This window comes from Pinus tabuliformis, chromosome 6 (genome assembly GCF_031772625.1).
Source record: "Pinus tabuliformis cultivar Carrire ecotype Pingquan chromosome 6, CPIR1, whole genome shotgun sequence".
Classification (NCBI taxonomy): domain Eukaryota; kingdom Viridiplantae; phylum Streptophyta; class Pinopsida; order Pinales; family Pinaceae; genus Pinus; species Pinus tabuliformis.
The window spans coordinates 544,609,975-544,754,153 of record NC_142292.1 but is presented as its reverse complement, the minus strand read 5'-3'; positions in this window follow the sequence as shown (position 1 = coordinate 544,754,153).

The following is a 144,179-nucleotide window of genomic DNA, read 5'->3' as shown; positions in this document are numbered from 1 at the left end:
TAGAATGTAAGCATCCAAGTGGAATGCTACAGCTTATTCCAATTCCAGAGTGGAAATGGGAGGTCATTTCCATGGACTTCATCACAAGTTTTATGAGGACAATGAGATAGCATGATTCCAACATGGTTTTCATGGACAGTTTGATAAAGGTCGTGCACTTAATTCCAGTGAAGTCTACGTTCTCAGCTAGCAAGGTAGCACATGTATTCATTAGAGATGTGGTTAGATTGCATGGTGTTTCGAAGAAGATTTTGTTAGACAGGGATGCAAAGTTCACTTCCAGGTCTTGGAAGGAGTTATTTGCAGGTTTGGGCATGAGTTGGCCTTTAGTACAACTTATCATCCACAAACAGATGGACAGATAGAGAGGGTTAAAAGGATATTAGAGGAAATGTTGAGGATGTATGTGATGCACCAGTAGCGAAAATGGGAAGAGTATCTTCCACTAGTAGAGTTCGCTTACAACTGGGTATTAGGTTCGAACATGAGTATGTTTGAGGCATTCTATGGGTAGAATTGCAATACACCCCTCAGTTGGAGTGATCCAATTAACATGGTTTTGATTGGACTGGACATGTTGGTAGACATGGAATAGGAAATGCAGGTAATCAAGAAAAATCTAAAGGCAACAAAGGATAGGAAGAATATCTATGAAAATCAGAATAGGTTGTTCAAGGAGTTCTAGGTTGGGGAACTGGTGTACATGCACATCAAACTGAAGAAGAGCTCCTTACAGATTAGATCATGTGCCAAGCTGGCACCACAATTTTGTGGACCCTTCAATATCATTAAGAGGAATGGGCCAGTAGCCTATCAACTTGCACTACCTCCGACAGTAAAAGTCCATGATGTTTTCCATGTGTCATTTCTTAAGAATTATGTTAAAGATGTTGATCATGTGATTGATAGGTCTGTATTGCAGGTGTAACTAGATGGAAAATTCCAACCAGAGCCTCAGTGTATATTGCAGGAAAAGGTGTTCATGCTTTGGAACCAAGAAATTGAGCTAGTTAAAGTGCAATGGAAGAAATTTGGGTTCGATGAAGCTACATAGGAGATGGTGGATCAAATGCGGCCTATGTATCCTTCCTTGTTTTCTGGTTGAGGCAAAGCAGTTTTGTTGAGGTGTTTGGTTTGTGTCTTGTTATATGTATGGTATTTGTTTTAGTGATGTTTGGTATATGTACATATGTATATGGATGTAAATACCACCATGAGATATGTTATAAATCTCAAATAAGTGGTATGGGTGTCATCATTATGATGTTATATTGTTAATTGTTCATGTTGGTTTGCTTCTCAATAGAATGATCATTGTAAATACTGCATCGAGCTAACTTATAAAGCTCCATTGGTAATATATCTTTCTTACAAAAATTTTTTGGTTATAGGTGTTGTTGAACACCAAGGATAGTGTTCCCCCAAGGGGGAGGATTCTGTAACAACCCTGGTGAAAATTCCATGTAATAAAATTTAATAAAGGAAAAATAATAACTAGGGTTGATGGGACACTTATTCCAAGCTAAATGTTGGGTAAAAGCATAGTGATGGGGATCACTTGTGGTTGTTTAATGGCTAAGGAAATTGGCAAAGGAAATGGCTAAGGCTTTGGAAAGGCAAAATGGAATTTTGACACATTTATTTATGAAAATAATGGAAATTAGGAGAAAAGGGAGGTGAAAGGTCACAGGTTGCATGTGAGGAGGAAAATGAAGGAAAATAATGGAAAATGAAGAAACTAGAGGCCTCATTAATAAAATTCTTATGCAGATCAGTTGGTAACAATTTTCCAGTTCATATTTGGAGTTGTATCATTATTCTCTCTATCTCATACTCTGGGATACTTAGAGTTTTCTTGGAGCACTCTTGGAAGGCGTGGCATACTTGGATTTTGGAGCAAGAAGGAAAATGAAGAGCATGAAAGTGTAAGAGGACATCAGGATAAAAAATTACATCGAGATTTGTTTGTAGGTATCAAGTTGTATGTATGTTTTCCTCACTAGTTTTGGCATGGAGGATTTCCTTGATTGACAGTAGATTGCCTGACCTTGCCATTTCTTGGATAGCCATGGAGATTGTGGTTTTATTTCCTTGTTTTGGTTTGGTTGGTTCTCATGTTTCATTAGATTGGGTTGAGTTTCTAGTTCCTGAAGCCTTGGTTGGAAAAATTCTTTGGAGCCTTGTAACAACTTGGGTTGAGTCTAGTCCCATAGCCTTGGCACGACAAACAATCCGGAGCCCTTGGTGGGTTGAGTTACTAGTCCTAGAACCTTAGTTGGACAAACGCTTGGGAGCCCAGTGACAATTGTGGGTTGAGTTACTAGTCCTGGAGCCTCGGTTGGAATAAATGCATTAGATCCCTAGATGGTTGGGATAGAGATTGATCTGATGATGGTTTTGGTGATGTCTGACCATGAGGTGGAATCATTGTTTGATGGGTTGAGGTGGATGGCCTCTAGAAGACCTGGATGGTTTTGGACTACTGTGTTCGATGAGATCTCACATTCATGCTTGGAATATGGCACGGGGGTGAATGGCTAAAGACATATTTGGCTCAACCATACTACGGTCGGGTGGAACGTGGAAGTCCCATCCCGAGTTTGGATTTTGCATGATCAATATGAGGTTATTTCTCCTTGTATTTCTACGAGTATTATACTGGATATATGTGGTTTATATGGTTGTGATTTCATTGGTATTTCTTCTGCTATTATGTTGGTTATGTATATGTTTTATGATAGTAGCTATGTATGTCTCTCATCATGTTTTTACTGGTAAATGAATATCTATGGCCTAATGGATTAAATGGAAGTTGATGTGTTGAGGCATCAATTTTTCTTAGCGATTCCTATCTAAGTATGAGACCCCTATGTTTAAATATGTTCTTTACACTTGTATATTACATATTCACAATATGTTTGAAAAAATGCATGTCATGGATAGTAGGAGTCCAATCAAGATCTCATTCAATTGATTGCATTTATATTGTCATTTCATTTTTATCTTACTGTTATGAAGTTGTCATTCAATTTTCGGCAGTGACCTAGGCTCTAGTCCTAAAAGGGTGGCTCAAATCTCGGGGACGTTGGCACAACACTATGAAAAATAGTCCCTCGATGCTGGCTTGCAGGCTTGTGAGAGCGTCTAGAGGTCCCTGGACAATGGCATGCCCATAGCATGAGAGCATCTAGAGGTCAAGTGGTCTAAAAGCTCAGTGGGACCTAGGGCCTAGTTGGTAGAAAGGTTGGATTGGTTCCTGAGGGTCCTAATGCTGATGTTTGTTGAACACATATATGGAGAAGAGAAGAATATGAAGGATAAGCATGACATTTCCTTTACTATTCACAATATGTTCATTTATAATACATTGTACATTACTGTTGGATTCATCTTCCAACGTCTCTTGGACTCCTTTGACTGTTTAACTTCCACACCATAACCCTTAGAGGATTAGGTGTCCAACATTCCCCCCCTTAATCCGAAGGGGTATATATGAGTCCAAGAAGAGATTTGTAATAAAAAATGTGCAAAAATGCATGGCAACACTAGGCTAAATGTGCTCTCTGAAATGTTGGTATAAGGTGATGGTTTAAGGATGACCACCAACACTAGAATGCTTAGTGCAATTCCCATAACTCTTCCAAGTCTAGCATGAAGTTGAGGTCTTCTGCTAGAGGAAGTGCTCCTAATGTTTTGAAGAGGGAGACCTTCAACCTTGAAAGGGAGGTCTCACCTTGCATAAAAGGGAGAACCTCAACCTGAAAATGGAGGTCTCAACCTATGATGGTTTAAGGATGACCACCAACTCTCGAATGCTTAATGCAATTCCTGGAACTCTTCCAAAACTGGCAAGAAGATGAAGTCTTCTATAGAGGAAGTGTCCCCAATTCTTTTAAGAGATGTCTCAACCCCACATAGATGGTTTAAGGTTCACCACCAACCAAATACATGCTCAGGGGAATCTCTCTAGCTACAACTTTGAATCTGGTATGGCAAGTTGTGGCTTAGGCTCGCTTGATGTGTCTTTGAAGATTGTAGATGACCATCATTTCCCCCCTGTCAGATACAAGGTGAGAAGATCGTAAAAATTCAATTGCAAGACATTTTAATATTCTAGAAGAAATTCTAACATATGACTAAAGTATCTTCTTAGTTGTTGAGGCCCATGCCCAAGAACTGGTCCATCCAAGATGAATCTTTGTTCTTGTAGGAGGCTTGTTTTTGAAGCATCTGTGTGAAGAATGAGTATGCTAACCACAATGCTTGCACAGATGAAGATCAAAACAATGATCTTTCAAATGGCCAACTTGGTCAAAATGTTGGCATATAACATTTTTTTGTTGTTGTTGTGGAAGAGGAGCAGAATCTAGAACAACTGAAGGTGAACTGCCATGAAGAAACCCAACAGTCTGAAATTTTATGGGCTTTGAGTAATCTAGAATATGAAAGGAAACCTCCTTATCATATCCAAGACATGTTCTATGCTTATTGTTGATGAGTTCTTCCCAAGGTCTAATGATGGGCTTGGGAAGTGTAGACTGAACTTCTACATCTGCATGCAAATATGCTCTGGAACTAGGCACTAAATCAACCTCAACTTCATATTCTTGTTGTTGATGGGAGTCTATCTCAATATTGAACAAAGGATTGTTTTGAACAGAAAATAGTTTAGAATGACAACTCTTCTGTTGAAGCTCATCTCGTTGGAACTGTGATTCAAGTTGCAGAAACTCTATATTTTCATGTGCATTCTGTAGACATGTTTGAATGTCTGAAAGAGAGGCTTTGCTGATTTGGATTGTGTCATCAACAATGGATTGTATCAGAGTTTTCAATAACTCTAATACTTCACCAATTAGAGCCATTTTCACTTACAACAAAAGATTACTGAAGCAACTCTGCTTTTTTTGTAAGCTAGAGAAAAAATGGAAATTAATAGAGTGGCTTGGATAAAAGTCTCTAAACTGTCAAAATCTACAGCAATGAGGTGATGTCTCTAGCCCCAACTTCACATGTTCAATAATTCACACTAACACTGCTATGTCAATGAATACTATAAGCAACAATACTTAACCATCAAATCATTGTATTTCTTATGCCACCCTATGCCACATTTTCCAAGCATAAAAAAGGATTACATAAGGAGTAATGATTTGAAATCTTAGAATCACAGAGGCATTTTTTTTTTGAGCCAGACTTGTTTTGCTATCAATCACTTAGCCAAGAAATTTTAGTAATCTTTTTGTGCATCCACCAATACTCTTTGAGATAACTTAAATTTTAGTATGTTGTAGTTGAGTGAGGTATTCAATCCAATGTACATACCCATAAGAATTAACAAGCATATAGGCCAGTATACAACGCAATTATAAAAATGTTTGATGTAAAAATAGTCCAACAATGCACACTGCTTACCAAAACAGACCGGTAAAGCCAACCACACTACTCCAAATCTCACACACGGTTGTTGTGCATCGAGATTATGGGTGTTCATGTCAGCATGGTCGCAACATTCAAAAACTTGAACTTGGCCTTACAACCATTCTCCCAATTTTATTTCTTCAATAAATCTCACTTGAAATCTCTGTCCTTTCAACTAGCTTGTTAAAAAAGGTGCAATGATTTTGAAGTTTTAACACACCAGTTGGTGAAACAAGAGCATCTACTAGAACATCATTTGGAGAAATAGGAACAACAGGAAGACCATATAGGAGAATAATAATATTAAGAATAAGGCGAGGTGCATGTTTGAAAGAATCTCGCAGCACAAGTGCAAGCTCGATTACATGCTTGCAATAGGCGTGGGCATGGGAATGAGTGGCACGAGATCGGAGGAGAACAAGGATGTTGTTTCATATGGATTATTTGATGATAAATATCATAAATTCATGGATCCTATGAGTAATTCAATGGGGCTGGAAGATTCATAGGTGTTTAATCATATGAAAATCAACAATCCCTGGGCTATGACGAGAGTGTGCACTGATTGCAAGACCGTCAAGACTCTGCTCTGGCGAAACAGGCCACAGGGACCCAAGTCTCTGTGTAATTCTTGTAGAATATGACACAAGAAATTGGGGAAGTGCCCGACAGGAAACTTAAAATGCCCATCCTCACCACCAATGATGCTAATTTCTCCCATGGCCAAGCAGATCATCAAACTCACCACGCGCAAGAGAACGAATAATGCAGAGAACAAATAACACTTTGTCTAAATGTATAGAGCAAATAAGTCAGAGCTTTCAAAGATGGTGCTGCATCGACAGACTTGTAAGGCATATGTCGACTGAGTATCGGTGTATCAATAGAACCTCTGCATTTCAATAGAGTATAGGACAAACCCAGGTAATGCAGGCTGATAGAAAACGTTTGGATTTGCAGGCTGACAATTTTTTTGTTGTTGCTATTTTTAGAATGTAGATAGCGCAAACAAAGGGACAGTTTTGCACAAAGTAGATAAATGCCCAAAATCACTGCATCTCAAAACTAGTGATTTAAATTTTAGCAAGCCAGGAAGGAACCTGCTCTAATACCATGTTAAACACATATATGGTGAAGAGAATAATATGAAGGATAAGCATGAGATTTCCTTTACTATTCACAAGATGTTCATTTATAATACATTGTACATGACTGTTGGATTCATCTTCCAACGTCTCTTGGACTCCTTGGACTCTTGAATGTATTTATGGTGTGTTTCCATCAATTCCACTTCCTTAATGTGACTTAGGAGGTCGAATAATATCATAGTGACCTCTCGTTGCATATTTACCCCAGCTGGACGGTTGCTTGGGTAGATGTGGGAGGAGGGTGTTACATTGGGTTTTATCCACTCCCTCTCAACAAGAAAGGGATTATCAAATACCCTAATCCTGACTCTATGGAAATTTAATTTTCCCCTTGAAAGTGCCTTAGTTAAGATTTTCATCTTGTTCCTCTGTAGGAATGTACCCCAACAACATGAATCTCCTCTGCACACAATCTCGTAGATGGTGATATCAAATGTCGATATGCTTGGATCGATCATGAAAAATTGGATTTTCAAAGAGTTTGATACAACTCTGATTGTCACAGTAAATCATAGTGGGATCCATCATCTAACCAAATAACCCAACAAGAATCTTCCTCATCCAGATAGCTTCACAAGTTGCTTGACTAGAAACCATGTACTCTGCTTCTACTGAACTAAGTGTAGCTGATATTTATTTTCTGATGTACCAAGAAACTGTTGCTAACCCAATACTAAATATCCCTCCCAATGTGCTCTTCCTGTCTGATGGACTACCTTCCCAATCTTCATCTGTGAAGCCTTGAAGCTTCACTACCTCAGTTCGTCTCTACCAAAGACCAAACTGAGTGGTGCCTTTGAGGTATCTCAACACATGTTTGGCTTCCTTCCAATAAAACTTGGTTGGCTTAACCATTTCTTGACTAAGAAAAACACATTTCGAGTTGTGTGTTCAACAAGTACACAAGTGAGCCCACAACCTGCTTGTAAATAGTAGCCTCCACTACTTCACCTGAAGGAGCATCTTCCTTCCTCCAATTCCCTACTAGAGGAATCTACATGGTTTTTCTACTCTCCATGTGGAACTTCTTCAGTATCTCATTGGCATACTTGCCTTGAGAGACAAATAGTTCCCCATCTCCTTTTCATACTTCCATACCGAGGAAATAATTCATGAGCCCCAGGTCCTTCATCTCAAATTATCTCGCAAGATCCTCATTGCAAGATTTGACTAGCTTATCATCACCTGTTAGAATTAAATCATCGACATATAATACTATAATCAATAATTTACCTTCAACCACAATATGGTAAAGGTTTTCATTTGCTTCACTTTTGGTGAAGCCCAACCTGGTGAAATAGCTATCGATCCTAGTGTACCAAGCACGAGGTGTTTGTTTCAATCCATACAATGCTCGCTTGATTATGCACACATGTGACTCTCTGTTGAAGGTCTCAAATCCTTTTGAATTCTCAATGTACACCTCTTCCTCAATCACTCTGTTGAGGAAAGTTGTCATCATATCCATCTGATGTATCTTCCATCCCATCCGTGCTGAAAGTGCTAGAATAGATCTGATTGAAGAGTACCTTGCTACTGGAGAAAATTTCTCCTTGTGATCAATTCCCTCCACTTGAGAGAACCCCTTGGCCATAAATCTGGCCTTGTTTTTCTCGACACTCCCATATGCTGCTTGCTTCACCTTGTAGATCCACTTGGAAGCTACCATTGACTTGTCCTTTGGCCTTGGAACAATTTCCCAAACACTTTTCCTAATAATGGAATCATATCATTGTACCATGGAATCAACCCATACTGGTTGTTGCACTGCTTCCTCAAATAAGGATGGATCAATCTCTACACTTTCGCTCATCAAAGCCATGTAGCTAGTGTATCGATCTTGTGACCTCCTCTACCTGCACTGTGAAGTGGGTGTTCCCACATTCTCTCTAACATCATACATCAATTTGTTAGTTTCTCTAGTGCACTTCCTTCCATCTCTGGATGTCTATGCATGAGTGAGTGCTTCCAATCTCTGCTCGTCTACTTGTTGCTGCACCACATAATCCTGAGGTATTTCCTTTGGAGCTAAATGCTCCTCATCTACATGTAACTAAAGCTCCCTCTCAAGGGAACATATCATGGCCTTCTCTTCATCGAACTTCACATCTCTATGAACAACTTTCATCGTATGATATGGCAAGTACACCTGATAGTTGTGAGGTGTATCAGTGTACCTCACAAATATGCCCAACCCAACTATCTAATCCATCTTTTTTTTTTTTTGCATCCTTGGTAACATGCTTTTAAACTAATGAACCAAAGATCTTGAAGTGTGACACATCTAGTTTCTTCCCTAAAAAATCTTCTTCTAGTGTACTCATCCCGATAATTTGATGAGGACTCCTGTTTTACACATATACAACTATGTTGCATGCTTGAACCCACTTGTGCAACAATAGGCCTTGATAATGTAACACTGTCTGTGCAACTCCCACAATAATTTTGTTCTTCCTCTCATCCACCCGATTCTATTGTGGGTTACAAGGTTCTATTAATTCCCATTGAATAACTTCTTATGCACATAATTTCTTGAACTCATTTGACACATATTCTCCACCATTATCAATCCTTAGGGCCTTCACTTTCCTACCTTTGTCTTTCTCAACAAGTGCTTTAAATTCACAAATTTTTAGAATGTATGGTCTTTCTTCTACATGAAGAATATCCAACACTTACGTGAGAAATCATCTGCAAATATCACATAATACCTGTTCTTGGCTATGGAATCTATCGAGAACAGTCCACACACATATGAGTGAACTATTTTAAGGATCGCTTGCACTCTACTGTCCTTATCATGAAAGGTGGATCTGGTGTACTTCCTAGATGTACAACCTTTGCATTTATTTTACTGTTGTAGTGCACCCTTGGGAAGACCTCTAGAAATTTGTTGCATGATCTTCAAAGCTCCATGGTGCAAATGGCCAAGTCTCTTATGCCATAATTCATCAATGTCTTGGCTCCACACCTTCTCTACTTTCGTGCTTAAAGAAACACAATATTCTACATCCAATTTGTAGAGGTTCTTCACCCAAACCCCAATCCAGGTCACCTATCCTATGGTGATGTGACAAAGGAAAGTATTTCCTTGGCTAAATATCACATCTTAGCCACAATCTCCAAACATAGCAATTGAAACTAAATTCCTCTTTAGACCGAAACATACATGACATATTTTAATGTGAGAGTAGAACCAAACTCCCTATGAAAAGTAACTATACCAATACCAGTTGCACTATAACTTCCATCATCTCCCATTTGGATGTTCATACAGAGGTCCTTCTCCTTCAAGTCACTAGAAATTTCTTTGTTTCCTATCATATGGAATGAGGCTCCACTATCTAGATACCACACAGTACCCATCACCGATGTCACCATGCATGCAATGAGGGTGAAATCCAACTCGAATTTTGAAGCAAGAGCTTCAGCTGTCACTCCTCCTAAGGGATTATTTAGGGCCTTCTTATGCGGACACTTCATGTCATAGTGTCCCAGCTCATGACTGTGAAAACATTTAATCTTCAACAAGTCCTTGTTCTTGTCGCCCCGACTGGAATCCCCTTTGGATTTTGATTTATTCCCTTTCTCTTTCTTTCCATTTCCATCCAAGGAGCATTTATCTTCATCATCATGCTTGGATGAGGTTCCATCTCTGGTGTTCTTCCTTATCACTTCTTGCACCAAGTCAAACCACAAACACTCCTAATTTTTCCACTTCTCCCTCCCATTTACTGAATCCTAGTAGTTGCGCTAGCTCTTGGGAAGGCCTATAAGTGTTAGACTCAATAGATCATCTTCAACAACTGTAGTACAAACCCTCCCAAGTTCATACCAACATTGGGTGAACCTACTCAGTTACTGTGGTATTGTGTCACCCTTGTCCATCATTTTCCGAAGCTTGTCCTTTAGTGCCAACCTCCTGTGGTCATTATTATTCTAAAACAAGTCTATCAAGGCTCACCACATTGCATATGGTGTATCCTTCCCAGGTGGATTCGAGACACTATGATCTCGAACTCCTTCTAGTATGATCCTCCTCACCTTTGCCACACATTTCTTCCACTCTAATAGACCTTGAGCATCAGTTGTTTGAGGCTTAGGAATATCATTGTCTATGAATTTCTGCAGCCTGCTGTCTTCCAACAATGCCTCCATCGTGCCCTTCCAAGCAATATAATTTGAGCTACGTTCAAGGGCATACTTGAGTCTCAATCCATAAAATGATATCCTGTTGGCTCTGAAGAATGATCCTGCAAATTCAATTTCACCTGCAAAAACAAACTCATATTCTTCTCTTCTAGTGTGATTTTAGCTCTGATACCATGTAGAAATTCCTTGTAGATTCAAACTGCTTATGTAATATTCTAAAACAAAAGACTTGAATCTACTCTACTCATCAACGGAAACAACTAATCAATAGAGAAATCACGAAGCATACAAGAGAAATAATTCAATCAAAAAATTACACACTAATTTCTTGGGGAAAGCCACAACTAAAAACCCCTGCTATCTATATATTGCATTAGTAAAAAAATATGGGAAGATTACAATGCTTTGATCAAGCCCAAGTAACCTCTGCAATATCTCTATCTGCCTCACATCTTCCTAGAAAAGCCTTGGCCAATACTTAACCAATTTTTTTCTTGCCCAAGTCCCTATTCCCTTGCATTGTTTCCTTGGGAATTAGCCCCTATTAATTAGGGAAATTCCTCAATTGGAACCAAACAATGGCATTCCTTTGGATGCATGCACTACCTGTACAATTTGGATGATTATACAACTAACAGAATGCCGCCCTTGAACTCCAATCTCAACTGGCTAACTCGTAGATCACACATGCACGAGTTATTTATGGTTGAATTATCAATTAACTTATTGAACACATGAAGAAACACCCCATTTTTAGACCTCCTACTAGTTCCTCCATCAACTGGAGATAGTTTAACTGACTTTAACTCAAAATAAACCCAACCAGGGCTCCTACAAAGTAGGAGACACTCTACATGACACAAGTTATACCCTCAACTTGAATTAAATGAACCAACTAAGTCAAATTAACTTAGTTAACTCGTTCAAGTTGTCTTGTGATGTGGAATTACAATTTTTCTCCTAATCTAATTCAAGGGAAAATTAAATTAGAATTTTTGTGTTGCATTTTCAACATTTTGAAACTACATGATGATCGAATTAATTGCTAAGTTGGGTTTACATAACGATAGCTCAACTCCATATTACCCATAGGCCAATGGCCAAGTTGAAGCTGTGAACAAAGTTTTAAAAACTATGCTTCGACAAATCACATGGATTCACAAATTGAATTGGCATACCTTTCTTTTTTGGTATTATGGGCATACCATACCTCAGTGAAAAAATCAACTAGATTTACACCCTTTCAACTTGTTTACAGTCTGGAAGTTTTTTTACCCATTGAGTGTGAAATACCATCTTTGAAGCTAGCTATCGAACTTCTCCCTTCTATTTCTACTGAGCAAGAATATTTTTTGTACCAAACACATTTAGATGAGACTCATCATGATGTCACAATGGCTAAGGGGACCCATAATAAATGAATCAAAGCATAATTTCACAAGAATGTTAATCCTCGTGTCTTTTTAGAAGGTGACTTGGTTCTCATATATGACCAAGAGAACGATAAGCTAGGAACCAGTATGTTCGAACCCATGTGGTTTGACCCTTACATAGTCAAACATGTACTTGTAAAAGGGGTTTATGAGTTAGTAGATTATGATGGAATACCTTTGGCTCAATCCCTAAATGGGTTGTAACTTAAAAAGTACTATGCCTAGAATTTTTTACATAGATACTTTGTATATTTCTATACCATATTTTTGGTGTGATGCAATTTTATTTATTCTTATGAACTCCTTTAGTTTCCCCTGCTTATCTTGTGTTACAACTGGTTTGTAGATGTCAGCATTCCTTCAACTTTACGTTGGCTAAGTTTATGGTGCTAGTCGTAGTACACAAAATATTTCTTCTGCTGCATGGGAAATTTACACACCTACCGACGAGTTCGTAAGTCTACACGGAGTATGCCTTGGTTGCATGACTAACAACATTGCAGAGAATACACAATCATTGAACTATTGTTTGATGCCATTTCACTCAGTATTAATTGTTTATTTGTTAGGATGGATTCTCAACTCATAGTATTACATTTAAGTAACATTTATTCAGTCAATGTTAAGAATGTTTTTAAGGGTTCATCTCTTGGAAATGGAATTTGATTATCTTGATTATCAACACATTCCAAGCCATTTAAATACATTAACAGATGCATCGATAAAATGTGTTTTTAATCAACATTTGCAAAGCTTGTAAAAAGTAATGAGAATTAACATATTGTACAAAATAGACCGAGTAAATAAAAGATATTTCCATAGATAACAGTCTATAAAAAGATTTTATTTTTACAAAAAATTGTGTTTGAGACACATGAGGATCACATCCTTTTAATCATCTAAATACATGCTCATAAAACCACAAAAATAAAAAGTCTAGCTCAAATGCCTAAGATCTAAGCATGATTCTCATGGTAGCAGACAATAGCGCGGGCCACTCATTGTAGCATACGACCGATTCATCTAGGTACTCTTGCAGTATGCCTCTGAAAGTGAGTCTAGAAATCATCAATCCCTATATCTGAAATGTATCTTGTTAAGCCCTCGAGATTCTACTCAATCTCGATTAATGTTTCTACTATAGTTGGGTCTTGTATGCCAATATTAAGTTGTGTTTGTCCACTCCAATGCATTGGTGACATGCCCACTAGCCTAATTGGTCTAACATATGCATGATAATTGGATAATTAGTTTTAATGCAAAATTTAAAACACATAAAAACTTAAATTAGTCTCATTTTGGTTTTTCAATTTTTTAAGTTTTATGTGTTTTAAATTTTGCATTAAGACTAATGGACAAATTATCATGCAGATGTTAGAAAAGGTTTGGGTCACCCCTGGAATCTATGATGGTGTATGGGTAGTCTTCAATCATGATTATCTATTGTCTCAACCATTTAAAATAAAGTAGGTGTAAACCTAATCATTGGTCCACCTCCATTACAGGATAGCATATCAACCCATTGCCTCATCTGAGGTTCTCTGGGACTTAGTATTTCCATATAAATCCTCTGAGGATGTAGTAAAGGAATCATCTCTAAGGAAAAAGAGACCACAATGGAACCATATACAAAATGTTTCAACCATCCTATTTTTCCTTAGTAAGTTGCTCCTTCAATTTAATTAGGAGACCTTCACACCAGTTGAATACAATTGGATCCAAAAAAACCAATGCATATTGCATCTCAACTTTAGTAGCCAAATGAAGAGATGCACTGCCAACTACACGTGCTATGGAAAACATTATGATTTTCAAAGGAAGATCCAGTGGCCAAATGAAGAGATTCACTCCCAGCTACATGTGCTATGAAAAAAATTATGATTTTCAAAGGAAGATCCCTAATATATTTAATTTCAATCTTCCCCCTAGCACTCCTTCTGGATCCGCATACACATTATTTGATCACATAGTAATCAGTTGGTTCACCATTGCCCCTAGGGTAGGATAGTGAAATATGAGCGCCTTATGCGTGAGAGCCCAGTCAAGAAATATATGTCTTCTATGTCAATTGTGATTTTATGCTCACCTATTCGAAAGAATTGTTCATCAAAGCTCCAGGTTCGCACTAGATATTGTAGTAAATCAAATTGGGCCCTCATACCTAGAATCAAAAAGAACTTGGCAAGACCACAATTTCTTAGTGCCTGCATTGTGCCAGGATCATTTGTTACAATGAGATCTTGAGCTTCATGTTATCACTCTCCTCATTTGATCATTTTTCCATATTAAAATGGTGCCAATAACAAGGAAGGAACACATTAGATTACAAATGTGGAAAAAAATTACTAATTTTTAATTAAATTCAATTTTTTTCCTTAACCCTCACATTGATCACACTTTATCTTTAGTAACAAATCGATTAATCGCTCTTTGTCTTATGAAACCATGTGATTAATTGCACTTCTCATTGAAAGAAGGTGAGATTAATCACACTTCCTGTTCATCAAAAGTGAGATTAATCGCACCTCCCGATATAGGGAAAGTGTGATGAGTTGAAGACGAATTTCCCCTTAATTAAAAGGCTTAAAAAATAAAAAATAATTGTTAAAATGAAAGAATGAAACTGGGAAATCAAATAATAGGGAAAGAACTCTTACCTAGAACAAACAACCATCAAATTTTTCCACTAGTTTGCTTGCAATAAGCTCCTGAAGAATTGGGGTAAAATGCACTTTTAGAGCTATCAAATGGTAAAAACACAATGGTAAATATAATTTACTTCTTGACCTTTTATAAACAAAAGGAGGTCTATTAAAATAATATTTTTGCATATTTATTCAAAATTTCGCACTTTTTTAGTCTTTTTGTACTATTTTTGAGAAATTATAATGAATTTGAATATGAATGTGCAAATTACAAGATAATTTTTGAAACAAATCATTTTGATGTTGAGTATACTTTTGTCACTTTTTTGGGCTTGTTAAACTGATTACAAAAAAGGAACCCCTCGGAGTTCTCTTTAAGCTATTTTTAGACTCTCAAAATATGTATTATCGAGTAAACTTATTTCTTTCATGCTCATATTAGTATATGAAGAAATGTCTACCTAGTATAAGTTTACCTCTTTTACAGACTAAGTAGGCTATTTACAAAAAATGTATACTTTGGTCAATCATGACTAAAAGAGTTCTCCCTTATATTATTTTACACTTTTTCAGACTTGGGGACTAAATTTATGAAAAAGAACACTATGGAGTTTTCATTTTATCTCTTTTTCAAACTCTCTAAACATGGAAAAGAAGTCAAGTTACCCCTTTACTGGACTTGTAAAATATAAAGAGTACAAGACTCGTCAATCATGATGAGATTGAACCATTCCTTCTCAGGGTTCGTTGAAAATACTTCGAAGGACTCATCCGAAGGATGAGATTATACTACATGCACATGTTATCCTCCTCAAACGTGTGTAAAAATAAAGAGTTACTTGCCAGAAATGGTGGGGAAAATTGGGAAAACATTGTATAGAGTCTATATTTAGTAGTGAGTTTCTCTTGAACATGTCACTCTTTCATTTTCATGTTCGATTGAGTTGAGAAACACACTTACCTATTTGTTAATCATACCTTGTTGAAAGCCTTCATATTGGTCTTTGGTCTCATTTTGTGCCAGTGCTTCCAGAATCTGTATAGTGTCGCCAATATGTTCAAGAGAAGTTCAACCTTAGTTTAAAGCTTTTGCAGTACTTATATCCCTCTCTCATGTGTCCATCCCTGAGTCAGTCTTGAATTACTTTATCTATCTTAATTTGAATCTTGATACCTGTTTCATGTCATTGATGGGGGATGCATCAAGGTCATCCTATGATAGATCACTTCCTATCAACTTCAACACATTATCTAGAGAGTTGATCTAGAAACCCACTTTAGTACCTTGGATCCGGCATGCCTCAATTGCAAGTTTCATCGCTTTTGATGATAGGTTCTCATCCTTAGCCTTTGATCAAATGATTCTATGGGTGTTCATCTTCAAATCATTTATTCACATCTCATATATTATAATAGAGTACCTTGAGAAACATTTTCATTATTGGTGGTTTCTCTCATATCTATTAATGGTCTTCATTATCGATCGATATTCAGATGGTTTCTACCATGTTCGAATTCAGGACATTTATTCACATTCTTAGATTCGTGCTACGAATTGATAGAGATGAAGACAATGGGTCTTGTTTTATATATCAAGGTTGCATGGAGTTTTCATAACTGATGCATAGATCCACAATGTATGTTGGTGGCTGTGTTCGTACTGAGTCTGTTTGAGCAAGGATCCACAATGTATTTCTAGTGGTCATGACTTTGATTTGTTCAGATGGATCTTTGCACATTTCCATACTTAGGTTTAGGAGTTATTTATATATTATGTTGAGTATGGGAATGTCTACCTCACAGATGATCTCATGATGATATTGTACTCTAATCCTTGATTGTTGATTTTCAGGTATCTAACCAATCAGTCTTCAATTCGAACTTTCACATGATAAAGCACTTAAGTCCTCATATATAGCTTTTGACTTTGTACTTTAGGGGGAATCTATTACATGTAATTTTATCGCACTTAGGCAAAACCCTAATTTCAGGCATCAACACACCTTGGACATTATAAATATGTGGTGTCACATATGTTACTATTATAAACCTGAAATGATCAACATACTTTACTGTATTAAAAAGTGCGGTGACCTTTTTACATGGGTAAAAAAGAAAAAGTAAAATATAGAAGCCTTGTTGGAGAATCTCACTCAAACAAAATGGGCTCGACGCCATGTAGATTTTTACTTGTAGATTCAAACTGCTTATGTAATAAGCTAAAACAGCAGACTTGAATCTACTCTACTCATTAGTGGAAACAAAAATTGATCAATGAAAACACTAAAAAAAAAGGAAAATTTTCAATTGGACATAACACAATATTTTTCTGGGGAAAGCAACTGCTCAAAACCTTGACCATCTATATTATATTAACCAGAAGATATGAGAAGAAAATACAATCCTTGTTCAACCTGAATAATCTCTGCACAAGTAGAATCTCACTCACTACTTCACAAACCATCTCAAGCCAGCACTTAGCCAAATATTCTTCTTGCCAAGGTCATACTTCCTTGCACAATTCCTGAGAGAATTAGCCCATATTTAATTGGGAAAATCCCTCACCACAACTATGCAATCCATCATAGGCCTTCTACTGATTGCATGCACCATCTTTACAACTCGGAAAATTATATAATTTATAGTACACTATCCTTGATCTCTAATCTTAACTGGATCTTTCTCAGAACTGACATGCATGAGTTATTTATGAGTGAATCTTCAGTTAACTAGTGGAGTAGTGAATATGCATTGAAGTTGATCCCCACTACTAGACCTCCTATTATTTCCTCCAACTGTTTGAACTAGTTTAACTGACCATAACTTAGTTAGACTAAGTTAATTTTTTACAACTAAAAAGAACTCAACCTGGACCCCTACAGTTTAGGAATGAGTCTACATGACTCTAGATAGACTTCCAACTCAAATTTACTAAGTCAACTAAGTCAAATTAACTTAGTTAACTATTACAAGTTGCTATGAGAATAGAATTTCGATTTAATTCTAATTTAATTCAAGAAAAAAATAAATTAGGATTTATTGTTGCTATTTTTAACACACCCTCTCAACAAGAAAGGTATTCAACTCTATCCCGATCCAGTAACTTTGGAATGTTCTGCATGCAACACTTTTCACTGTTTTTGTTTCTACTGCAACATCTGCAACCAAAAAGCATCCAAACAAAATAAATTGAATCATCTGTGTCTGCAACTGTCTACTAGGAAAATTGTGCTACTGTTGGGTTTGCTCCTCAGCCTCCTTCTCTGTTGTCAACACTGCTCTGCACTCCTCAATATCTGACTGACACTGATCCTCTTACTACTGAATACTGTGGGCCCCCATAGAAAGGTAATGATCCATGAGACAAAAAACACCTAAATGGATCTTGCCCAGTTTCTAAACCCTTGGGACTATTGCTTCACATCACCCCACCTCTCACCTGGAGGTATGACTGCATGTGCTCCCTCTACCCACTTGGATCAAGATTTCCCCATACTAGAGGTCTCTGCTTGAGTGGATACCTCCACTCGATCTCCTCTCTGCTTCTCTAATTATGGCTACCCCACAACTTTCCGAGGCTGCATGTTGGGAGGTAATTCATGCTCTCTCTCAACCACCAAGTCTCTAACCTTTGCCTTGCTCCTCAAAACTTTGGATTCATCTTCAACCTCGAGAGAATACGAGTTCTTGACTCGCACACTAATCTATTTCACTTGTCCTGTTGCGATGTTACTAAGGAAAACATTCCCTTTTCTAAATATCACATAGTCTGGGCACTTTAGAAACTCATATTTGTGTTGTAACTGTCTTGCCGTCATAAAATTTTATGGAAAAAAATTGATTTTAAATTGGCAATATCTCCCTCATCCATACTCTGATTCGACTGATAGTTTTTTGAATTTGGGTATTTTTTGCAAGGAATCTAGATTTTCTATTTATTTTTGAAAATTTTGTAAAAAAAATTTCAAATCTTCTCTGCAAACTCACCGCCCAAAAAATTCCTGCTCTGATACCATGTAGATTTTTACTTGTAGATTCAAACTACTTATGTAATATGCTAAAACAAAAGAACTAAATCTACTATACTAATTAGCGAAAACAAAAATTGATTAATGAAAACACTAAGTAGAAAAGGAATAATTTCAATTGCACTTAATACAATATTTTTCTAGGGAAAGCAATTGCTCAGAACCCCAACTATCTATATTGCATTAACCAGAAGATCTGAGAAAAAAATACAATGCTTGTTCAACCCAAATGATCTTTGCACAAGTACAATCTCACTCACTACTCCACAAACCATCTCAAACCAACACTTAGCCAAATTTGCTGCCTACAAAACCCCTACTTCCTTTCGCAATCCCTGAGGGAATTAACCCATATTTAATTGGGAAAATCCCTCACCATAACTACGCAATCCATCATAGGCCTTCTACTAATTTCATGCACCATCTATACAACTCAGAAAATTATACAACTGATAGTACAATGTCTTGGAACTCTAATATTGATTGGGTATTTCTTAGAACTGACATGCATGAGTTATTTATGAGTGAATCTTTAGTTAACCAGTGGAGCAGTGAAGTTGCATTGAAGTTGCTCCCCACTATGAGACCTCCTACTACTACCTCCAATTGTTTGAACTATTTTAGCTGACTATAACTCTGTTAGATTGAGTTAATTAATTACAACTAAAAGGAACTCAACCTAGACCCTTAAATTAGGAATCACTTTCCATGAATCTATATAGACTTCCAACTCGAATTTACAGAGCCAACCAAGTCAAATTAACTTAGTTAACTATTACAAGTTGCTATGAGAATAAAATTTCATTTTAATTCAAGGACAAATTAAATTAAGATTTATTGTTGCTATTTTTAACAATCCATACCTACTTGAACCTCATCCTTGACTTGATGGATACCATCCCCCCTTTATGTGGTTCTCATCCCATCAGAAATGGATCTACAACCTCTTCACTTCTCCTATTTATATAGAGCAAACCAAAGGAGAAAGGGTTGGCTTTTGAGGTAATTTATGCACTTATGTTGTTAAAGTGAAGGCTTATCATTGCAAAGGGAGGATTGGAGATTATTAGAAGGAGGTCTATGACACCAAGGCCTATTGGGTTGTAACCTTTTCTTCTCATTTCTAATACAAGTACGTTGTATTTCTCACATGATATGTTAAATGTTTACAAGTATGTATCAGAGTTCCTTAATCTTCTATTCAGTAATAGCTTGAATTTATTGATATATTGTATTGATTAGATATTGATCAAGGACCTTAATCACAGTTAAGAATAAGGTTGCAAAAAATGTACATGTGGTTGTAGTTCACATGACTGCCAGTTCTACGTGAATTAGCATTAAAAGGTTAATATTGGCTTTAAGCGCTAAAACCTTTATTAAGTGCCTTTTTCTTAAAATATGAATTAAGCACATGGGTGGTCTTGGAAAGACAGTAAATAGTTTCTCACGTGGGCGAAAGGCTGGAAGTGGTATTCTACCAAAAGCACGCGATTAGCCTCAGTAGATGACATGTAGCAGGGAAAAACTACTTTTCTCGCGTGCCCTCAATTTAATATCGGTCGTGCAGAAATCTGCGCGAGATTGCGCGATGTCCATTGGATCGAGCGGGGTCACATCAATGGTGGAGATCATCCAGGATAGTTGGCCAGCAGACGACGCAACAGCTGTTGTATGGATGGGATAGATTGATGGTTGAGAGTTAACCCAATCGCAAGCTTTATGGAGGATTATCCCTAACCATTGGGATTACACCACACATATGTGCATCTAACAGTTATGGTAATGCTAACAGCTACCACCAACGGTCAACCTAAAGGAGTGGCTAAATTTTATCGAATATGTTAGTTTAGCTAGAGATAAGTTTAGTTGCCAAAATTGTTGGAGTATCCCTAGAGGATAAAGCATAAATACACTCCAGGAGCAGTTTTAAATAGAAAAAGGTAGAAAACAGAGTGAGTCCATAGAATAGACAGAGAAGCTCAGAAGACCAATGAAACCAATGGAATAATCTAGAGAAGCTGAAGAAGTCATCTTCATGGAGAATTTCATCTAGGAAGATTGATTTGGATCTCAAAAGCCACCAGAGGTTGGAATCAGTTGTAGGAGCTACCAGTACTCATTCTCAGTGATCCAATAGTCAATTCTGACTGTAAAGGACCTTCTGAATCCATTGCAGAAGCATTTGGGGAATTCTAAGGGCCAAGAATCTACAGGGAAGTTTCAAGCAAAAAATGATCAAATGATCAGTCTATTGTAGGTGTTTGATATGTGTAGGAGACAGAAGAAGAAGTTCCAAAGACAGTTGAAGAATTCTGAGGGAGTTAGTACCATCAAGAAGGTCAAGATAGCTCAAAGCACTGATTGAAGGAATCAAATCCAAGGAAGCTTAGATTTGTTTGCAGAGTGAGGACATCCAGGGATATAGATGGTATTCTAAGCCCATTGGTTCAGTTCAGTAACCTTTGAAGTTTAGTGTGGAACTTGTAAAAGAAGCTTTACCATAATCCCAAAGAGCTCAAGGGGACATAGCCCATGATATTAGGGTGAACTCCTAGATTAAATTTGTTGTTCTGTGTGTGTTGCTTATTTGTTGCATTATATTATTGTTATATGTGCTTTATATCAGCAGAAACACTTAAAGCACTAAAATAGTTAAAACCAAACAAAGACATACACCTGTTTCAAGTACTTAATTCTGTAATTGTCAACATAAGCTAGATCATATATTTGTTAAGCTTTGGAGTGGGAGGTTCTTGTAAGTATAACAAGATGTTAAACCCTCATTTCAGATCAAGTGGTATCAGAGCTAGTTGCTTGATTGACAGAGCATAGTTGCTTGAATGACAAAGCAATAGGATGCTTGATTGACAGAGCATAACTACTTGATAGACAGAGCAATAGATTTCTTGTTTGACTTGATAGGTGTTTAAACAGTACAAAGGATTTGATTGTTTGATTGTTTGTAAACTGACTATTGTTTGAGTTTGCAAAGGTGAAGGGAAAGCTACAGATAGCTAAGTCCAGGAGAGGACAAGAAGGAAGAAGGGCTGAAGGCATTCTCCTTACCCCAAGGACCTCAAGGAAATCCTTGAAACACAAGAAGGTTTGTTTGCAAAAGGCTGCTTGAATAAGCTCTTTGTGAATTTTGTTGAAGTTCTTTTGTTCATTTCTATAATGACAACTTCTACAAGTGAGTTCTCAAAATCTTCCTCCTTCACAAGATTCTTCGATGAAGACATGAAGCAAGACTTGTTCATCATGATGGATATGGTGAGAGAAATGTATGAGGATGAAAGGAAGAGCACCAAACTTCGAGAGTAGTTGAATTCCATGAAGGAAGAGAAGCAGTTGCTTTTTGACAAATTGCAGGAAATGGAGAGACAACTTCATATTGCAAATATGAGCCTGGAAAGGATGCATGAGATGGAGACATAGCTCCTTGTTGCCAAAGAAGCCTTAGTCAAGTATCAGCTTGAAAAGGAGGTAAACATTCCTAGTTTGTCTTCAATTTCCTCTAAGAATGTTTGTGTTGGTTCTTTTGAAAACCATACAAGAGGCATAGGGTCCAAGTTGGTGTCAGAAATGGCTATGAAGGAAAAGGATTGGGAAAACATGCACTGGGAATTGTTGAGCCAATAATGGTGAAGGAAAGGCCTAAGTATTGGGGTCTTGGCTATGGAAAATCTTATGGAGAAAGTTCCAAAGCAGCCATGAAGGCAAGTGAAACAATTCGTAGAAGGAGTTTAATTTCAGGTTCTCTACCTCAAGTTTGTAAAGATTGTATTCATGGGGAATGTAATAGTTTGAAACATACTTTGCAAGAAGAAGGTGTTCATAAGCATGCACTTGAACAAGAGAGTTGTGAAATCTTTGAAAGCATTGAAGAGTTTGATGGTGTTCCAAAGGGAGCCACTTATTCATCCGATTCACCTCCTCTTGAAGGTAACAAAGGTGAAAGAGAAAGGTATAAATCTGATTTCAATCATATTTCTTTTGATTATGTAAAGAATGATAAATTTCCACATAAGAATTGGAAAAAAATTGCATGTTCCTTTTGTGGTTTGGATAACCATAATGTTTTTCTAGATGTTGGAAGAGAATGGCCACATACAAGAAACTTTTGAAGAAAAGGAGGCAAGAAGCCAAAGGTCCATTGGACAAGGAAAATCATGTTGTCAAGAAGATGCACATGTGTTGCACTTACTACCATAAGCAAGGACATATTGCTGCAAAGTGTTGGACTCTGAATCCAACAATGCTTCCACAAAATTTGAAGAAGGTGGGAAGATAAATGGCAAGAATGGAAAGGAAGTTTCCATAATTGATGTGTTGCAGGATGATTCACATGTTGATGTCAATTTATATACAAAGGAATCACCTTTGATATGGATTGGTAAGAAATGGTTAGAGTTCTTATCCTTTTAAGGTCGCATGTCTTTTGATTTGATGCATTTCTTTGCTAATAGAATGCAAGTTGCAGGGTTTTACTAAAAAGGTGAATGGAAAAAGTTGAGTATGAGACTCGCTTTATTGCAGCAAAATTATATTCATTTCAGCTTTGTAAGTACATGTACATATGATTGAGGATATTGTACTATTGATTCTTCTTAAGAGAAAGTTGAAGATGGGAATACATACATGAGAATAGTATGTATGAACACAGGGATGTTGATGATTTCCTTGTATTTGAACATGTATGTGTAATTGACTTGATGGTTGATTGCTTTGTTTAAAACATGCATGTAATGTCATATTGACTTGGAAAAAGTTGATTTTGTCTCCAAGATTGAAAAAGGAGATAATGATGAAGTGTTTCACAAGAGGTGGAATTCTTTCTACTTTGAAAAAGAATCATTAAGTAATTTTTGTACGTGCTTGACTTGAAGAGTCAGTTGTTTGAAAAGGCATGTTTTTTTTTGGCTTGTTATTCAGTCAATCATTTTTATACAAGATGTAAAGAAATGATGATGATTCACATGACATGAAATTTGTTTCTTTTGATGGAGCAAGATTTTATGTCGTCAAGTTGTTTTCTTGTATTATGTTGTTTTTGACAAGATGTTAGAAGAACGTTTGTTTGAGCCACCTTGGATCAATGATCAAGAAAGCAATGTTCAGGTACCTTCTGTAAACTTCTTAACAGAAATTTTGAAGGAAAACAACAGGACAAGCACATTCAGAAAGGAAAGTGTTGACTACCTTCGAGTTTTGGTTCAAAGGCACTAGCCATGCAAGGCAAGTGTATGGAGGCTAAAAGAAGAGGGTGTTGTACTCTCATCTACTGTACAGATCAGTATATCAGTCTTTTGGGGTCCAAAAGATTCTTAATGGGGAGGAGTGATCGGATATTGATCAAGGACCTTAACCGTAGTTAAGAGTAAGGTTGCAAACAATGTACATGCGGTTGCAGTTCACATGACCGCCAGTTCTACGTGAATTAGCATTCAAAGGTTAATATTGTCTTTAAACGCTAAAACCTTTATTAAGCACATTTTTCTTAAAATATGAATTAAGCATGTGGGTGGTCTTGGAAAGATGGTAAACGGTTTCTCACGGGGCGAAAGGCTGGAAGCACTATTCTACCAAAAGCATGTGATTAGCCTTAGTAGGCAACATGTAGCAAGGCAAAACTACTTTGCTTGTGTGCCCTCGATTTGATATTGATTGTGCAAAAATCTCTGTGAGATTGCGCGATGTTCATTGGATCGAGTAGGGTCACATCAATAGTGGAGATTGTCTAGGCTAGTTGACTAGTGGATGACACGACAGTCGTTGGATGGATGGGATAGATCGATGGTTGAGAGTTAACCCGATCGCAAGCTCTATGGAGGATTATCCCTAACCGTCGGGATTACACCACATGTATGTGCGCCCAACAGTTATGGTAATGCTAACGGCTACCTTCGACGGTCAGCCTGGCGGAGTGGCTAAAGTTAACGGATATGCTAAGTTTAGCTGGAGATAAGTGCAGTTGCCAAAATTGGTGGAGTATCCCTAGAGGATAAAGCATAAATACACTCCAGGAGCAGTTTTCAAATAAAAAAAGGCAGAAAACATAGAGAGTCCAGAGAAGAGATAGAGAAGCTCAGAAGACCAGCAAGAGTGAAATAAGAGGCTCGTTAGGCTTATTAGAGCCTTTTGAAGCCAATGGAATAATACAGAGAAACTAAAGAATTCATCTTCATGGAGAATTTCATTTAGGAAGATTGATCTGGAGCTCAAAAGCCACCAGAGTTTGGAGGTAATTGTAGGAGCTACCAGTACTCATTCTCAGTGATCCAATAGTCAATTCTGACTGTAAAGGACCTTTTGAATCCATTGCAGTGATTTGTAGAAGCATTTGGGGACTTCTAAGGGCCAAGAAGCTACAGGGAAGTTTCAGGCAACAAATGATCAAATGATCAGTCTGTTGTAGGTGTCTGATATGTGCTGGAGACAAAAGAAGAAGTTCCATAGACAATTGAAGAATTCTGAGGGAGTTAGTGCCATCAAGAAGCTCAAGACAACTCAAAGCACTGATTGAAGGAATCAAGTCCAATGAAGCTTATATTTTTTTGTAGAGTGAGGACAACTAGGGATATAGATGGTATTCTAAGCCCATTGGTTTAGTTCAGTAGCCTTAGGAGTTAAGTGTGGAACTTGTAAAAGAAGCTTTACCATAATCCCAAAGAGCTAAGTCAAGTTGACAAGAGATCAAGGAGACGTAGCCCATGATATTAGGGTGAACTCCTAGATTAAGTTTGATGTTATGTGTGTGTTGCTTATTTGCTGCATTATATTACTGTTATGTGTTTTATATCAACAGAAACACTTAAAGCACTAAAATAGTTAAAAACAAACAAAGACATATACCTATTTCAAGTACTTAATTCTGTAATTGTCAGCATAAGCTAGATCATATATTTGTTAAGCTTTGGAGTGGGAAGTTCTTGTAAGTATAACAAGATGTTAAACCCTCATTTTAGATCATGTATGCTTAGATCTTCTTCCTATTTCTATTGTCAAATATTCCAGTTTCAAATATTGAAAGTGGAGCGAGATCTCAAGTAAACAAGGAATTTGGAGACTTATTTAATTAATCGAGTCAGTGATCTATAATTTTTCAAGTATTTCTAGAGAAATTTTAGTGTATATTGTTTTGTTTGTTCTAGAATTAGTAACTGAGTCTAGGGAAATCACTCTTTTTCCAAAAGAGTGATTAGTCCGCTAACAATACTTTAAACTTGAAGAAATGAATGTTAAATAACTGGTTGGATTTTTTCTCCACAACATATTAAAATATTTACAATATATTATTTTAATTACTATGCATTTATTATGTCACTATGTGACATATATGATTGGTGTTTTTATATTATTTCTTTCATGCATAAATTTTTTTTTTCAGTTGGTACAAATAAAATTCGTCTCTCTACAATGTTAAATTTGGTTTTGGGTTTCCTTAGGCGATTGGTGTTTGTTGTGGCACCACGTTAGGTCTCCAAAACACAAAGTTGAAGATGCACTTATGTCAGATAGTACAGATCTCCATTAATTTCATTAGTACAGGTCACCATTAATTTTGGTAGGCTAGACATCAATAACCACAAATTTTACAAAAAGGATCATCACCACACACCATACACATTACTAAGGGAAAAAATCCTCCATGCATCCAAAAAATGGCAGCGTAGCAAGAACGACAAATTATGGATCAAAAGAAAGGTTATTGTAGGCACAACAGAATTTACTACAATAAAAGAGATCCCATTGATCTTCCTCCACCCAACCAACACTTGAAAGTTACCACTTACATTTTTTCCCATCACCACACGTAATAGAATTCCTTGATTGACACTTCGAGTGGCCTCTCACTCTCTTATCCAACCCTTCGGTATAATGTGAGAGCCCTCACTGCCATACTAGATGGCCTAGGGGTTCGAAAAGGCGACGTGATGTTTGTGAAATTCTCTCCATTGGAGAAATTCTAAGCACCACCAATCTTATCATCATAGAGACAAAGATTAAAATACAGGTTGAGGATTCCAAACTAGTAATTATCTTCACACCATCAAATCTGATCAACAAGGTTCATGCAACCCAATTAGCGGTCATTCTCATACATGGAAGCAAGGAAGATTCTTTGGGCCTAGGATTGATTTGTATCTCTACTTTAAGCCTCCTATTTCAATACACCATTAGCAACCTCCCTTCAGTGGACATCAAGAAGGAATACATGTCCATGCTTCTCTACTCGTTAGGGACAATGGGAAAGAGAAAGGGTCATCTCCACACATAAAAATTTCATTGCCATGGTAGCAGGAGTTTTGAGTAGAGATGATATGAAGGGAGGGAAGATATTTTTATCCATCATCCTATTATTTCACTTTTTTGGGTTTTTCTATACATTTTCTCACATTGCAGTTGGGGGTACCATGGTAATTATGCCCAAATTTCATTTAGCTAAAATTCTTTTGGCCATACAGAAGTACAGTGAATATCCTTCCCATTTCTCTACCCATTCTCGTCACTTTAAATAAGTCTCCTATTGTTTCCAATTACTATTTGACTTTTCTTCACTTGATCAGTTGTGATGGAGCACCTCTTGGAAAAGAGGTCATCAACAACTTCACTACTCGATTTCTAATTGTTCAAGTTCAACAGGTGCCATTCATAGTACTTACCTATTCCACAAATTTCATTTCATCTTTCTGTTATTAATTTTATTTTTCTTTTGATTTTTCCTTCAAGAAAAAATATATCCATGTTCCCAAAGAATAAAAAGATTGGTTTCTTCTATTCCAACTTTTCAAATCCTCCTAAATGGAAAAATATTGAAAAATTATTGTTTCCCCATGTGTAGTGATATGCATGTGTATATGTTTTGAGTAAAATGCTAATGGAAGGTAGTTATTATCTTGCAGGGTTATGGATTGACAGAGTTTATTGAGTTAATATACTTCACTAGAATAGATGAAAAAAAAACGTTATGGAACAATAGGCTTGCTTGCAGCTAAAGTGGTGGACACAACTAGTGACAAAGTTATGCATCCTGACCATAAATCTGAGATCTGGTTACAGGGACCTACAATCATGAAAGGTACAATAATCTCATCGTTTCCTTATAGACATGAGAATTTTCAACAAATTTGCATTTTAGTCCCTTTACCAATTTTTATTTTTATTTTGAGAGAGTGATTTGGATAGCACAACCATTCACTTGGACCACTATGAACAAAATATTAAACTTCATAAGCAACAAATGTAGGATTTCATACCCACCATGAAAACATGGGTGCCCAATAAGTATGCAGTAGCCCATGATCGAAATAATTTTAAAAAATATATGACAATTCCATTGAAGATCCTTGATTTGTCTTCCGACAAGTACTGTACACCTTGTGCTCTTGTGAAATTTTAAGGGTGTATGTTCTGTACCCAGAACCATATAATTAACAAAAATGATATTCCCTGACAAATGAATCTATTTTTTGAGAAAGTTGTGCATGGAAGCAGTTTGATATTTCTCATCCCTTCTTCCTAAACCACAGGTTCAGTTTGATGCCATAACACTATCATCCAAATATTGTTTTTCCTAGCTCCTAGCTAGAAAAAATATTAATTTTTTAGATGCTTCATGTAGGTTGTTTTCGTAATGATGAAGCAACTGTAGAAATTTTAGATTGGGAAGGATGGCTAAAAAAAGACGATCTATGTTACATTGATGAGGAGGGATTATTTTTCATTGTGGACAAAATAAAGGAGTTGATCAAGTATAAAGCATTTCAAAGACCATTTAAAGTTCAATTCGAATCCCACAATAATAATATTTTAGGATTTTTTTTTTTTTGGCAGGTTGGTCTAACAAAGTTAGAGGAGTTGCGCCTCTAAAACATAAAGATTAGTGATTTTTTTTTTTATTCTGTGAGTATAATTCTCTGTGTTGATATGATATAACTTCAAATTTCTATAGACAACTGGATTTACCACTTATTGGTCTGATATACTTTCAAGGGTCTACATGTAGCTGGATTCACCACTTATTGAGCTAATAAATGTTTTTTAAGTTGTATCTAGAATTCAACATTTGGGCTTATAACACAAACCTTCTCTGCAACATTAGTTGACATCTCTATTCATTTTCACATTGAGCTAAATATTATTGCATAATGTTACATATTGAAGCATGCAACTCTTTGTCTTTTGGGTTTGTATGGTACATACCTTAATGATGAAGAAGGCCAAATACCAATGGAATTTATTGTGAGGAAGGATGACAACAATATCTTCGAAGGTGATGTAAAAAATTTTGTTGCAAAATAGGTAAATGAAAGACAAAGATATTTTGTTTGTTAACTTGCATACTCTCAAGCTAAAACTGTGGTTTCCTTTTTTGGATATCAGTTAATTTCCAATCCTTGGTTGATTTTGTTGGAGATATGTTACTTTCCAAGAGAAAATATTTTTTGTGCTTAAGTGTAGGTTTCACCATACGAACGAATACATTGAGTAGCATTTGTCAATTCAATTCCTAAGTCCCCATCTGGAAAAATCTTAAGAAAATATTTGATTCATTAGGCTTTGTCCACCTCCAAATTGTGACACCCAATGTCCAACCTTTAATCTTTATGAAGAAATCATCTACTAGTTTTTTTATTTAAACAACATATTTTAAAATTACGTGTCTAGCTGGTATAATCTCATAATGTTGGTTATAAGCATCGATCAAATTTTTTTTTGTATTACGAAGAGTATAATGTTGTACTTGACTTCCCCGATAGTTTAAGGTATAGACAGTGGAAGAAAAACAAAACATTTCATTATCATTTCCCTTTTTTATTATGATACCTATTTTTGTCATTTCTATGTAGAACAACTAAACAAAAAATATTTGTAATATATGTTTACATCAAGTCTTGTATATGTTCATCATTACGTCTAGCATCCTAGAAGATAGATGGAAATTGTAGCACTTAGGGAGAGCATCTCTAGTTAATGTGAAAAACTTATAACATTTTGATTTTTCACCGGCCTTTGATTACACTATTCTCCCTCTCAAATTTAATCTCAGATGTAAAATTTATGGAAGACCATTAAAATGACAATTTATTTGTCATGTTTTCTTTAATGGATAACAAATTCTATTACATGAGTCTTTTAATTGGTTATCACATGAAGTGTTATGTATTATAAGATTTAAAGTTAAAATACTCCAGTCTACCCGTGGGCCATAAGTTGGGGGTTCTTGTGGTTCACCTAGAGTTATAGTGGTAGTGGTTAGAATCAACCCTCTGTCATAATAGGTATTTTATGGTTGTTTAATGTACAAACCTATTTGCAAAAAAAACATTTATACAAAAAAAGGACATGCCACCACAAGACCCTTGTTTTAAAATATTGAAATAATTTACAATTTTGTTTTTGTTTTTGTATCCCAGAGGAACCCAACAACCCATCTGAAACGTAACTACTAGTAAACCTCTGGGGGTCTACGACCTATTGTCATTCTATATTCTTGAGGTTGAGGGAGTAAACACATGGGACAACATCAAAACCACTTTGGAAGCTGGGATCTAGCCCTGCCAGCTTCAAAGAGGGATCTCTCTGTTTAATTTAGCTCTGTTTTAGTGTAAGCTTTAGGCTAGCTATGATTGTACTTGTTTGTTTTGTTTGAAAGGTTTTGTTGATTTGAGTGTTATAATTCCATTGGGCTATGGAGTCTATAAACTTAAAATGGAGTTTGGCATCAATTTTTAGAGGAGTTCTCACAGGGCAAGATAGGTTGTAGTAAATGGATCTTTTCAGAATTTAAATGGATGGTGGAAAAGAAGAAGTGTAAGGTTCAATAGAGACCAAAGAGCAATTAAGAATTCTTTGACCTGACTTCAGTGGAAAACATTAAAATTAACAACAGCCAAAATAGGGCGCTCTAGATAACGAATCATATTTATCACAGTTTCTGTTGATTAATTCAGATATTTAGAAAAACATAGGAAAGAAATAATAGTGTTTAAACAAATAGACAGAAGAAACACATCACCATTTAACACACCACATGAATCATGTGAAAGGTCCTTGTATTATTGATGCTCCAGTACTTCAAAATTACAATATGTGGAAGTTAATTACATTCAGAAATCAACCCTTAATACTTCAAACAGTGAAGTATTTATAATGAAAATTTACAAAATCATTGTCAAACCGACAATGTATTATTAGCCTAATTACAAACTATATCATCTAATCCTGGCATAAGGATAGGCCACATAGGCTGATAAAGAGAATGGTGGCCTTGTTTTGATTATTTTGGTTGCTGAGTCATCCTGAAACAGTGTTGAGACACTGAACTGATCGTTGTGTTGGCGGTTGCACTAGCAAAGTCGTTTTACTACTCTTGAGTTATCCTTCAATCTAGTAAATCAACCAAATCATCCCATATATTTTCATCTGGCACTGTCAACTTTGTTACCCTGTGGTAAATTTCATCTACCTCAGTGTATTTAGCAAAAATTGGTTTTACAGTAAAAATGTGTTTTACCTCATTCTGCATATGGAAATCATTTGACATGGTCTCCAAGAATGCCTTTGCTGTCATACTACCTTTAATTCCATTGAACTTAACACTACTTTTGGCCACTTCTTTCATCTTCAGGATATAGTCCTCCTGAGTGATCAACCTATCATTTATGACATAGATACTAGGTAGTCCCTTTTGCATTAAGGCTTCAATCCTGTTTGTAAATCTGTTCACTTGTAACTCTAAGGTTTCACACCTTTCCTCCAATTGATCAATGATATTTCTTTTTGTCAAGGCTTTCTTGGCTTCCAGAATGGTGGCAGTGTTGTCACTGACTCCTACTTCCTCTAGCTCATATCAGGACTTTGAGTTTAAGAATTTAATTATATTAGCAGCTTTCGTTGGCATCTCTCCCATCTTTTCTGATCCAAAATGGATCCCAAGAACCCTCTAAGTCTTCAATATTTAAAAACTATTGCATGAGAAAAACCTTTAAAAAAGGTGGATTACACTATCAAGCAAGAAAAAACACGCGAAAATGGTGAAAATAGAGTTTATCGGAGGTTTGAAAAATGATGCATAGGAGCCGTCGGATCTGGCCAATCAACAGTCCAGATCCGATCGACATATCGCAATCGGAGATGGTAAGTGAAGGCTATCGAGGGCTACCATATGAAAGTTGTGACAACGATTAGCACGAGTCAACGAGGACCATCGATCAAGTGCGCAGATCGATGGCCCAGGTTAACTCGCAATATCACATCAGCAAAATACAAGGAGCGCTTACCAAAGGCCCAGGGACTATGCGATATGCGATTGCGACATATTGCATTAGAGCAATACAAAGGAGCGGGGCCGATACAAATGCGACTTGTGATAGCTGAACCCAATGGGGTTATGGATGAAATTTAATATTTTGAGTTCCAGTAAAAGGGGTTTTTCTATGTATTTCGCATTTTCGTTAAATAAACAAAAAACAAAGGAAATGCGAACAGAGTGATAAAATGGACTCGAAAGGGTTTATACATGCAATGATATATATATTGAGTTCCGTGATGAGAAGGATTTCAGGCGGGCCTTAGGCGGTAAGTGGTATTAGACAGGCTCTGCCTGATCCCATCCATTGGCCGACACATGGCTTGAGAAAACCGCCTTTTCAGGCTGGTAATATCCGTACACATAAGCCGCCTGAAATGAGTAGCAACTATTGGATCAACGATCATATAAATCAATGGTGGACATGCGATAGTGATATAAAGGTGGACCCGATGGAGTTAGAAGGCGGAATTAATAATATTTCAAGTCCAGAAAAAGGTGTTTTGGTGGATTTGTATAGTGTTGATGTGTATTTCTCTGTGTAAACAAAGAACGACAGTTTTGGTATTTTTAATGTGTCTATGGTCCCTTCCGTTACAAAAAAAAGTGGCCACCATCCCTGAAGACATTTAACAATGATTGTTTAACGTATAGAGGGGATTTGAGCAGAAAGAGGTCGAGAGCCAGAGAGCCCAGAAGGGGAATCGAACAGACAACGCCGAACGGCTTAAAAGCCACAGAATGACAGAGACAGAGGCAAGCAGTGCTGAGACAGAGAGCAAACAGAGATAGAGAGTGAGACGAAGAGTCTGTGTACTCAAGAAAGACTTGGGGGATCCAAGTAAAGCCCTGTTGTTTTATTCCTGTTGTGTTGAGACTCAATTTGAGCTCACATTTGTAAAAACTATGCTCTTGAAGACATAATAGATAGGTCACCACTTAAAGCTGGACCAGGAGACGTAGCCCAAGAGTTTTGAGTGAACTCCTTGATTATTTGTTGTTTTATGTGTGTATCTGTTATGTTTATATAATTGCTTCATTGTCTATATTATTCACAATATTTTCGATCCGTTGCACTAAGTGATATAGGAAAATCCTGCACATGAGTCTGTAATACCTTAATATTAGTGTAAGATCTCATTTACAGATCAAGTGGTATCATAGCACTAGGTTTGCTAAGGTTAAACAAGCTTGTGCTAGATTCTTGATTGCTAACTAGATCAAAGCTCAAACTGGGAAAAGGAGAACTTGTTGAGGCCAATATAGAAATTGGAAGAGTCTATCCTTGAAGGAAAATGCCAGAAGAAACTCCCTTGGAGCAGAATATCAATTTATGGAAGGTTTTAAGGCACTTCAAGCCATGGTGGAAGAGATGTATCGGGAGTTTAAGAAAGGCCGAGGTGAAAGCACTTCAGCATCTCAACTAGATAAAGGAGCAGAGGAACCTCTTCTAGATGCCCATCCAGAAGGCAAAGGAAAAGAAGAGAGGCCTTCTCCACCATCTACTCCATCGTCACCATCCTCATCATCTTCTTCACATAAAACTAGCCCTGAAAAGAAAAAGAAGAAAAATTATGTGATTAAATTAGATGTGAAATTTGATTTGCCAATTTATAATGGAGAATTAAATGCAGAAAAGCTAGATAACTGGATTAGACAGATTGATGTATATTGCAAGATGTAGAACATTGATTCAGAAAGGAGAAAGATTCAACTAGCTAGCCCTCGCCTTAGAGGAACTGCCCTATGGGAAGGCAGGACACAAGCTGATTTGAAGAAGCATGGTAAAATTCTTTCTACCTGGAATGAATTTGTCTTTGCCATTAAAAAATAGTTCTATCCTCTACCTTAAATGCAGCAAGCAATGATGAGTTGGCGAACTCTTTGCCAATTAAAGGGCCAAAGTGTACAAATCTATACCCAGGAATTTAGAAAAAGAACTTTAACTCTAGGCATTTCTCTAGACTCACCTGAAACTTTGTTGAAGTATATAGGTGGTCTGCATAGCTATTTGAAGCACACCATTCTCATGTTTAACCCCACTAGCCTAGATGATGTATTAGTTTAGGCTGCACATCTAGAGGCTAGAGGCAAGAATGTGAACCCAGAGATTAGGGGATCATCAAAACCCTCTGCAAGCAAGAACAAGGAAAAGAAGAAGTTGAAATGGAAGGAGAGGAAGAAAAACACTGTACAGAAAGACAAACCTTGATGCACTCACTGCAAGAAGGATGGACATGATTATGAACATTGTTGGTCTTTGCATCTGGAGTTGAAACCCAAGAAGTTCGGTGGTAACAAGAAGAAGATAGCTGCTACTATTCAAAAAGACTTGGGGTCAGACTCAGGTGATGAAACAATGGTCACAGCCACAGGTATAAAAGGTAAAAATTCTGAAGCATCTACAAGTAATTCTACACAATCTATTGATAATGAAGATAATGAGAGGAAAGGACATGAGCTTTTCCATATTAGAGTTATTTCCAAGCACCAAAAAAATCATACTTTATTTGATAGTGGATCACAAGTAAACTTGATTTCTGAAACAATTGTAAAGAAGTCAGGCTTACTAACAACACCTCATAAGAAGCCATGTCCATTAGGTTGGGTATGTGATAAAGAAAAGCTACAAGTGACAAGACAATGTAAACTTAGGTTTGCTATTGGGTCAACATTTGTAGATGAGGTTGAGTTAGATATAGTTCCCTTGGATATATGTGGTATTGTTTTAGGAAGTCCTTACTTGTATGATAGAAAAGCCATATTCTATAGAGCTAAAAATAAGTATCAACTCACTAAAGATGGAATAGAATATATTGTAAGAGCTCATAAACTCAAAAATAACTATTCTCTCATAAACTCAAGGTAGATGAAAAGAATTGTAAATTCATGCAAGCAATTTTTACTAATGGCTGTAAAGGAAAAGAACCCTGATAAAACTGATGTATTTGAAGACTGTGATGCTAAACAGAAAGCTGATTTAGTTAAAGTTGTTTCAGAATATGATATCTTATTTCAAGAACCTAAAGGTCTACCACCCAAAAGGGAAATAGTACATGATATTCATTTGTAGCAAGATGCTCCATTACCTAACATCGGAATGTACAGGTTATCCACTTTAGAGAATGCAGAGATCAAGAAGCAGGTACATGATCAGCTCGATAAATGGTTCATAAGACCAAGCACATCCCCATGTCGATCTCCAATCGTATTGGTGAGAAAGAAAGATGGTTCGTGGAGGATGTGCATTGATTATAGGGCACTAAATAAAATAACGATCAAGAATCATTATCTTCTTCCACGCATTGATGATCTATTAGATCAACTGAAAGAAGCAGTTTATTTTTCCAAGTTAGACTTGCGTAGTGGATATCATCAAGTCAGAGTTGCAGCACAAGATGCATGGAAGACTAATTTCAAAACAAAGAAAGGGTTATTTGAATGGCTGGTTATGCCTTTTGGCTTAACTAATTGATCTGAAATCACTTGTGAATGATCTCAGTTAATTAATGAAGGTATTACAGACCCATGTGTTGGTGTGTGTCTATGTTATTTTAAGCAATGGATCGATAAGATTGCGAAATACACAAACACTTGAAATAGTAAGAGAAGCACAGTGAGCAAATACAGAACACAACAAATTTAATAAGGAGTTCACCCATTCCTCCTTGGCTACGTCTCCTAGTCCAGCTTCAGTGGTGGCCTTTTCTATTGTGTCTTAAAGCAGATATTTTTACAATAAGGAGCTCAATTTGAGTCTCACTTAACAGATGATGATCAGTAGGGTGGTATCTGGATCCCCCAAGCCTCTAGAGTACACAGACTCCCCCTTACTGAATCTCGACCTCAACTGGTCTCAATGGTATGAGTCCCTTTTGGTACTCAATACCTGACAGGTATACACAGAGGAGATACTTGAACCTATCAAGCCTTCTCTGGAGTTCACAGACTCTTGGACTCTCTCTGTCTCTGTCTGTTTGATGTTGCCTTTACTCTGCAGGTCACCTTGGCTTCTCTGTTCTCTACAATTTGCTTCTTTCTCTACCACTGTTCCCCTCTCTTCTTTGTCTGTTCATGGCTTAAAGCCAATCTGCTCGCTGACTATTCATTTCCTCTTCCCGGCTCTCTGGATCGCCTACCTCTACCTGCTAGAATTCCCCTCCTCTACGTCATCATCGTTGTGTAATGCTGCACAGAGAGGTGGCCACTTGTCGCCTTATGGACCGAATGTTAGTTTTCTTTTGAATGGTCGTTATTTCTGTTACTCTAGGATTTGCCCGTGAAACTAATTCTTTTGCCATCTCATCGGTCATGCCAGAGCTCAAATCTTTATGTGTCTCAGTCTACTTTCCCGTCGAGTCTGGTCATCCATTGGGTTAATTCTTCACCGTTGATCTGGATCCTCTGGATCCTATGGTCTCCATCTATATCACGCGAGTAAGTTGCTCAACCATTACTCATGTGACGTAAGCGGTTTTCTCTCTCATCCACTGGACATGTGTTGCCTGGTGTATGGCATCGTGTTGAACTCGGCCAAACCCACTTACTGCTCGAAGTGCATGCGATATCCTGCCTAGTTTTGGGCACGGAACTCGCCTTCTGTTGTTTTCCACACGGTTTCCTAATTTCCCTCATGGCCAAGTGCTCGAGGCTTTCCTTCTCTGAGGGTTTTGTCCTGCGAGAAACTACCTCTGTTTCTGGATCTGGGCTTCTAATTTCCAATTTTCATCCATGCGTAGTCTCCATGGGCCAACAGTCAGTGTGCTTTGACCGAGGGTCCTCATTTCTCTGTGTAGGCCACAATTGCCATTGTCCAGAGGCCATTTCTGATACTTGTTATCCATAAGATTTGATCTGACATAATTTTGAAACAGTCATGATAAATGTTTAAGGATCCAATTCGGATCACGAACTTCCCACTGAAAAAGCTTTTGGACCACCAAAAGTTGGTTTTCAAGCATTGACCAAGTGAGGATATAACTGTCTCACTTGTCCAATCTCTATCCATTTTGCACTGCTTGGTTTTGAACCCTTGAGTCCAATCTTGAGGTACCCAACATCTCCCCTACACGCCATCCTCACCTTCTTGTCCAGAACTATGTCTTCCTGCAATTCATTGAGATATTCAAGTAACAGATCATCAATAGAAGGCAATTGAATTTGCTCTTCGGGATATTCAATTAATGAAGGTTCAAATAGTCTCAAGTTGTCTACATTAATGACTGAGTAGATGTGCATGTAAGCTGGTAAATCAAGGTGAAAATCATTCTCACCAATTTTCTCAAGTATCTTGAAAGGTCCATACCTTATTGGCTTTAGCTTTTTACCTTCACCTTGCATTCTGTCCTTGCTAATATACAGCCAGAATTGATCACCAACTTTGAAACTATGCTCCATCTGATGCTTGTCATGCCTTGCCTTGTATTTGGCTTGGCTCTTTTCCAGTTGTTCCTATACTGCCTAGTGAATCTCTTGGATTTGTTCAATGAACTTGGTTGCCTTATCCACATCATTATGTCCATCAACTGTTATGTCTTTACCAAAGACAAAATCCAAGGGAGACCTTGGTGTGAAACCAAAACAGGTCTCAAAAGGATATCTCTGTGTAGAAGAATGTTTTGCTCGGTTGTAAGCATGCTGCACATAACACAAATGTTCATCCCAAAGTTTGGGATGCTTGCTGCAATAGCCTCTGAGCAACTGGATCACTGTCCTGTTGACCACTTCTGTCTGGCCATCTTTGTGGATGAAAGGTTGTGCTTTTCTTCAGTCTGTTGTCCATCAGTTCCCATAGACTCGACCAAAACTTCTCAACAAATCGGGTGTCTCGATCAGATACAATGGAAGTGGGTAATCCACAATGAACCCATACATTTTAAAAGAACAACTCTGTAGTTTGTTCAACTGTAATATGTTTATTACAAGGTATCAAAATACACATTTTGCTGAACCTATCCACAACAACATATAAATAGGCATGACCTGTAGGTTTTAACCCTGTACAGAAATTACCTTCATACGAATTCTAAAACATAGAAAATAAACAATGCGAGATCATAACACGTAAAACACATATACACAGAGATTTTCCCCTAGATCCCAAAACCGGGACTACCAGCTTGATTTTTCATTATGTTCCTTTCAATGTTACAATACATATTTATACATGCTGAAGCATCCAACATCATGGACCAAAAGCCATCGCATCCAAAACCATGGACCGAAAACCATCGCATCCAAAAAACATGTGCGAAAATCATGCAAAAAACCATAGGTGGGTCCACCCAACCTAACATAGTGTCCAAAACCAAAATTTTCTAGGGCGCTGCCCCGGACCCCATAAAGTGGAGTTACGGCTACACCTCAAACACCCTGTGACCTCCCCCCCTCTAACCCACGATTAACTATGTGGGCTAGTCGTGGAAAGAATATAACCTTGCATTCTGTCCTTGCTAATATACAGCCAGAATTGATCACCAACTTTGAAATTATGCTCCATCTAATGCTTGTCATGCCTTGCTTTGTATTTGGCTCGGCTCTTTTCCAGTTGTTCCTGTACTGCCTGGTGAATCTCTTGGATTTGTTCAATGAACTTGGTTGCCTTGTCCACATCATTGTGTCCATCAACTGCTATGTCTTTACCAAAGACAAAATCCAAGGGAGACCTTGGTGTGAAACCAAAACAAGTTTCAAAAGGATATCTTTGTGTAGAAGAATGTTTTGCTCGGTTGTAAGCATGCTGCACATAACACAAATGTTCATCCCAAAGTTTGGGATGCTTGTTGCAATAGCCTCTGAGCAACTGGATCAATGCCCTGTTGACCACTTCTGTCTGGCCATCTGTCTGTGAATGAAAGGTTGTGCTTTTCTTCAGGCTGGTGTCCATCAGTTCCCATAGACTCAACCAAAACTTCCCAACAAATCGGGCGTCTCTATCAGATACAATGGAAGTGGGTAATCCAAAATGAACCCATACATGCTGAAAGAACAACTTTGCAGTTTGTTCAACTATAATCTGTTTATTACAAGGTATCAAAATACACATTTTGCTGAACCTATCCACAACAACATATAAATAGTCATGACCTTTCCTAGATTTAGGTATTCCTCCAACAAAGTCCATGGAAATACTTTCCCGAGGATGAGAAGGAACTGGCAGTGGAGTGTACAAGCCTAGTTTTCTATTGCTGGGCTTGCTTTTAGCACACATGGTACACCCTCTTACATATCTAGAAACTGTCTCATTCATTTTTGGCCAATAACAAAATCTTTGCAGCTGTGCAACCGTTTTACTTACACCAAAGTGACTTGATATTAGCGAAGTGTGTGCTTTCCGAATTATCTTTACTCTTTCAGTTTGCAGAATGCATAGCTTCCCACAATGATACAAGAGTTGGTCCTTAATGTGATAATCCAATTCTTCTACTCGTTTTCCTTGACTTAAAGTTGCATATACATCTTTGAAATCTATATCTTGAGCATATTGTTCAATGTAGCTCTCATGCAGTACTAAATTATGCTTAAGTATAGTGGATGCATTTATAATAGGTCTAGACAACATATCTGCAACTTTATTGTGTATGCCCTTTTTATATCTGATGACTAAATGAAATTGTTGTAGAAAACCCATCCACCTATAGTGTCTTGATTGCTGCAACTTAGTTTGGGAGTGTAGATATTGAAGTGGTTGATGATCAATATGTATGACTGTCTCTTTGCCCATTAAGTAATGTTTCCACTTTTTCACACTCTGTACTAATGCATACAATTCTTTATCATATGTTGGATAGTTAACTACTGCAGAATTAAATGTCTCAGAATGATAACATATGGGTTTACCATGCTATATCAACACTACTCCCATGGCATAGTCATTGGCATCTGTTTGGATCTCAAATGGTTTTTGAAGATCTGGCAGTGCTAGTACTGGTGTTGTACTAATCTTTTCTTTCAAGGTGTCGAAGGCTTTCTGTTGTTTGCCTCCCTACTGAAACACCTTGTTCAATCCTGTCAAAGCATGTAAGAGAGTTGCAATTAAGGAAAAGTTAGAAATGAACTTCCTGCAATATTGTGCTGCTCCTAAGAAGCTTCTCACTTCTGTAGCATATTTCGGTTTATGCCAGTTCATAATGATTGCAACCTTAGAGGGATCTATCTTCAATTCACCACCCCCTACTATATGTCCCAAATAATTCAAAGATGTTTTTCCAAATTCACATTATGAGAGTTTAACATAAAGTTTTTCTCTTTTCAAAACATCTAGTGTCTGCTTAACATGCTTTAAATGTTCTTCCCACGTTTTGCTAAATATAATAATGTCATGCAGATATACAATAACAAAATCATCAAGAAAAGGTATGAGTACATCATTCATTATTCTCATGAAAGTAGCAGGAGAATTAGTTAAGCCAAAAGGCATGACCAACCATTCATACAATCCCTGCTTTGTTTTGAAAGAAGTCTTCCATGCATCTTATTTTGCAACTCTAATCTGATGATATCCACTATGCAAGTCTAACTTGGAAAAATAAGCAGCTTCCTTTAACTGATCTAGTAGATCATCTATGCAAGGAAGGGGATAGAAATTTTATCGTTATCTTATTCAGTGCTCGGTAATCAATGCACATTCTCCATGAGCCATCTTTTTTTCTCACCAAAACGATTGGTGACCCACATGGTGATGTGCTGGGTCTGATGAACCCCTTCTTGAGCAACTCCTGCACCTGCTTCTTGATTTTTGCATTCTCTAAAGAAGACAACCTCTTAAACCTGTGGCTGCAATGGTTATTTCATCTCCTGAGTTTGACCCCAAATCTTTTTGAACAGCTGCAACAGTTTTCTTCTTCTCGCCCTCGAACTTCTTAGGTCTCAGCTTCGAATGCAGAATCCAACAATGCTCATCATCATGCCCATCCTTTTTGTGGTGAGTGCATGAAGACTTTGTCTTTTGTGTAGTATTGGCCTTCCTTTCCTTCCATTTCTATTTTCTTTTCTCCTTATTTTTTGCTTGCAATGGGTTTGGATGATCCCCCAACTTCTGGGTTCCCATTCTTTCCTCTAGCTTCTAGATGCGTAGCTTGAACAGATACCTCATCTATACTAGTGGGATTAAACATGAGGATATTGTGCCTCAAGTAGCTATGTAGACCCCCTATGTACTTCAACAGAGTCTCAGGTAAGTCTAATGAAATTCCTAGAATCAATGCTCTCTTCCTAAATTCTTGAGTGTAACCCTGTACACTTTGCCCTTTCAATTGGCGAAGAGTTTGCCATCTCATCATGGCTTGTTGCATGTAAGCTAGTGGATAGAATGGTTTTTTGTTTGCAGAAACAAATTCACTCCAAACAGAAAGAATATTACCATGTTTCTTCATGTCAGCTTGTGTCCTTCCTTCCCACCATACCAAGGCAGTGCCTCCGAGGTGTAGGCTGGCCAGCTGAATCTTACTCTTGTCTGAGTCAATACTCTGCACTCTGCAATACACATCAACTTGTCTGATCCAATTATCCAGCTTCTCTGAATTTAGCTCTCCATCATATATTGGTAAATCAAATTTAACATCTAATTTAATCAAATATGCCTTCTTTTTATGTTCAGGGCTATTAGGAGGTGTGAGAAAGCTTTCTTCTTTCCCTTTGCCTTTTGAGTGGTCATAGAGGAGAGACTCTTCTTCTCCTTTATCTTGCTTGGAGCCTGATGAGTCCTCATCTTTATGTTTCCTAAAGTCCTTATACATTTCCTCTACCATGGACCTCACGGCCAGGAAACTATCTATGAATTGAGGGTCTGGTCCTAAAGGACTTTCCTCTGACATTTTCTTCTGAGGATAGACTCTTCCAATTTTCGGATTAGTCTCGACCAACTATCATTCTCCTAATTTAAGCTTTGATCTAGTTAGCATTCAATAGAAAAATCCAGCACAAGCTTGTCTAACCTTAAACAACCTAAGAGCTCTGATACCACTTTATCTGAAATCACTTGTGAATGATCTCAGTTAATTAATGAAGGTATTACAGAGCCATGTGCTGGGGTGTGTCTATGTTATTTTAAGCAATGGATCGATAAGATTGCAGAATACACAAACACTTGAAACAGTAAGAGAAACACAGTGAGAAAATACAAAACACAACAAATTTAATAATGAGTTCACCCATTCCTCCTGGGCTACGTCTCCTGGTCCAGCTTCAGTGGTGGCCTTTTCTATTGTGTCTTAAAGCATAGATTTTTACAATAAGGAGATCAATTTGAGTCTCACTTAACAGATGATGATCAGTAGGGTGGTACTTGAATCCCCCAAGCCTCTAGAGTACACAAACTCCCCCTTACTAAATCTCGACCTCAACTGGTCTCAATGGTATGAGTCCCTTTTGATACTCAATACCTGACAGGTATACACAGAGGAGCTGCTTGAACCTATCAAGCCTTCTATGGAGTTCACAGACTCTCAGACTCTCTCTGTATTTGTTTGCTTGATGCTGCCTTTGCTCTGCAGGTCAGCTTGGCTTCTGTGTTCTCTGCAATTCGCTTCTTTCTCTACCTTTGTTCCCCTCTCTTCTTTGTCTATTCGTGGCTTAAAGCCAATTTGCTCCCTGACTGTTTGTTTCCTCTTCCTAGCTCTCTAGATCGCCTACCTCTGCTCACTAGAATTCCCCTGCTCTGCGTCGTCATCGTTGTGTAACGCTGCACAGAGAGGTGGCCACTTGTCGCCTTATGGACTGAGTGTTAGTTTTTTTTTGAACGGTCGTTATTTCCATTACTCCAGGATTCGCCCACGAAACTGATTCTTCTGCCAGCTCATTGGTCATGCCGGACCTCAAATCTTTACGTTCCTCACTCTATTTTCTTGTCGAGTCCGGTCATCCATCACGTTAATTCTCCGTCGTTGATCTGGAGCCTCCAGATCCTATGGTCTCCATCTATATCGCGCAGGTAAGTTTCTCGACCGTTACTCACGCGATGTAAGTGGTTTTCTCTCTCATCCACTGGACATGTGTCGCCTGGTGTATGGCATTGCATTGAACTCATCCAAACCCGCTTAGCGCTCGAAGTGCACACGATATCCTACTGGTTTTGGGCGTGGGACCCGCCTTCTGTCGTTTTTCGCACGGTTTCCTATTTTCCCTCATGATCGAGTGCTCAGGGCTTTCCTTCTCTAAGGGTTTTGTCCTGCGATAGGCGACTGCCTCTGTTTTTGGATCTGGGCTTCCGATAACCAATTTTCATCCATGCATGGTCTCCATGGGCCAACGGTTAACGCGCTTTGACCGAGGGTCCTCTTTGCTCCGTGCAGGCCACAATTTCCATTGTCCAGAGGTCGTTTCCGATACTTGTTATCCATAAGATTTGATCTGACATAATTTTGAAATAGTCATGAGAAATGTTTAAGGATCCAATTCGGATCACTAATGCTCCTGCCACTTTCATGAGAGTTATGAATGATGTACTCCAACCTTTTATTGATGATTTTGTAATTGTATATTTAGCTGACATTCTTGTTTTCAGTAAAACATGGGAAGAACATTTGAATCATGTAAAGCAGACTTTAGATGTTTTGAAAAGAGAAATCTCTATGTGAAGTTATCAAAATGTGAATTTGGCAAAACATCTTTAAATTATTTGGGTGATATTGTAGGGGGTGGTGAATTGAAGATAGATCCCTCTAAGGTTGAAGTCATTGTGAATTGGCCTAAACCCAAATTTGCTATAGAAGTTAGGAGTTTCCTAAGAGTAGCACAATATTGGAGAAAGTTTATTGCTAACTTTTCCTTGATTGCAACTCCCTTACATGATTTAACAGGATTGAACAAAATGTTTCAGTGGGGAGGCAAATAGCAGAAAGCCTTCGACACCTTAAAAGAAATAATTGGTACAACACCAGTACTAGCATTGCCAGATCTTCAACGACCATTTGAGATTGAAATAGATTCCAGTGACTATGCCATGGGAGTAGTGTTGATGCAACACGGTAAACCCATATGCTATCATTCTGAGACATTTAATTATGCAGTAGTTAATTATCCCACATATGATAAAGAATTGTATGCATTAGTGCAGAGTGTGAAAAAGTGGAAACATTACCTATTGGGCAAAGAAACAATTATACATACAGATCATCAACCACTTCAATATTTTCACTCACAAACTAAATTGCAGCAATCAAGACATTATAGGTGGATGGGTTTCCTACAACAATTTCATCTTGTCATCAGATATAAGAAAGGCATACACAATAAGGTTGCAGATATGCTGTCAAGACCAATCATAAATGCATATACTATACTTAAGCATAACTCAATAATGCATGAAAGCTACATTGAACAATATGCTCAAGATGTAGATTTTAAAGATGTATATGCAACTTTAAGTAATGGCAAACAAGTAGAAGAATTGGATTATTATTTTAAGGACCAACTCTTGTATCATTTGGGAAAGTTATGCATTCCAAAAACTAAAAGAGTTAACATAATCCGAGAAGCACGTACTTCTCTTATATCAGGTATTTTTGGTGTAAGTAAAACAGTTGCATAGTTGCAAAGGTTCTGTTATTGGCCAAGAATGCATGAAACAGTTTCTAGATATGTTAAAGGGTGTACCATGTGTGCTAAAAGCAAGCCCGGCAATAGAAAAATAGGCTTGTACACTCCACTCCCAGTTCTTTCTCATCCTTGGGAAAGTGTTTCCATGGACTTTGTTGGGGGATTGCCAAAATCTAGAAAAGGTCATGATTATTTATATGTTATTGTGGATAGGTTTAGCAAAATTTGTATTTTAATACCTTGTAACAAGCAGATTATAACTGAACAAATAGCGAAGTTGTTCTTTCAGCATGTATGGGTTCATTTTGGGTTACCCACTTCCATTGTATCTGATCAAGATTCCCGATATGTTGGGAAGTTTTGGTCAAGTCTGTGGGAATTGATGGACACCATATTGAAGAAGAGAACAACATTTCATCCACAAACAGATGGCCAAACAGAGATGGTCAATAGGATAGTGATCCATTTGCTCAGGGGCTATTGCAACAAGCATCCCAAGCTTTGGGATGAACATTTGTGTTATGTGCAACATGCTTACAACCATGCCAAGCACTCTTCTACTTAGATATCTCCTTTTGAGACTTGTTTTGGTTTTACACCAAAGTCTCCCTTGGATTTTGTCTTTGGTAAAGACATAGTAGTTGATGGAAATAGTAATGTGGACAAAGCAACCAAATTCATTGAACAGATCCAAGAAATTCACCAGGCAGTGCAGGAACAGCTGGAAAGAAGCCAGGCCAAGTACAAGGCAAGGCATGACAAGCATCTAATTGAGCATAGCTTCCAAGTTGGTGATCAAGTCTAACTATACATCAACAAAGACAGAATGCAAGGTGAAGGTAAGAAGTTGAAGCCAATAAGGTATGGACCTTTCAAGATACTTGAGAAAATTGGTGAAAACGCTTTTCACCTTGGTTTGCCAGCTTATATGCATATCTATTTAGTCATTAATGTAGAGAATTTGAGGCTATATGAACCTTCATTGATTGAAGATCTCGAAGAGCGAAGTCAGTTGCCTTCTATTGATGATCTGTTGCCTGAATATCTCAATGAGTTGCAAGAATACATAGTTCTGGACAGGAAGGTGAGAACTACGCGTAGAGGGGATGTTGAGTACCTGAGAATCAGACCCAAAGGTTCAAAACCAAGCAGTGCACGATGGATAGAGATTAGACAAGTGAGGAAGCTACATCCTCGCTTGATTGATGGTTAAAAACCAACTTTTGGTGGTCCAAAAGCTTTTCAGTGGGAAGGCGTGATAAAAAATGGATCCTAAGAACCCTCTAAGTCTTCAATACTTAAAAACTACCGCATGAGAAAAACCTTTAAAAAATGTGGATGACACTATTGGGCAAGAAAAAACACACGGAAATGGTGAAAACAGAGTTTACCGGAGGTTTGAACAACGATGCACAGGAGCCATCGGATCTGTCCGATCAACGGTCCAGATCCGATCAGCATATCACAATCGGAGATGGCAAGCGGAGGCTATCAAAGGCTACCATATGAAAGTTGCAACAGCAATCAACAAGAGTCAACGAGGACTGTCGATCAAGCGCGCAGATCGATGGCCCAAGTTAACTCGCAATATCGCATCGACAAAATACAAGGAGCACTTACCAAAGGCCTGGGGACTATGCGATATGCGATTATGACATATCGCATCGCAATATCGCATCGGAGCAATACAAAGGAGCGGGGCCAATACAGATGCGACTTGTGATAGCCAGACCCAACAGGGTTATGGATGAAATTTAATATATTTTGAGTTCTGGTAAAAGGGTTTTTTCTATGTATTTCACATTTTCATTAAATAAACAAAAAACAAAAGAAATGCGAACGAAGCGATAAAACGGACCCGAAAGGGTTTATACATGCAGCGATATATATATTGAGTTTTGTAATGAGCATGATTCCAGGTGGGCCTTAGGCAGTAAGTGGTATTGGATGGGCTCCACCCTATCCCATCCACTGGCTAACACGTGGCTTGAGAAAACCGCCTTTTTGGGTGGGTAATCTCTATATGCATAAGCCGCCCGAAATGAATAGCAACCATTGGATCAACGATCATATAGATCAACGGTGGACATGCGATAGTGATATAAAGGCGGACCCGATGGAGTTATAAGGTGGAATTAATAATATTTCAAGTCCGGAAAAAGGTGTTTTGGCGGATTTTTACAGTGTTGCTGTGTATTTCTCTGTGTAAACAGAGAACAACTTTTTCGGTATTTTTAATGCGTTGATGGTCCCTTCCTTTACAAAACAGGTGGCCACCATCCCTGAAGATGTTTAACAATGGTTGTTTAACGTTCAGAGGGGATTTGAGCAGATAGAGGCCGGGAGCCAAAGAGCCCAGAAGAGGAAACAAATAGACAATGTCGAATGGCTTAAAAGCCACATAATGATAGAGATAGAGGTAGGCAATGTTGAGACAGAGAGCAAACAGAGATAGAGAGTGAGAGGGAGAGTCTGTGTACTCAAGAAATACTTGGGCGATCTAAGTAAAGCCTTGTTGTTTTATTCCTATTGTGTTGAGGCTCAATTTGAGCTCACATTTGTAAAAACTCTTCTCTTGAAGACATAATAGAGAGGTCACCACTAAAAGCTAGACCAGGAGATGTAGCCCAAGAGTTTTGGGTGAACTCCTTGATTATTTGTTGTGTTATGTGTGTATATGTTATGTTTCTATAACTGCTTCATTGTCTATATTATTCGCAATCTTATCGATCCGTTGCACTAAGTAATATAAGCAAATCCTGCACATGAGTCTGTAATACCTTAATATTAGTATAAGATCTCATTTACAGATCATTTTCCCTTCCTTGCACAATAGTTTCTATTGCCTTCTCTATTATCTCTTTTTTCTCAAATATGATTTGGATAGAAGGCCAAATCTCATTCATAGAGTCTAATATGTTCATCCAAATAGTTTCCTTGGCTTGGGCCAAGGTCTAGCCAATTGAAGTGTCTCTCTCTACCTAGCGCAAATTTTCCAATAGTCTCTAGGATTTCTCCAATTCAGCAGTCCGAGCAGCTTCAGCTTTGGCCTTTTGGACTTCCAAAGCTTTGAGTTGGCCCTGCAAAGTCTCAATTTCCTTTGACTGCAATGACATGTTTTGAAGTGTCTGTGTAACCTGTTCAACACTGGGAGTTTGAGTTGAAGAAGTAGCTGCAGTGGTTGCTCCTATTGATGGCAGTTGAGAAAGAGGTACAACATCCAAGGGGACAATGGCCATCTTCAAGTTGTCTTCCTTCTCCTTTATCAGTTTCTCTAACTCTGCCTCCATCTGCCTAATCTGTATATTTTGGTCTATGATCAACTTCATCATATCTTCTTTCTTTGCTTCACCCTCTTTAATGTCCTTGGTCATTGGATCTTCTGTGGCTAGCAGTTTGAGTTGTTTCCTCAATGCTGCAATGTCCAAGTTCTTCTTTCTAATAATATCCTCAACAACATTAACATCTTTAGGGTCATACCCTATCTTGATCACCAAGTCTTCCAAAGACTTGATCCTGTTATCTTTGGCTAAGGAGGAGACTTTCTCCATCTTTAACTGTGATTGTACATTTGCAAAAGAAACTTGTAATTTGGATAAGGACATGGCAGTGTTAGTCAGAGTGGAGGATATCATCTCACTAGTTTGCTTGTGCATCTCCATTTGATCAATGGGATGTATGTCCTTTGTGTTGAATTCAAAGGTGGTGCTCTTGTAGTCTGCTGTTGATTTGGGCTGTGGAATCTGGGCCTCAAGAAAGGCCATCTGCATTTTACCATGCTCTATATCAAATACTGACAACAATCTACTTTGTGAGCTAGAAGTTTGCTTCCAGAATTGGTTATAAGTGTTGTTTTTGAGAATTTCATTCCTGAGCTTTATCTCCCTGTACCTGTCAAAAATTGTCTTTTCTTTATCTATTTGGACAGTTTGTGATTCCAGCTCAGTCTCCTTATGACCTTGTGAAGATGAAGGTTCAAAAGGAGATGTAGTGAACTTGGTGGTTGTAGGTGGTGAATCTGTGATGATGATAGCTGCCTGCTCTTCAGTTTCTTTCTCTACTTCTGGTTTGTGAGTTACCTTGGGTCTCTTTCTATAACTGATTCTAAATTCTCTGGCTTCACTTCCAGTAGTAGATGATGATCCTTCCTCCCTCTGCCTTTTTCTTGATTTTTCCTAAGGAACAGGGGTCTGCAAACTGGAAGTAGAAACAAGTTGTTCTTCAGCTTCCTGCAAGGTATTTTCTGCCCACTCCAACTGATTGGCATACTGCTCTATGTCTGGCCTTGAAGTGTGAATGTAAGGAGTGTTCTTATTTTCCACTTTGAGCTTTGAGATGATGCCACAGGGGTCATAATACCATGTGAATCTCAAGCTAAACTTCATCTCCTTCAGTATTTTATCTGCCTCCTCACCTGTTGTCCTTGTATTGCACACAAATGGGCCCACCTGTGTTTTTATTCTGAATTGTGCCTTCTTCTTGGCCAGTAGAAAGTGGATGTTATCTGAGTTCAACATCTACCTAATATACTCTAGAGCAAAGATCCTCATTGGGAGGTAATTTGGGAGTTTATAGGGGGCTAGTTCACATCCATAAACTCTAATCTCTGTGTAGTTTTGATATAGATACCAATCACCAGTCTTTGCTTGGTCTGAGAGATGCATAATTCTCTTGATTTCCTGACTAATTCTGGGTTGTACCGCACTATTTAGAATGTTCATGGCTAGATGAATAAAGTATTTAATGAATTGCTTGTATGTGAATTCCTATTGTTCTTTCATGACCAATGAGGTCCAAAAGATCATTGGTTGTTGATTCCCTGCATCATCCAACTTCTATAATGCAAAAGTTAACTTTTCTTCTTGATAATAGATGAACATGTAAATCAAAATAGAGGTAATTGAACACTTGCTTTGTAGGAAATTTAATAAATTTCTCATGGATATTGTCAAATTAAAGATCATAGAGGGCTTGCTAATTGTGGAAAATGTGAAGAGGAATCCTAAGATGGGCTCATCTACCCACTGATCAGAATGATAGCCTAAAATGTAAAAAATGATGGAAATAATATTATTGGACTGATCAGGGAAAATGGAAGAAGGATATGGAGGATTCTTCTTGGGTAACTAGGCATTCTCTGGCAATAAAATCTCAAAAATTTTGGCTTTGGTGGCAAATTCCAGCTTTTGATAATGTTGGGTGAGGGCTTCTAGGGAGAAAGGGGCAGCATTTTCCACAATGGGGGTTGTAATGGTGAAAAGAATGTCACCTGTAGGGGAAATTATGGCTCTTTGGGCAGGGACATAACAAGCTTGGCATCTGGTAAATTCTGGGGTTTGGAATGTTAAGGGAAAAATATAATGGGGAGGTTAGACTCCTAGAGTCCAATCTCATATGTCTTGTCTATGTGCTTATCCTCTAACTAGTAATACAAATCCATAAAATCACAGTCACACAGAGTTTCACTTATCCTGTAATCCCTCTCTGCTAATGGTGTATGATCTAAATCTATGGAAGGAGGAATTAAAGGATTAATGGTCTTGTCTTGGGTCTTAGTCTTAGGATGCATGACTGTAAAAGATTTATGAACAGTATGAATATGCAGAGGAGGCTTACCGAGCTTAGAAACAATAATAGTCTGTCAAGCGAAAATGGAAGAAAGTCAGTTTCTGTTGCAATCTGGATGCATGAATGTTCTAATGGAAATCATTGTCGAAAACTATGAACAACAGAAACAATTAGGAGTGAAAAATGGGGAGAATGAGAGGCTCAAAGGGATTTTTAAACAATGCGACAAAGTTATGTTGGAAATGGCGCTAGACCATTACTGAATGGTTACTCAGGAAAAAATAAATAAATGAAGAATAGGTATTTGGTCAGGAATGCATTCAATTGGCTCAACAGTCATGACAAGTGATGGGTGGAGATTGGTGGAGGAAGAGTGGTGGGGCATGGCATAATGGATAAGGGAAAGGCAGCTTCCGAAGGACGCAGTGGGTGGTAAATGGTATAGGCCGGGGGGTTTGAAATCACCACAATGTGCCACGTAAGGGGTAGGGCTTGGTAGGAGAAACCACCTATCGGAACCCCCCCTCCCCTGGCCCAAAGGTAAAGGCAAAATGCATATGGGGGAACGAAAAAGGATGAGAGTCGTGGATGAAGTGGGGGACCAGATCCCGAGGCACACGAAGCTGCTGACCTTTAATCATAAACGACAAACAAAATCTGTCCACTTGCACTTTGTTATTTCTTTTAGAACTTAGGATAAGGAAAAAATGTAAGTTATAAAACACTTTTATCCCAACGTGCATTTTTTTGCCTTGAACTTAGGATAAGGGATGAAAAATGAAACATTTTGAAATACTTTATCCCATCATGCATATCCTAACCTTTCATGATATCCTCAAACTTAGGATAAAATTTGTATATACAAATATTTTCCAAATCCCCTAATCTACCTACCCTTAGCTAGACTAGCATTTTTATTTTTGTCTCTAGGGTGCACTTAGACTAGCAAACCCATTTTTATTTTCTTTTATGCAGAATGAAAAACTAACTAACATATCCCTTATTTCTCCTATTGACCTAGATTAAACAGTTGGGTCAATGTCATTTTCTACCTAACTAATGATTTACCTAGATTAAACTGTTGGATAAACCTTTATTCTCTATCTAATTTACAGAAATTTAAAGGAGTTTAATCATGATTAAACTACATCTAGTGATTGTGGCATTTTGAACAAGTTGCACACAACTTTATTTTATAGTGTTGAAGCAAAACTAAGTATGAGTAGTGGAATTTAGACTTGCAATACTTTCAGTATTATTCTTTTTTTCTTTCTTTCTTTTGGTGGGGTTCAATTTTTCTTCTTTTTCAATATTTTTGTTTTTCTCTTTATTTTTCTTCTTTATACCCTCTTTTCATTTTTTATTCTATTTTTTCTTTTATTTGGAAATCATTGGTAGATTGACAAGTATTTACAAAATAGGATTCCTAAGATATAACATTCAATTACCTTGAGATCCTATAAATTGTAGGACCCTAACACGACTTGTCTTCCTCTTTGTAAACCAGGTCACAAACAGGGGGATTTGAACCTTAGATCTATTAATTTTCACAGATTTCACATTACTTCGATCCCTAATTAAAATGCTCAAAAAAAATTACAAATATTTTAATTTTATATATTATTTATTAATATATTTATAATATGTGAACTTACCTTATTATTTAAGAAATTATGATTTAAAGGGGGTGTATCTAAATCATAAAAAAGAAAAGCATATAGAAATCACACCACTTGGAAAAAAAAATTGTCTTCTCCTCCTTACCATAAGTTTTGAATATCGATATCTTTATAAAATAAAATTCTCAAAATGAAATTACACTAACAAAATTTAACACTTTAATTTTATCCATTAAATTAATAAGCTAATTAAAATTGCTTATTAAAATATAAATTTATTTTTATAAATTTTTTAGAAAAGTATAGATTTAATTAAATTTGAATCTAACATCTTACAAACTGTTAACTTTTAAATCATTTAAAATGGACTTGAACGAAAATGAAAAAACAATATTATGCCAATTTTATATTTATAATATATTTATATTTTATAACCTAAATCTTTCTTTTTATTTTTTTATTATTTATAAAAAAATTATATTTATAATATTTAGAAAAATAACAATATATTTTTAAAATTTTATATTTTTAATATATAATTTTTAATAAATTTAAAATTTTCATTTTTATTTTATATATATAGGAGTAGTCTAACTTCAAAATAGTCATTTTCATGACATTTTTTCTAGTTAATTTTAACCAAATTACGATAGATATTTTAAAAAACTTGAGTTTAACTTGTTTAATTTGTAGAATTTGAGTGCCCTAAAAGTGTTTTAAGGTGTTGAATTCATTTATCCGTTCAAAAATGTATTTTAAACAACAAAAAATCACAAACTTGCTTGAAATTTTATCACGATATTCTTGTGAAAAGGCTATTTTGTCTATAAGTTAGACTATGCCTATATATATATATATATATATATATATATATATATATATATATATATATATATATATATATATATATATATATATATATATATATATATATCTTTCATTTATTTTTAATTGTCTCTCTCTCTCTCACATGTTATTAACATTATTATTATTATTATTATTATTAATTATTATTATAAGTGTTATATTTTACGAATTTGTTATAGAGGAGGAGGATCAACTTGAAGTGAGTAGGAAAGGAGGGTGTGATGAGATAAGGAGTGCAATGGTGAAATGATGCAGAGAGCATACACCATTAGGAACGCCACAAGAAGTTGAAGATATTAAATAGGAGGTGGCAGACAAGTGTGAAGAGATTTTAAATACTGAAGTGCTTGAGTCGATCATTGGCTCGAGACCCCATTTGTGCTCCCAGATAAGAAGGCACAACAAATACCTCCTCACTGTGGAGTCGTATTGGAGGCTTAAAGAAATGTTTGGGAATTTTTTATTCTATCAGAATACCAACTGTGACATGAGCTCCTCACTATGATGGAGGAGAAACACTTACTATAATAAGTCATGAATCAACACATTGAATTAGTCCTCCTCTATGATTGGGTGCCTCCTCCAAATAATCTTGGGTTTGGTCATTTACATAGTTTAAATGTTAATGTTACCTAGTTGTTTTGTCTTGTCTCAAGCTGCAAGCTTCTTTTTTTTGTTAAGTGTTAAGCTCTTATATGGGGCATTAGAACCTAGGTTTTTGTCTTGCCTCAACAGAAATATCATACATATTTTGACAATTTTAATGAACTCATGCTCAAGCCTCATATTTTGCCTTTGGTCTGGTTTTCAGACTGGTAGGCCGTGGCAATATGTAGCATTTGCGATGTGATATAATATAATTGAATATAAAATTTGAGATTACAAATAAACAAATAATAATAATCATCATCTATTTTTAAGGTCACTCCCAAGGTAGACACCAAATTGGTGTATGATATCCCCTTGTTTGTGGGACAAGGGACTTGCCTCCTTGCAACAATTTAAATGCTAAAGTATATGGAAGTGTAGATAGTCTATTACTCCCTAGATTTGAACTTGTGACCGCTTACGAGAAAGCACATGTCCTTAACAATTATATATATAATAAAGAAAAAAAGCTCTATTTGAGGAGAATTTGTAATTCCTTCCATGCTTAACATGAAAATTACACATGATTTTTACATACACATATTAAGAAATAGTGTGGATCTATCTTAACTTAAAATGTGAGAGGGATCAAGTCTCTCGAGGTGATTTTCTTTTCAAATTGGAAATTCTTGAGGAATTGATTGCATCAACATAAATAAATTTTAACTCTAGATCTATCATGCAAAGAGAGTGACCAAATCACTAGAGGTACAAACTTTTCTTTAAATTTTTTCAATGTCATTTTTTTTCATCTCAGTAGCTTCAATTTCCATAGTTTAAATAAATCTATATTGATAAACACAATACATTGATTTTAATGTGTAATCATATAATATGAAACCACCAAATCACCACCTAAATGGTTATGCATATTGATACCTGTTATTGCCTAATAGTTTTATTAAGTTTTTGCAATACTTAAGAAATATAAAAATCATTAAAAAGATATAAAGAAAAAAAATTAACACTATAAAATTATAAATAATATAATATATCTATAAAATTAGGACTTTAAATTTATCTAATAGTAAAAAAAAATTTAAAGACTAACAAAATTGATAGCTGCAAAGAAGCATATTCCATGCCTCTACCGCTAATTAAATGGTCAACGCAGTGCGAGTTTTTTGTTTTTTCATTATTCAAGAATGTTTTGTTTCCGTAGTCATTCCCACAATACGTCATTTTTCCTACCTCCGCATGCACTTCCTCCACACCTTTTCAATCCACACAATGAAAACCACCACCGCACAACTTCCTCCACACCTTTTCACTCCGCACAATGAAAACTACCACTGCAGAACTTCCTCCACTGTACCTTCACAACCAAAAAAAAGTATAATCATGATAATTTGGGACCTTTTACGGAAGGCATTAATGAGCAGTTGCAAACTTGCACATTAGGATTTTAGTATTGTTGTAGTCATGTGGAGGTGGCTTTGTGTTTCTTTTGTTATATATTTATTAATTTTCACACAATTATGCGAGGAGTGTGGGAGAAAGGTTATGCGGAGGGGTTTGTGTTCCTTGATCCGCACACACATTCTCCTACACTCTCTTTTTATGCACACACATTCCTCGCATGCACTTTCTCCTACACACTCTTTCTCCACACACCAAAATAGAGCTTCCACAAAGAATCAAAATGTAATCCCAAAGTAATGCTCCAGAGCGAAGTCATTAAAGATAATGAGATCCAAAGCCATCAACACATAAGCATTTTTGTGAAACTTTTTTTCCAAATAAATTATAGGTTTATATGGTTGTTTCTAACATGATGCTAACTCAATAATTGTTCAAACTGCTATTTTATAACATTTCCGTGTAATTGTTTTTTAATTTACAGTTTCAATGAAGCTATCGATATGTTGACGCGATTAAGGAAGCGTTGGGTCCGTGTTTTGTCGTTATTTGAAAATTCTCTATTTATGCAATAGTTTTCACAATTTATCACTATTCACACCTCCACACACCTTCCATACATCTGTACCATGCAAATGACCTCTTTTGCACATGAACTACTCCGCACAATTTCTTTCCTACATTTGTTATCGGTATGCTGACACCAATCACAGACATGAAATTATTTTAACTTTCAATGTAGTCATGCACTAATGTATTTTGATTACTAATTCGTGAGGATAATTTATAAAATCATAATTGTACACGTTTGTTGCGATCTCTTTTGTTATTTATTTATTGTTTTTCACACAATTATGTGAGGAGTGTGGGAGAAAGGTTATGTGGAGGAGTTTGTGTTCCTTGCTGCACAATGCATTTCCCACACATACTTTCTCCTGTGCTCCCTTTCTCCACACACCAAAATAGATCTTCCATGAAGAATTAAAATCCAATCCCAAATTAATGCTCTAGAGCGAAGTCGTTAAATTTCATGAGATCCAAAGACATTGGCACATAAGCATTGTTTGTGAAGTTTTTCCAACAATTGGTTTTAACGTGTTGCTGATGCAATAATTGTTTAAACTACTCTTTTATTACATTTTCATCTAAGGATATTTTTAATTTAGAGTTTCATTGGAAATTGGATGCATCAATTGGTTGGGCCATAACCAATTTCACTCCGAGGTATGGAGGAAAATTTCATTGTGTGGAGTGCATACGTGCCAAAATGCAATGGTGCAGAGGAAGCATAATGAAAGGCTAAAGCTTCCCTTGCATCTCCACAATCCACACAATGAAAGCTTTGTCATATGCTCTTTTTTCATTTTTGGTTTGTTATTCATTGTTAGCTATAACTCTATCATAACAACTCTCTCTGATGGTGTTTGTCCACCATACTTTTATTCCATCAAGTAACACTTTAATTGATCTAATCCTATTGACTCTTCCGTCAATGAACTCAATTGTGTCATCAACTCTATGCAATTATCACTCTTGTTGATATATCATTGGGTTGTAGATGGTGTGGTTCCCCATTTCTTTTCGAGAAAATTTATTGTGGATTGGTAACTTATTATTCTTATCGACCATCAATATTTTGTTGAGGAATTGAGATTTAATTCTTGTTTTTATGATTGTGATGCGTATTATTCAAACTTTAATCAAGTAGTTTTTCACACATGTAATGGTGATAATTTGTTTGGTTATAGTTTTCGATGGTTGTTTTTGATACATCTAAATTAACATATTTTTGGTATTATTGTTAAATTATCATCATAAATTGGATTGACTATCTTATAGAATATTTTGAAAATAATTATTATTAAGGTTTTTAAATAATTTGTTTTTAAAAATGGGTTCAAAATAACAAGATATTGACTCAAAAAGCATGAACCAACACCTCAAGGCGGATATAAAGCACAAAGACATTATTTTAATAAATTTTATTTATAGAACTTTTTTATGTTAATTATAGATTTGGATATTTAATAAATATGAAATTACTAAGTTTATGTTAATAATAAATTTGGATATTTAATATAGTTTGGATTTGATTAATTGAATAAGAAGTTAGATTTTGCTTGTTTCAAAATTTGAACAGTTTTAAATTTATGCTCATCCGTAAATATAGTTGGATGTTGTAGAAATCATGTATATAGTTGTTCATACATTGTGCAAAGTGTGGAGGTGCAGAGGAACAAAGCTTCATCCATATATGAAATATATTGTGAAATATATATGAAATCAGTAAGTTTATGCTAATTATAAATTTGGATATTTAATATAGTTGCAATTTGATTAATTGAATAAGAAGTTACATTTTGCTTGTCTTGGAATTTGAACAATTTTTTATATCTATATTCATCCATAAATATAGTTGGATACTATAGCAATCATGAGCATAGTTGTTGATATATGTGCATAGTGTCCTCAACACTCGACAGTTTTTATATTTATATTCATCCATAAATATAGTTGGATACTATAGCAATCATGAGCATAGTTGTTGATTGATGCAGCAAAAGCTGCATCTACCCACATTATGCAAATAAAATTGCATGTCACACTATGCCCCAGGAATTCTAATATTCTTGCTTAGTAAAACCTTCCTAAACCAAGGTTTAATGCTCTTAATTAAATGCTTAAGCGGTAACTATTTAATCACGTGTTAATCAGATTATACCTGTGGATTTTCTTACCATCTAATCCACAACAAACCTGACCAATCACCGTTAATTGCGTGTTGCACAACTGATGTATTTATTTCAACACTTGACTTTTGGGCGCTCCAAATTACCATCGTCGATCTCTCCCATCTTAACCAATGGCTATCGCGACATATCACGTGCCAACTAGCTTGGCTGATCTCCATTGTATATTTCATTTACCTCAATCCAATGATGATCATGTAATCTCGTGCGATTACTAGCACGATACATAACAGGTTGAGAGCGCATGAGATAAGCAGTTTTGCTTCCCCACCGATGTGCTACGTGTCAACCCCTCAGGTTAATTGCGTGAATTTGTAAAATATCATTTACCATTTTGAGACCATGCGAGATACTACTTACCGTTGTCGTAGATCGCTCCATTATTCTGTTATCACATGGCTTAATCTGATCCCTTCACTTCTTGAATTTATTTTTCGTGATAAGATCTCTGTCGATCTTATTCTATCAATCCTTTCCATTGATCTGACTAATCCAATGGTTCCTGTGCATGGTTACTTCATTTCTTCCTCCTTTCCTTTCTTCATATTTATGCAATTCTTTAGTGTTCTGGTCTATTCATCCAACTTGCCTATACGATTCTTTATGCATCTATCCTTTCTGAGATTATTCAATCACTTCTGATTGTTGTACTCCTCCTCTATGCATTGTCCTCTCTCTCTGTTATTCTATGGTTTAGGTTTTCTCCAGGGTTTTTCATCTTTGGTTGTTCTTCAGCACAACTTCCTCTTGAACTTTATTCTACGTACTTTTAAGTGTTATCACATCTGAACTTCAACTTTGATCCTTCAATCGGATTCAAACGATCAGACCACTATCCTTCATTCTCCACCTCTATGTTATGCTTTAATTCCACCTGCATACATATACTATGCAGAAATTACTCTAATTCATACACAATTTATAATTCCATTAATCAACACACACCACACAACGCAGGAATAGAATTCTCCATCTTTATAAACAATTATTTACATAATGAATCTCTCTCTCTGGCCTGATTTTCTAATCAGTGGCATTTTTCATTTCCTACCCATAGGCTTACAATCAAACCCTATCTAATCTTTGAACTATGATTCTCACTCTAACTCACTAACTCTCTCTATGCCTTTTAGGCCTACATTTATACAAAAGGTTCTGTAACCCATTTCAGTTCAGATCCTTAATATTTTGAACTAAATCTTGAATATCCTCTCAGTCCACTTTTGACTCAACTAATCCCTAAGGATCCTCTCTAGTTCCACAAACCATGAAACCAATTCCTAATCTAAGATTTACAATTGATTTCCAAATCTCTCAATCCCTATGGAATCTTAACTAGCCTAAATCTCTCATGTTCTCCAACATTCGAGAGCATTTACAAATATCCTCACAATATCCAATTAATTCATATTCTTAATATCTCTCATAAACTTACTTAGAAACCTTAATAATTACATTAATTTAATACTTAGGAAACCAACTTCCATGAAAACACAAGATCCCCTATGTCTACTAAAAGACAATGAAATTGCTGAGCTAGATGCTCTTGCATTAGACTCCCAAGGTTAAAATAATCATGATCTCTAGATCATGTGTTCTCATATGTTGATAGAAAACCTCCAGGGTCCCAAACTTTAGTTTGTAGTTGTCTGAATGCTCTATTCCTTTGTTGTTGTTGTATGTTTGTTGTCTTCTATTTCATCTTCCTCTCCTTGTCAATCAGTTTCAAATTCTGATTGATCACTCTTCCTATTGCTGTCAATCTCCTCCATCTGGACTGCTTCATCATTAATTGCCATAATTCTTCAATCTCTATCTCCAACACATCCTTGGGCTGGTACATACTCTGCCATTTATTGTTGTACTCTGTCCACTCATCTTCAAACTGCTGTTCATTATCTTCTCTTTGAAGTTGTTAGATTCTTACTACCGTCCTTTCATCCTTACCCTCTTGTGACTTTCCAAACAACCTCTATTCAATATCTGTAAATTTACTTTCAAAAAATAAATTGTCTTCCAATTCCCCTTGTACTTGATTCCTCTCAAATACATCACTATGTTGTTCATCAATTCTAGCATATTTTCCTTCCTCTTCCTTGACAACCCTCAGTAATTGTCCTTCACTTCCTTGACTGATTCGGACAATCAATTTAATTTCTTCAAGCACGGTATCTTCATGCTTTTCATTTTCCTCATCAGCATGTCTAACCTGGCAACTTCCAGTCTTCTTCAGTTCTAAAACTGACTCTTCAATTTGAAACATGTATGTCTTATTCTCATCAAATCATGTAATCATAAAACAATTATCAGAATTAAAAATATAAGGCCTCATTACCTCTTCTTCCTTTGGCAATATTTCAGTATGCTGCTCTGATTCTTCCTTCTCTATCAGCACATCAGTATGCTAATTCAACCTCTCTAAAGAAATCTCCAAAGGACTCTTGAAACTGTCAGCAAGTCTCTCTTCCACACTATTTGCTTCAATGATGTCTTTCTGCTCTTGTCCACTATAGTGAACTCCTTTGTCTGCAATCACACTATCATACTCTAAGTTTTCCAGCAAATATTCCAGCAATTCAATTTCTCTTTGACACTTCATAAGTATTTAATCATCACTTCTAATTCCTGTATTTGTACGCAATTTATCAATTTGAAAATTATAAGATTTAACAGTCTCAATTGTTGCTTCACATATCAACTCTTCGGACTGAATTTCATCTCCTCCTTTCACAAGAAATTGTTCCTGTGTTGTAACAGCTTCAAACATCAATGTATTACTAAATTCTTTCTGCTACAATAATTCACTGCTTTTCTCATTCAAGAGACATTCTCCATCCTTCTTTACTTCAGAGTATTTATCTTCTGAAAGATACTCTTCCATACTTTTGACAGTCTCAAAAGACTGCTCATCTTCTGCAAAACCTGTAATCACATCAAAATTATTAGATTCAAATATACAAGGTTTCATATCCTTCTACTTATCTGAATTTGTCCAATAGTTCAGAAAAGCATCAATAATTCCTTCTTTAGCAAAGTAAACTTCTTGCTGTCATGAATTCGCACAATGGTTCATAAGATCTTTCACAGATCTCCAACCTTCATCTTCACCCAGAACTTCACCCTATTCTACTTCACAAATGGAAACTTCCATTCTCAACTCAGCTTCTCTGAGTTTTTCAGATTTCAATTTATCATTCATTACCTTTTCAAGCTTCATCATCTCTTATGCTAACTACATATTCACCTGCAGATTTCTCTTCTCTTGTAGCCTCTGCCACTTTACTTTCTTCCTTATGACATAACCATGCTTCTGGTCTTCTTTATTTATCTGCAACATCTCCATCAATAACTCAAGATGAATTGCAATCTCAGCCTTCTCCCTCTCATATTCTTCTTCACTTAATTGTCTTTGTATTCCATTTGCCTTGGCATTCTCTTTCTTTACCTTTCTTCTACTGTGTCCTTTCTCAGAACCTCTATTATCTCTGTTATGACTATTAGTAGTCATCTCCTTCTCTATCTTCATGAGTTCCTCACTCACTTACTATGAACTGTATTAAAGCCTCTGCAACAGCAAGTCCTCCCTGTTGTCACTTACCTCACCAAGCTTTCCTCTGTACTTGGTCTTTTGGCAAGCACTTGGTTCTCTATTCTCTCGAACCTCTTTGAGCACTTCTCTTTGCTCCTTCTAGGCTTCAACTCATTTGAACCTTTTAAGAACACAATTGTCCTCTTGTATTTCAATCACAAATGAAATACTAGGTTCTGGCCACCTCTTCTTTCACTCAGAAATTCTTACCAGCTTCCTTCATTACTGCTTCTTTTCTTTTGCTGAGATACCTTCTTTTGTATACAACCTAAATTCTGCAACCACAATCTTCAAACCAAATTAAGACAAAAATATATCATCTCACCTTCAATATCTTTGCATGATCTTGTTCTCCCATTCACCTACACTTTGAATGGATTGTTCTCCATTTCTTTGCATCTGCAAATTCTGTTACACTTTATCTCTGTGTGCCTACTATTTGTCAGATCTAAAATCTGATCTCCTCTTGCTTCCTTTCATCACCATTCACCTGTATACACACCTTCAAAACATAACTTTGTTCTAAATTTTCTTAAAGAATTCTTACATGCAGAGTTTCCTTATTCAGCTCCGATACCAAAAATGAGGCAGCAAAAGCGGCATCTACCCACATTATGCAAATAAACTTGCATGTCACACTATGTCTGACGAATTCTAATACTCCTACTTAGTAAAACCTTCTTAAACCAAGGTTTAATGCTCTTAATTAAATGCTTAAGTGGAAACTATTTAATCACACGTTAATCATATTATACCCGTGAATTTTCTTACCATCCGATCCACAACAAACTTGACCAATCACCGTCAACCACGTGTTGCACAACTGACGTATTTATTTCAACACTTGACTTTTGGGCGCTCCAAATTACCATCGTCGATCTGTCCCATTTGATCCAATGGCTATCATGACGTATCACGCGCCAACTAGCCTGGTCGATCTCCACCATATATTTCATTTACCTCAATCCAACGCTGATCATGTAATCTTCCATGATTACTAGCACAATACATAACAAGTTGAGAGCGCGCAAGATAAGCAGTTTTGATTTCCCACTAATGTGCTACGTGTCAACCCCTCAGGTTAATTGTGTGAATTTGTAAAATACCGTTTACCATTTTGAGACCGCGCGAGATACTACTTACCGCTATCGTAAACCGCTCCATTATTATGTTATCACGTGGCTTAATCTGATCCCTTCACTTCTTGACTTTATTTTGTGCGATAAGATCTCCGCTAATCCTATTCTATCAATCTTGTCCATTGATTTGACTGATCCAACGGTTCCTGTGCACGGTTACTTCATTTCTTCCTCCTTTCCTTTCTTTGTCTTTATGCAATTCCTCAGTGTTCTGGTCTATTCATCCGACTTGCCTATACGATTCTTTATGCATCTATCCTTTTTGAGATTATTCAATCACTTCTGATTGTTGTACTCCTCCTCTGTGCACTATCCTCTCTCTCTGTTCTTCTGTGGTTTAGGTTTTCTCCAGGGTTTCTGGTCTTTGGTTGTTCTTCAGTGCAACTTCCTCCTGAACTTACTTCTACGTACTTTTAAGCGCTATCACATCTGAACTTCAACTTTGATCCTTCAATCGGATTCAAACGATCAGACCACTATCCTTCATTCTCCACCTCTGCGTTCTGCTTTAATTCCACCTGCATACATATACTATGCAAAAATTACTCTAATTCACACACAATTTATAATTCCATTAATCAACACACACCACACAATGCAGGAATAGAATTATATGTCTTTATAAACAATTATTTACATAATGAATCTCTCTCTCTGGCCTAATTTTCTAATCAGTGACCTTTTTCCTTTCCTGCCCGTAGGCTTACAATCAAACCCTATCTAATCTTTGAACTCTGATTCTCACTCTAACTCACTAACTCACTAACTAACTCTCTCTATGCCTTCTAGGCTTACATTTATACAAAAGGTTCTGTAACCCATTTTGGTTCAGATCCTTAATCTTCTAAACTAAATCTTGAATATCCTCTAAGTCCACTTTTGACTCAACTAATCCATAAGGATCCTCTCTAGTTCCACAAATCATGAAACCAATTCCTAATCTAAGATTTACAATTGATTTCCAAATCTCTCAATCCCTATGGAATCTTAACAAGCCTAAATCTCTCATGTTCTCCAACATTCGAGAGCATTTACAAATATCCTCACAATATCTAATTAATTCCTATCCTTAATATTTCTCATAAACTTACTTAGAAACCTTAATAATTACATTAATTTAATACTCAGGAAACCAACTTCCTTGAAAACACAAGACCCCCTATGTCTACTAAAATACAATGAAATTGCTGAGCTAAATGCTCCCGCATCATTGATACATTGTGCAGAGTGTCCTCAACACTCGACAGTTTCCGCCCTCTACACAATGTATCAGCAACTATGCGCATGATTGCTATAGTGTCCAACTATATTTATGGATGAATAGAAATCATGAAATGCACATTTATCAAATTCATACAATTAAACAATGCACCATGACACACAAAGCATGAAACAACACCTCAACGTGGATATAAAGCACACATGCATTGTTTTAATAAATTTGATTTACAAAACTTTGAGTTTAGGTTAATCATAGATTTGGATATTTAATATATATGAAATTAGTAAGTTTATGTTATTTATAAATTTGGATATTTAATATTTATGAAATTAGTAAGTTTATGTTAATTATAAATTTGAATATTTAATATAGCTGGAATTTGATTAATTGAATAAGAAGTTAGATTTTTTCTTTCTCTGATTTTGAATAATTTTAAATTTATGTTCATCCATAAATATAGTTGGATGCTATAACAATCAAGTGTATAATTGTCATACATTGTATAGAGTGCGGAGGTACATAGGAAGAAACCTTCATTCTCACCTCCTCATTCCACACAATGTATAAAAGTTATGGAGATTAATAATAAAATTAGATTTCTATATCAGTTTACCAGCCTCCTTCCACCCCTAATATATATGAAATTAGTAAGTTTATGTTAATTATGAATTTAGATATTTAATATAATTGGAATTTAATTAATTGAATAAGAAGTTACATTTTGTTTGTCTGAGAATTTGAACACTTTTGGATTTATGTTCATGCATTTAGCAATCATGCATATATTTTTTTGATACATTGTGCAAAGTGTGGAGGAAGAAAGCTACATAAAACATAGATTTCTATGAGCATTGTTTTCTTCAAGTGTATCAACCCTCCCCACTATGTAAGGGACATCATTGGACAAAGCATTAGCAGTGTCATGAATAACAATGTCAATGTGAGTGTCAGAGCACTCACCTACGTTATTGTCATTTACAAAATTAGTCTTTTTTATTTATTTTAAAATAAATTTTCAGACATTGAAAAATACCAAAAATAAGAATTCTCAGCGTTACTTGCAAAATTCACATTGATTAGTGTGTTATCAAGCGTTACGTCAAAATTAAAATATTATAAAATTTAAATATATCCATATTTTAATATTTAAAATTATTATTATATATTAAATTTTGAAAGTTATTATTTACGAGTTATCGCCATTTTAAAAAAGATGAAGATTAATATAATAATTGTTAAATTTCACTTATTTTATTTCAATATTCAATATACAGATTTAAAATTATTGTAATATTAACTTTTGAATGTTATTATCAATCAATACCAATGTTGAAAATTTATTTGATTTTTTTAGAGATACAATTTATATATTAGTTTAAAAAAATGAATTTGCATATATTTACAAATTTTGGTATTTTAATTGAGCATGCAATTTGACATACAAATTCATTTATTAAATTTATATAATGTAATTTTTGAAATAATATTTTCTCTTATTAAATTAAATTAATTAATAATAAATATTAAGTAAACTATTTAAGTTTATAAAAAAAAATATATCAATTTTATCCATGTTAATTTATTGTCATAAATATCTTATTTACTTGATTCAAATCTTTATTATATTACTAAAAAAATGTCACGCTATACCTTAGGCTCAAAAAATCTGAAACTCAAACATAAATAATGATTTATCTAAGGCTTAAAAAACCTCTAAATCCAAATCCAAACATAGACAATGATAGGTAAGAGTGCATCGGTCTCCACGTAAAACTAATGATGGAAAGTTAGGCCGCCCTTAAAGAGACAACCTCGTGCTAGACAAAACACTAATACATGTTGTCTGGAATATCTTCGGCAAAATCACATAATCAATCTTTTGTCGACGCGTTTCGAACCAACCAGTGTGGTTCATCGTCAGGACAAGTTGAAGAACTGATCAGGCTAAGCTTGATTAAATAGAGTGTGCAGAGACTCCAACGGCTATATTGCAATAACCGAGGAATCTCTGCAACGTTTAAGAAACACCAGATCAGATTTCAACTTAGAGACCTGCATGCGTGACCGCTCGAATTGATGAACCTTCTTAGCAGCGGCTTCTCCGTGCAGGGAAATTATTAAGGAATTTAGACTTCTGTGATCCATAACATTGTCTGGAATATCTTCGGCAAAATCACATAATCAATCTTTTGTCGACGCGTTTCGAACCAACCAGTGTGGTTCATCGTCAGGACAAGTTGAAGAACTGATCAGGCTAAGCTTGATTAAATAGAGTGTGCAGAGACTCCAACGGCTATATTGCAATAACCGAGGAATCTCTGCAACGTTTAAGAAACACCAGATCAGATTTCAACTTAGAGACCTGCATGCGTGACCGCTCGAATTGATGAACCTTCTTAGCAGCGGCTTCTCCGTGCAGGGAAATTATTAAGGAATTTAGACTTCTGTGATCCATAACATTGTCTGGAATATCTTCGGCAAAATCACATAATCAATCTTTTGTCGACGCGTTTCGAACCAACCAGTGTGGTTCATCGTCAGGACAAGTTGAAGAACTGATCAGGCTAAGCTTGATTAAATAGAGTGTGCAGAGACTCCAACGGCTATATTGCAATAACCGAGGAATCTCTGCAACGTTTAAGAAACACCAGATCAGATTTCAACTTAGAGACCTGCATGCGTGACCGCTCGAATTGATGAACCTTCTTAGCAGCGGCTTCTCCGTGCAGGGAAATTATTAAGGAATTTAGACTTCTGTGATCCATAACATTGTCTGGAATATCTTCGGCAAAATCACATAATCAATCTTTTGTCGACGCGTTTCGAACCAACCAGTGTGGTTCATCGTCAGGACAAGTTGAAGAACTGATCAGGCTAAGCTTGATTAAATAGAGTGTGCAGAGACTCCAACGGCTATATTGCAATAACCGAGGAATCTCTGCAACGTTTAAGAAACACCAGATCAGATTTCAACTTAGAGACCTGCATGCGTGACCGCTCGAATTGATGAACCTTCTTAGCAGCGGCTTCTCCGTGCAGGGAAATTATTAAGGAATTTAGACTTCTGTGATCCATAACATTGTCTGGAATATCTTCGGCAAAATCACATAATCAATCTTTTGTCGACGCGTTTCGAACCAACCAGTGTGGTTCATCGTCAGGACAAGTTGAAGAACTGATCAGGCTAAGCTTGATTAAATAGAGTGTGCAGAGACTCCAACGGCTATATTGCAATAACCGAGGAATCTCTGCAACGTTTAAGAAACACCAGATCAGATTTCAACTTAGAGACCTACATGCGTGACCGCTCGAATTGATGAACCTTCTTAGCAGCGGCTTCTCCGTGCAGGGAAATTATTAAGGAATTTAGACTTCTGTGATCCATAACATTGTCTGGAATATCTTCGGCAAAATCACATAATCAATCTTTTGTCGACGCGTTTCGAACCAACCAGTGTGGTTCATCGTCAGGACAAGTTGAAGAACTGATCAGGCTAAGCTTGATTAAATAGAGTGTGCAGAGACTCCAACGGCTATATTGCAATAACCGAGGAATCTCTGCAACGTTTAAGAAACACCAGATCAGATTTCAACTTAGAGACCTGCATGCGTGACCGCTCGAATTGATGAACCTTCTTAGCAGCGGCTTCTCCGTGCAGGGAAATTATTAAGGAATTTAGACTTCTGTGATCCATAACATTGTCTGGAATATCTTTGGCAAAATCACATAATCAATCTTTTGTCGACGCGTTTCGAACCAACCAGTGTGGTTCATCGTCAGGACAAGTTGAAGAACTGATCAGGCTAAGCTTGATTAAATAGAGTGTGCAGAGACTCCAACGGCTATATTGCAATAACCGAGGAATCTCTGCAACGTTTAAGAAACACCAGATCAGATTTCAACTTAGAGACCTGCATGCGTGACCGCTCGAATTGATGAACCTTCTTAGCAGCGGCTTCTCCGTGCAGGGAAATTATTAAGGAATTTAGACTTCTGTGATCCATAACATTGTCTGGAATATCTTCGGCAAAATCACATAATCAATCTTTTGTCGACGCGTTTCGAACCAACCAGTGTGGTTCATCGTCAGGACAAGTTGAAGAACTGATCAGGCTAAGCTTGATTAAATAGAGTGTGCAGAGACTCCAACGGCTATATTGCAATAACCGAGGAATCTCTGCAACGTTTAAGAAACACCAGATCAGATTTCAACTTAGAGACCACTCCAACGGCTATATTGCAATAACCGAGGAATCTCTGCACACTCTATTTAATCAAGCTTAGCCTGATCAGTTCTTCAACTTGTCCTGACGATGAACCACACTGGTTGGTTCGAAACGCGTCGACAAAAGATTGATTATGTGATTTTGCCGAAGATATTCCAGACAATGTTATGGATCACAGAAGTCTAAATTCCTTAATAATTTCCCTGCACGGAGAAGCCGCTGCTAAGAAGGTTCATCAATTCGAGCGGTCACGCATGCAGGTCTCTAAGTTGAAATCTGATCTGGTGTTTCTTAAACGTTGCAGAGATTCCTCGGTTATTGCAATATAGCCGTTGGAGTCTCTGCACACTCTATTTAATCAAGCTTAGCCTGATCAGTTCTTCAACTTGTCCTGACGATGAACCACACTGGTTGGTTCGAAACGCGTCGACAAAAGATTGATTATGTGATTTTGCCGAAGATATTCCAGACAATGTTATGGATCACAGAAGTCAAAATTCCTTACTAATACATGTTATTTATTTATTATAATAATAATTGTCTCTTATTTTGCTATTTGCATTTTGATAATACCAAAAAAATACAACTCAATACCGCAAAAAAAATAATTTAATAAATATATATATATATATATATGTTTTAAATATATAACATTTTATATATAATTAAAAAATAAATTTTAATTTTATATTTATTATAATAATAAAAAGTTGGAGGGTAAAAGGAAGTTAAAGTACTATAAGGAGGTGATCAACTTATCAACTTCACTCTTCATAATCATAATTATCTCTTTATGTTGATTAGCACCAAGAAGAAAATGAACATTGCTAGGATTAGAACTAACTCTCGTGAGCTTCAAAGTGAGACCGGAGGTGGTCTACTCACAAGACTCCCTGAGATGATAGAATTTGTCACATTTGAGATACTAAAACGGTGGAAGATGAAAAACACTTCCTTTTAGATTGCCTAGCTCTTGATCACATCTGCTCTCAATTCTCTATCATTAACGACACCTCCAATCTTCTTTACTTACTAAACCAGCTCAATTATAGCAACAATCAAAAAACAAAATTTTAAAAATAACAATTAAACTCAATAAAATACATTAATTTTAATAAACGTTAATCATCATCATTATTATAATAATAATTATTATTATATCCATAAACTCACGATCGAAAATAAAATTATAATCGAGATTTCTAAAGTCGTATCTTCGTCAGTGACGCTTTCCAAATGACTCGTAAACACTTAGTTTAAAAAAAAATCTCATACACATTTCAATTATTACTACTTGATCCTATTTTGGGTAATTAAATAATTTTTTTTGAAATATATACACATAAACATAAACATAAATATAAATATATATATATATATATATATATATATATATATATATATATATTTATTTAAATGAAGATTAATTTTTTATAATTCAAATTATAGGGTTATAAATTTTTGTTATAAACTTTATAATTTTATAGTTTAAGTGGAAGCATGCAACTAATTTTTTTATTAGTATCAATTTTAATATTTTAAAATTTTGTAAAATAGCTTTTATTTCTAAAACTTTGCAAAATAAGACATCATACTTTTTGATGGTTAGATTATTTTATATATATATATATATAAAATTTTGGATAATATTTTTCAAAGCAATCAATAAATTTAAATATAATATGTATTTGTTAAAACATTTTACATTTCTTAAATTGATTTTTTTTATTATATTTTAATTTCAATATTTGATATATAATTTTAATTATTATTAATTATTGATAAATAAATTTAAAAATTATATATGGTTTTTTCTTATTGAGAGTTTAGCTATGGTTAGGCTTTTGTTGTACAAGCACAAACTCAATAACATATGAGACCATAGACTTCCTAACTAGTTTTAAATTCTAGCCAAAACCACCTAAGGCTCAAACGAGGTTGGTATAAAGACACCAGGGCTTGGTTAAACCATTGGGAGATCGACGAGAATGTTACATTACAAAACATTAATAACATTAAAAATATTTTACTTCTAAGTTCAAAGAAGAAATGTGGTGTGAGAAAGATTTAGCAGCTAAAAGAAAATTAAGATATTATAAGGAGGTCATCAACCCCACCCTAGAAGATCAAAAATATCTCTCTATTTTAACTAGCTCAAAGAAGAAAATTAATATAGCCAAGATTAGAATGAAATCTCATGAGCTCCATAGTGAAATGGGTCGTTGGGCAGTTCCTAAAACACCAGGGATGGAAAGGATTTGTCATTTCTGTGAGAATATGAACATCGAGGAAAAAAATCACTTCCTCTTAGAGTGTCCCGCATACAACCACATTAGATCGTAGTTTCATAATCTTTGTTGCAATATTAAGATATTATAAGGAGGTCATCAACCCCACCCTAGAAGATCAAAAATATCTCTCTATTTTAACTAGCTCAAAGAAGAAAATTAATATAGCCAAGATTAGAACGAAATCTCATGAGCTCCATAGTGAAATGGGCCATTGGGCAGCTCCTAAAACACCAGGGATGGAAAGGATCTGCCATCTCTGTGAGAATATGAACATCTAGGACAAAAATCACTTCCTCTTAGAGTGCCCCACATACAACCACATTAGATCTTAGTTTCATAATCTTTGTTGCAATATTGACCTTCCTACCCTTTTACGATGTCAAAATTATAGTGAGCTTGGGAGGCTTCTCTCCAAACTTTTTGAGCATAGGAAGAAAATCTTAAATCAAACTAAATAATAATTTGTTTCTTTAAGTCCGATAGACCAAAATTTGGTCCCAGTAAAAGTTAACCACCACCACCACCATCATCATATATATATTAATATTAATGAAAAATATTAATCGTATGATTAATTTATTCTATCGAATTTATAAATATAAATATAAATAAATTATTAATATATAAAATTATAATTTTAAATTATTTATAGATGTTTTCATTATTTTATGTATTAATAAAATGTAGGTTATTAAGAAGAAATTCAGTGTAAATCACATATAGAGAACCTTTGTCGACGTGTTTCGAACCAACTAGTGTGGTCGTCAGTACAAGTTGAGGAGTCAGATCATAGTTGCCAATTATATAGGAAGAGCAGATCATCCAAACGGCTAGGTTGACCAACAACAACTATCCAAAACGGCTAGATTGATGAAAATAAATAAAAATAATAGAATAAATAACTACTTGTGATTTATCGTATTAATATCTTTCTCCAGGTTCGCAAATTATTAATTTAACTCATTCATAAATGAAAAAGGGTTTTTTATGTTATAGGATGTTAAATTATTTTATTTTAATTATTATAGTAAGTTACCTAATTCCAATTTATTTAGTCAATGGAATTGTTTTATATATTAGAAATATTTATTTATTCGATTATTTACTAAATTATTAATTCATTTACTTATTTTAACGGAATAAATTATGAAAGTAGGTTAAAATTAATATATATTTATATTTTCATTTAAATTTATTTATATGGTAAAGGTAGAACTAAGAATATTAATATTCATAAAATTTTTGATAAGGAAAAAGTAAAAATTAAAACCAGCGTCAAATTTTATTTTAATTAATACTAAGTTTTAGCCAAAGGAATTGCTTTATATAATAAAAATATTTATTTATTCAATTATTTACTAATTTATTAATTCATTTACTTATTTGCTTTATACCCAATACTTTTATATTATTTGATTTATTTATTGTTATTATATTTATTTTAATTTCAATATAATTAAATTATTAATATTAAAATACTTTATTTACGGTTATTATATTTATTTTATTTTCAATATAGTTTAAATTATTAATATTAAAATTAAAATGAATTAATAGTATTTAAATCAATTTTAAATTATTTATAAAATTTTAACTTAAATGATTACAATATATATTCATAAATAAATTTTGGTACTCGTAGATTAGCAGTAGCAGAGGTGGGTCTCTTGTTCCACAAACAAGGGGGTCTCATACATCAATTTGGTGTCTGGCTTGATTGTGACCTTAAAAATAGATATTATTACTATTATTATTATAATATATATAATTTAAATTATTAATATTAAAATGAATTACTAGTATTTAAATCAATTTTAAATTATTTATAAAATTTTAACTTAAATGATTACCATATATTTTTATTATTTTATTCATAATAAAATTTGGTATATATATATATATATATATATAATTAATTTAAATTATTAATATTTAAATGAATTACTAGTATTTATATCAATTTTAAATTGTTTACAAAATTTTAACTTAAATTATTATAATATAATATTTTTATTATTGTATTTATAAATAAAATTCGGTATTCATTAATTAATTAATTATATATAATATTGAAATTATTAATATTAAAATGAATTACTGATATTTAAATTAAGTTTAAATTATTTATAAATTTTTAACTTAAATCATTATAATATAGTATTTTTATTATTGTATTCATAAATAAAATTCGGTACTCGTTTTATATATTTTTATCTATATATTAAATTATTAATATTGAAATGAATTATTAGTATTTAAATCAATTTTAAATAATTTTAAGTTAAATGATTACAATATAGTATTTTTATTATTGTATTTATTAATAAAATTTGGTACTCGTTTTATATATATATATATATATATATATTATGATTATGGATATATAATTTGTCATTATTATGGTTATTTTGATTTTAATATAATTTAAATTAATGTTATTAAAGTACTACAAATTATTTAAAGCAGCAGTAGTTGATTTTTTAAGTAAACTTGTGTTAATTATCTTTATTATCATAAAGATTATATTATTTAGTTAAAATAAATTTTTATCACTAACATAAATCTATCTTGATTTTAAATTTATGGATCAAATTTTTCTAAGTGTAAATGTTTTCTTAAAATTTTTCAATTTAAAATTAAAAAAAAAAAAATTACTTTTAAAAACTTGATTCCTTTTTGCTTATGATAAATCTTGATTTAAGATAGATATACATTGGTTCCTACATACACCATGTGTCAATTCTGTTAAACACACATGGACAACAAACAATGTGAAAGATAAATCATGCAGTACAATTTTTATTAACAAGAGATTTACATTTATAGTACATTATGTGACTCTTGGGTTTCAGATCCCAAGGTCTCTTAGACTGCTTAGTCTATTCGGCTTCCACACTAACCCATTTAGGATTAGGTGTCCAACATCCCCCCCCTTAATCCGAAGGGTTATGTATGAGTCCAAGAAGAGAGCTGTAATACAAAATGTGCAAAAAATGCATGGCAACACTAGGCTGAATGTGCTCTATGAAATGTTGGTATAAAGGGCAGTGGTTTAAGGATGACCACCAACACTGGAACGCTTAGTGCAGTTCCCGGAACTCTTCCAAAACTGGAAAGAAACTGAAGTTTTCTGCTAGAGGAAGTGATCCTATTGTTTTAAAGAGGGAAACCTTCAACCATAAAAGGGAGGTCTCACCTCGCATAAAAGGTAAAACTTCAACCTGAAAAGGGAAGTCTCAACCTGTGATGGTTTAAGGATAACCAACAACTCTGGAATGCTTAATGCAATTCCTGGAACTCTTCCAAAGCTGGCAAGAAGCTGGAGTCTTCTGCTAGAGGAAGTGTTCTCAATTTTGTTCCTGGAATGCTTCCAAAACTGGCAAGAAGCTGAAGTCTTCTGCTAGAGGAAGTGTCCCAGATTACCAACTGAAGGCATGTTCACGGGCATCTTTGTCTCTGGCTCAGGCTTGCTTGATGTGACTTTGAAGCTTGTAGATGACCATCATTTCCCCCCCTGTCAGATACAAGGTGAGAAGATGGAGAAAACTCAACTGCAAGACTGTTCAATATTCTAGAACAAGTTCTGACATGTGTTTGGAATATCTTCTTGGCTGTTGATGCCCATTGCCAAGAAGCGATCCATCCAAGATGAATCTTTGTTCTTGCAGGACGTTTGTTTTTGAAGCATCTGTGTGAAGAATGGCTGGTTTTATGACAGTGCTTACATGGATGAAGATCAAAACAGTGATCTTTCAAATGGCCAACTCGGTCACAGTGTTGGCATTTCACGATATGTTGTTTTTGTTGTTGTTGTTGTTGTGGGAGAGGGGCAAAATCTGGAACAGCTGAAGCTGAACTGTCATGAGAAGCAGGTGAACTGTCATCAATGAATCCAGCACTCTGAAACTGAATGGGCTTTGAGTAGTTTGGAATATGAAAGGACAAGTCCTTGTCATATCCAAGACCAGTTATGTGCTTGTTGTGGACAAGTTGTCCCCTTGGGAAGTGCAGACTGAGTTTCTGCATCTGCATGTACAACTGCTGCTTTATTGGATTCTGGATCTGATTCAACCTCAATCTTACTAATTTCACCACTTGCTGGTTTAACCTTGAACAACATATTGTTTTGAGTAGAAAACAATTTGGAATGACAAATCTGTTGAAGCTCATCTTGCTGGAACTGAGATTCTAGTTGCAAAAAATCAATCTTTTCTTGTGCATCATGCAAGCAGGTCTGAATGTCACAAAGAGTGTCTTTGCTAACATTTACCTTCCCACCAATAGTGGAGTGTATTAGTGTATTCAGTAACTATAATACATCATCAAATCTAGCCATTGTCTCAACAAAGAAATGAACACTCAACAATCCTAGTGGAGACTATAGCAAGCCTATTGAAGATTTCAAAAATTAAGAATATCAGTTTGAAAAAGGCACTCAACTAATTCCAGCTAAGAATTTAGCCAATCACTAACAGATTTGTGTCCAGCAAGAATGAGAGGCTCAAAGTCCTTCCAACACAGATACAATAGATATGTTTCACCCTTAAAATGCTCAGGTATACCAAGATACGCTTTGTATGGATGAACAACTAAATGACTTCTTCCTTCTTTGAAATTCGAACTTCAACTACAGGAATGGATTACATATACCTCTGATATATCAACTCTAATAATAACAGAGATCTGAAGTAGAATATACCAGCAAATGTTAGGAAGAACAGTGGTTGTAGATAAGTGTTATAACATCAAAGAAGCTCCACAGTGATAATATATGCAACGTATTCAGCTCCAAAACAGAGAAATAAATATGGAGTGTCTTCAATATATTCACAGCCACACATCCAATGAGATGAGGAAGTTTAAGACCCTCTATAGCAGAGGTACATCACCAAACATCACTTCCAATAGTCTATACCCATTAAGGTTTCAAGCACAGGTACAGTGATATGCTGCTCAACTGAAACAACCATAGAAAATACAAGTTTGTAGCCTTGGGCCTAGATCATTCTTTATGCCCTTAGTTGTTATGCTTCGCCTCTTGAGTTCGTCTTTCAGCTCTGTAACCTTCCACTGCTTCAGAGGGCGATTCCTAAAACCCCTTCAAGGCAAACAATCCAGGTAACAATCTGAGTTCGAATCCGAACAAGTGCTCAACAGAATATTCACCTCGGATAAGCAAAGCAATATCGTCCAAACCCTCAAATAAGGCCTCAGAATGGACTTGCTGCTACAGGTGATACCTTAGATAACTCGCTAGTCATAGTTATTGTGCTAAAGTCAATTCGCTAGCTCAGATAAGGCCTCAGAATGAACTCACTGCCACAATTTATGTGCTAAGGTCAATTCACTGGCTCAGAGAAGGCTTTAGAATGAACTGGCTGCCATAGTTGATGAGATAGAATCAATTTGCTTGCTTAGATAAGTTCTTAGAATGAACTCGTTGCCACAGTTGATGTGCTAGAGTCAATTTGCTGGCTCAGATAAGGCCTCGGAAATTATACACTGCCACAATTGATACCTCAGGGATGATCCGCGGTCATCAACAGTGCCTCAGAGGTATATGACTGTCTCAGAATTGTTTCAGAGAGAGATTGCTGTCAGAGATAATACCTTAAATATTGGTTGCTGCCATTGTTAATTCCTCCGAGGTAGTTTAATGTCTTAGAGATAGACTGTTGCCTCAGTTAAGGCCTCAGAGATGGTCCACTGCCTCCACTTTGATGAGTTTAGCCCGACGTCCTTAGTAAACAACCCTCACGAGCCTCAGGAACATCTTGCTGCTACAGAAAGGGCCTCGGGAACAACTCGCTATCACAGATGTTGCGTCATAGTTAGCTCACTGCCACAGGTAGTGCCTCAGTGATGGTTTGGTTCCTTTAGCTTCTTCTGCTTAGAGCGTTTGCTTCCTTTACGCGTCCACTCTGCTGAGCTTGGACGCTACCGGAAATTATCACCAATACGATGGGACCCTCTGCTTCCTATCGATTGGGTTCTGGCAACGAAGATGCTTGTTCAGCGGTACAGATTATTCAGAAAACGCAACTCTCCGAAAGTGATTGATTGCTTAGTGGAATCAAACTGGAAAATGGTATTCACCTTTAGGCAGCATCGGCCCTTTTTCAACTTGCATTTAGAAAGATGTCACTCAATCACAAACTTCTGCAGTCCAATTCTAGTATCATGAGAATGCCAAAACAGATCGCCAAAGCTTTAGTATTCGAAGTGCCAAGCAGAGCTCGAGCAATACCAATACCAATTCCGTTTACGTTCCATCTTCAACATCGGTGTAATGAGCGTTGCCACACAATGCACACACCCCAATTCTGGATTCCCAAGCTTTTACGTGAGAGCCTTCATATGGAGCAGAGAATCAGCAAAGCCAATTGCAAAAGTATTTGCATTTTGGGGAATGAGAGTAATACTAAGGCCCTTTCGTCGTTAGAACCCAAAGCCGTCAGTATTCCACAGTATATCTGTGGCGTGGCAAATGTTCCCAACAAGAATGTCATGCAAACCAAATCATTAGTGAAGGGGCTGTCATAAAACTTTGTAAGAATGACCGACTGAGAGAGGCATTCCACCTTTTACAGCGGATGGACTACCCACATTTCTCAACTTACGCTTCGAACACTGCTCCATAACAATCACACGCACACCTTGCACCGCGAGTTATATCAACGCACAGACTCCGGAGGCACCATGGTTACGCTGGTTAATACCAGGAGGTCTTCTTCAGCAACCGGTTAAGCTGCGTGGAGGTCTTCTTCAGCAACCACAGTTACGAGCTATGATACTCTGCTCGTAGCTACTCGAACCAGGCATCATTCGAACTAGGGCGCGTGGGAGGTTCGATCTTGGAACCTCCACCCAATTTTAATGTTTCCGGCATTGCAGCAGAGGAAACTTTGACTATGATTAACCGTCTCCACAGAGAAGAAGTCTCTGGAATATCACCTCAACCAAAAAGATTATGAGGAAAGAAGAAAATGCGATTGGCACCAGATATGCAGATAATCCATAGAGAGAGAATGAGTAAAGAAATCAGTGCATATCCAGGGAATCAAAGACCCTGTCAAGGAAGAGAGGAGTTACAACAGAAGGCGGAGAATAATGTCAGATATTTGCAGCGTCTAAACAGTGGCAGCGTTTAATGGGTAGCGACTGTGGAGGGGCAGTGGACAGACTGACCACGCAGAGGTTCTTGAATCATTTCAGTTTCCATATTAGATAACCATTGTATCTGCCCGTCGGACCCCTGATAGACAGAGGTGGCAGCGAATCTCAGACAACGGTTATGGCAGAGAGTATAGAGCGTAGGAAAGAATATGGCGCAGAATGAGGAATAAAACGCTCAATAAGGTGGCAATTCTGATCAATTCTGATTAGTAGAAAGACAGAACTGACATGTAGGTAAAGACCACAAAACAAGTGGCTCAAATATGAGCAGGGCCAGAATTCGCCTGCTCTGATACCATGTTAAACACACATGGACAGCAAACAATGTGAAAGATAAATCATGCAGTACAATTTTTATTAACAAGAGATTTACATTTATAGTACATTATGTGACTCTTGGGTTTCAGATCCCAAGGTCTCTTGGACTGCTTAGTCTATTCGGCTTCCACACTAACCCATTTAGGATTAGGTGTCCAACAAATTCAATGTTTACCATGGAAGGAGTACTCATCTTCCTTATGTTATTAACACTTTCTTTTAAATACCACATGTCAACTTCACTTAAGTATGGAAGGAGTTTTTTTTTTTTTTTGAACAAGAACTAAGAATAACTATGATATTGAAAGACATTGAGCTAAAGTTCGGTTTGGACGCTTGTTTTACATAAGCAAGTTGAAACCAATAGACATGGTTGGAATGGACTATGTGTCAATGAGCATCTACAGAATTATGACCTTGAAGCTTTTGAACAAAATGCTACAATATCTATAGTATCCACTTGTACATTTGATAATATTGACTTAACAAAAACCAAAATTAAAAAAAAAAAAAATCCCCCATTTTTCCCCTATTAAGGAAGGGGGACATACCCCTTTTTCCCTTGCCACCAAAGTTCAAATTGATTTAGCCTTGACCCCAAATTATCCATGTGATCAACCTTGGAGTTGTTTGATTCGAGAACATGGAGACATTTCTTCTTGGGGATAAACTGATACAACTAATAAATATTCTTCAAAATATGACTTAAATTTTTATATGAGGGGAGAGATCCTGAATATAAACGATGAATTGTATTCAAGGAATCACAAAAAAATCACCTCCTAAATTCCTAGATTCATAATTTTCTTGAAGCCTTGATATAAGGCATAGGCTTCAACAACATTGTTGGAAGAATGACTTTTAAACCTCAAGCATACATGTGTTCTTGTTGATTATGAGGGAAAAAAAATTACTCCCCCCTCCCCCCCACACACACTTCAGCTCCTACCACCCCTGGGGGTATGGAAGGAGTTATACATCTCCCTCATACTAGGTTGTGAAAAGTGACATTTCGACAAAATAATAGAAAATTATTCTCATTGTAATAAGAATTTTTTTACATAGATAGCCCAAGTGGTTTGGACTAATGATGTTGATGCCACCCACCTCAATTTAGACCTTACAAAACTTCTTGATATGATTTTCCAACTATTATATTGAGATATGAGATGGTGGCACAGATGATAATGTGTTCTAACCATTACTAATTCTTATATATAATATTTAAATAAACATTAAAATATTATATTCTAACTAAAATGTCACATATCAATTTTTATATTGGTATGAACGTGTAGAAAATCCTTGAAACCTTTCAATTGCTAATGAGAGAAAATTGATCACAAAAGACACAAGATTTCTCTACCAAGAAATTGTGGAAAGAAAACAATGAATATAAACACAATCACACGTAGAACACATAATATATCTGGGGAACCCAATTGGGAAAACCCCTTGCTTTCTTGTATTGAATCCACTAGCAATCTGATCTATTACATAGAATCTTCTTCAAACCTAAAGCTCCCTGCAATATTGATCAACTCTCTATGCAAGACTTTCCCAACACTTAGGTAAATAAGGCCTACTAGGAGCCTCCTATTTCCTAGCGCAAATTTTCCCCTAAAAACTAGGAATTTCTTCTACTTCCTTACACAATTCCCGAGAGAAATTGTCTTGCTCAATCCTCAAACCTTGCACACAAAAACCTGTGTATAATAAATAAATACAATTGTTCTTCATCCAATCTCAATAGGCAATTCGAATTGCATGACCTACTAGGGCTAAATTTAGCCATTGCTATTGTTAACTGAGAGTAAGTTGAATTAACACAAAGTCAACTACTCAAATAAACTCATGTTTATCTCTATTTTAGAACTAGATATTAGTTAAATAACAAACACTAGAGATAACTCCACTAAATATCTAATTTTAGCCATCAACTAGTCCACAACTCACTGTATGTCATCTAACTCGAATTAACTGACAATAACTCAGTGATAGGCCACATCACACATGTTAACTGAAAGCTAACTCAAGCAACTATGAGATTGAATTCAAATTGGAATCTTTGACTAAGGCACAAGTCAAAGAAGCCATTCCTTGCTACATTTTCAACACTCCCTCTTAGCGAGGAAGGGATTCTTGGAAGAAACTTGTCCACTTGGATCTGTCTTCAACTCTACCAAGTTCTTTGTTGTTGCGGCTACTCCCTATGAACTTGAAGACTTCTCTGCTTCCTTCTGTGAAACCTGCTTTGAAGACCCATTATTTCCCACCATTCTCTGTGAGTTCACCATTTTAGGCATAAGCGCCATGTACCTTGTGTACCTGGGTGTCTACTTCTTGATGTTGAGAGACTCAACTCTCTTCTGAGCTCCCTTAACCAAATAATTTGTTCACTTGGCTTGAAATTTCCCTATACTGGAAGTTTATGACTAAGTGGTTTCCTCCACTCGCCTTGGGATATGGTCCTCCTCATCATCCCGTTGGTTAGCCCAACTGCCAACTAACTTAGACTGAAACTGAGATACTTGTTGAGGCTCCATCTTGAGAGCTTTATCCTGCTCTTGCTCAACCAACACATTTCTACTTTGGGAACTCTCTTCCTTGTTGCTCAACTTTTTACATGCATCAACCTCCAATTGGTAGAGGTTATCGATCTTGACACCAATCTTCTTCACTTGTGTAACACCCCCCTCCCACATTTACCCAAGCTAACTGACCTACCGGGCTAAACATGTGACGAAGAGTTACTATGATATGATTCAACATCCTAGATCACCTTAAGGAAGTGGAATCGACAAACCAAAACCAAATTGATCTTTCTCAGGAGCTACAAGACCCCTAGGGCTAATCAACCTCTCCAGGTGCCCAACCCTTGAATTAAATTTCTTATTCATTGAGCTAGACCCCCAGTCACTCCCATGATAAGCCCTCCATGAAACTGCAACCCTCTAGTCACTCCCACAACAAATCTTCCATGAGACTATAGTCCTTTTGAGGTAGTTATGTGCTAGCGGCCTCGAATTCTAAGCCAATTTTTTAGGGATAAGACCCAGGCTTCTACTGATAACTTGATGAAACACTTAGAAGTGATAAATAACAAGAATACAAGGCCTCTAATGAAAAATTTGAACAAGGATATGACCTTACTCATCGTAACCATGACAGACATTCTGTTAAACACATCATGAACATGCAATGTACATGTCATAAATACACATATGAGCATAGGGATTTCATGCTTATTTGAGAATCGTCAAGAAGGTCTGATGCCTTCTCACCATAGCTGCAATATCATCTATTAGGTCATTGATTCATTAACATTTAATTTACTAATCAAAACATGATGAGAGCCATAACTCAAGTTTGTCATAAATCATGCTTATAACCAACACATAACCATATAAATATCAATGATAGAACAACCATTAAAGCCACATAATAAGAAGTACATTTACACAATACACAAGAGGAAAAGATATCTTATTAACATATGCAAAAGAAAACCAAGTCAGGGACTTCCACGTACCACCCAACCATAGATTAGGCTTAACCAAATCTTTCTTTCATCAAATCACCCCCGTGCCATATTCCAAGCATGAATGTGTAACTCACAACCAAACAACCAAGTTGTCCTCGGGATTTACCACAATCCCTCCATATATCAGTCAAGGATTCCTAGGCCCAAACCCTCATCTATACAACCAAGCTTTATTGTATATCCCACCAAGGGATTCCTAGGCCTAAACAAGAAACATACACTACCAGGATTTACTGTAATCCCATCACATACCGGTCCCGAGATCACTAGGTCTATACAAGAATGGATACATCTATATATCTCACCTAAAATTGTGAGGAATTTATCTATCTCCACCCTCAAGATTGATCGTACATCCTGCCATTTACTAATCAAGGATTCCTAAGCCCAACGAGGGTATACACAACTAGGCTTTACCACAATCCCACCTTTATTGGTCTAGGGATTCCTAGGCCTTGTGATTTTCCTGATACTGCCTCACTTAGTTTTGAAACCATCTAGAAATCCAGCTCGACCAAATGAAAAAACCCCATCACACCATGGTCATCCGGAAATGGAAAAGCAAGGCTAAAACCACTGTCACATTTGGAAAATCCCATGCCCATGACAACAAGAGAATCAAATACACACATGCATATACCATGCATGCCAAAAATAGTAAGGAAATCATACATGAAACTCGATACCTATAAGTAATCTCGTTGTAGTCGCTTGATCCAACTCTTCCTTGCTTGATCTTTGCTTCCCTTTGCTTTCTTGTCCTTCCTTTTTCTTCCTTTCTCTAATGCTAGTGTGCTCCAAGAATGCTCTAAGTGTGCAAGAGTGTGAGAGAGTAGAGAGAATAGAAAGAGCTCCAAGCTAAATATGAAAAAAGGTTGTGAATTGATCCTCAAAATCCTTTATATGATTGAGGCCTCTATTTTCTTCAATTTCCATTATTTTCCTTCATTTTCATCCTCACATGTAACCTGTGACCTTTCACCTTCCTTTTCTCCTAATTTCCATTTTTTCATAAATAAAATGCCAATTAATGCCTCTTGCCTTTTCAAAGCCTTTTCTTCCATTTCCTTTTCCAATTTCCCCTTAGCCATAATAAACCAAATGAACACCCACTAGGATGTTTTGCCCAACATTAAGCTTGGAATATGTGTCCCATGACCTTGGTCCTATTTTTCATTTATTAACTTTGTTACATGGATTTTTAACCCGTGGCTATTACAAACCCCCCCCCCCCTTAGGGGAAACCTTCCTCAGTGTTCAATTTCCCTACAACCAGTAAGGCCGTTGAAAGTAAAACATAATTCCCATGGAGCTTTATAACTTAGCTTGATGTAGTATTTATAATGATCAACCTGCTGAAAATCATAACCGACATGACAAACATGACAACATAACAACCATACTGCTTATTGGAGATTTATAACACAATTAATTGCGGTATTTACATACATATACATATATACATATACCAAGATTGCTTTGGCTCAACCGACAAACAATGAAGGATACATAGCCTGCATCTGATCAACATATCCCATGTAGCTTCATCAGGCCCAAAGTGCTTCCCACGAGGGTGTCACTCAATGAACCTTTGACATAGAACATGCATTCATGACATACTAAACAATACCCTTAATTTGACTACATATTGGAAAATACCTCTAAAAATCACATTATTTAACCCATTACCATTATGAACCCAATACAACTTCCCAATTAAAAAAACCCCTACTTTCACTAGATATTGTAGGTATCCATTTTTTCATTAACATTTTTTATACCCCTTTATATTTTTCATTAAATTTGAGCTCCATTTTTTATACCTGTTGATATTAGAACCCTTTACCCCCTATTATATGCTCAATATATTATGTCATTTTCCCCTCAATATATATCCCCCAATATGAATCCATGTGTTATGGTATTTCTCCCCCATTGAAACCTTCATGGTGCTTCCATTTCACTTTAACCTACTCGATTGCTTAGTTTCAGAGCATGAGCATCTTTCTCTGCAAAATGCATTGAGGTTTCGACTAGAATTATCCTTCTGGCTCCACTTGCAATACAGATCAATCAATAACATGATAAATATCCTTTACATATATTTTAAGCAATGAAACATGGAAAAAATCATGGACTTTCACTGTCAGAGGTAGTGCAAGTCTGTAGGCCATTGGTCCAATCCTCTCAAGGATCTCGAAATGCCCACAATATTGAGGTGTCAACTTTGCACATGACCCAAACCTCAAGGAGCTTTTCTTGGGCTTGATGCAAAAATACACATGTTCCCCAACCTAAAACTCCTTAAACACCCTTTGCTTATCTGTATAACTCTTTTGTTTGTCCTATGCTACCTTTAGATTCTTATTGATAACCTGCATTTCCCATTCCATGTCTGACCCTATCAATACCTTGTTCACTGGATCACTCCAACTAATAAGAGTATTACAGCTCCGCCCTACAGCACCTCAAATAGAGTCATCCTCAATGACTCCTGATACCCATTTTTGTAAGCAAACTCTACCAATTGAAGATACTCTTCACACTTTTGTCGTTGATGCACAACATACATTCTAAACATGTCCTCAAATATCCTATTGACCCTCTTTGTCTCTCCATCTATCTGTGGATGATAAGTTGTATTGAAGGAAAAATCTATGCCCAATCTTGCAAATAACTCTTTCCAAAATTTGGAGGTGAACTTGGCATCTGTGTCCAATATAATGATTGATCACTAGCTGAATAAGTAGACTTCATTGGAATGAAGTGTGCTACCTTTGTCAACCTGTCAACCACGACCATAATAGAATCATGTTGTCTAGATGTCCTCGGAAAATTTGAAATGAAATCTATGGAAATGACCTCCCATTTCCACTCTAGAATCAGAATCGGCTGTAGTAGACCACCTAGATGCTTGCATTCTGGTTTCACATGTTGACAATCCAAACATCTAGCCATAAACTATGCCACTTCCTTCTTCAGATTCGGCCATTAGTAAAACTTATCCATGGATGTCAATGTCTTCTGATATCCTGAATGACCTGAATATGAATTAACATGGAATTCCCTCAAGATAAGATTCTTGAGCTCATTATTGTCTGATACATAGATCCTATGCATAAATCTGACCAAACCATCCTTTGTGAGACAATATTCCACATCATGTTCATCTATATCCTTTTGTAACTTGTGCCTAAGCTCCCTATACTTGTCATCTTGTTGTCCTACCTGTAAGATCTGATCCTGTAAATATATCCCATAAGAACTCATAACAACTAAGTGATTTACCTTATCTGTCTACTAAGAGCATCTACAACATTGTTTTCATTTCCCTTAATGTACTTGATCTTGAATTCAAACTCACAGATCGTCGCCAACCATCTAGCTTTCCTAGCATTCACATTCAGTTGGTCAAATAAGTATCTCAATCCACTGTGATCACTCATCAAGATGAACCACCTTCCAAGAAGATAGTGTCTCCACATATTCAAAGCATGGATGACCGTTTCCAACTCAATATCAAGTTTCACATAATTAAGCTCGTGCTCATTCAACTTCCTTGACTCATAACATACCACCTTTTCCTTTTTGCATAAGAACCCACCAAGTCCTCTCTTGCATGAATCTGTACACACCACAAACTCTTTGTCTGGATCTACGATCTTTAGAAATGGAGCATTTGTAAAAATATTCTTCAAATGCTCAAATCTGGCTTCACATTCTTTTGTCCATTCAAATTTCTTACCTTTTCACTGCAAAGACGTAATAGGATAAGAAATTTGTGAGAATTTCCCGATGAACCTCTTATAATAACCTACTAACCCCATGAATGATATGACCTCATTCAAATTCCTAGGAGTTACCCATTCCATGATAGATCTTATCTTTTCTGGATCTATTGTTATGCCTTCCTTAGAAACCACATGTCCCAAGTAATGTACCTTTGTCTGAAAGAAGATGCATTTACTAAGCTTAGCATACAACTGATGTTACTTGAGTAATATCAACATTGTTTCTAAGTGTTCAACATGCTCTTCCTCATTCTTATAATATCTCAATATATCATAAATGAATACAATAACAAAATTGTCCAGATAAGGATGTAATACACTATTCATCAACCACATAAAAGTAGTTGGAGCATTAGTCAAACCAAAAGGAACTACAACAAAATCATAATCCCCATACATGGTTTGGAAAACAATCTTGTAAATATCCTCTTCTTTGATGCATACCTGATGATGCCCTGATCTCAAATCAATCTTCAAAAACATTGTTTCTCCCTTCAATTGGTCAAACGAGTCATCAATCCTCGCCAAAGGGTACCTATTATTGATTGTCACTTTGTTCAACTACCTGTAATCGATGGATAACCCGAGTACCATCCTTCTTCTTCACGGACAATATCGATGCACCCCAAGGTGATAAACTTGGCCTAATGTATACATTTTCAAGCATTTCCTTCAGATGCAACTTCAATTCCACTAGATTTGGAGTGCTCATCTTGTAATATGCCTTTGATATTGGTGTTGCCCTTAGTACCAACTCAATAGAAAAGTCCGCTTCCACGGAAAATCTGAAATCTCTGCAGGAAATACATTCTAAAACTGCTATAAAAGCTGGTACCTATTCAATACTTTTGCATCCTCAACATCTTTACCTTTGTCACTAGAAATATGTATTACAAATAACACACCCCCTTTCCTGCGACTGCGCTTTGACTGCATATTTGTGACCATTCCAACCAATGTTTCCTTTTTCTTACCCTACAATATTTTGTGTTCCCCATTGTCATCCAATCACTCAATAGCCTTGTCATAACAATCCACCTTTGTCTTGTGAATATATAGCCAATCCATATCCAGAAGCATACTATATGATCCAAACGAAAGTACATTCAGATGTGCTGATGTAGGCATACTATTCATCTCAAATGAAAAATATCTTACCCAATGGTGAACTCTTTTCTTTTTACATGTATCCAACTACTCTAACTAAGACTCTGCATGCACTTATTTATTCAAGCCACACTTGTCCATCAGTTCAGGATTAACATAACTATAGTTAGATCCATGGTTAAACAAAATAGAAACAGCTTGATCAGAAATCTTACCATCCATCTCGATAATAGATTCCTAGTGGTCCGCATGCATGTTATCCAATGTTGCATAGATTCGAGGAATTCTCTTCCCAACATCCCCAACTGTCTACGCCTCCTATGACTATAAATCTAAGGTCTACCACCATGATTCTATGGACAATCTCTCTTAAGATGGTTCTTACCACATGTCCAACACTGAAACTGCCTCATACCATCAACTTTATTATGTTGTTCTCCAGGCTGAGGTCCATTAAACTTCTTATAAGGTACAACATTCTCTTTTTCACCTGCATCCTAGGGTCTTGTTATTTTCGGCTGCCATTTACCTCTAGTCTTGTCTTTCCCTTTCCAACCTTGCTATGTTTTTTTCTTATGCCTTGATTTCTCATAACAGTGTTTCAACTTTCCAATGGCTTCTTCAAGTGACCGAGGCTCATCATATTCAATTCAATCTCTAAATTCTAATGTCAATCCACTAAAAAATCTCTAAAATTTTGCTTTCTCATCCTTAAGATATGGTACATTGTTAGGCCCCTATACTACTAGTGTAACCCCTTATTGTTATTATTACAACCCCCTTATTATATTGATGTACCCATGTAGTGCCCATATTGTTACTATTGTGCCCCATAGAAGCCCACTATTGTTATTATTGTGCCCTTACATTATTATTGTTATGTCGACTCTGATTATATTATGACCCCTTAGACTCCTATATATAGAAAGGAGGTCTTTTCATTTGTATCATCCAACAATTGTTCATTTGTGTAATGTAAAGGAGATTTCCCCCTTGAGAGGCTGAATTCTAAGGCGTTCAACTATTTTTTCTATCTTTTTGTGAGTTGGTTTCATAACATTTGGTATCAGAGCTTTGGATTCTAGGGTTTTGCTGCTCCAAATAGGTCATCGTGGTATTTTCTCTATAATTTTTTTTCTGCGATGTTTTAGAAGTGAAAAAAAAAACCCATTTGAGACGAAATTGCACTGAACCTTGGGTTCAAATTTTAGAGCTTTTCGCGCTATATTGGCGGAGATATGATATGAGGAAGTTGGTCTTTTTGTAGACTCCTGAATTACATTCCAAACAGGTGACTTGGGGAAACTCGTCATAGCTTTCTCTCTGAGCATCACATTGAAATTTTGTAAGAAGGTATAGAAATAGGATGGACTGAAGTTTCTTGTATATATTTTTCAGAGCTAAAGGTCGAAACAGTGACACATGGCACTTCATACAAGTTCGCTCTTCTGGAAAGGTCTATAATCAGGTCATCTTGGGAGATTGTGCATAACTCTTTCTTGGAGTATCTAAATTCGCTCAGATTGGTGGCATTGGAAAGAGGACACAGAGGGCTACTGCAGGTCACAATTTTAGAATTGGAAGAGCCGAAATTACAGAGTTATAATCATTTCAATATCAAGCTCCTAAAATCAAGAAAAGGTGATATGAGGAAGTTTGATGGCAAGGATCCGGTAAATTTGATACTTCAGATGGAGCAATATTTTGATCCACATGGTGTACCACTATTACAAAATATATGTATTGCATCTTCATATTTAGAATCGGATAAATTTTTATGGTATAAAGGGCTTTGTTCTCGTAAACAACTTGTTACATGGTCAATTTTCACGGAGGAAATGATAGCACATTATGAGGATACAAAGAGAAACACCTTCTTTAGAGAAACACCACATCGATTGGAAAGAGTAAAAGCACTTTGTTACATAGTGGAAAGTAAAATTATGGCAACAAGGAATTCTAACCCTCACAACTATAAAGATGGAAGTGTTGTTTCTCCTAGCCTTCCACAACCTACAATGGTTACACCACAACAATTGGAAGAAAAAAGAGAAAAAGGACTTTGTTACAATTGTGATAGCAAATGCACTAAAGGTCATAAGTGTGCTGAGAATAAATTATTTTACATAGAGTATGAAGAGGAGGAAGAAAAGAATCAAGAAACATCAAAAGAAGAGGATATACGCTAGTACCCAACCCCAGAGAAAGAATAAATGAATCAGACCATATCTTGTAAAGCATTGGAAAGAATTACCACTCCTCAAACTCTCAAGATAGAAGGAAATATCAAGAAGAAAAAGGTGCAATAAGTGAAAGATCACATCGAGAAAGAAGAAATGAATCCAACCATATCTTGTAATTCATTGGTCGGAATTACCACTCCTCAAAGGATAGAAGGACATATCAAGAAGAAAAAGGTTCAAGCAATGAAAGATCACATCGAGCATCAACAACAAGTTCTCCAACTTTTAAAGGATAATGCCACTTTGGTGCAAAATCGAATGAAACAATAGGTAGATCAACATCGTAGTGAAAAATGTTTTGATGTAGGTGATTGGGTTTTTTTACTGCTACATCTCAAGCAAGCTATTTATGAGAAGGAAATGTTGGAAATACTACATGCACTTAAGAAATGGCGACCTTACCGAATGGGAAGGTACTTCAAGGTAAAAATGGATCATGATAGTCTTAAATACTTTTTAGAAAAACTAATATCTTTAAAAGAATAGAAAAAAAGTGTCACAAATATGTTGGGTTATGACTTTGACATCATCTATAGAAAATGGAAGCAAAATTTTGTTACAGATGCACTCTCAAGAAAGGATGAGGATGTGGAAGCATTGCTTTGTGCTATTTCTATTATCCAACTAGATTGGATAAACGAAGCAAGGGATGAATGGAAGAGGGACGAATAAGTATGGCCACTTATTCAAAAGTTGCAAAAGATCCCAATTCAAACAATATTTCCAGAAATTGAAGAGGAAGGAAAAATCATATTGGAACCTGGAGTAGTCACAGAAACAAGAACCTGATAGCTACGAAATCAATCAATTTCAGAGTATCTCATCAAGTGGAAGAACTTACCCGCTGAAGATTCCACATGGGAGGACAAGAATTTTATACAGAAGCATCAAGAACTACTCAAGCGTTGAGGACAACACTTTTTGAAGGATAGGGGCATGTTAGGCCCCTATACTACTAGTGTAACCCCTTATTGTTATTAGTACAACCCCCTTATTATATTGATGTACCCATGTAGTGCCCATATTGTTACTATTGTGCCCCATAGAAGCCCACTATTGTTATTATTGTGCCCTTACATTATTATTGTTATGTCGACTCTGATTATATTATGACCCCTTAGACTCATATATATAGAAAGGAGGTCTTTTCATTTGTATCATCCAACAATTGTTCATTTGTGTAATGTAAAGAAGGTTGCCCCCTCGAAGAGGCTGAATTCTAAGGCATTCAACTATCTTTTCTATCTTTTTGTGAGCTGGTTTCATAACATACATACGTCAACAACTCCATCAACTTGGTTGTATACTCCTCATATGTCATTGACCCCATATTCAGCTCATAGAATTCCTTGGATTTGTTGTCATAGTACCCTTTTGACAAGTACTTTTTCCTAAAAAATATCTTGAATTCATGCCAACTCAACTCCTCTATCTTGATGTCTCTAACCCACTTCCCATCTTCCATCGGATGTCTACTTTCCCTCTAAGGCTGAAGATAATTATTCTGGCCTTCATATTCTCTGTGTAACCATGTAGCTCAAAGAACTTCTTCATCCTAAGTAACTGTTATCACTGAAAATTCCAATGCCAAGATTTCAAAACCGCTCACATTAGTTTGATGCGCATAAAGCCTTTTTAGCAGTTTCGCAGCGCAAAATGTTTAGGTGGTTTCGTAGCGCAAAATTCATAATTTGCACTGGCTGCGCTACAAAATTGGGAATTTGTCCGAAACCATTGCTCACCCATATCACTTTTGTCTCCTATGAGTTATGTGGGAATATGATATATGCATAGAAAAGCCTGTTTCGGCAAATTGATGGTGAAGTTTTGTAATTCATCTAAGTTATGGCTACAGGCTTGCTTGCCCTCTAGTGAGAGTTTAAAGCTTGTTAACCAGGATAAAAGTCCTCAATCAGTTCCACTGTTAATGACAGCTGAGGTTAATAGAAAGGTGGCTTTTGAATAAGGTGTCAATCATAAGAAGGAAAGCATATCAAGATTTATAAGATGCTGGTCGTGGAATAGTGCCTTAGAAGATACATCATTGGAAAGAGAGGATTTTCAGACTTCTGCAAGTGATTACTTGAGAGCTCTTTCTATATTGGAACGCTTGGAAGAACCCAACAGTCGTCATATTTCACAACTATGTTTTAAGATATGTTTGGCTCTACAGATGCAGAACAAGATCCCAGATGCACTAAGCTATTTAAGATCCCAGCTTGTATATAAATGAAGCTGAGACATCCAAAGATGAAAGTTCTGGCAAATATGCACAGACAAATAATGTTCCCGAGGGAGATCTCCATACTGGTACACTGGCTACAACTGCTGTAGGTGATGTTTGTTACAGGCATATTTCTCTGTTTTAAGTAGTCAGCTTCCAGGAGGTATTTAGCGCGGCTGAAAGAATATTTTCGAAAACTGAAAGAGTTTTTTATTCCTAACATACTGAACTAGAAAAACCTCTTTCATTTTCTTGAAATTAATTATGAGCTGGGAGAAACGAGTGACTAAAGGTTGCACTACGAAACTGCTGTAGATGCAGTTTTTAATTTCCTGTTTTACACATCTTCTTCAAGGATCGATTCTGGGAAGCTGGAGTAGTTTTTCAAAAAACCAAAAGAGGTTTTTGTTAAGAACGGATGGGTTCACAAAAACCTCCTTCCGTTTTTCCAAATACGTCTTCTATGAGAAATTACGAGCTCTGTCTCAAGACATATTTTTCAGCCAGAACATATGGGAGTAGTTGGTTCGATTGCAGATTTATGGGTTAAATATGAAGCTGAAGTGAAGGAAGTTTTCTCAAATGATAGTGCTACTAAAGCTATTGTTGAAGATACCCTTGATGAAAGCTGAACATGAGCCTGAGATCAGAAAATAAGGCTTTGAAGAAAGAGGTTAGCAGTTTGAAGAAGAAGCTAGGTAAACTAGCTCACTGATTTAAAAGGAAAGGTGCTTTTCAAGTTTTGATAAATTTTGGTTTAAGCTCCATCATTTTGAAACTATTTAGGTCCCTAACACCTGTACAAAATGTCTGAAGAAATCATGAGTTTAAGCAGAAAGCGTTTCAAGATAAATATGTTCTGTTTTGACAAAAACAGCAGTTCCGTAGCGCGCTACGAAACTGCTGTAGGTGCTATTTTATAAGGAAAATGAGCAGTTTAATGATGAGGTCAGTGAATTTTGAAAGGAATGCCTCGAGGACAGGAGGGAGACCATACAAAGCTATCATAGCAATTCAAACAGTGACAGGTGTAAGTTTTGGAGAAAAGGTGAAATATTTTGTTTTTTGCTAAAGCTTTCTTAAAGGTACTTTATGACCGAATTACTAGGGTTCTGGTAGGGTTACCGGAATTTTTGGTTTGTACACCTGTTCAGTCCACAAGGCATCCAGATCATGAGGCATATGGTGTTATGCGTCGTTATTGATGAATTAAAGAGCTTGGAGCGTGGTCTTTAAGTAGTAAAGAATAATGGAGGACAGGGACCGTGAAAACATGGCACTCATCTTTACTAATTAATGAGCCATCTACACAGCTAGTATCCAAGGCCAGCTCGTTCAGTGAATGCTCCTCCAACATATCTCGGACACAACAGAAAATGTACAGGTGTCAAAGCTCAAGAAAGGCATCATGCATACGAGGAGATAGAGTTAGAATTTCAATGTGATTAGGACTCTATGTATTTACAGCACAATACCTTTTGTATTTAATAAGTTTGTTTAAAATAGATAAGGTTAGTTAATGATAGACCATCGAGCTCCCCTCATGCTGGAGGAGGAGACTCAAGGTAGTTTTAGTTTTGTTTTCCTATATATAGGAGAAACTCTGATGTAAGTAGGGTTGGAGATTTATAAAAGAAACAGAGTTTTTATATTGGCTAATGTAAAAGACTTTTGACAGTAATAGAAAGATTACTTTTTCTTCCCAAGATTCATCTTGTGTTCAAAGGCTCAGAATATATGTGGTTTTGTCTTTATCCTTTCTGTTTTACAGCTCAATAGACATGCAATCACTCTGAATTCACCTAGTGCTCAGACTTCCTGTGTATGTTTATGAGTTGAGGTTCTTTTTGAGAAATGTTCTGAGTGTTTAAACATTATATGCCTTGGCTTCCATGATTGAGTAGTTAATAGTTTACTGTAGAGGTGTTTGACTCCATGAGCCCAATGGAAGAAGTGTTATTTTGTTGTTCCAACCAGCTTATTTTCATGTACTGTTTGAAGAGTTAGCCATCTTTTCTTGTTATTAATCCATATCAAAAATCTGTGAGAGAGCCCTCTCTGACTAAAGAGGCTAAGCCTTAGTCTAAAGCCTGGTTTGAAATAGTTGCATGAGATCTTGCTAAGTAGCAGCCCTTAGTACACGATTTTGTGATAACATTTTGGTGCGTCTGCCGGGAGTCTGAAGATTATTCTTTCCCGAAATTATGAAGTTGAACTTCTGAAGGTAGCAGGAGCTCAGAAGGTTTTCGAGGCTGCAAAACTACCTTGGCGACTCCATTGTTGAAGAATTCAAAATTCATACATTCATGGTGATTCCACTGGAGTTATGAAGGACCCAGAAGCTGCCATTCTTAGTTCAAGGTATGCATGCATAGATTTCTCAGGAATTCATGGTTTCCCAAATCATTTTCCCAAGGATGCATATTTTCTAAGGAATGGTCCAAAATTCAACGGAGAAGATTTGAGTTTAACCTTGAAGCATATAACAGATTTTTTTCATTTTACTGAGCTTCTTAGAGTTAAACATGAGGATGTTTGCATTATGTTATTCTATGATTCACTTCAAGGGAAATGCAAACAATGGATTGAAAGTTTTCCTATCAAATCCGTTAAGTCATTTCAAGACTTATGGCTTATGTTTTTGGAGGAATGGATAGATAGGTCAGAGGTGGTGGTAAACTCTCCTTCAGTTGAGGGTTTCAAACAATGGAATGATGATCATAGTAAAGAAGAAACAAATGAATCTTTTTCTTTGTCCTTATCCTCATATCTAAAATCCTTTGACTGCAAGGCAGAGGATAGGATGAGATTTTTGGATGAATTTGCTGAGGACCTTGAAAAAGAAATTGAAGGTTTAGAAGGACAAATTCAGGCATACAGTTTTCATGATCATGATCATTATTCTCAGAAGTTTTCTATGGCAGAACGCAAGGAGACAATGCTGGTTCCTTTCTCTTTCACGATTGAGGAACTGAACACTGTGGTTGAAGATCAGTTTGCACAGCTGGAAAGTTACAAGGAAAAACAAGCTGATCATGTATTCTGGGATCCTGTAGCTGATTACATGGAAGAGTTTTACTCTCAAGTTTTTCAGTTTTCCTATAAAGATCAGAGACAATTTCAGTGGCAGGGTTCATCACACTATCAGATTGGCTCTGAACTCCGATGCAGTCAAAGAAATCAAATATCAGATAAAACAAATGATTGGCTACATTGGAAATTTTACATTGATTGAGTTGAAGGAAGTTTGAATTGTTAGGGTAGGTAGGTAGGAAAATGCAAATAAGCTCAAGGTTGACTGAGCATTTATTTTTCAGTAGATGTAGATTTCTTTCTCCTACAGTGATCATCAAGTTTAAGCCCGAGGTGAAGGCCCAAGGAGCTGGAAAGGGATGCTTGTCAAGCAAATTTAAGTTTATCAAAAATGGATAAGGCACTGGAACTGCAGGTTCTTAGTGTACCACAAGGGCACACTATCCCAAGTGGATCCACTGTTATCACTGAAAATTCCAATGCCAAGATTTCAAAACCGCTCACATTAGTTTGATGCGCATAAAGCCTTTTTAGCAGTTTCGCAGCGCAAAATGTTTAGGTGGTTTCGTAGCGCATAATTCATAATTTGCACTGGCTGCGCTACGAAATTGGGAATTTGTCCGAAACCATTGCTCACCCATATCACTTTTGTCTCCTATGAGTTATGTGGGAATATGATATATGCATAGAAAAGCCTATTTCGGCAAATTGATGGTGAAGTTTTGTAATTCATCTAAGTTATGGCTACAAGCTTGCTTGCCTTCTAGTGAGAGTTTAAAGCTTGTTAACCAGGATAAAAGTCCTCAATCAGTTCCACTGTTAATGATAGCTGAGGTTAATAGAAAGGTGGCTTTTGAATAAGGTGTCAATCATAAGAAGGAAAGCATATCAAGATTTATAAGATGCTGGTCATGGAATAGTGCCTTAGAAGATACATCATTGGAAAGAGAGGATTTTCAGACTTCTGCAAGTGATTACTTGAGAGCTCTTTCTATATTGGAACGCTTGGAAGAACCCAACAGTCGTCATATTTCACAACTATGTTTTAAGATATGTTTGGCTCTACAGATGCAGAACAAGATCCCAGATGCACTAAGCTATTTAAGATCCCAGCTTGTATATAAATGAAGCTGAGACATCCAAAGATGAAAGTTCTGGCAAATATGCACAGACAAATAATGTTCCTGAGGGAGATCTCCATACTGGTACACTGGCTACAACTGCTGTAGGTGATGTTTGTTACAGGCATATTTCTCTGTTTTAAGCAGTCAGCTTCCAGGAGGTATTTAGCGCGTCTGAAAGAATATTTTCGAAAACTGAAAGAGGTTTTTATTCCTAACATACTGAACTAGAAAAACCTCTTTCATTTTCTTGAAATTAATTATGAGCTGGGAGAAACGAGTGACTAAAGGTTGCACTACGAAACTGCTGTAGATGCAGTTTTTAATTTCCTGTTTTACACATCTTCTTCAAGGATCGATTCTGGGAAGCTGGAGTAGTTTTTCAAAAAACCAAAAGAGGTTTTTGTTAAGAACGGATGGGTTCACAAAAACCTCCTTCAGTTTTTCCAAATACGTCTTCTGTGAGAAATTACGAGCTCTGTCTCAAGACATATTTTTCAGCCAGAACATATGGGAGTAGTTGGTTCGATTGCAGATTTATGGGTTAAATATGAAGCTGAAGTGAAGGAAGTTTTCTCAAATGATAGTGCTACTAAAGCTGTTGTTGAAGATACCCTTGATGAAAGCTGAACATGAGCCTAAGATCAGAAAATAAGGCTTTGAAGAAAGAGGTTAGCAGTTTGAAGAAGAAGCTAGGTAAACTAGCTCACTGATTTAAAAGGAAAGGTGCTTTTCAAGTTTTGATAAATTTTGGTTTAAGCTCCATCATTTTGAAACTATTTAGGTCCCTAACACCTGTACAAAATGTCTGAAGAAATCATGAGTTTAAGCAGAAAGCGTTTCAAGATAAATATGTTCTGTTTTGACAAAAACAGCAGTTTCGTAGCGCGCTACGAAACTGCTGTAGGTGCTGTTTTATAAGGAAAATGAGCAGTTTAATGATGAGGTCAGCGAATTTTGAAAGGAATGCCTCGAGGACAGGAGGGAGACCATACAAGGCTATCATAGCAATTCAAACAGTGACAGGTGTAAGTTTTGGAGAAAAGGTGAAATATTTTGTTTTTTGCTAAAGCTTTCTTAAAGGTACTTTATGACCGAATTACTAGGGTTCTGGTAGGGTTACCGGAATTTTTGGTTTGTACACCTGTTCAGTCCACAAGGCATCCAGATCATGAGGCATATGGTGTTATGCGTCGTTATTGATGAATTAAAGAGCTTGGAGCGTGGTCTTTAAGTAGTAAAGAATAATGGAGGACAGGGACCGTGAAAACAGGGCACTCATCTTTACTAATTAATGAGCCATCTACACAGCTAGTATCCAAGGCCAGCTCGTTCAGTGAATGCTCCTCCAACATATCTCGGCCACAACAGAAAATGTACAGGTGTCAAAGCTCAAGAAAGGCATCATGCATACGAGGAGATAGAGTTAGAATTTCAATGTGATTAGGACTCTATGTATTTACAGCATAATACCTTTTGTATTTAATAAGTTTGTTTAAAATAGATAAGGTTAGTTAATGATAGACCATCGAGCTCCCCTCATGCTGGAGGAGGAGACTCAAGGTAGTTTTAGTTTTGTTTTCCTATATATAGGAGAAACTCTGATGTAAGTAGGGTTGGAGATTTATAAAAGAAACAGAGTTTTTATATTGGCTAATGTAAAAGACTTTTGACAGTAATAGAAAGATTATTTTTTCTTCCCAAGATTCATCTTGTGTTCAAAGGCTCAGAATATATGTGGTTTTGTCTTTATCCTTTCTGTTTTACAGCTCAATAGACATGCAATCACTCTGAATTCACCTAGTGCTCAGACTTCCTGTGTATGTTTATGAGTTGAGGTTCTTTTTGAGAAATGTTCTGAGTGTTTAAACATTATATGCCTTGGCTTCCATGATTGAGTAGTTAATAGTTTACTGCAGAGGTGTTTGACTCCATGAGCCCAATGGAAGAAGTGTTATTTTGTTGTTCCAACCAGCTTATTTTCATGTACTATTTGAAGAGTTAGCCATCTTTTCTTGTTAATAATCCATATCAAAAATTTGTGAGAGAGCCCTCTCTGACTAAAGAGGCTAAGCCTTAGTCTAAAGCCTGGTTTGAAATAGTTGCATGAGATCTTGCTAAGTAGTAGCCCTTAGTACACGATTTTGTGATAACAGTTACCATGCCTATGAATCTTCTGGCTTATTCAAATCTCCATCAAATGTAGGTGGTTTGGCTTTCTTAAACTCATATGGAAAATATCCCTTATCACTCCTCCTGTAAGGATGATAATGATGATGACCATGATACTTGTCTAAACTAGAACTAGAATAGAACCTATGTCCATCACCTCTCCTATCTAGTGTATCTAATAACCTTCCATCTCTGATCGTGTCATCCCCATCCGACCTGTGCCCACCATCAGACATACTGCCATATGCCCCATTAGTCTTTTCCTCCTATCCATGATTGATCCTAAGTGGTCCATGTCTCTGAAGTCTAACAAACTCTGAAGGCTAACTGCATTAACCTATGCTTGTTTCTCTTGGTGTCTAAATGATCATGTCATTATCTTCTTTAAAAATTCTTATTTCTACCTTCAAACTTCTCAATGTGTCTGCTATGTCAAGAGAGTACCCATCATCGTGCTCCTCATCTGATTTATAGGGAGAATCTCATGAACTATAATCCACCATCTTGCTAGTCATCTTTGATCTTCTTCTTCTTCTTGCAAGCATACCATGTCAGCTAAACCAAAATATAAACATAACCAACATACCTCAATATAGTTTAGGGGAGGATATATCATCTGCAAGATCAACCATATCAGCACAATACATGTATAATCATAATCATAACATCATATAGACATCATCTCAATCATCATCCAGTTTCCATGCATGACATCACAAACTATAACAACAACTATATATGATACGTACATAACAACATATAAACATTGACATGCCATAACAAATGCATATACAACCTACATGCATTTGTGACAACCACATTGTTGAGAATAGCAACAAGAAATGTTAAAAATAGAATCCAGAAATTCCAATTTAATTTGTCCTTGAATTAAATTGTAATTCTTTTATCATAACAACTTGTAAATAGTTAATTAAGTTTAATTAACTTAATTAACTTAGGAATTTCGAGTTGGAATTCTTTCTGAAGTCATGTATATGTTATCCCTATATTATAGGGGTCCAGGATGAGTTAAGTATGAGTTGTAATTAGTTAACTTAGTTTACTGAGTTAAGTCCAGTTAAATTAGTTCCAAACTATTTGAGGAACTAATAGTGAGTTAACAGTCAGTTGATGCGTTAGTGCACTTAATTAGTGCTACTCCAGTTAACTGAAGATTCCCTTATCAGAAACTCATGCATGTCGATTATGAGAACCAGTTGATACTAGAGTGCAGGGACATTGTACTATTTGTTGTATAATTTTCTAAGTTGTACATATGGTGCATGTAATTAGGAACTGAACCTAGAAGGGATTGCACAGTTATGGATGATGAATTTCCCTTTAAATACGATCTAATTGTCTTAGGAATTGTGCAAAGAATTAGAAGCTTGGAGGCTTGGAAATTTGACTAAGTATTGGCCAAAGGAAGTCATCAGGCGGAGGATAGGAAATATTTGTGTAGGTTAAGTTCAATTTTGAGCAGAGCATATTGTATTTGTCCAAATTCTTTGACCAAGGGTGCACTAGAATAGAGACTTGGAGAGCTTGTGAAGAGGCTAATCTTTGGCCTTAAGCTTGCTTATGAGTTGGAGATTGAATTTGTTGAGTGTTTGGATTGTTCTAGAGATAACAAGCATTGCAATTTCATCTTATTTTCTAGATTAATATGATATAATAGTGGGGTTTTGAGCTGTGGCTTTCCCCGAATATTTATTGTGTTATGTGACATTGATGTTCTTCCTCTTGTCGATTATTGTTTGCTCGATCTTTATGTGCTTCCACTATAAGGAGTAGAAGTAGATTCTTGTATCTTGCTTTAGTAGATTACATGATCTTGTGAATCTACAGGATTTTCTACACACATCCCAAAAACAACATCAAAACTTCTACATGGCAACACAACTGCAACAATGACTATCACCATGCATACACATTAAGCACATATACAACCTACATGTAGGCATGACACACACATTCCGCCCATCCAATCCAAGGGGTGAACCATGCTATGATATCACCCAAAGAGAATGAAAATGAAACATCAAACAAAGAGAGAAAAGCCTGCTTTGATACCACTTTGTACCACCCTCCTCCCACATTTGCCAAGCTAACTGGCCTACTGGGGTAAACATGTGATGAATATTTATTGTGATATGATTCAACATCCTAGATCACCTTAAGGAAGTGGAATCGACAAACCAAAACCAAACTGACATTCTTCAAGAGCTACAAGACTCCCAGGGCTGACCAACCACTCAAGGTTACCAACCCTTGAGTTAAATTGTTTATTCACTGAAATAGACCCCCAATCTCTTCCATGACAAGCCCTCCATGTTATTATAACCCTCTAGTCACTCCTACAATAAAGCCTCCACGCAAATACAGTGTTTTTCAGGTAGTTTTGTGCCCATGACCCCAAATTCTAAGCCACTTATTCAGGGCTAGGACCCAGGCCTCTACCCAGAACTTGATGAAACACGCATAAGTGATAAATAACAAGAATATAATGCATCTAATGCAAAACTTGAAGAAGGACTTGACCTGAATCATCCTAACCATGACATACATTCTGTCAAACACATCATGAACATGCAATGTACATGTCATAAATACACATATGAAGATCGGGATTTCATACGTATTTGAGAATCGTCAAGAAGGTTTGATGCCTTCTCACCATAGCTGCAATATCATCTATTAGATTAGTCATTCATTAACATTTCATTTACTAATTAAAACATGGTGAGAGACATAACTCAAGTCTTTCATAAACCATGCTTATAACCAACATATAACCATAGAAATATCAATGATAGAACAACCATTAAAGCCACATAATAACAAAAACATTTACACATAATACACAAGAGGAAAAGAGCTCTTATTAACATATGAAAAATCCAACCAAGTTAGGGACTTCCATGTACCACCCAACCATAGATTTGGCTGAACCAAAATTTTCTTTCAGCCAATCACCCTCGTGCCATATTCCAAGCATGAATGTGGGACACAAAATAAAACAACTAGGGCTTCCTCAGGCTTTATAGCAATCCCACCATATATTGGTCAAGGATTCCTAGGCCCAAACCCTCATCTATACAACTAGGCTTTACCATATATCCCGCTAAGGGATTCCTAGGCCCAAAAAAGAAACATACACTACCAGGGTTTACGAAAATCCCACCACATACCAGTCTAGGGATCTCTAGGCATATACAAGCATGGATGCCTCTAGATCTCTCCACCTAAACTATGAGTAATTTGTTTGTATCCACCCTTAGTCTTTACCGTATATCCCTCCATTTACTGATAAAGGATTCCTGGGCCCAATGGGGGTATACACAACCAGGCTTTATCGAAATCTCACCTTTACTGGTCCAAGGATTCCTAGGCCTTGTGATTTTCTTGAGACCACCTTGTCAATTTCGAAACCATTTGGCAATCCAACTCAACCAAATGAAAGAAACCCATTACACCATGACTATCCAGAAATGGAAAGGCAAGGCTGAAACCACTGTCACACTCTGCAAAACCCATTTTCATGATAGTAAGAGAACCAAATACACACATGCATATACTATGCATGCCAAAACTAGCAATGAAATCATACATGCAACTCAACAACTACAAGTAATCCCACTGTAGCTGCTTGATCTAACTCTTCCTTGCTTGATCTTTGCTTCTAATTTCCCATCCTTCCTTTGCCTTCCTTTCTCTAATGCTCGTGTGCTCCAAGGTTTCTCTAAGTGCGCAAGATTATGAGAGAGTATAGAGAATAGAGAGATCTCCAAGCTAAAAATGACAAAAGGTTGTGAACTGATCCTTAGAAGCCTTTTTATCATTGAGGCCTCTATTTTCTTCAATTTCCATTATTTTCCTTCATTTTCCTCCTTAGATGGATCCTGTGACCTTTTACTTTCCTTTTCTCATAATTTTCATTTTTTCATAAATAAAATGCCAATGAATGTCTCTTGCCTTTTCAAAGCCTTTTCCATTGCCTTAGCCAATTTACCCTTAGCCATAATAAACCAAATCAACACCCGCTATGATGTCTTCCCAACATTCAACTTGGAATACGCGTACCATGACCTTGGTCTTATTTTTCCTTTATTAACTTTGTTACATGGATTTTTAACCTGAGGTTGTTACAACTTGTCCAAAAGCATAATGCTTGAGGTAGGCCTTCCCTTTGTTGAATACTACAACATACCCTTTTCCTTCAAGGACTGCTACTGAGACAAGGTTTTTCTTCAATCCTAGGACATACATCACATTCTTGAGATGGAGAAGGGAACCAGACTCCCTCTTAAATCTTATTGTACCAACTCCTTTGGTCATGTATCTGCCATCATCTCCAAGCTCGATATGGAATTTCATGTCTTTCTCCTCCAAACTGTTGAAGAATTATTTATCCCCTGTCATGTGGAATGAAGCCCCTGAATCAATGTACCACACACTACCTCGAACTAAGATTTCCATTCAATCTATCAAAGATAAGTCCAATTCAAATTGAGAAGAGAGTGCTTCTCCTCTTACTATTGCTACATCATGCTTACTGGATTTCTTATTTGGGCATTTTGTAGCATAATGTCCAAACTCGTGACATTGGAAACACTTGATCTTGCTAAGATCCTTCTTTTTCTTGCCTCCATTATGACTAGATTCAATCTTTCCTTGGGCCTTCTTACCCTTGTCTTTCTTCCCTTCGGCATCTAAGATGAAGTTATCCTCATCATTTGTCCTAGTTGAGACTCCATCCCTTGTGTTCCTCCTTATCTCTTCCTACACAACATTTAACCACAGTCTCTTCTAATCAAGGAGATTATCTCTACCATTCACTGCATCTTAGAAACTATGCCAATATTTGTAAATCCCAAGAAGAGAAAGGCTCAAAGGATCTGCTGGTGAAATTGTCTCTCCAACACCTGCAAGTTCACCCCTCACTTGAGCAAACCTGGATAGATATGTAACAATGGGCTCATTCTTTCCCATTCAAATGTTCCTCACTTTTCCCTTCAAAGCAAGTTTTTTGGCATCATTATTGCTTTAAAATAGATTAGTAAGGTCCTTCCACATCTTAAATAATGCCTCCTTCCCGTGCAAATTTGGAACGATATGGTCTCTAACTCCTTCTAGGATCATCCTCCTAGCTTTGGCAATGTCCTTCATCCATTGAGTCAACTGTTATGAATTTTTTGCAAGAGGTTTAGGAATATCAATCTTGATGTATTCAAAAACCCCATTATCATCTAACACAACCTCTATTATGTCCTTTCATGCACAAAAGTTTGAAGTCCCTTCTAGGGCATGCTCTATCCTCAAACCATTGAATGACATGATTCCTGCACTTGTAGAATTCCTACACTAACTGATCTTCTCTCCAATGCACCTTTAATCTAATCAAGAAACTTGGCCTCTATCTCGTTTTCAATTTGGTACCATGTAGCAAATCCTTGAAAGCCTGCAACTTCTAATAAGAGAAAACTAATCACAAAAGACACAAGATTTCTCTACCAAAAAATTGTGGAAAGAAAAACAATGAATAGAAACACAATTACACATAGAAGATAACGTTGCTTGAGAGGGGAGAGCGATGGCGGCGAAGCACGGATCTAGGGTTTCAGGAGGGTTTCTATGCGCCGTCGCGACCCCATCAGACCAGCTCCCATACGGATCTGCAAGGCGGCAGGCCACTGGTTACTATGATTTCGACGCCCCCCTAGAGTCCTGGATTGGATCTGCAGCGGTAAAGGCTTCCAACGAATCGATCCACAGGAAAATAAGTCTGGTACGCTTCCCCTCCTACAGGGTGCAGAGGGTTCACCTCACGGCGGCAACAGAAAGGGATCAGTACACCCAAACTCAATCGGTTCTAGCCAGGCGCTCTGTTACACCAATATTCGAGAAAGCATTGCACAGACAAGGAAAATCTGTCTGCGATTGTGAAGGAGTGAGGCGTATACCAGCTTCTTTGCCCCATTCCAGTCCGCCGTGGGTTCGATCGTCCGTCCCAGGGCAAATCTTTAATGGAAAAGCTGTAGATCTGGAAAGGGGGGGGCGTAGGGACCCGGTTTCGTGCTATGAAGCCCCTATAATCTCTGCAGCGGAACAAATTTTCATCAGATCAACAGAAGGCAGACATTTTTGTCTGCAGATCTGGGGAAGCATGAGGGTTCTGGAGCTTAAAAAAAAAATCCAGGACAAACTGGGAATCCCGATTGCATTTCAAATCTTAATATTTTCTGGGATATGCATGCAGGAACATCACACACTCCAGCACTACAGGGTTGCAAAGGACTCAACAATTATCCTCAATCACCGTCTGCGAGGTGGGTCAAAGGGATCTACATCAAAACCTACAGGCACTTATCGTGACGCAGCCAAAGGGACAGAACCTCTAAAGGGGAAAGAACCGGCAGCAGCCAATATATTGCCGGGGCAGTATATCGTGGATCAAATGCCAGAGAGCCCCTCCATCTCGCTGGATATTCCAGAGGTAAAGTGCATTTTTTCAGATCTGAAAAAAAATGCTGTTATCTGTAGATTTAACGGTTTCTGGCCTAAAACTGAGGCTTTGTATCAATGGATTCACACGGTCTGGTCAAAAAACTGCCAGATCCACCTATGCTCGAAGGGTTTCTTCATAGTAGTATTCCTTGTAGAAGAAGAAAAGGAAAAAATTCTCAGTGAAGGACCATGGTTCTGGGGTAGTGCGGGGTTATTTGTCACCCCATGGTTCCAAGAGTTTGATGCAAATACTATGGTGGTATCAAGGATGCCAGTATGGGTAAGGTTGCATAATCTCCCAATACATTTTTGGCATTTCAAGACCTTATCAGCTATAGGGAATACCCTTGGAAGAATGTTAAAGATTGATACAGATAGACATTTAAAAGGAATTTTTACCTTTGTTAGGATATGTGTCGAGGTAGATCTCAGCCAAGGATTACCTGAAAACATCATCCTAAATTTTAACAATATTCAGTGGAAACAACCTTTGGACTATGAGAACACAGCATTCAGGTGCAGGGGATGTCAACAAACAGGTCATTTGCTCAATGCATGTCCCAGCAAGAGCAAGCCACAACAAAGGAAGCACAAAGGGTGGCAGAACTTAGATGAAGTCTTAAAGAGGAGAACCGCACGAAAGAAAACCCCTCCGGTAACAGAAGAGGAAGAAACAGAAGCAGAAGAGGATGATACCACCATAGAGGAAGTTGAAATAGAGAATCAGAAGGAAAATAGAGCAGTCAACAAGGAACCATAGCCACATACTATTCAGGCAGAGACCCAGCAAAATAATGCAGAGCTGATAAGCGTGGATCAAAGCATGGGAGGCAACAAAAGGCACCACCACTCAGATACTTCAGATTCAGATAAAGAATCAGGGCAGCCGAACGAAACAACTCAGATAGTCATTACTTCGATCGAGCCCACTTTGGGTGAGTGGCGCAAGGTCGAAAAGAAAAAGGGGTGAAAAACATGAGGCATGAGCCTTGCTCATTGCTGGAAACAGTTTTTCCCCCTTTTCTGTCTCTTTTCTCTTCTCTTCTCTTCTTCTTTGGGGTGCGTCAGCACTCGTGCCCAAGTGGCAATTTTCTGAATGCTTCATTGCATCTGCTAGTGTAACTTTTCATTAATTCTTTAATAAAAGGTTACCGTTTTTTTCCTTGGAAAAAAAAATCACACATAGAACACACAATATATATGGGGAACCCAACTGGGAAAACCCCCTGCTTTCTTGTATTGAATAAACTGAGATATTTGATCTATTACATAGAATATGATTTAATCCTGAATCTCCTTGCAATATTGATCAACTCTCTACACAAAACTTTCCCAACGCTTAGGTAAATAAGGTCTTCTATGAGCCTCCTATTTCCTAGAGAAAATCTCCACCTAAAAAATAGGAATTTCTCCTATTTCCTTGCGCAATTCCCAAGAGAAATTTCCCTGCTCAATCCTGAAGCCTTGCACACAAAATATGTGTACAATAAATAAATACATTTGTTCCTTCATCCAATCTCAATAGGCAATTCAAATTGCATGACCTACTAGGGCTAAATTTAGACGCTGCTACTGTTAACTGAGAGTAAGTTGAGTTAAACCAAAGTCAACTACTCAAATAAACTCATGTTTATCTCTATTATAGAACTTGAGATCAGTTAACTAACAAACACTAGAGTTAACTCCATTAGATAGCTAATTTTAGCCATCAACTAGTCCACAACTCATTATATGATATGTTATACAAATTTGAACATGATAGGAAAATTTGCAAGTACATTTTTATGTCTTTTAGGAAATGGATCACTTTGCAAAAGAACATAAAATAACGATTTTAAAACTTAGTTAATGACATAAAAACGGAGACAAATATACCATATACAATAACATAAGACAACAAAATGATAAAGGAGGTCACCCCTCCTAGGCTACATCTCCTGGTCCAGCTTCCAATGTTAGGCCTCTTTCATTAAGTGCTCAAATTTGTGTTTACAGGGATTTACAGTGCTTATAATATAAAAATTATGTCTCCAATGGATCCAAAACAGTAAAAAACCCCAAGATGGACTCTTGTTGAGCTCAATTTTTATGCTAATTGATCTACAAACTAGATTTCTCTGCTAACTGTTCTATGAATTCTCCCATTACAAGGACCGTTGAGCACCATTTTCGCCCAGCGTCGGCGAGATTCTTGTCGTTTCGGGTGAAATTTGTTGGGTCGCTTAAATGCCCAGTGATGCATTTCAGCAGAAAATCTGGCCCACATGGGGCCATGCACTCGGGGGCTAGGGCTAACTGCCCACCCTCGTCGGTATAGTCCCCCAATCTTTCAGGCCATGGTTATTTTGCGCCATAAATCCTGTGGCTGGCCCCCAAATTCTCCACACCCGTCCACCAAGCTCCCTTCTCTGGTTCACCTCTGATTACATGAAATATGTTTAGACCATGGGCTAGGGCTAAGCCCCGAGCCCTTGGTCACTCTGCTCATGGTCTCTTAGGTTATGTAGTGACTAGGGGCTAGGGGCTTAGCCCCAACCCCTTCCCCCAACAGTTATGCACCTAAACTTCAAATACAAGTTCGATGCTATGGTTGTTAAGAACCACCCTGCAACCTATTGGTAGGGTGCTTGACTTATGTGCATGAGGTCCTGTGTTCGAAACTGGTTGGACCTCCGACTAACCCATACCAAAATTTTAGTTGATCCCTAGGGTGGAACATGGAAACCCATGACTCGGCCATGTGGCAACCCATCATTAGTCCAAATAAAATATGCCAAAACCAACCAAATGAGCCCAAAATTCAACCAATTATGTGAGGCCACTTGGAGGATTTCCATTGGCTATAGGTACAATCATCTTATCTAGTCAGCCTATGGGGTCATCATACAGACTGCCCAATTAGCAATCCTACACTCAACTTGCAAAAATTTTACTTATTTGGGAAAACGATCAGAACGTGATATCAGGAGCATATCATATCAGTTTTGAGCAATTATAGTTGTGTTGGATTTAGGTTGATGAGATCTACACTTTGGCACTAGTTTCGAGCATTTTTTTAACACTTTGAATTTTGAGCACTTTACTAATCATTTGGATCACTCCTCCCTAATGGAAGCTTTTGGACCTCCAAAAGGCTAATTTTAGTCAACAAAAAGATGAGGGTACAATTCCCTCACCCTTCCAATCTCAATCCATTTGGCTTTGCTTGGATTTTTACCTTTGAGCCCCACACGAAGGTACTCCACATTCCCTCTTCTTGAAGTTCTTGTTTTTCTGTCAAGGATAGTATCATGCTACAATTCTTCAAGAAATTCAGGAGATAAATCTTCTGTTGAAGGAATCTTAACATTCTCTCTTTAATATTCAATCAAAGGAGGCTCATATAGTCTCAAATTCTCAACATTAACAACTGCATGCATTTGCATATATGGAAGCAAATCCAATGAGAAGTCATTATTACCATTCCTTTCTAAAATCTTAAAAGGTCCATACCTTATTGGTTTAAGTTTTTTACCTTCTCCTTGAAACCTCTCCTTGTGAATGTAAAGCCAAAATTCATCTCCAACCTGAAAATTATGTTCAGCACGATGATTATCATGCCTTCTCTTGTACTTGGATTTACTATTTTCCAACTATTCTGGAACCATATAATGCACCAATTGAACTTGTTCAATGAATCCCTTGGCCTTATCAATGTCACTATGTCCATCAATAGAAACATCTTTCCCAAAGATAAAATATAAAAGAAATTTTGGTAAGTATCCAAAGCATGCCTCAAATGGAGATGTTTGAGTCGATGAATGCTTGGCCCTATTGTAAGCATGTTGAATGTAGTGTAAATGCTCATCCCAAAGATTAGGATGTTTGATGCAATAACCATGAAGAAGATGTACTATTGTTCTATTCACCACTTCTGTCTGACCATCAATTTGTGGGTGAAATTTTGTGCTCTTCTTCAACTTAGTGTCCATGAGTCCCCATAATATTGACCAAAATTTCCCAACAAATCGATAATCTCGATCCAAAATAATAGATGCGGGAAACCCAAAATTCACCCAAACATGTTGAAAGAACATTTGTGCAGTATGTTTAGTTGTAACCTTCTTCTTACAAGGCATCAAATTACACATTTTGTTGAGACGATCCACCACAACATAAAGGTAATCATGTTTTTTCCTGGATATAGGAAGCCCTCCTATAAAGTCCATAGAAACACTTTCCCAAGGATGGGAAGGAACTGGAAGTGGAGTATACAATCTTAACTATCTTAACTTTCTATTGCTAGGCTTACTAGTAGCACACAAAGAATATCCTCCTACATATCGTGCCACAATTTCATTCATATGAGGCCAATAACAATACCTTTATAATTGTGCCACCGTCTTGCCTGTAGAATTCCCTAAAAATTCTCTACAAATCTACCTCTGAGATCTATGTAGAAAATCTGACTGTAGATTAACTCGATAATGCAATATACCAAAGCAAAATACTATAATCTACTTTTGTTATCAAACTTGCAGAAGCTTAAAGATAGAGCTGAACACATATAACCATAAGAAGAAGAATCAATACACATGAAACACAAAAAATACTCAGGGGAAAGCCTTAGCTGAAAAACCCCACTATCTGTATTATCATACAAGGTGAAAATACATCAAAATTATACAAAGCCTTAGCTCTTACAGCTAGCCAACTCTCAGTATAATCCTCCTGGATGTTCACAGGCAATTAGAGCTTCTCTCAAGCCTTCTCCTCTACCCTCCAAGCTCCTATTTCCTTGCGCAATTACCTCTGCAATGATCTCCTTCACCTAGTGTAACATTTTTCTTACACTACTCTAACACACTGTTAGAACTACACAATCCTCAAGGAACCTTACCTTGACTGCGTGCATTGGTTTCCTTTATAGGAAAACACATTCAACTGATAGTAACTGGTCCTTGACATTTAGCTCAACTGGGTCTTTCTCAAAATAGACATGCATGAGATTCTGATGAGAGAATCTTTAGTTATCTGGAGTACACTTGTTGAGTGCATGCATGCATCAACTCACTGATAACTCACAATTAGTTCCTCAAATAGTTTGGAACTAATTTAACTGGACTTAACTCAGTAAACTGAGCTAACTAATTACAACTCAAATATAACTCAATCTTATCTCCTTAATTAAGGGATAACTGTTGCATGACTTCAGAAAGACTTCTATCTTGAATTTCTCCAACTAATTAATCCATAATGAATTAATTAATTATTTCCGAGCAGTTGGTGAGACTAAATTCGAATTTTAATTCAAGGACAAATTAAAATTGGAATATATTGGATTCTTTTTTTATCATTTCTTGTTGCTATTTTCAACACTCCCTCTCAACGAGAAATGAATTCAACTCGATCCCAATCATGAACATTTGGAATGTTCTGCATGCAACACTTCTCTCGAGTGTTGTAGCTCCAACAACTCGAGAAAAAAAATATCCAACTTGAATTAGTATGATGCATCTGTCATCAAAGTCTATGACTGCTATTGCCTCTGTCAATTGAAAAATTTGCGCTTCTACTGACTATGCCTTTCTACACTGTTGTCAATCCTTCTCTGCACTCTTCAGTATCTGACTGCTCTAACCTTTGTCACTTTGATCTCTTACTACATCAATCCCACTGATTCTTCCCGCTACTATGTACTTTGGGCTCCCGTAGCAAGGTACGATCCATGAGATAAACCTCTCAATGGACACTGCCCAACTTTAGCCTTCTTGGGACTATCACTTCACATTGCCCCACCTCACACCTGGAGGTATGGCTGCAAGTGATCCCTCTGCTGACTCTAATTGTTTCTCTTCCACAATTATCTTATACTTATTCTAGGACTACATGTTGAGAGGTAATGTACTCTCCCTCTCAACCACCAAGTCTCTAACATTTGCCTTGCTCCTCAAGGCTTCACATGCATCTTGAACCTCAAGAGCATATAGGTTCTTGACTCGTGAACTAATTTGTTTCACCTGTCTCATGGTGATGTGTCTAAGGAAAACCTTTCCCTTACTAAAGACAACATCGTAGCCTTTGTCCTCCAACATCGTGACTGATACCAAGTTCTTCTTCAGTCCAGGCACATACTTCACATCTGTCAAGGTGATAGGAGCTCCATTCTCCCTCTGAAAAGCAACCGTGCCCACTCCTGAAACACTAAACCTTTCGTCATCACCCATCTCTATGCGCATCTTGAGGTCTTTCTCCTCCAAGGCACTGAATAAACTTTTATTGTCGGTCATGTGGAATGAGGCTCCACTGTCAAGATACCAACCACAACCCATCATCAATGACACCATGCATGTGATGAGGGTAAAGTCCATTTTGAACTAAGAGGCTAATGCCTCACCTTCCGATCCTTCCAAGGATCCCTTCTTGGACTTCTTCGATGGGAAATTAGTCACATAATGTCCCATCTCATGACAATTAAAGCATCTCACTTTAGACTTGTCAACCTTCTTCCCTCCATGAGAAGAATTCGATTCGGAATGGGACACATTCCCCTTCCCTTTCCTTGCCTTACTTTCTATGGACATATTTTCTTCATCATCATCCTTGGATGAAGAACCATCTCGTGTGCTCCTCTTGATCTCCTCCTGCATGAGATCTGACCACAGTCATTCGCAATCAGACAATTTCTCCCTTCCATTCACAAAGTCCTGGTAGCTATTCCATCTCTTTGGAAGGCCAAGGAGAGCGAGGCTCACCGTATCATCATCAACAGTAGTTATTCCCACACTTCCAAGCTCATCTCTACAAGTGGTGAGCTTGTTCAGATATATGGAAATAGTGTCGCCGTTCTCCATCTTGATTCTTCGAAGTTTATCCTTGAGCGCCAATTTCCTCTGGTCGATACTGTTCTAGTAGAGGTCCTTCAATGTCTTCCACATTGAATATGGAGTATCCTTCCCATGGAGACTTGAGACAATATGGTCTCAAACTCCCTCAAGGATGATCTGTATCGCCCTCACCACACACTTCTTCCACTCAGCCAACTCTTGTGCATTAGTTGAACTTGGCTTTGGGATTTCTTGATCAATGAAATCCTTCAAGCCGTTGTCTTCTAATGCAACCTCCATGCGATCTTTCCATGCTATGTAATTCTAGCTGCCTTCTAAGGCATACTCGAGTCTCAAGCCAAGGAATGCCATTGGCTAACCTTGAAGTATGATAAGAATTCGATTTGCACCTGCAACCCCGAATGTCAAACTTCAAATTCTCTTCTCTGTATACTATTCACAACTCCAATAAACTTGGCTCTGATACCATGTAGAATTTCTTGCAAATTCTCTACAAATCTACCTCTGAGGTCTATGTAGAAAATATGACTATAGATTAACTCGATAATGCAATATACCAAAGCAAAATACTATAATCTACTTCTACTATCAAACTTGCGGAAGCTTAAAGATCGAGCTGAATCAGAGACGAACACATATAGCCATAAGAAGAAGAATCAATACACATGAAACACATAAAATACTTAGGGGAAAGTTGCAGCCAAAAAACCTCATTATTTGTATTATCATACAAGGTGGAAATACATCAGAATTATACAAAGCCTTAGCTCTCACAACTAGCCAGCTCTCAGTACAATCCTCCTAGATGCTCATAGGAAATCAAAGCTTCTCTCAAACCTTCTCCTCTGCCCTCCAAGATCCTATTTCCTTGCACAGTTACCTCTGGAATGATCTCCTTCACCCAGTGTAACACTACTTTCACACACTTCTCTAACACACTGTCAGAACTATGCAATCCTCAAGGAACCTTACCTTAACTGCATGCATTGGTTTCCTTTATAGGAAAACACATGAAACTGATAGTAACATGTCCTTGACATTTAGCTCAATTGGGTCTTTCTCAGAATAGACATGCATGAGTTTCTGATGAGAGAATCTTTAGTTATCTAGAGTACACTTGTTGAGTGCATGCATGCATCAACTGACTGATAACTCACAATTAGTTCTCAAACAATTTGGAACTAATTTAACTGGACTTAACTCAGTAAACTAAGCTAACTAGTTATAACTCAAATATAACTCAATCTTATCTCCTTAATTAAGGGATAACTATTGCATGACTTCAGAAAGACTTCTAACTTGAATTTCTCCAACTAATTAATCCATAATGAATTAATTAATTATTTCCACGAAACTGGTGAGACTAAATTCGAATTTTAATTCACAATTTTAATTCAAAGAAAAATTAAAATTGGAATATACTGGATTCTATTTTTATCATTTCTTGTTGCTATTTTCAACATTGCCTACATCAAAATGGCCAGCAATAAGAGAAGTATGTGCTTCCCTTATGATGTTGACTCTTTCATCTTGTGGAATGCATAGCTTTCCAAGATGATACAACAATTTATCATGAACATGGTATTCTATTTCCTCTACTTGGTTTCCTTGACACAAAGTTGCATATACATCTTTAAAATCTTCATCTAAAGCATATTATTCAACATATCTCTCATGCATGATAGAATTATGATTAAGAATAATTGATGCACTAACAATTGGTCTAGATAGAATATAGGAAACTTTGTTATAGATACCTTTCTTACACCTTATCACCAAGTGGAATTGCTGCAAGAAACCCATCCATATGAAATGCCTCAGTTGTTGTAGCTTGGTTTGTGATTGCAAGTATTGCAATGGTTGATGATCAATGTGAATTATAGTTTCCTTTCCCATCAAATAAAGTTTTCATTTTTTCACACATTGCACCAAATAATACAATTCTTTGTCATATGTGGGATCATTAACTATTGCACCATTAAAAGTTTCAGAATGGTAACAAATGGCTTACTATGTTGCATCAACACCGCTCCCATAACATAGTCACTTGCATCAATTTGTATCTCAAATGGCTGCCTTAAATCAGGAAGTGAAAGAATTGACATTGTACTAATTCTCTCTTTCAATTCATCAAAGTCTTTCTTTTGCTTACCTCCCCACTGAAAAAATTGTTTCACACTTGTCAAGGAATGTAATGGTGTTACAATTGGTGAGAAGTTAGAAATGAACTTTCTCCAATATTGGGTTGCTCCCAAAAATCTCCTAAGCTCTGTTACATTATTGGGTTTAGGCCAATCTATAATGACTTTTACCTTTGAGGGATCTCTCTTCAATTCACCCCCTCCAACAATATGACCAAAATATAATAACGAGGTTTTTCCAAATTCACATTTACACATATTTAAAAACAACTTTTCTTTCTTTAAGACATCTAAGACTTGACTAATATGCTTGACATGCTCTTCACGTGTCTTGCTGAAAATCAATATGTCATCTAAGTAGACTATCACAAATTCATCAAGAAAAGGTCTTAAGACATCATTCATAGCTCTCATGAATATTGTAAGAGCACTACAAAGCCCAAATGGCATAACCAACCATTCAAACAAACCTTGCTTTGTTTTGAAAGTTGTCTTCCATATGTCTCTTTCAACAATCCTAATATGATGATAGCCACTTCTCAAGTCCAACTTAGTGAAATAAACAACATCTTTCAAATGTTCAAGTAAATCATCAATTCAAGGAAGAGGGTAATGATTCTTTATCGTGATCTTTTTCAAGGCTCTAAAATCCACACACATGCACGATGTACATTTTTCTTTTGTACTAAGACAATTGGAGACAGGCATGGTGATGTGCTTGGTGTGATGACCCCTTTATCAAGAAACTCTTGGATCTGTTTCTTGATTTTTTCATTCTCCATGACTGACATCCTATACATGCCAATGTTTGGAAGATGAAAATCTTGCTACAAATGGATCTCATGTTGGATTCCTCTTTTAGGAGGAAATCCTTCAGGTTCCTAAAACATCTTATTATAGGTGTTAACAACCTTAATAAAATCATATTTTAATCTTGCATCACATCCTTGGAAGGATTCACCTTCAACATTCTCTTTGGGTTTGACCAACAAGAGTACAAAATTCTTGCTAGCATTAACAAGCCTCTTCAATTGTCCAGCATTCACAAGTGATAAATTCAACTTCTTGCTCTCCTATAAAAATGTACTCAATTCCATTTTTAAACAAATGATATTTTTTCTCATGGTGATGAAAGATAGCTATCCTATCATATAGATATGGGCTTCCCAAAACAATACCAGAAATGTCAAGTGGAATTACATCAAGCTCTACCTCATCTATAAAGTTTGCAATGATGGAAAATTTTAGTTTACATATTTTTGTCACATGCAATTTTGCATTGTCACATATCCAACATAAAGGATAAGGTTTAGGATGAAGAATGGTTTCCAAGTTTAATTTCTTAACAATGTCTTATGAAATAAGGTTTGCTTGTGATCCACTATCAAACAAAGTATCTATCTTGGTATGTTTTGAAATGAATCTAATGTGGAAAAGCTCTATTATTTATTTTTCATGTTGAGTTTCATTGAGGTTACTAGAAGAACTAGTACTTGAAATAGAGTCCTTACCTTTAAATCCCATGGCTGTGATCTTTGTTTCATCCCCATAATCAGATCCTAAATCATGTTGTCTAGTTGTAGTAGTCTTTTGTTTCCCTTTGTTATTAAACTTTTTGGCTCTCATCTCAGGATGAAGTTTCCAACAATGGTCTTCATCATGGCCTTCTTTTGAACATTTTTTACATGTGAGTTTTTCTCCCTCCTTCTTGATGAAGCATTCTTCTTCCCTTTGCCTTTGAATTTCCCCTTTCCTTTGTCTCCACCCTTGAATGGATTTTTGTTGCCCACTTGGGGAGCATTCTTCTCTCTTGCTTCTAAATGAGTTGCTTGTACACAAACTTCATCTAGCTTTGTAGGGTTAAACATGAGAATTGTGTGTCTCAAACAACTATGTAAACCTTGAATGTATTTTAGTAGAGTGTCTTGAAGGATAAATCTATACCCAAAATGAAAGCTATTTTCCTAAATTCTTGAGTATAGCTTTGCACATTTTGACCCTTATCTTGCCTAAAGTTTTTCCAATCCATTATAGTTTTTTCATGTATGCTAATGGATATAATTGTATTCTTATTACAACAACAAAATAATTCAAAGAGGATAAAACCTTATCGCTTTTCTTCATGTCCTATTGAGTTTTTGCCGCCCACCAAATGAGTGTTGCACTTTCCAACCTAAGAGAACCAAGATGAATTTTGATTTCATCATCCTTGATCCTTTTTATCCTGCAATACAGTTCAATCTAACGAACCCAATTATCTAATTTCTTAGCATTTACCTCTCCATTGTACATAGGAAATTCAAACTTTATGTCAAGCTTTAACAAAATATTTTTACCATGTCCCTTTGGAGAATTTGGAGGTGTTTGTGAAGGGGTATAATTAAAAGAAGGTGAGGATGAGGATGAGGATGGAGGTGAAGGTGGTGGTTTGTCACCTTCTCCTCCATTCCCTTTTGGAGGTTTGTCTCCATTTCCTCCATTTCATTTTGGAAGTTTTGAGCTCTCTCCTTACAACCTTGAGTTCCTCTCCTCATAAAGAACATTCACCATTTCAGAAATTTCATTTTTTTTTTAAAGTTCTCTCATCTTCAGACATCCCTTCATGACCTTATTCATGTGCCATGATTGGTGGGGCTTGAGATATGTGTGTTCTCCTTGAAACAATTTGAGATATTGGATCTTGTTGACAGTGCTAGACCCACCAACATGTCAAGGGATCTCCCCGGTAAGAAGTCACAATTAGACCTCAGACCATTTGGTGTAGGATTCCCGGCAGTGGGTCGTAAGGTAATGCCTTGACTGCGATGTCGCACAAAGGCAAGTAAGATAACTCGGTTAGTAGCAAGGGTGTGACTGATGCAGAGAGTCAAGGAATGAGTATGCGAGGTTCCAACACTTAAAAGGGGGGAGGAAGGTGAAGGTGAGTTCTAGGTTGAAAGGGATCAGTCCCAACTCTGCTAGGAACACACCACACAAAGGACATGCATAGCTTTTGGTAGATAGTCAACATGGATGCAGCAGTCCCAACATACAAAGGTAAGATAACCCAAATAGTACTCACGAATCAGTCCGAGACGAGTGTGACGGTTGATATAACAAGGTACGGAGAAAGCTCTATTTGGTGTCCGACATAGCAATCGACACGGATGGTGACAACATTAACACATATGAAACACATTAACAACAAGATTAATATAATTGCATTTGAATCAGTTCATACACAAGTACGTAAGTTAAACAACATATATCATTAAGGCAACCAGAGCATTCCACCTACAATAACAACATATGCATGAAAATGTGATGGATTTTATTATATAAAGAAGTGTAAGTAACAATCATAAAATACACCATGTAAACCTGCTAACCATATTAGTAGAACATTACAGCCACATCCACCTGCTCCTCCAAAGAGATGTACTAGCTCAATGCAGTGGAGAAGCCAAGGTGCATTACAATACTGTCCAAGCCTTCTTCAAGATAGTCTTAGTAGAAGGTTGGCAGACCAAACACCTATAAAATGATCTATGAGGGATTATTTATAGCAAAGGGTGGGGTGACCCTTGACATTCCCCTTTGTGACAGTTCAACTACCCTCATGACTCTTCACCTACTCTATGACTGTTACATCCACCTATTGACACTCGACTTACACTTGACATGACTCAATGTTACAATGCACATGTACTCATGTAAGACAAAATGGCTTGAGCAAGCCTTGCAAGACATCACTGACACTCGGTCCACTATGGTGAGAATAACTCTTTGACATGCTTGTGATGGTGAAGTTGGTGAGCTGATGCCAAGCTTGGTCATCTGTGATGGTGTGCATGCACCTCATGGTGACATCTTGCTGAAGCGAACTCTTGCCTCTGTTGCAACTGGTGCATTGGTTAGGCCCCTTCATCCAACTCGTCTACTAACACGCGCATGGTATTCTTGGGTATGGTTGAAATGGCAACACACTAATGCATAGTGTGCGTGCTGATCTTCAAGTGTGTGTTAGTGGTCATGTGCATCAACTTGCCGAAGTGCATCCTCAGCTCCAGTTGGACTTATTTCTTGTCTTCGCCTTGGTGAGTGTGTTGAATGGGTTGGATTGCATGCATGAACTTAATGACATGCATGCTTCTAGATCCTTTTCATGCGATCAACAACACTGCTCACCATGTTTGCTCTATTTCCACTGCTGGGATGGATCCTTGACTTGTACTGATGCAGTTTCATTCGTGAATGCATGTTTCACCCATTGTTGTTCATGTTCCTGTTGCAAATCATTGGTCTGTCTGTGTAGCTTCATGTTCCTCCTAAGTTGTTTCTTTGGCACATGCAACTCCTTATTTGTTCCATCTTCTGCCTTCACATGATCTTCATGTCATGTCGTCACTTCATAGTCTGAGTCTCCAAAGTTGCTTTTGTTGGGACAGGAAAAAGGTATGATTTCTCTTTATAACATGCTTCATTTACCATTCATCCTTATACGATTATCTCCGTTTATAGATTAAAATGAGGAAAATATCGACTAAAGATGGATGAAAGCATTTGGTGATAGAATAGGAAAATCTAGTACAAGAAACTGATTTTTTGCTATCTTTGTGTGCAGAGATGCAGATTGGGCAAGATCCGTTCAATTGATAGAACCACACGAGGCCATAAAAGGGAAAAGCTACAACATCTTGGGAAGACAAGGAAGCGGGAGATCAGCTTGAACAATGCTATTTTATCACATGATTAGATTATGTATTGTGAAATCCTCAGGATCCCCTGATCCTGAGGATTTTCTTTTATCCAGTTACTCTTTTATGTTTTTTTTTTTTTTTCTAGTTAAGACTAACCTAAGTACCCACAGGGGATTTGAACCGGTGACCTATCGCAAGAAGTGCCTTAACAAGGCATCCATTCACCGTCAATCCAAAGCCCCGTGGGCACCAATTACTCTTTTATGTTATATATAGGGCCAAAAGGCAATTAGATATAGTTCAGACTTTGATAATTTGTAGTTATTATTTTTTGAAAACATATACGTTGTTATATCGGTGACTTTGTAAGTTGTTACTTGCAATTAATGAAAGAAGGTTGCGTTTGATACATCTTCATATTCTGAGTTCTTATTAAGCAGAGGCTTCTGGCGACTTTGGGCCGAGTCATAAGAAGTTCTATTGCTCCCTTGTGTTATAGTTTTTATATTTAGTCTTTGCTATTGATTTAATGTTCAGTCTTTGGTTACTTAATTTATCATGAAGGTTCGTGATATTGATTCATACTGCAGTTCAATTAGATTTAGAGTGAGCCGTGTGACATACTTAAGTAACACTTTGATTAGAATGAGTGAATTAGTGTTAATAGCAAATTGTTGTTCATTTGAATTGATGTTATCATAGATCTTGGAGATAAGACTGATTAACTTCTATAGATTTCAATATAGATCGTTTGCTATTTAGAAATCCTTTATCGCTATTTGTTGTTCAATTGGGAATTGCAAGTTGATTTGGGTTGTTAAAGATTAAAAATGTTGTTCAATACTTATAAGTTCTTTACTTGATTGAGTATGCTAGAATTAAGCTTATTTGAACGATTCCAAGTGTAATTTTCATTCAGTTTCAATTGATTTCGGAACAAGTTGCATATAATTACAAAGTGTGTTAAGAGTATTTCTCCCATAGATAGTTCTTTCTAGAATTGTGTGAATTGAATTGAAGAATTAGCCATTAGTGATTGCAATGATTCATCATTAGATAACCTCTAGATTCACTGCATATACTATGCTGACACTCTTGAGATAAAAATACTTACCTCGGGTTGACAACTAATGTAGGGATTAAGATTGCCTATAAAAATACATCTTAGTGAGCCAACAACTTTCATTATCATTGGATCTTCTTGATCATGCAACTTTGATCCTCCTCTATGTTGTCAACAACCTTCCTCTTACATCTGCTGCATTCTCTATGCTGCCTTCAACTGCTGTTCATGATGCTGCTCACTGTGATGCTACTGCTTGATGTCCTTTTCCATGAACAACTTGATGTCTTGGTGAGTAGGTAAGCCCATGGACACTTGATCGACTACATCCTCAAGTGTGCTTTGAATGGTGTCTTCATCTCTTCTCTCTTGGAAACCATTTTACTTGTACTTCTGAGAGGTAGATGAATACCTGTGATACCTGGAGACATGGAAACACTCATAGCAAGCAATCTGTTAGTCGAAAACCAAAATGAACATGAGAACTGACCTGTAACATACCTGGGTGAATGATCATGAAGGTTGTGCAATTTCGGCTGAGAGGTCGAGAGACCAACTGCCATGACTGCACAAGGCACAATCTAGAATGTTTGGAGACTAACTAACTGCTGGAATTGCAAAATATGCAATCTAATTAGGTAGTTGGCTATTGGGATTGCAGAATGCGAAATTCCAGCTAGGAAAGACTATTGGCCCAGGGACAGATTTGCGTAAATTTTTGGGCCAAGTAGACACTGACCTCCAGAAATGCACAATTCAGTCCAGGAGGTCAGTACTGGGCCAGAATGTGAAAATATAGAGAGGAAGGTGAGCCTTCCTTCTCCGGATTGTGCAATGCAGCCTTGGTGAAGGCAGAGACCAGGCCAAGGTTGGCCCTACTCACTGATGGGCAACTAAAAGAAAGTTAAGTCGATGAAATGCATGGTGGCACTAAGTGATAGAAGAAGTGATAAATAGTGCATGAAAAGCATGAATGGAAGATTGAGCAAATATATCAACATGCATGTGGGTGAGGTCGTTCGCCAATTGGGCGAACATCCGTGCAAAACAGTTTCATGCATGCGATAGCAGTGAGATAGAAATGAAAATTGAAACAGAGCTAGGACAAGCTAGAATATATGTAAATGACAGCAAGTGTTCAAAGAAATCAAGAAGATAGTACTCATACAAGCAAAAACCCAAAAATCGATAGAAATGGAGCACAAGGCATGGGAAGCGAGCTTTCCCCAAAACAGCTGAGCTGAAAGTGCCAACTACTCCTAGATGTGATGTAGGATGTTAGAGCTACAAGGTTGATGTGAGGAATGGGCTCTGTAGTGTCTGGTTGATGAGTTTTGATAACATCGAGGTTATGATGCTCATGCCACAAATCTAGGAGGAAGTGACACTTGGAGGGAGGTTTTGGAATTACTCCTTGCATGTAACCTCCAATTGCTAAACATAAATTCCTGAAACAAGGGATGCCTTTGCATGATACCTTGGGAGAAGTAGCCTATGCATGCAAGCTTTTTTTTCTTGGCCCTAGAAGGAACCGGTGAACTCATCTTCACATGCAAGTGACTGCTCGACTATTGGAGGAAAATTCACATTTCTGACTGTCAGCTAGGCTGATTGCCCAAGGGGATTGCACAATTTCTGGGACGAGCAACTGAATACTGCCTAGATGTGCACAAATCCTGGGCTGAACTGCTTGTTGATGGGAAAAATTGTGCAATTCCTACTGGAAGGGTTGGCTGGCAGGATTGCAAAATCCAGGAGACCAACATGCTATTAGAGGGAATTGCACAATTCCTGGAGGGAACTACTGGTTTCCCTCCATAAATGCGCAAATTTCACTTAGAAGTTGCTCAGCTTGCAGCTGGACCAAGTCTGGATGAGCAGCCTATGAAAGGAAAAGATCAAACTGTGATTGACAGGCTGCCTTTGAGAAAGAAAGACACTGAAGCTTGAGGACTTGATGAAGCAAGGAAAGCTGAAATGAATGTTGGTAGGGAGGCTTCAAAACAGGCTAAGGAAAAATTTTGGATGGTGGTTGTAGCCACTATAACTCTTGGCAACACACTGGTAGAACTTTAGCTCTCTGAATGGACCTTGTTCGTGAGAAGCAAGTCTAACACCTTTGGAAGTATTGTTCAATTCTTAGCTCATCTTGGTTTCACACTAACTTGATTGTAAGATGTAGCATTTGCCAGACTCTTGGTCGATTGACACACATTCCAAGCCAAGGTAACACAGTTGTTTCAATTGGGGTTGAGGGGTATATAAGTGCACAAGCAGTATAGTCGTCAGAGTCTAAGTTTCATCTCTGGTGTTGCTCCACTGCCAACAAGCCTGGATAGTACCTTGGTGGAGTCACATAGGAACACAAGCATGGCTCCACTACCAGCGAGCTTGGTCTGTACCCCGCTGGAGTTTATTGCATCACCTCCCTGTGCAGGAAGCCTTTCTCTTCTTTCGCCTGATTCATTTTTCTTTTTTGAATTTTTTTGATTTTATTTTTTTTTATTTTCACTATGCATAGCACTTATTCATTTCAGAGGTGGAAGAGGGATCCCGACTTAATGAGAGCAGAAGAGGTTGTTCCAAAAAATAATTAGTTTATTGTATCTCTGACGTTCCTGTTAAGGTTTTCCCCCTCACCTTACTCTACTTGACTGAGCTGACAAGGGTTAACCCAAAAACAATCGACTAGAGAAGGTGACACTAGTTAGCGCGCACACGTTGTTCTTACACCAAAGTTCACTTTGAAGAGTACGTATTTTCCTTTGACGTATCATGGAATAAGAGTAACAAGTTCATCATACAGAGGCAAGATGACAGATAACCAAGTAGTGATAGTTGTACAAACCCTCTTGTACTTTACCCAGCTCATTTCATGAGTCACACATGGTTTCATGCAAACTAACCTATGAACGAAACAAGTGAATGAACTAACAATCAACAAAGCAAAGCAAGAGCAGAAGCGAAAATGAAAGCGAATCAAGTAAACAAACAAGAAAACAAAGCATGTAAGAAAACAAGCATGTAAGCAAACAATTGAAAGCAAACACTACTCCTACTCCTACACTAATGGTGCATGGTCCTGATCACGTGAAGTGATACTTCCAATGCAGCCATCAGCGCATTGGTAGACCCATATGAGTGAAGACTTGGCCTGCGAGTAACCCAGTTGTGCAGACCAGCATACAAGAAAGATATGACAATGAAGACAGACACACTTCGTGCTTCAAGGTGCCCACGGGACATTAGTGAGTGCATGTGCATGGCAGACAGTCCGTGGACTTATCATGGTGTTGTGTGACACTATGTGCAACTTTGAAGCAAAAGCACACTCTTGACTGAGACATGCAAGAAAATGAAAGAAACAAAGATAACTTGCGTCGTGCACGAGTGCTTGCAATGTAAGACTCCTCCAATGCATGAGCAATGGGATCATGTAGTTTGAGTGGAGGAAGTGTGATCTATGTGTGAGATGGATCTTCAATGCATACAGATGAGTGATGAGGATCCTTGGGTGATTGAACAGTTTCATGATCAGAAGTGAGACTAACCCCAATAGAGCGAGGACCTGACATAACCATTAGCTCAGGCTAAAGTGCCTCAACAGTCATGAGTGTCTCAACTTCATCATTAGGTAGGTCATCATAAACTGGTGGCTTCGAAAGATTAACTGTAATAGATTCATGATAATGATAAACAATGGAAGCAAATGGATCACGACCGCCACAATCAAAAAAATCAATGAATTCTTTGACATCCTCATGATCAGATGAATCAAACAGAGGGGTAGATTAAAATCGAACGAACTCATCCTCTGTGTTTCCGAAAAAGACAGATGAAGGATCAAGTGGATCTTCAATGAATAACTTATCCTCTCCGTTGTTGAATGATGGACTAGCATCTGGTGAGTCCTGCGAGTGATAAACAATGGGTGCATCCGTAGATGAAGACACACATACAAAATCATGGATGGCAGGTTCACCAAAGAATCTAGGAAGGAACGGAGGAGGCTTGGATGGAAGGGAGTCATCCTTCACCAAGTGTTGATGTTCAAGCTCCCACTCATACTCTTCATGAATGACAGTGCATGTTGGTTGTGCAACACCAACTCCGTCAGTGGGTTGTTCCTCATTCACAACAAGTGAAGAGTCCAGAATGGATGAACACAAGAGAGCATCATCTGGAGGAACACCTGGGTGCGAAGACAGAGGTCGAAGAAAAGAATGCATATGGGAACTCGAAGGATTAGCAACCAACTCTATGCAAAAATTGAGTGGAGTGATGTTGGGAGGGTGTGAAGAATGAATAGATGTGCGAACATGATCCTCAACATCACTGGACGATGGTGGAACTATTGAATGAAAGGGAGGCAGATAGTCTATTGAGACAGTGCCTGCTCCTGCATGGGATTGTGCAGTTCCATCAACAAAGAAGGTTGAGCGAGGTTTTACATCAAGCTTCCTCTTGGGACGGGCATATTTCTTAAGGTAGTACTTGAACCGGTCCCAGAGATAAGTGAACATTATCTGGCTCTTCAAAGCTTGAAACTGTAAGTCACGGAAGCACTGCCAAAAATCAATAACGGATTCATGCGGAGCCCTCCATTGCTATAACAGTTTCTATTCAAGATGGTCTAGATCAAAATTATGGAACATGTCTTCAATAAGATCATAGAAGTGTTGACATGAGTGCACGGTGTCAACCGGTAGGCTGAGCACCCAATGAAATGGGGATTCGCGAAGTGTGAATGCAAGCAACAGACCAGCCTGTTCGTCAGTAAACTCATCTTCCTCATAAATCATGGAAAGGAAGTTATGTAAGTGCTCAGGCCAGGCCACTTCGCCTTCACCATCATACGTGTGAGTGGACAAGAGATTGAAAAGCTTCCCCGAGATGGAGACATCTTCACGATTTGAAAAACACCTCAGGGGAAGAAGAATGCAAGATTCCATTAAAGATATGCAAAGGTTCAAAACTGGATGAGAGGACACTACTTGTCATCAAGCCCACTTTCTAGCACCAAAAATGTTGACGGTGCTGGACCCGCCAACATGTCAAGGGGATCTCCCTAGTAAGAAGTCCCAATTAGACCTTAGACCATTTGGTGTAAGAGTCCCAGCAGTGGGTCATAAGGTAATGTCTTGACCACGATGTCACACAGAGGCAAGTAAGATAACTATGTCAGTAGCAAGGATGTGACTGATACAGTGAGTCAAGGAATGAGTATGAGAGGTTCCAACACTTCAAGGTGGGGAGGAAGGCGAAGGTGAGTTCCAGGTTGAAAGGGATCAGTCCCAACTTTGATAGGAACACACCACACAAATGACATGCACAACTTCCGGCAGAGCAGTCAACACAGATGCGGCAGTCCCAACTACAAGGTAAGATAACCCGAACAACACTCACAGATCAGTCTGAGACGAGTGCGATAGTTGATATAACAAGGTACAGAGAAAGGTCTGTCTGGTGTCTGGCAGAGCAGTCGACCAGTCGGTGACAACATTAACATATATGCAAAACATTAACAACAAGATTCATATAATTGCATTTGAATCAGTTCATACACAATTATGTAAGTTAAACAACATATATCATTAAGGCAACCGAAGTAGTCCAACTACAATAACAACATATGCATGAAAATGTGTTGTCTTTTATTATCTAAAGAAGCGTAAGTCACAATCATACAATACACCATGTAAACCTGCTAGGCCTATTAGTAGAATGTTACATCCACATCCACCTGCTCCTCCAAAGAGATGTACTAGCTCCGTGCAGTGGAGAAGCCAAGATGCGTTAAAAAATTGTCCAAGCCTTCTTCAAGATAGTCTTAGTATAAGGTTGGTTGACCAAAAGCCTATACAATGAGTTATGAGGGAATATTTATAGCAAAGGGTGGGGTGACCCTTGACATTCCCCTTTGTGACAGTTCAACTACCCTCATGACTCTTCACCTACTCTATGACTGCTACATCCAACTATTGACACTCGACTTACACTTGACATGACTCAACGTTACAATGCACATGTACTCATGTGAGACAACATGGCTTGAGCAAGCCTTGCAAGACATCACTGAAACTCGGTCCGCTATGGTGAGATAAACTCTTTGACATGCTTGTGATGGTGAAGTTGGTGAGCTGATGCCAATCTTGGTCATCTGTGATGGTGTGCATGCACCTCATGGTGACATCTTGCTGAAGCAAACTCTTTGCTCTGTTGCAACCAGTGCATTGGTTAGGCCCCTTCATCTAACCCGTCTGCTAACACATGCATGGTCTTCTTAGGTATGGTTGAACTGGAAACACACCGATGCATAGTGTCCATGCTGATCTTCAAGTGTGTGTTGGTGGTCATGCACATCAACTTGCCGAAGTGCATGTTCAGCCCCAGTTGAACTTGTTTCTTGTCTTCACCTTGGTGAGTGTGTTGAATCAGTTGGATTGCATGCATGCACTCAACAACATGCATGCTACTAGATCCTTCTCATGCAATCAACAACACTGCTCACCATGTTTTCTCTATGTCTTCTCTTGGGATGGATCCTTAGCTTGTACTGGTGCAGTTTCATCTATGAATTCATGTTGTGCCCATTGTTGTTCATGTTCATGTTGCAACTCATTGGACTGTCTATGAAGCTTCATGTTCTTTTTGAGTTGTTTCTTTGGCACATGCAACTCCTTCTTTGTTCCATCTTCCACCTTCACGCAATCTTCATGTCGCACCATCACTTCATAGTTTGAGTCTCCAAAGTTGCTTTCATTATCAGTGGATCTGCTTGATCATGAAACTTTGCTCCGCCTCTATGTTGTCAACAACCTTCCTCTTGCATGCGCTGCATTCGCTATGCTGCCTTCAGCTGTTGTTCATGATGTTGCTCACTGTGATGTTGTTACTTGATGTCCTTGTCCATGAACAACTTGACATCTTGGTGAGTAGGTAGGCCCACGGACACTTGATCAACTGCATCCCCAAGCGTGCTTTGAATGGTGTCTTCGTCTCTACTCTCTTGAAAACCATTGTACTTGTATTGCTGAGAGGCAGATGAACACTTGTGATACCTGGAGACATGGAAACACTCATAGCAAGCAATCTGTCAGTCAAAAACCAAAATGAACATGAGAACTAACCTGCAACACACTTGAGTGAATGATCATGAAGGTTTCGCAATTTCGGCCAGGAGGTCGGGAGACCCACTGCTAAGACTTCACAAGGCATAGTCTGAGCTGTAGGGAGACTAACTAACTACTGTAACTGTAAAATGCACAATCCAGTTGGGTAGTTGGCTACTAGGATTGTGGAATGTGCGATTCCAACTGGGAAATACTCCTGGCCCAAGGACATATTTGCGCAAATTTTTGGGCCAAGCAGCCACTAACCTCCAAAAATGTGCAATTAAGTCCAGGAGGTTAGTGCTAGGCTAGAATGCACAAATATCGAGAGGAAGGTGAGCCTTCCTTTTCTGGATTGCATAATGCAGCCTTCGTGAAGGCAGAGACAGGTGAAAGTTGGCCCGACTCGCTGACAAGAAACTGAAAGAAATTTAAGTTGATGAAATGCATGGCAACACTAAGTGATAGCAAAAGTGATAAACAGTGCATGCAAAACATGAATGGAAGATTAAACAAATAGATCAACATGCATGTGGGTGAGGCCATTTGCCAGTTGGGCGAACGGCTCTGCAAAACAGTGTCATGCATGCGACAACAGTGAGATAGCAACGAAAGGGCATGCTAGAATATATGTAAACGATAGCAGGGGTTCAAAGAAATCAAGAAAACAATACTCATACAAGTGAAAACCAAAAAAGCGATAGAAATGCACCACAAGGCATGGGAAGCGAGCTTACCACAAAACAACTGAGATGAAAGTGCCAATTTCTCCTAGATGTGATGTGGGATGTCAGAGCTACAACGTTAATGTGAGGAATGGGATTTGAAGTGTCTGATTGATGCATTTTGATAACATCGAGGTTATGATGCTCATGCCACAAATCTAGGAGGAAGTGACACTTGGAGGGAGGTTTTGGAATTACTCCTTACATGTAACCTCCAACTACTAAACATAGATCCTTGAAACAAGGGATGCCTTTGAATGCTGACTTGAGAGAAGCAGCCTATGCATGAAAGTTTGTTTTGCTCGGTCCTAGAGGGAACCAGTCAACTCAGTGGCACATGCAAGAGACTACTCGACTGCTGGAGAAAAATGTGCATTTTTTACTGTCAGCTGGGCTGAATGCCCAAGGCGATTGTGCAATTTCTCGGCCCACCAGTTGGCTGCTACCCAGATTTGCACAAATCCTAGGCTAAACTACCTATTGATGGGAAAAATTGCCCAATTCCTGTTGCGAGGGTTGGTTGGCGGGATTGCACAATCCAGGAGACCAACAAGCTGTCAGAGGGAATTGTGCAATTCCTAGAGGGAACTGTTGGTTTCCCTCCAGAAATACGCAAATTTCAGTGGGAAGTTGCTTAGCTTGTAGCTGGACCAAGTCCAAATGAATAGCCTATGAAAGGAAAATATCAAAATGTGATCGACAGGCTGCCTTTGAGCAAGAAAGACACTGAAGCTTGAGGACTTGACGAAGCAAGGCAAACTGCTGTGAAGGTTGGTAGGGAGGCTCAAAACAGGCTAAGGAAAAATTTTGGAGGGTGGCTGTAGCCGCTACAACAGATCCACAAGCTCTCCTTCTCCTCTTTTTGAGCTTCAACTTTGTAAGCATCAGAAAACACTTGCAAACAAAATCAAACCTTCAAAATAACCTTGAGCTGTAATACCAAATTGGTTTGTTATACAAACTTGAACGTGATAGGAAAATTTGCAAGTAAAATTTTATGTCTTTTAGGCAATGTATCAATTTTCAAAAACACATAAAATAATGATTTTAAAACTCAGTTAACAACATAAAAACGGAGACAGATTGTAATAGCCCTAGTGAAAATTCCATGTAATAAAAGTTAAAAACAATAACCATGGATGAATGGGACATTTATTCCAAGCTGAATGTTGGGCAAGACATCCTAAGGGGTGTTAATTTGACTTTTTATGGCTAAGGAAATTGACAAAGGAAATGGATAAGGTTTTGGAAAGGAAAAATGGCATTTTTGGCACATTTATCTATGAAAATAATGGAAATTAGGAGAAAAAGGAGGTGAAAGGTCATAGGTTGCATGTGAGGAGGAAAATGAAGTAAAATAATGGAAATTGAAGAAAATATAGGCCTCATTCATAAAAAGGCTTCTGAGGATCAGTTGATAACCTTTTTTCAGTTTAGTTTTGGAGCACACTCATTATCCTCTCTCTCTCTCATACTCTTGGATACTGGAGCACTTTGGCATTAGATAAAGAAAGGAAAAGAAGGCAAGAGGAAGAAAGGATAAAGTAGGGAAAGGCATGATCAAGTATCGAATCTCATGTGTATTTTCCTTGTTAGACTTGGCATGCATGGCATTGCATGTGGTTCTATTCTATCATGGCATGTGTTTTTCCAAGTGTAAAAATGTTTTTCAGCATAGCCTTTCCATTTCTAGATAGCCATTGTGTGATGGGGTTCTCATGTTTGGTTGAGTTTGATTGCCAGCTGGATTCAAAGATGAGTGAGGTGGATCTCTAAAATGATAGAACACATGGCCTAGTAACCTCTAAACCAGATTGTGGGTTGCGGTAAAGATGAATTGTGTTGCCTTGGATGGCCTAGTAATCCTTGCTGGTGAATGGCAGGATATACGGTAAAGCCTAGAGGTGGTTTACTCTTTGTTGGGCCTAGTAATCCCAGGTTTGGGATATGCGGTAAAGACTGGAGAGGGGTCTCAGTTTAGGGTCTAGTGATTTGAGTTTGGATTTTGGTAAAGCCTGAGGTACTAGGGGATAGGAAAATTCCTCATGGTGTAGGTGGAGAAATCTGGTGGCATCCATGCTTGTTTGGCCTAGTGATCAGGTAGAGATCACGGTAAAGCCTATTATGATGTGTTCATTGTGTTGGCCTAGTGATCCGAGATGGATTATGCTAAATCCTGGTTTCTATTGATGAGGATGAGGTGGTTTAGCCTCTGTATGCCTTGGTTGAGTTTTTTTGGTTTGAGTCCCACAATCATGCTTGGAATATGGCACGGGGGTGAATCGCTAAAGAGAGATTTGGCTTAGCCCTTCTATGGTAGGGTGCAACATAGTAGTCCCATCTCTGGTTGGTTGATTACATTGATTAATGATAAATCCATTCCCTTGATTTCTATAATGTACTGATGTATATATGGATTTTTATGGTTGATATGTTTATGGTATTTCTATTCCTATTATGCTGGTTATATGTACATTGTGTGACAGAAGCTATGTATGGATATGATCCAAAATGGATTTTGGATAGACTCCTAAGTCTAAGTGTGCCTCACTGGGGAAAATGAAAGTCCAAGGAAGTTCCTGGAACTAGCCCCATTGCATAGAACGTCTCATTCTGAATCTACTCAATTTGAATGGGCCAAAACTGACTTTGGATGCAGATGTTATTATAAAATGAAGCTGCCTATATCCCTTGGAAAAAGGGGCAAAATCCCTTAAAATTGGGTCTTAAAATCCATCTAAGTCTTCAAAATCCTTGAAAATATTCAAAACCATCGCAAAGGGAGAAGTTTTAGAAAATTTTGATTACACTATCGGAACCCAAAAACATGAAGAAAACCATGAAATCAAGCCTATCGGATGCTTAAGTCAATAGTAAACAGGGGCCGTCAGATTTGGCCGATCAACGGTCTAGATCTGATTGGAAATCGTAATCGGCAATGGCTATCGGAGGATATTGGAGCACAATCTATGGTTATTGCGATCGCGACATCGCAATCGGTGATTGCAATGGAGCGATATCGCAATCGGCGACCATAACGGAGTGCTACACCTGCCTGGGGCATGAGCGATTTGCGATTGCGACAAGTCACATCGCAATATCACATCGACGCATTACAAAGGAGCAGGGATATGTATATATATATATATATATATATATATATATATATATATATGCAATGCGATTGGCCGGACCTGACGACAATATGAACCAGCTTTAATAAATTTTGAAATCCGCCGAAAGGCATTTTTTAATGTATTTCGTATATTTAGTTACTAAACGAAATGTGAAGGAAAAGTGCCTAATGTGATATTACGGACCCGAAAGGGTCTATTAACACTGTTACATATAATTTCAAGTCCGATAAGTGGGATTTTCCCATGTTTTAATGTATTTCTAAAATACAAAGGGGTAGGCCCTTGCGACATGCGATGGCAACTCACAGGCGAACCCAATAATGTTATAAAGCACAGTTATGAAAATTTGAAGTCCGGAACAATGTTTTCTGCGGATTTTCCCGTGTTTTACAGCATTCTCTGTGTAAATAGAGAATGACTGTTTCTAAGGATTTCAAGCACTGATAGTTCCCTTCTATTGTGGAATAGGTGGCATCCATCCCTGAGGGCGTTTAGCAATGATTGCTAACACTTAGAGAAGGGATTTGAGTGGACTGTGGCAGGAAGACAAAGAACCCAAAAGGGAAAACAAACAGACAGCGCCGATTTGGCTTAAAAGCCACAGAACGACAGAGGCTGGGTTGTTGATGGCTATTGAGTTGTTGTTGATTATTAGGGGTTTTGTTGCTGAAAATGAAGCCAAAGTAGGAAGCTAAAGCAAAAGAGGCAGCACCGAAGCAAAAGGCAGCCAAGGGAGTCACTTGGAGTTCAAGTGAGAAACCCAGAGAGTTGTAAACTGATAGAAGGCAGAAAAGAAGCCAAAGCTGAAGAGCTAGAGCTAGAGCCAGAGCCGAAGAGCCAGAGTCAGAGCCAAAGAACCAAAACCAAGAGCCAAGAGCTAGAGCCAAGAGTCAGAGCCAAGAGCCAGAGCTTCAAGAGCCAAGCAATAAAATGGTGTCTAAACCCATTGTTTCTGTGTAGAACAGTAGGAGTTGAGCCAAGAGCTTGTAAAAAGGACTTATACCATAATCCCAGAGAGCCTAGTTGAGTTGACTAGAGCTCACAGAGATGTAGCCCAAGAGTTGTGGGTGAACTCCAAATTAAATTGTTGTTTCTATGTGTGTTTTACTGCTGCATTGTCTCTGTTGTTTTATTTACTATTATATGCATTTATATATCAGTTTAAGCACATCAACTTACAGCACAACAACAGAAATTAAAGCATGTAATTAGTTAAAAACAAATACCAGCATACACCTATATTTTCAAGCATTTCTTAATTCCGCATTGGTTAATCATTAAGACTTGGGAAAATTTAAAGCTTTGGAAGTGGGAGAGGTTCTTGTAAGTTAGAAAAGAAGCCTAAGTGCCCCATTTTCAGATCAGGTGGTATCAAAGCTTAAGTTTGATTAACCCCACCTTCAAGGAAGGTTATATCAGAATGCTTGATTGACAAAGAAAACATTGCTTATCTGAAAGGTGTTTGAACAAGAAGAGGTTGATTGTATGCTTGTTTTGCAGGCTGACTATTTTCTGAGTTTGCAGAGGTGAAGGGAAATCTATTGATAGCTCAGTCCAAGAAGGACAAATAGGAAGAAGGGCTAAAGGCATTATTCTATCCCAAGGACCTCAAGGAAATCCCTGGAGCACAAGAGGTTTGTTGCAAGAGGTTGCTTAAATAAGCTCTTTATTTATCTTGTTGAAGTTTTTTGTTCATTGGCATAATGACAACTTCTACAAGTGGGTCCTCCAATTATGCTCTCTTCACAAGATTCTTTGATGAAGACATGAAGCAAGAATTTTCCACCATGATGGATATGGTGAGAGAAATGTATGAGGATGGAAGGAAGAGAAACATGCTTAGAGAGCAGTTGAATTCCATGAAGGAAGAGAAGCAATTGCTTGCTAAAAAATTGCAGAAAATGCAGAGGCAACTTCATTTTGGAAATATGAACCTGAAGAGGATGCATGAGTTGGAAACACAGCTCTTTGTTGCCCAAGAAGCCTTAGTCAAGTATCAACTTGAAGAAGAGGTAAACCATTCCAGTTTGTCTTCAAATTCCTCTAAGGATGCTTATATTGGTTCTTTTGAAAAACATACTAGAGGCATAGGTTCCAAGCTAATGTCCAAGATGGGCTATGAAGGAAAGGGCTTGGGAAAACATGCACAAGGTATTGTTGAACCAATAATGGTTGAGGAAAGGCCTAAGTATTTGGGTCTAGGCTATGGATAGTCTTATGGAGAGAATTCCAAAGCTGCCATGAATGCCATTGAAACAGCTCCAAGAAGGAGTTGCATTGCAGGTATTCAAGAGTGTGAAGGTTGTATTCAGGAGGAATGCAATAGCTTGAAACATCAATGGCATGATGTAGGTGTTCAGAAGCACACACTTGAACCAGAGAGTTGGGGAGACTCCAACAGCCTTGAAGAGATTGATGGTGTTCCAAAGGGACTCACTTCTTCATTTGATTCACCTCCTCATGAAGGCAATAAAGGTGAAAGAGAAAGGTATAAATATGGTTCCAAACATTTTCCTTTTGATTTTGTAAAGCATGGTAAATTTCCACATAAGCATGGGGAAAGAGTTGCATGTTCCTTTTGTGGGTTGGATAACCATAACGTTTCTAGATGTTGGAAGAAAATGGCCACATACAGGAAGCAGAAGAAGGAAAAGAAGCAAGAAGCCAAAGGTCCATTGGACAAGGCAAATCATGCTATCAAGAGGATGCACATGTAGTGCACTTACTGCCATAAGCAAGGACATCTTGCTGCAAAATGTTGGAATTTGAATCCAACAATGCTTCCACAAAAGCTGAATAAAGTGGAAAGATAAGATGGCAGAAATGGAAAGGAAGATTCCATGACTGATGTGTCTTAGGATGATTCACATGATGTTGATGTGTAGAAAAAGGTAGTACCTTTGAAAGGGATTGGTAAGAAATGGTTATAGTTCTTATCCGATTGAGATTGCATGTCTATTGATGCATCTACATTATATTTCATTTCAGCCTCGAAAGTACAATGTGCTTAAGTGAAAGTTGAAGGATGAAATGCATGCATGAGCATGAGATGCATGAACACAGGGATGTTGATGATTTTCCTTGTTTTTGAACATGTATGTGTAATTAACTTGCAGGGTTGATTTCTTTGACATGCATGTGATGCCATGTTGACTTGGGAGAAGTTAACATGGTCTCTAAATGGAGATAATGATGAAGTGTTTCATCTTTTGAAAAAGAGTCCTAATGGTCTTTTTCTACATGCTTGACTTGAAGGGTCATTTGTTTAAAGGCATGTTTTGTGGGCTTGTTGTCTAGTCCATCATTTGTATGCAGATACAAGACATGGAGGTGTTCACAAGATGTGAAATCTGTTTCTTTTGTTGAAGTAGGAGTTAGTCCATCCAGTTGTTGTCTGTATGCCTGTTGTTGTTAACAGTTGTTGTTGGTAGCCTTTCAAACAGGTACAAATGAAGGTTTTGTGGAGCAGATGAACTTCACATTTTTTTGAGCCACCTTGGATCAATGATCAAGGCAGAGAAGCTCAAACCACCTTCTATAACCATTTCAGCAGAAGTTCTACAGGAAGGCAAGGAGGAAGACAGTTCTTCCCAAGAAGACTAGCCCATCCAAGAAGGGAAGTGGTCAGAAACTTTGGTTCAGAGACACTATGCAAAGGCAAATCTAGGGAGGCTGAAAGAAGAGGGTAAGTCACTCTCATTTACTTCTTAAATCAATGTATCAGTCTTTTGGAGACCAAAATTTCTTTTAGTGGGAAGGTGTGATCCAAAATGGATTTTGGATAGAATCCTAAGTCTAAGTGTGCCTCATTGGGGAAAATGTCCAAGGAAGTTCCTGGAACTAGCCCCATTACAGAGATCGTCTCACTCTGAATCTACTGCAATTTGAATGGGCCAAAACTGACTTAGGATGTAGAAGTTATTATAAAATGAAGTTGCCTATATCCCTTGGAAAAAGGGGCAAAATCCCTTAAAATTGGGTCCTAAAATCCCTCTAAGTCTTCAAAATCCTCGAAAATATTCAAAACCATCGCAAAAGGGGAAGTTTCAGAAAATTCATATTACACTGTCGGAACCCAAAAACGTGAGAAAACCATGAAATCGAGCCTATCAGAGGCTTAAGTCAACAGTAAACAGGGGCCGTCGGATTTGGCCGATCAACGGTCCAGATCTGATCAGCAATCGCAATCGGTAGTGGCTATCGGAGGATATCGGAGCACAATCTATGGTTATTGCGATCACGACATCGCAATCGATGATTGGAATGGAGCGATATCGCAATCAGCGACCATAACGGAGTGCTACACCGGCCCGAGGCATGAGCGATTTGCTATTGCGACAAGTCGCATCGCAATATCACATCGGCGCATTAGAAAGGATCTGGGATATGTATATATATATATATATATATATCTATATCTATATATATATATATATATATATATATATATATATACTGGCCCGGGGCATGAGCGATTTGCAATTGCGACAAGTCGCATCGCAATATCTCATTGGCGCATTAGAAAGGATCTGGGATATGTATATATACATACATTATCTATATATATATATATATATATATATATATATATATATATATATATATATATATATATATATATATATATATATATATATATGCGATTGACCGGACCCAACGGCAATATGAACCGGGTTTAATATATTTTGAAATCTGCCAAAAGGCATTTTTTAATGTATTTCATATATTTCGTTATTAAACGAAATGAGAAGGAAAAGTGCCCGATGCGATATTATGGACCTGAAAGGGTCTATTAACACTGTTACATATAATTTCAAGTCCGATAAGCGGGATTTTCCCATCTTTTAATGTATTGTTAAAATACAAAGGGGTAGGCCCTTGGGACATGCGATGGTGACTCACAGGCGAACCCGATACATTATAAAGTGCAGTTATGAAAATTTGAAGCCCGGAACAATGTTTTCTGCAGATTTTCTTGTGTTTTACAATGTTCTCTGTGTCAACAGAGAATGATTATTTCTAAGGATTTCAAGCGCCAATAGTTCCCTTCCATTGTGGAATAGGTGGCATCCATCCCTGAGGGCATTTAGCAATGATTTATAACGCTCAGAGAAGGGATTTGAGTAGACTGTGGCAGGAAGACAAAAGGCCCGAAATGGAAAACAAACAGACAGCGCCGATTTGGATTAAAAGCCACAAAATGATAGAGGTTGGGTTGTTGATGGCTGTTGAGTTTTTGTTGGTTGTTGTTGTTGATTATTGGGGGTTTTGTTACTGAAAGTGAAGCCAAAGCAGGAAGCTAAGGCAAAATAGGTAGCCCCAAAGCAAAAGGAAACCAAGGGAGTCACTTGGAGTTCAAGTGAAAAGCCCAAAGAGCTATAAACTGATAGAAGGCCGAAAAGAAGCCAGAGCCAAAGAGCCAGAGCCAGAGCCGAAGAGCCAGAGCCAAAGCCAGAGCTGAAGAGCCAGACTCAGAGCTAAAGAGCCAAAACCAAGAGCCAAGAGCCAGAGCTAAGAGTCAGAGCCAAGAGCTAGAGCTTCAAGAGCCAAGGAATAAAAAGGTGTCTGAACCCACTGTTTCTATGTAGAACAACAAGAGTTGAGCCAAGAGCTTGTAAAAATGACTTATACCATAATCCTAGAGAGCCTAGTTGAGTTGACTAGAGCTCACGAAGATGTAGCCTAATTGTTATTTGTGAACTCCAAATTAAATTGTTGTTTCTATGTGTGTTTTACTGCTGCATTGTGTCTGCAATTTTATTTACTGTTATATGCATTTCTATATCAATTTAAGCACATCAACTTATAACACAACAACAGAAATTAAAGCATGTAATCAATTAAAAAAAAATACCAGCATACACCTATATTTTCAAGCATTTCTTAATTCCGCATTGGTTAATCATTAAGACTTGGGAAAATTTAAATCTTTGGAAGTGGGAGAGGTTCTTGCAAGTTAGACAAGAAGCCGAAGTGCCCCATTTTCAGATCAGGTTCTTAGCATGTTTTCACTTGTATTTGACTGGATATGGTATCTATGACCTAAAAAGTGATAAGTAAATGAATGGCATGAGGGAACAATGGTTCATAGCCATTCGCAGATAAGCATGAGATCTTTACACTTAATTCTATTGTTTACACCTATAGGCTACATGTTGACAATATATTTGATGAAATGCCTATCATGGCTAGTAGGGGTATGGTTAAGGTCTTGATCAACTTATTTCTTTTGCATCATTGTTTCCTTGTACTTTACTTGATTCTGATCTTTCATTCTATTCTAGGCAGTGGCCTCGGCTTTGGGCCTGAAAAAGTGGCTTAAATCCTAGGGTCACTGCCATAGAACTAGAAACTTTAGTCCACAGTCATTCGCAGGAAGGCCTATGAGAGCGACTTTAGTTCTCTGGTCACTCCCTTTCCCATAACATGAGAGCGACTATGGCGTAAGAGGTCCAAAACAACAGTGGGACCCAGGGATAGGCTATCTGAGTGGCTGACTTGTCTCCTATGGGTTCTATTGATAATGTTGGATGATTGTGTGTGATGTTCTGTCGATTCCACTTCCTTAATGTCACATAGGAGGTAAAATATGATCATAGTAGCCTCTCGTCTCATGTTTACCCTAGTTGGCATGGTTACTTGGGTGGATGTGGGAGGAGGGTGTTACAGAGTCGTATCAAGCATGGTTCAACTCTCAGACTGGATGGGTTGAATGTGTTGGTAATGCATGCATGTCAGTTGCATGTGTGTCTATTACACTTATATAGTTGTTGCATTTGCTTGATGTTGGATTAGGGTTGTATTGTGGTTATTATGGAGAATTTGGTGTTGAATCCATGAAGAGTATTTGATAGAGTATGGCATTGACTATATATGTTTATTTATTGCTTACATGTTGATTTTATGTCACCTACTTACATCCTTATATGTTAGGTTACATCCTTGAGTATTTTGATTACATGTATTAATCTTGTAGGTTGATTGAAAGCACTGATCAATTATGCTCAACCACATGCGTTTATGTGTATTTGTAGTTGGCTAGGCATTTCTTATGCATGTTGTTGGTTGCATGTAGCAACATGTATAGTGGAGTAATGGTTTTTTTCATGCATGCAGTCATAGCATGCATTATTGGTATGGCCTTGCATTGATGACTAGATCCTAGTTAGAATGATGTTTATATGTTGATACATTCACTTGCATATGTTGATACACTGTTATGAATATGTTATACATGTATCACGTTGATTTGGTGATATTGCAGATAAAGTATCCTCTCTGAGCTATACTGAGCTACGTTGGTTTATTGTGATTTGGTTTATCTGACATATTATGCATTGAAGGAAGAGAATGATCAAGTGGCTAGCAACATGGTTGACTACAAAGACTCTCCCTATGAATCCAAAGAGCAGTATGGTGTTGGGAACTCTTCTGATTTGGTAGTTACTTTGAGAAGTTTGAAGGAAGAGATAAGGACTTGTAAGGCAGATAATGACCGGATTATACAGGCATAAGAGAAGTAGACAAAGGTGAATTCTATACTTCATATTTTTCCAGACTTGCAGCGACAAGTTATGCTTCAGATCATCCATGGGCATGAGGATAAAAATAATGGGGCATATGGAAGTAGATATCCTAGTAGACACAAGTGATATAGATCTGATACAATGAGAGATGGTAGGTTGTTGGACACTCCAAATAGGAGGGGTGGTGAACACAGGTATTATTCTAGTTTTGGTTCTGACAGAAATCATGATCGTCATTGCTATCATCCTTGTAGGAGGAATGATAGGGGATACTTGCTAAATGAGTTCAATAAAGAAAAACCACCTACTTTTGACAGAGATATGAAGAAGTCGGAATATGCAAAGGCTTGGATACTTGGAATGAATAAATTCTTTGAGTTGCATGAGTACATAGATAACATGAAGGCTAGAATAGTTATCTTCAACTTGAAAGGTAAAACAAACATTTGGTGGGAAGATGCTAAGTGGGTTAGAGACATCAGGATAGATGACTTGAGATGACGGAAATTCAAGTGGAATTTCAGGAAGAAGTACTTCTCAGAAAGGTACTATGATAGTAAGGCAAACAAATTATATGAGCTAAAGATGGGATTAATGACAGATGAATAGTACATGACCAAGTTTCTGGAACCATTGAGGTATGCACCGTATCTTAATAATGAGAAGGCTAAAGTTCAATGGTTTTTCAGTGGTTTTCCATTAGCATTTAGAGATCAAATTGAGTATCATGAGCCTTGGTCTCTTGAGGAAGTTATTGGGAAACAAAAGCATTGTTATGAACAATCAAAGCGTAAGAATGAATTTCAGCACGGATGGAATGGAAAGGAAAAACGTAAAGGTAAATGGAAGCCTAAGAGGACAAGGCCTTAACATGCAGATGAGTAAGAAAATGGAGCACCACAAAAGAGACTTAATGTAGCTAGACAGGGACATGAGTTGCAACAACAACTTAGAGGTGTTGGTATTGGTCGGTTGAATTGTTGGACATGTGGCAAGGAACACCTTAAGAGAGATTGTCCATAGAATCAGAAAGGTAAGCCTCAAGTATACATTGCACAGGAGTCGGAGACTGTTGGGGACATTGGTTAGAGTATTCCACGTATCTATGTACCAGTGGACAATAGGCAGGTAGAACACCAGGGATCTAACATTGAGATGGATGGTAATATTCATGATAAAATTTATTTCTATTTTGATTGACCCTGGATCTAATTATAGCTATGTTAGTCCTGACTTGGTGGATAAGTGTGGTTTGAATAAGGAATCCCATGTAGAGTCATGGTTAGTTTAGTTGGCTACATGTAGAAAGAAGCGAGTTCATCATTGGGTAAGATCTTGCGCATTTGATTTAAATGGTATGCCTACAACAACACATTTTAATGTGTTACCTTTGGGATCATACAATATGTTGTTGGGAATGGGTTGGTTATATCTACATAGAACAAAGGTGGACTGCTATGGAAAATCTATTGAGTGTGTTGACGACAATGGATAACCAAGAGTCTTGCAAGGTAAGAAGAAAGTCACATCAATTATGTGGTGACAACTATGCAAGCAAAGCGTAGCCGCAGAAAAGGGTGCAAGTTATTTGCAATACACATTTCTGGTGATAAGGGTAAGGAGGTCGAGGATGCAGATGTGTTGAGTAGACACCAAGTGTTGCAGCAGTTTCAGGATGTATTTCCTGAGGACGTTATAGAGTTTCCACCTCACAAGGAGGTAGAATTTTCTATTAAGTTAGTGCCAGGGGAAACTATACCATAAAAATCACCTTACAGGATGAGCACACCTGAGTTGGTTGAGTTAAAGTTGCAATTAAAGGAAATGTTGGACAAGGTATACATTAGGACAAGTGTATCACCTTGGGGCGCACAAGTCTTGTTTGTGAAGAAGAAAGATGGTACTCTCAGATTATGCATAGATTACAAGCAGTTGAACAAAGTGACTATCAATAACATATACCCTTTGCCGAGGATTGATGACTTGTTCAATTAGTTGAAGGGAGAAGTAGTGTTCTTGAAGATTGACTTGAGATCCGGATACCATCAAGTACGTATCAAAGAAGAAGAAATTTACAGTACTGCGTTCAGGACTAGGTATGGGCATTATGATTTTATTGTTGTTCCATTTTGCTTAACTAATGCTCCATCTACATTCAGTGTTTGATGAATAGGGTGTTGCGTTCATATTTGGATAAGTTTGTTATTGTGTTCATTGATGATATATTAGTATATTCTAAAAATGAGGAAGAGCATGCAGAGCATTTAGCAGTAGTGAGGTCATTGAGAGAGAATCAGTTGTATGATAAGCTCATCAAGTGTAGTTTCTTTCAGACTGAGGTGCACTATTTGGAACATGTTGTCTCCAAGGAGGGTATTGTAGTATATCTAGAGAAGATAAGGGCCATCATGAAGTGGGTAGCTCCTAAGAATGTGGATGAGGTAAGATCTTTCATGGGTCTAGCAGGCTATTATAGGAGGTTCATCAGGAAATTATCGTAGATTTCTTATCCCATTACATCCTTGCAGAGGAAAGGTAAGAAGTTCAAATATTTCACTGAGGAGTGTGAGGCTAGATTCAAACAACTTAAGTAGTTGTTGACACATGCACTAGTACTACAAATTGCAAATCGAGACAAAGAGTTTGTGGTATGCACAAATGCTTAATGCAGGATGGACAAGTGGTATGTTATGGGTCGCAGAGACTAAACAAGCACAAGCAGAACTACTGGACACATGATCTTGAGTTGGTAGCGATTATACATGCACTGAAGATGTGGAGGCATTATCTTATTGGCAGGCGATTTGTGCTTATGAGTGATCACATTTGGTTGAGATACTTGGTTGGCCATGATCAACGAGTTCGATTTTGAGATCAAGTACCTCAAAGGTAAAGAGAACAGGGTGGCAGATGCTCCCCGCAGACACATATAGGTACATCACTTGGAAGTTGTGAGCTCTATGGGACATACTTACAGGATAGGATCTTGTAGGTAGGACAAAAGGATGTCAGGTACATGGAGATTGTGCACAAGTTGCAGCAGGGTGAAGGTACAAGTACAGGTACATGTAGTGGTATAGGTACAGGTGGCAGTACAGGTGCAGGTGTAGGTGCACAGGGCATGGGTTATGGTCTTACAGTAGATGGATTGGTCAAGTTCTGAGATAGGATATATGTACTAGATAACAATGAGCTCAAGAAGGTGGTCTTGAGGGAGTTTCATGCGAAACCATATTCAGGTCACCTAGGTTATCAGAAGACACTGACAGCAGTGAAGAGATATTATTATTAGCTGGACTTGAAGAGGGATGTACCAAAGTTTATGGTTAGATGTTTTGACTGTCAAAGATTTAAAGTAGGGTGTAAACATCCAGGTAGACTGCTACAGCCGACTGTGATTCCAGAATGGAATGGGAGATCATTTCCATGGATTTAATCACAGGGTTGCCAAAGACAGTGAAGCAACATGATTCCATCATGGTCATTGTGGATAGGTTAACAAAGGTTACACACTTAATTCTAGTGAAGTCTATGTACTCAACTAGTGATGTGGCACATGTATTCATCAAAGATGTCGTTAGACTACATGGTGTTCCAAAGAAGATTGTGTCAGAAAGGGATGCAAAGTTCACTTCCAATTTTTGTAAGGAGTTATTTGTAGGTTTGGGCACAGAGTTGGCCTTCAACACAAGTTATCATCCACAAACAGATGGACAGACAGAGAGGGTCAACGGGATATTGGAGGATATGTTGAGGATGCATGTGATGAATCAAAAATGGAAGTGGGAAGAGTATCTCCCTTTATTAGAGTTTGCATACAACAATGGTTATCAGGAATCACTAAGGATGAGTCCTTTTGAGGCATTGTATTGGTGAATTTGTAATTGTAGAAATTTCCCACTGTAGATCAACAGATTATGCAATATACTAAAGCAAAATACAAGATCTACTTCTACAACAAACTTGTGGAAGCTTAATCGAATATGAGCAAGATCAAATAGAACACATATAACAGATGAAGAGAAATCAATCACACATGAACACAGAAGAATACTCTGGGGAAAGCCTCAGCTAAAAACCCTGATCTTTGTATTATCATACAAGTGGAAATATGTTCAGATTACACAAAGAATCAGCTCACAAGCTATCCTACTCTCTCTGCAATCGAACAATACAGCTCACAGACTAAATAGACACAAGATATGCCTTCCCTCAGCCCTCCAAGCCTCCTATTTCCTTGCGTAGTTTTCCTTGGGGTCCAGTGCTGCCACCTGTGTGAATTGGCCTCATCACACACTCACCAAACCCAAACGTAACGATGCAATGTCCAAGGAAAGAATTCCTTCTGCATGCAAGAGATATCCTTCATGGAATAATCCTGCAACTAATAGTACATTGTCCCATCATCTGATCTCAACTGGGTCTCTGTCTGAACTGAAATGCATGAGTTATTTATGAGAGAATATTCAGTTATTTGAAGTGCAGTAGTTACATGCATGCATGCATTAACTAACTGAACTCACAAGTAGTTCAACAAACTATTTGAACTAATCTAACTGGACTTAACTTAGTTAACTGAGCTAACTAATTACAACTCAAATTAAAACTCATACTTATCTCTTTAACTAAGGGATAAATTCTTCAATCGATGGGACAACCATTGCATGTCCTCACATAGACTTCATGTTTGATTTTCTCCAACTAATTAAATCAAGATGAATTAATTAGTTATTAATCAAATAGCTGCTAAGAACAAATTCAATTTTACTTCTCTATTTTAGTTCAGGGACTAACTAAAATAGGAAGGTATCGCGAAATGCTATTTATGGCAGTGCTATTTTTAGCACTTCTATATTTAGCATTTCTTGTTGCTATTTTCAACACTCCCTCTCAACAAGAAAGGGATTATTAGTAACCCAATCTTGTCTTTGTGGAACTCAAACTTGCATTTTGACAATGCCTTAGTCAAAATCTCTACATCCTGTTCCTCGGTTGAAACATACATCAACAACATGATCCTCTTGACCACACAATCTTGAAGATGGTGATACCGGATATCAATGTGCTTGGACCTGTCATGAAAAACTGGATTCTCAAAGAGTTTGATACAACTCTGATTATCGCAGTAGATCGTAGTTGGATCCATCCTCTGACCAAACAATCCCACTAGAATATTCTGCCTACAAATGGCCTCACATGCAGCCTGACTAGCAGCCATGTATTCAGCTTCTGCTGAGCTAAGTGCAACTAACCTCTATTTCTTGCTGTATCAAGAAACTGCAGCTAAACCAAGGTTGAAGATTCCTCTAGAAGTGCTCTTCCAGTCTAATGGACTCCTTGCCCAATCCGCATTTGTGAAGCCCTGAAGCTTCACTCCCTCTATCTGTCTGTACCACAATCCAAGCTAAGATGTGCCTCTGAGGTATCTCAGCACATGCTTCGCTGCCTTCCAAAATAGTTTGGTAGGTTGAACCATAGCTTGACTCAGCTGGTTCACCACAAAGCATAAATCTAGTCATGTGTTCACTAGATACATAAGTGAACCCACAAGCTACTGATAAACAATAGCAACTACTACCTCACTTGAAGTAGCATCCTCCTTCCTCTAGTTCCCAGCTAGAGGAGTCTGCATGGGCTTGCACTTCTCCATGTGCAAGCGCCTGAGTATCTCACTGGCATACTTGCCTTGAGACACAAATACTTCCCCATATTTCTACCACACCTCGATGCCTAGAAAGTAGTGCATAAGACCCATGTCTTTCATTTCGAACTCTCTTGCAAGGTCCTCCTTGCAAGACTGGATTAGTTGATCAACACCTGTCAAAATCAGATCATCCACATAAAGAACAATGATCAATGGCTTACCTTCTACCATGATGTGGTGAAGGTTCGCATATGCTTCACTCTTGGTGAAGCCCAACCCAGTAAAATAGTTGTCGATCTTGGTGTACCAAGCACGGGGTGCTTGCTTCAGCCCATACAAATCCCTCTTGAGTCGACACACATGAGACTCACGATCGAAGGTCTTGAAACCTTCATGCTGCTCAATGTACACCTCCTCCTCAATCTTCCCATTGAGGAATGTTGTCTTCACGTCCATCTGATGGATCTTCCAACCGATCTGAGCTGATAGTGTCAACATCGATCTGATAGATGAGTACCTTGCTACAAGAGCAAAGGTCTCATCGTAGTCAATCCCCTCGACCTGTGAGAAACCACGGGAAATAAACCTTGCCTTATGTTTCTCAACATTGCCATCATCGATCTGCTTTACCTTGTAAAGCCATCTGGAACTCACCATTGACTTGTCCTGAGGTCTTGGGACAACATTCCACACACTATTCTAAATGATAGAGTCATACTCCTCTACCATTGCATCAACCCAGACTGGTTGCTGCACTACCTCCTCGAATGAAGAAGGTTCAGACTCTACACACTCCCCAACTAGGGCCATGTCCCCAGTGTACCGCTCAGGTGACCTCCTCTGTCTGCGCTGAGAAGATGGCTATCCCATATTCTCTTACACATCCAAAATCAACCTATCAGATTCCCTTGAGCGTTTTCACCCATCTCTGGAAGACTCAGCATGAGTGGATGTCTCTACTCCCAAATCCTTTGCATGCAGCTGCTCTACATCAATCTGAGGCTCCTCCTCCTTAGGAACTGAAAGTTCCTCCTCTGCATGCAACATGAGCTCCCTCTCAAGTGATACTGACATGGCTTTCTGCTCGTCGAACTTTAGATCTCTGCGTACCACTGTCCTCTGACTCGTAGGTAGGAACACCCGATAGTTGTGGGGTGTATCCATGTACCCCACAAGTATTCCCAACTCAGCTGTTGGATCTAGTTTCTTCCGGGCATCTTTGGTCACATGGAAATAAACCAATGATCCAAATATTCGGAAGTGACTCACATTTGGTCACTTCCCGGAAAAGGCATCCATAGGTGTCTTCATCCCTAGTATACGGTGCGGGCTTCTGTTCTGCAATTATACTACTGTGTTGCATGCCTCAGCCCACAAATGCAATGGTAGGCTTTGGTCATGCAACATCGCTCGAGTTGCTCCCACAATCAATCCATTCTTCCTTTCGGCCACCTCATTCTGTTGTGGGTTATGGGGTGCCGTCAACTCCCGTTTAATTCCTTCTGCAGTGCAGAAGTCCTTAAAATGTTGGGAGACATACTCTCCACCATTTTCGCTACGCAAGGCTTTTATTTTCTTATCAGATTATTTCTTTGCTAAGGCTTTAAACTCACAAAACCTCAAGAAGTTCTGATCCTTCTTTTGCATAAAGTAGATCCAACATCTATGAGAAAATTAATCAATAAAAATAACATAGTACCTTTGTTTAGCGGTGGAGGCTGTAGAGAATGGTCCACAAACATCTGAGTGAACTCGCTCCAGGATTGCTCCAGCTCTACTGTCTCGATCCAGAAAGGAATATTTTGCATACTTACCCAAGGTACAACCTTTTGCATGTATCCGTATGCTCTAGTTTTCCCATGGGAAGTCCAGTAGAAATCTGCTGCATGATCTTCAGGGCTCCATGGTGCAAGTGACCCAATCTTCTATGCCATAGCTCGCCAATATCTTAGCTCTACACCATCTCAGCTTTGGAACTCAATGCAGCACAGTCATCTACCTCCAACTTGTTGTGATTCTTTACTCGAATCCCAATTCACTTGGTTTGTCCAGTGTCGATATGCCTCAGGAATACCTTTCCTTTACTAAAGACTACATCATAGCCTTTATCTTCTAGCATAGCAACAGACAC